The 106,742-nt window shown below is 43.5% G+C and overlaps 4 protein-coding genes and 2 long non-coding RNA genes across 6 annotated transcripts; 4 read left to right on the top strand and 2 right to left on the bottom strand.

Annotated features, from left to right (window-relative positions):
* The first annotated feature begins 5,096 nt into the window (after window positions 1-5,096).
* Window positions 5,097-76,910, top strand: maml3 (mastermind-like transcriptional coactivator 3). Its single transcript, XM_088302109.1, has 6 exons — window positions 5,097-6,242; window positions 35,333-36,064; window positions 37,267-38,217; window positions 73,288-73,554; window positions 74,302-74,377; window positions 75,585-76,910. Exons 1-6 carry the CDS (start codon window positions 5,865-5,867, stop codon window positions 76,679-76,681), a joined length of 3,501 nt encoding a protein of 1,166 aa, XP_088158235.1. The 5' UTR covers window positions 5,097-5,864; the 3' UTR covers window positions 76,682-76,910.
* LOC148332765 (uncharacterized) lies at window positions 49,804-52,519 on the bottom strand. The gene is made up of 3 exons (XR_015844607.1): window positions 52,367-52,519; window positions 50,180-50,252; window positions 49,804-50,097 (listed from the first exon to the last, which is right to left on the bottom strand). It is a non-coding gene; the product is annotated as an uncharacterized LOC148332765 (long non-coding RNA).
* Window positions 70,871-72,454, bottom strand: LOC148332766 (uncharacterized). Its single transcript, XR_015844608.1, has 2 exons — window positions 72,179-72,454; window positions 70,871-71,798 (listed from the first exon to the last, which is right to left on the bottom strand). It is a non-coding gene; the product is annotated as an uncharacterized LOC148332766 (long non-coding RNA).
* A 6,967-nt stretch (window positions 76,911-83,877) lies between the features above and the next one.
* On the top strand, window positions 83,878-95,212 carry naa15b (N-alpha-acetyltransferase 15, NatA auxiliary subunit b). Its single transcript, XM_088302530.1, has 20 exons — window positions 83,878-84,072; window positions 87,692-87,776; window positions 87,878-87,982; window positions 88,802-88,959; window positions 89,097-89,231; window positions 89,477-89,630; window positions 89,861-89,980; window positions 90,079-90,174; window positions 90,304-90,410; window positions 90,599-90,671; window positions 91,403-91,572; window positions 91,663-91,815; window positions 92,111-92,239; window positions 92,327-92,540; window positions 92,786-92,979; window positions 93,059-93,167; window positions 93,299-93,397; window positions 93,617-93,760; window positions 94,370-94,467; window positions 94,866-95,212. Exons 1-20 carry the CDS (start codon window positions 84,019-84,021, stop codon window positions 95,061-95,063), a joined length of 2,595 nt encoding a protein of 864 aa, XP_088158656.1. The 5' UTR covers window positions 83,878-84,018; the 3' UTR covers window positions 95,064-95,212.
* A 2,390-nt stretch (window positions 95,213-97,602) lies between these two features.
* Window positions 97,603-100,138, top strand: LOC148332768 (ras-related protein Rab-33B-like). Its single transcript, XM_088302529.1, has 3 exons — window positions 97,603-97,963; window positions 98,910-99,088; window positions 99,697-100,138. The coding sequence occupies exons 1-3, from the start codon at window positions 97,745-97,747 to the stop codon at window positions 100,010-100,012; spliced, it is 714 nt and encodes a 237-aa protein (XP_088158655.1). The 5' UTR covers window positions 97,603-97,744; the 3' UTR covers window positions 100,013-100,138.
* A 2,046-nt stretch (window positions 100,139-102,184) lies between these two features.
* Window positions 102,185-105,646, top strand: LOC148332769 (THO complex subunit 4-like). Its single transcript, XM_088302821.1, has 6 exons — window positions 102,185-102,525; window positions 104,308-104,466; window positions 104,547-104,694; window positions 104,787-104,853; window positions 104,940-105,138; window positions 105,230-105,646. The coding sequence occupies exons 1-6, from the start codon at window positions 102,340-102,342 to the stop codon at window positions 105,242-105,244; spliced, it is 774 nt and encodes a 257-aa protein (XP_088158947.1). The 5' UTR covers window positions 102,185-102,339; the 3' UTR covers window positions 105,245-105,646.
* The last annotated feature ends 1,096 nt before the right edge of the window (window positions 105,647-106,742 follow it).

Raw genomic sequence — 106,742 nt, forward strand, 5'->3', positions numbered from 1 at the left:
TTCTAGTGCAATCATTCACAAAAACGGAATTGTGGCACGTGAACATCATATGGTGTGCCACATGAAATTATACAATTTCAATTTGTTGCTTTATTCACAACAAATAATGCGTCTTTATGCCAACAACGTATACTGACAGGCACAACAACGCTCTCCCGCTAGATGGCAGACGGTACAAAAAGTCTGTGTATCCACCTGTTGCCATTCATGCAACAGAATAAGAACTGTGTGTTTTATGAATGGGTCACATTTCACACTTAAAAAAAAACAAAAGAGAGGACCAGGAAGGAAAGGTGCAGTAGAATTGATCTTACAGAGACTTTTTTAATTTCCAAACAATTTAGAGTCAAGCATTCTCCCTTGCTACGATTTGCAAGTGGAAAAGTTTCATTTCAAAGTTACCATCAGAACAATTGAAAGCAGTTTTCGCAAGCTTGCCTTCTCCGAAAGGGTTGACAGGCTTTTCGCTTCCGGAAGAACATGATGGCATAGCTTTGGTTTGTAAATTAGCCTCTGAACAAACACAAACACAACATGGCGGTTCGCAGTCAGCATGTCTGCCTGCCTCAGAGTTGAGAGGTTGTGGGGTCGAATCTCCTCGTGTGTGGCGTTTGCATATTCCTCCTCCATCCCCAAATCATGCACATTAGGCCCGCCGCATAAGTGAAAATTACAGTCGACGACCCATGTGCTGCAATGGAAGAACTGCCACCCTCAAGCTCCACAAACAAAATACTGGACTGTACTGAACCATAAAAACATGGCAGGATTGTCAAGACACAAAACGATGGCCACAAAGAGTGGAAACAGGACACAATAAAGGAGAAAGTGTGGATATTTTAAGAAACTAAAAAGCTGATTGTTTTGCCTCACAAACTGACTGCACCCATTCATTTCCAGGGAAGAGACACTCCGCCTTTGCTTTCTAGCCGCAGGTACATACGAAATTATAAATAGAGGAGAGTATTGGCGACACGGTGGATGACTGGTTAACACGTTGGTCTCACAGTGCCGAGGACGTGGTTTCGATTCCGGCTCCGGCCTTCATGTGTGGAGTTTGTATATTCTCCCCTTGTCTGCGTGGGTTTTCTCCGGGTATTCTGTTTTTCTCCCACATTCCAAAAACATGCATGACAGGTTGATTGGACACTCTAAATTGCTCCTAGGTATGAGTGTGAGCGCGGATGGTTGTTCCTCTCTGTGTGCCCCGCGATTGGCTGGCAACCAGTTCAGGGTGTCCCCCGCCTACCGCCTGAAGTCAGCTGGGATAGACCACGATCCATTCTATTTCTCCAGTTTGATGGAATTCCTCTTCAACATCACTGATTGCTTTCTTCTGTGTGCACTTATTTCCTTGGTTGAGATACGCTGAGGTGAAATGTGGTCAATTTCACGTGACGTCATGTAAGGCTTGTTAGACTTGCAAGACTTGTTTGAAGTGAGAGGTGTAATTTCTCCACAAAATTTCAGCAACATTCCTAATAGTTCTACTGTACCGGTACCTGGGCAGTACTTCAAAAACAAATTTGCCAGTCCTTATTTCAGGATTGTATTTTGGCAAATGTTTGTCTGACAGTCTTTCTCAAACTTATGCCCCTGCAATCCCACTGTGGCATTTAAAAAAAAAAGTCTCCTCGGCTATAATTTCTTCCCGGATAGTTGCAGGAATGGTGGTGTAGTACTAGTGGCGGGCCGAGCAGTTCGCACAAAGGCCTTCGGTGAAGTTCAACTTAGACCGACTTGCATAAATGCCCCTCATTATACTGTCATTTATAATATACAGGAACACACTTACGCGGTACTGAGTGTGTGTTGGACAACCTAGCTTCTCTTGAAAATTCCGACTTGAAAATGGCCTCGCAAGTGTATCTGCAATTAAATCCACACTTTGCCCCCCTTGGTTTAAAAAAGCAAGAATATATTTTGGATTTTTGAACGGTCGCCAGTTACGACTTTCGGGTGTGTTGATTCCACAAAGCGCTGCCCCCACACGAGTGAGTATCCAATCACGAGACACGTTCATCACCTTCAACGTAAGGCTCACTGTCATTAAATCGTGATCTGATTGGCTATCGCGACTGTCTATCAAATCTGAAAGCTCATTGACTTTGACTGAACAGCCGCCCGCACGATTGCATCTGAAGGCCTCGGACAAATAGTGCATGCTTCTGGTATCGTGAAATCTACCTGGCAATACAAGCTAACTGAATTTTGATTGGATAAAAATTTGAACCTAAAAATTCAACACAAGGATATAATATGACATCAATGTCGAGAATATGATCATTTTGTTCTGATTATGTTCGGCCAGCAGAGCAGGCCTCGACCGCCCACCACTATGTAGTACGTTCATGGAGGTTCCTATTTGACACCGTTTTTCCTCATTAACGGCATTTTGCATCTCTGCTATGACCCGAGCGGAATCTCAGTGTGGGCAGAAGCGACTTTTACATTCACAAAATAATAATCAATGTTCCCTTCGGCAAGGCTGTCTCTCGCATCACTTTTTTTATTCCTTCATTTTCCATCCATCCTCCTCAAAAATATCACCCTGACACGTCTTTTCAATTCACTCTCGGAGGTAGATCACATCAAATATTTAGTCGGACCTCCTTGCAACGGCAGAATACGCATTGTCTGCTGCCTCTCCATCTCACCAAATCCGAAAGGGTTGGAGAGCCCTTTTCTCCCAATGGGTATCGGAGCATGTGTCCGAGGGTCATCCCAGGGTGAAGAGTCCAGCCTGAATTTCAAAACGATGTGCAAATCAATGAGGTGAACGTGCAAGGATACAGATAGGTCACGTGGAAAGCACGAAGAGAGTAGATGAGAATTAGCTCAAAAGATACGTTACGTTACGTCAAATCTCCAAATAAGAGCTCCACGTTGACGTGATCTTTCGCCTTGTTTATCTTGACATAATTAGTTCCTCCATCAAGCCTTCAGCATGTGTGTGTGCCTCTTGAATAAACTCATTCTCTACCTCCACACCTTGAGTTGGAGTAGACAAACCGGCACGACTGCGAGAAGAGAAAAGAAATGCGTTTCTCTGGATTTCGAAAGCAATCATGTGGTACTCTTCAGTGTGGTGAAAACAAAAGTTGAGAATCTCTTCATCATCATTTAGCTCCTCGAAACAACTGCCTTCTCAAACAATTGTGTCTTTTGATTAAAAACGCAGCGATCAAACAAAATATATATATATTTTTTTTGTTAATGCTTGACAACATTTGCGGCTAATGACAACCCGAATGTCATTGTCTTAAAGGACTGATGGGTAAGTATATATTCTCTGTCTAATCAAATTGTATTGGTGGGGAAGGAAGAGAAATAAAAGCACGTAAGCATTTATGTGTGTGAGCGTGTGTGTGTGTGTGTGGGGGGGGGGGTGCGTGGGGGGGTGGGGGTGCGTGTGTTTGTGTGTAAAATAACATTCCATTCATTCTTTAAGTGCTAAGCTGGTCATACTGCGCAGCCGCACTAGTACGAAACAACAACAAACACTTACACAACCACACACAGACGTGGAAACGCAACTGAGACTCTTTGTGAAAAGTGTCTTAATGACACTCGATCAAGAGTAGAGTAAAATTTTGATTTCATTTTAATACTCTGTTGAAATATTGAACATGAATGCACAACATAAATGTATGCACACATCACTGAAGTTACAAGACTTTGCAATGACTGGAAATAATTTCCCAGCAGTCGTCCCGCTATTGTTGACACGTGGTCCAAATGATTAGACACGTGATCTTTTTGTTCATTTTTCAAAATAGTCAAAATCTGATTTACAGTGGATAAGACAACAATGATTTTCATTTCTATAAGTTTAATTTTAGCAAAGAAATCACCGCAATGACCAACATTGGAAAACAATGCTCAACATTTTTGCCCATGTTTTCTTAAATGTTACGAACCGGACCAGTAAATGAATCACTTTTGATTTGTTTGTGCTGTGTCCAAGTGAAATGACGTCCTGTTTTTGAGTAAAAGGGATGGGATTTTAAACATTTTTTAAAAAATGATTCAAACATAAACCATTCAAAATGATTAATCGACGATTAAAATAAGGATTAATTGCAGACCTAATTCAATGCTCCTTTCAAACTTTTTTCTTGTGAACAGGTGCGTTGTCAGGGTGAAGCAGCCACAATTTGTCCTGCCACAGCTCTCGTCTCCTCTAGCGCATTTAACGAAAAGCAAACGCTCCGGGATCTTTTTGTAAACGCGCTGACTGACCTTCTGTCCCGCACTAGAGGGGAAAACTCGACGTTTGTAATTTGGGTTTGAAAGATATCCTTTCTGTCACCAGCCCTTGAACTTTTCTTACACGCCTCATACAGTCAGTTGCTCTGATCATGGGTAGACCTAAGGTAAGTTTTGTCCTCTATTTCTCATATTTTGTCAATGTTTTCTGTCCTAATGGAGCGTGCATATATATATATATATATATATATATATATATATATATATATATATATATATATATATATATGTATATATGTATATATATACATATATATATATATATATATATATATATATATGTATATATATATATATATATATATATATATATATATATATATATATTAGTGCTGTCAAGCGATTACATTTTTTAACTAATTAATCGCAAAACAATTCCAAAATTAGTTGCGAGTTTTTCGACTACTATTTTTTGTGAAGCTTTAAACAATTATTTACTTGAATAATATCTTGTAATTAATGTAAAATCACAACTGTATTTTAAATCAAAGACTGTTCTAATAACTTTCTTTGATGCTTGAATATGATCTAAATGGAGTATTTCTCAACAGAATGTGCTAAAGATTCACAGATAAATTTGTTTGAAATTTGGCGTTGCAGGATAGGCAAATTCATTTTTGAAGTAAATAAAACTAGTTAACTTTGTTAAAGTATTTAATCGCGTGAATTTTTGTAAAAGAATTAATCATGAGTTAACGCTTTAATTTATATCTATATTTTTCATTATTAACATTTGCTGGCCGAGGCGGGACTATACCGCAGGTTCTCTTGGGCATCCGCCACAATGCCGCGCCGGGTTTTCCGGATTTCCTTCGGCGGGCTTCTCACAGCCTGGAGCTGGTTTTACTCAACTGCTGTCCTGATATCACTCCGCTGGCATGGTGGAGAAGCTGACTTGATTATTGTGTGATGGTGGCAGGCGTCAGCCACTGACTACACACTTCCGCCACCGCTTCCCATATTCACGTTTTGCGCCGTCTGGACTCTTGATGCCTCGCAACAGAACCAAGCGACATCCTCGCCGGGATTGCTTTCTAACCCGTCACCATATGACATGCAAGTTGACTTGGAAACTCCGGAACCCGTTAGGTCCGAGCAGCAAAACTTTTTCTCTCCGGACAACACCGTAAAGCGGCGAGTGGGCTGTTGCTGCTGGTGTCTGTTTGACCGCCGGCTGCCCGCGTTCACGCCGCCGCCGCCGCCGTAAATTGTTTGGCTTTCCAGGCGGGGAGTTGTTGCGAGTAGCGGAGAGTCGCTTCATTGTCAAAGCCTCTCATGTTGGCTCTTATTTGTGTTCTCGGGAGCTGTTTGTTTTGGAACTGCGTGAAGGAGGGAAGAAGACGAGCTCACTCGCCAGCTCCCGGCCCTACAAGCGCGCGGCTCGCTGCCCTTTAAAGCCCCTCGTTGTCGCTCACTCCAGCGGCTGTTGCCGGTCCGACCTCCGCTGCTCGCCTCCTTGGGACCCTTCGCTGCGGACGACGGAGAGGGGGGTGGCGGCAGCCAGTGGAGGTGGAGGCGGAGGAGGGGTGCGTCGGTGAAGACAAGCTGGACGTTGGAGAAAAGTTCCTTCAAAATAGCAGCCACTCGGCCCAGTGATGGGGGACTTCGCCTCCCCCGCTGCCGGACCCAACGGCAGTATCTGCATCAACAACAGCCTGAACCCGGCCGCGGGGAACGTGGTGCCTGCCGGGGCCGTGGGCATACCAAAGCACAGCACCGTCGTGGAGAGGCTGAGGCAGCGGATAGAAGGCTGCCGGAGACACCACGTCACCTGCGAGAACAGGTACCAGCAAGCCCACGCCGAGCAGCTGGAGATCGAGCGCAGGGAGACGGTCAGCCTGTACCAGCGGAGCCTGGAGCAAAGGGCCAAGAAGTCGGCCGGCGGGGGCAGCGGCAGTAAGCAGCCGCAAATCAAACAGCCCGACCCGGACTCGGCCTCGTCCACGGAACAGAGGAATAACACGCTTATAGCGGTAAGGACGCGCTCCCGATGACAGCGTGAGACACCCCTCTCACTCGCACACTTCCGCAGACACTTCACTCAACATCCTCGGACCACAAACGAGCACCCACAGTAGCTGCATGTCTACTTCACTAGTAACTTGTTCACTTGCAGTTGCAAGAGCTGACAACACCGGCAATCACAAGGAATTACTTTGTCGTACAAGCATGTCGACTAAGTGCGTTTTGTTTGCAAGGGTAACAGAAAGCTCCATCATTAAAACTTAACAGCTGATTCTTTACCTCGTGCAAGGCGTTTTAGAAATGTTTATTCACTTTGAGACTTCAACTAACTTTTTTTTCCACAGCCAAACTACTTCTCCTTTCTTGCTTGACGTGTGATACTCTGCAAGGAGGCATCAGTGTTGTAACAAATGCTTCCCTGCTCTCAGCAATGACACTTTAGGCTTCAGATTTGTGACATGCTTTCTAAATCAACAGCCAGTCCCCCTGGTGCCATTGCATGTTTACATGCAACGCAATATTATGTTTCCATGATTGAGTCCTTAAAGGGAACTTTGTGATTCAATCAAGTACTATTTGAATGGCGGTTAGTAAAAAATGTATAATACGGATACATTAGGGGATCAATTACTAGAGAAGTAAACACTCGCACTTCTCAGAGATAAAAGCTAGTTTGAGAGAGATACGTTCTTTCAGGAGCATCAAATGTCCGGGTGAAGTGTGGTTGTGATTCAGTGCTCATATGAAGAACAGGTTCCAGAAAGCACATTTTTTTTTATATTTTACTAAAGTGCAATGAAAAAAAAAAAATACCACCACCGGTTGCAAACAGGCTGTGTTGCAATGTGCAGGCACCTGTTCATTAAGGAGACCAAAGCAGCCGGCCTCACATTGTTGCCAGACTCGTGCCAATATTTTCATGCGTTAAGGCACATAACCTTTTGACAGAACAAATGATTACCAGCAACAGAAAATGAATCTTTCTGGGAGCCGACAGAACGCCCATGCTGATTTCTGATTGGGAACAGCGGCTGAGTATTGCCGTTACTCTTCTAGTAGTGCACTGTGGTTCTCACTGTAGTTTTAACCATTTAAAAAAAAAAAATCAGTCTAAAACGTGATCGCATGTGGCCATAGAAAGCGTTGGAACCGACACAGACAAACTATTAGAATCCCCGTTTGCACTGTATCTCCTGTGGGCAGGCTCAGGTTTCCTGAGAAAAGACCAAAGGACTCATGTCTGGAATGTCAACAGTGTCTTTCCTTTTGTTGCTGCAATGAGCCCTGGTCCTCTCCTTTTGAGATGCAAAATAAGAGTGTCTTTAATTTCCCAGCTAGTTGTTAAGGAGCCAAGCTAGAAGCGTCGGACGTAGTACTTGAGTGCAATGCCGGATCTCCCGGTAGCCCTTGCGGACAGTTCACCGAATGATCTGGCTTGGCTGCAAAAAGCTCTGAGATTGGAGGGCCTTCTCTGTCACTCACGGTGACACTTCCAATGCAAACATTGGAGTGCCAAGACGTAAATCGTTAAGAAGAGGCAGGGATATGAGAGAAGCGTGTGCTATCTTTTTTTTTTTTTTTTTTTCAATTTCATTGCTCAGATGAGCAGAGCTGCAGCTAGATGGCTGTATGTAGTCACTGCAGAAGCGGGCATTCGAGGAAAGCCAAGCTTGCTGTTGCTCTAGCCAAACCCATTGTGTGCACGCATGCAGACACAAATGCCCACGGGGTTACGTTACAGTCTGTTCTTCAAAATACACACGCAGTGTGTGGAAGGTGTGTTATGTTCAAATACAGAATGTTAATTTGTACTGTCGCTGTTAATGCATCATGTTAAACAGTACCAATTGAGCAATAGCATTCCATTTCCAGTTCCTGATGTCATTTTATGGTTTAAAATTTAGGGCTGTCAAAATGAAAGCATTCACGCGAGATTAATATTTTTTTTAATAATTCACGCGATTCAATATTTTAACTCAGTTAACTCAGTTTTATTTACTTCAAACATTAATTTGCAAATCTTGCAAAGCCAAATTCAAACACTGTACCATATTAGCAGTACATCTTTAGCACCTCAGCTCAGAACCAAATACCCCGTTTAAGTTACCACTGGGCCTTGCAAAGCAACACTGCTGGAGTGAGGTGCTTTGAACTAAATATACCGGATACGTTTTGAAAATTGCTTCAATGGATCAAAGAAAGCTATTAGTACAGTCTTTAATTTAAAATACACTTTATATGTGATGATTTTGCATTCATTACAAGATATTCACCTGTTAAAAGCTTCACAAAAAATGCGTAAAAAGTAGTAGAAAAACACGTAATTGGCCAAGAAAGTGTTTTTGTTCCAAATACTGTATCTGTCTAAGGCAGTGACTAATGGCGACGAACGGAACATCTAAATGATTTTTTATTAGATTGCATAAATTATATAATTGAGACGTGTACTCACTTTTGTGACATTTTTATTTGGTGGGTTGGGAATCAGTGGCCGAGAAGGTGTTTGGTTTTTCTAGTCATTGTTAGACTCATCAGAAACACCAGTCGTGATTTCATAATAGTCTTGTGTCTCGGAACATTGTTATCCTTCAATTCTTATTACATTACTGAGGTTATTGGTGCTGGATATTTTATCGAGGGTGCGAATCTTACCCAGTGACATTAAGGAGTGCAAGAAACAAGTGTCAACTTGTTCATTCCATGTGCTGCCAGAAAGAGGTTCAGTGATGGTATTTAACATGGACCTAAAGAAATGTCATTTTTATGATCTCATGAAAGACGTACATTTTATTTGATGCGGCAAAATACGCACGCTCATTGGTTTCTTTGCTCATTAAATATAATTCCCTTCGATAATGTTCAACTATTGGGTGGCGGTGTGCATTGAAGTTTGCGTCAGACTGGTCAACTTCAGGTAAAAGCATCTAATTCTATAAGAAAATATTTTGCATGTGTGTGCAATGTGCATATTGCGTAAGCCTTTAGCACAGTATTGATATTTTGTTCGGTATATTGTGCAGCCCTAAAAAAAAAAAAGATAAATAAAACCGACCCAGGCTCAGGTCGCAAAAATTGCACTGAAGCAAATATTAAACATTTGTGACTAATACCTCAACGGGCAATACCCGAGGTTCCAGTTGGTTAAGAATAAGAGCCAAGTAAAAACATTTGTTTGGCAAAATTAACACGTGTCATCACAACCGGGAGATCAAAGCTACTTTGGGACAATTTAGATTGTTCAATCAACTTACCATACATATTTTTAGAATGTGGAAGGAAACCGGAGCACCCACAGAAAAACCCACGTGGGCACGGGGAGAACATGCAAACTCCACGCAGGAACCTGGAGCCGGAATTGAACCCAGGACCTTTGTACTGTGAGGCAGACGTGCTAACTAGTCGTCCACCGATGAAGCATTTCTGGAAAAATTATGATTATTAAAATAAAAAACAAACAAAATCGGGATAATTATCATATTGTGAGCTTCATAAGGTGATATCATATTCTGACATTCGGCTATCGTGACATCCCAACTGCATAGCTCAGCCATCTGACAGTTCAGTGGTCGTGCCTTCTTCTGGGAAGTTTGCATGTTCTCCCATGTGCTCCCTGTAGCGTTTCTTCAGGTGGTACAGGGTCGGAATGGATGGGAGGAGCTTCATCTGAAGTGAAATCCTAATTTAATCTTGCTTTCGAAAGATCAATTAAACACCCAAAAAGTTTCAACAGTGTTTTAAAACGGTTTGGCTTAGAGGTCAGTTTTCAGTAATTTTAAAACCAGTGATCGACCGATAATATTTGGCCTTTTGCAAATTATGGGCATTGGCCTTTTTTTTTTTAACTTTCAAGGCCGATAAATTAAATGCTGGTTCATTTTGGCTCGATGCAGCACACTTCTCTCTCGCTCTCTCTGCTGTGCTGGTGGCCCTGCCTGCAGAAGCAGATTGTCTGATTGGTTCCTTGTAGCAGCCAATCAGAAGTAAGCTGCCTGTTTGCTTTTTCACCTCGAGTCACACTCACTCAAGGAGAGGACACGTGAGCAGAGGTTGGAAAGGAAACAGAATCTGCCGAAATTTTAATAAATGTCAGTCGACTACAACTCACAACTAATAGAAAACGATTTGCCGTCGAAAAGTTTAGAGAGATGTTTGTTTTCATTGAACTATAAGAAATGTTTGCATCATTTTAACCCTATTTTCAACCAATGAATATCAGCTTCAAATATTGGTTATTGACCTCCATGACCACTAATAATCGGTATCAGTATCAACCCTGGAAAAAGCATCTGGATCTATCAGTATTTAAAACCCGATTGGTTTGTGCTCAGCGTCCTTATTATCTGTCAGGATCTTGATTAAACCGTTCACTTAGGCAAAGATCAAAAGTGACCCAAGCTTTTTTAAAGCTCGTCTTTCCCAACCAACATGCCGAAGTGTTTTTAATCGCGCAATCACTACATGTATTTTTTATTTTTTTTTCAAATACTAACATCCAGTCAGACGTGATTACTTAATCGCCAGCCAGCGTACAGCTGTGAGGCCGATGTGCACTGCGAGGGGCGCGTTTGTCCTAGAAATGCTGCAGCTCAGCCAGGACAACCTGTCTTTGGTTGTGCTTGCTGCTTGGCGTCCACCTCGTAAAGGAATGTCTCTCTATCACGCGCGCACGCACGCACACTCGCTTGCAGCGTCGTCCGGCTCAACTGCTGGCAATCCAGGCCCGAGTGTGGGCGGCTGAGTCTTCATGAATGTTTTGTGAGGGCTTCCTCCTTCCCTGCCCCCCCCCCTTCCCCCCCTAGGTTCGGCGCTTCTCTGGTTTCAGCTTTAGTAAAACACTAATGTAGCGTAGATGATCTTGGTGGCGAGAGCGTAGTTAATGTCAGCGGTGAGTGTTTGCATGCGTGCTATATTTAAACTCGCGAGCTGGCACAGAGCTGACACTACGCGCAAGCACGCACGCACACACGCAGTGTGTGACGTCGATTTACAACCGTGACATCACTGGCATGTGGTTCGGACTTAGTAGACACTGCTCCTTGTTGTTTTTTTGTTTTTATGTGAGTTGCACCGTCCTTCCATTTGTCATTCCTTTTTTTGTGTGTTACTTTTTACTCCCTCTTATGTCTTCATTAGCTTCCTCTCACCTTTGGCCCTCAATTCCTGCTCACTCATACTGGTTGTTTTTAATCTGGGGTGGCTGCAAACCACATTCCCTCCTCCCACGCTTGATCACATGTTCTACAGGAACACAAACACGGCGCAGACCTTTGCGCACTTCTCCCTTCTTTTAGAGTGTTGGATTTTTTTTTTTGCGTTTGGCTGAAAGGAAACCCTAAAGAAAACAAAAGCATCGCGACGATGATATTATCGCGATGCTATTTATGTGTTGGCATTTGATCCTTTTGGTTTGAATGTTTATACGATCAACTTTTTCAGGGTCTTCTTGAATACTTGTTCAAGTGTCAGTCCCTGTAAGCTTGCTCGTTAGTTTTTGTCACGCTCTCATCACGGACACGTTTGCATCCCACTTGAGAGAAAATGGTTACTTGGTCTATCCTTGAATTGGTGTCCATTTATACATCATGAGCGTGTTGATACGATTTCAAGACTAGTGTTGTCATCATAGAAAAACTCCGACTTAAATTCTATACCTGCATAAAGTATCTCAAGACCAATTTTGAAATGATACCACACCACGGCAAAACCTAAAGCATTTGTTCAACATTGGGAACACCAAACTGCCATTAATTTAATTTCAGCCACACCAAAAATAAGGAAAAAAAGTGCTTGTTTTTTAATGGTGGAAAAGCATTCGATAATATTCTACATTATAAAGACATAGTCGTAAGTCAGGTCACTTGTATCTCAAGGCACGATTGTACTAGGTTTGCCAGAGTTCGGAGTTAAGCCTGAGTGAACAACTGTGTGAGCAAATCCAAATCATCGTGTTGCTCCTTCTGATGTGCCCATTTTGGCCACCGGGAGGCAGTAATGTGCATACAGTTTGCAGTCATGCAGATAGAAATGAAGAAGAATAGTATTTGATCTTCCAATTTTATTTTAAGGGACTCGGTAAGATGTTGTAAGATTGGTCATTTTTTTGTAGATGATAAAAAAATAGGCCTGTAAGTCATGTTGTTGCTCTACATGTGTTGCTCCACCGTTTGGGTTCAAATATCCGTTGCTTAAACATTTCTGGCAGGTTCTAAAAAGCATGTCAGTGGCGTTTTTAATTTCACGTTAGAACAACATTTTGGCGAATTGTCCAAATGACAACTCATATTTTGAAGCCGACTCAATCGTATGTCGCTGCACCTCTGTATGATCAATTCGCTCTTTTAAACACAAATGCAATTATTCTCTGTCAGCTGCTGAGATTTGTAGGATTGTTTAAAATAACATATTGCTTTTTTTTTTTTTGCTCTAGATTAGCCACGTCAACCTTTTTGTTGGGGAAAATTTACTTGAGTTTGCGCCCAAAATCTCGGAAGAAATGAAACCAAGGTTGCACAGTTGATTTGATTTCTTCCATTGTTCATGTTACATTTCCGCCGTTATTTACGAGCACGTTTTAGTGAAAAAGATAATGACTTCATGCAGCGCCGTAAATGGGGTTGTGTGCTCTGCTACTCTCCTCATCCACAAACATCGCTGATTAATTGCTCTGTCAAATGCAACCAGTCGAGAACAACTTTGTCACAAAATAATTCACACCTTGACTTCTATTTGAAGCTAAGTTGCTTAACTGTGTCAAATTAGCTAACCGATTGTTCTTTTATGTAATTGATAATGCTGCTCAATGAGGTGTTTGTCCTTATTGGAAGTCATCCCTTCTCTGGTTTGTAACACTTGATAGCAGACTTTGCAGCCGGGCTGGCGGCTCTTTTTCATCTCTCGGCTAGGTAAGGCTAATATTTCCTTGCCTGTTTTTTTTTTTCTTCATGAGCTGCGAACGGTCCGCAGGCCCGTAAGAGCATGTGGCCATTTCTTTCGCTCTCCAAACAATTGCTTTAGGGAGTGAGAAAGGCTCAGGCCACGACAGGAGAGCGCAGTGGCTGCAGATACACAGATGCCGCTTTTCCATCACACGTTGCTCCGAGAAATACACCAGCACGACCTGCTTGAGGGCGGCTGCAGCGCAGCACATTTCAGACATGGTCGATATTTCAGAGGAGCGTGACTCTGCACATCTCGTATGGTGATAATAGAACACAAATCAAAATGGCAGAGTTTCGCTCCGCAAAGACACTCACAGCCATGGCTCAACTTTGGTTGAATCTAATACAAATTTGCAGATATTCTTTAGTCACAAATCATGTTTGTCATGTTGAGGTAACCCAATTTCTGTAGTGATAGAGCGATATGCTTTTTTTTCAGGGCCGATGACGATTATTAGTAGTCATGGAGGCCGATAACCGATATTCATTTGTTGAAAAAAAAAGGGGGTAAAATGATGTCAAAATTTTGAAAAATCAAAACTTGACTCCGTTTAAATGCCTTTAAGCACATGTTTATTAAACACATTTGGTGATTTACAATCAACAATCAAAACCCCACAATTGACAGAACTGTTCATGATGATGCGATCTGTTTGTGTAGTGTGGCTCACCACCTCGCTTCTATTTTTTTCTTCATTAAACCTTTGCATATTCCCCTTTTTTTACCTTCTTGCTTCAGCTTCTGTCTTCTCATCATCTTTTCATTCCATTTGAACTTTGATTTTTTTTCCTCCTCTGTAATCTGCCTGATCATTCCGACCCACCCAAGCTTCTCTCCCAGTCCCCCCCCCCTTTCATCCCTCCCTCCATCTCTTGCTTCTTGTCTTGGTTGATCCCAGGTTCAGTCTCAGCCAGAAGGCTTATTGCTCTAAAGCTTTCTCAGCGCAGGTTCATTGCAAAGAGAAATCCTTCACTAAGAAGGAATTACCTACCGCATAGACTCCAGCAGCATGGACACAGACGCACATGCTGCACATGGGCGACCGGCTCTCGTCGACGAGAAACAAACGTTCACGCGCAACTTTTAAGAGTACATATCGATGCTCCTTTTCCGTGCTGCATTTACCTCGATCGTGTTGTTTGTCTTTGTCCTGCTGAGTGATATGCTAAGAGATATCATCTGCCTCTTTTCCCCTTTGATTAATGACATTTGTTGTACGTTCTAGGGCTGACCGCCCCATTGCGCGCACTCACACACGCACACACCTTCCTATTGAGCCGGCATCATGAATTTTTTATGAATGTTTGCATCTGCAAGTGTGTGTGTGTGTGTGTGTGTGCGCGCCTGTGTATGAGGCCCTCAGCTGCATCAATAGCCATTAGTGCAGTAGCCAGATAATTGTGCCACAGCGGCTGCAGTGCAGGGGGAAAGAAAACACATTATCTGATAATACTGCAGAGTGCAATACAGTGGAGAGCATCGAGTGAGGACACACGGGTGGTTTGTGAGAGGATGTGTGTTCGGACAGCAAGCGGCATTGTTGTTCTACTACTGCAGCCCCCAACGTACGCTTCATTTCAAAATGGGAGTGAAAGAAGACCATCTGTGACTACTGCCCCCTTTTGTCGCAGTGAGAGTTGTGCACAGATTTTTCTGTTTCACTTCGAGCTGTCCGCTTCTTCCAGTTGGTCGCTCTGTGCTGTGCTGGTGGCCCTGCCTGCAGAAGCAGATTGGCCTGCTCACAGCACCATCTGATTGGTTCCTTGTCCCAGGTCGGCACGGTGGATGACTGGTTAAGCACGATGGCCTCACCGTGCTGATGTCGTGGGTTTGATTCCGATTCTGCAATTTGCATGTTCTCCCCGTGCCTGCATGGGTTTCGTCCGGGTACTCCGGTTTTCTCCCACATTCCACAAACATGTATCGATCATCGTGAAGAAAAGCCACTTAAATAATGGATGGATGGATATATTCCCGGATCGGTGTAGTTCACTCGGGCACACTGTTTCTTAGCCGTTTTTAAAGGAGTTCACTTTGTTCACTTTTGGACATGTTTTGGATTCGTTTTCACTTGCCAAAAACAGGAAGTCAACCGGAAGTCTGCCACACACAAACTACGCAGGCCCAAACACACCCCTCAACTATTAGTTCGTTATGTGGAGGCATTATGTCAACAAGGGCCGTCGTCACAAGAGTTGCAGTTGGAATTGCGCCACTCTCTACGCATAATTTGGGGTAGAATAAATTGCTAAATTTGTTAGGAAACTCCCCAAAAAATATTGAGTCATATCTAAGTACAGTTCTTGATGTGTGTCATTTTTGTAAAGATCCTCTCATTTGTTTGTCCACCCAGCGAGCACCCTGGAAGATTCAGTCCCTCTTGTTTTGGTTGAGGCGTGTTTGCTCGCGCATTCTCCATCAGAAGCTTGTCTGTACATCACTTCCTGAGTGTGGCCCAAAATAGCAGCAACAACCATCACAACCAAGGAAACACACCAGCTGCCCCTTTCAAAACAACACTCACTTTCTCCCCTCCTTTCCTATTGTTGGCTTTACCGATACGACATTATACCGTTTCTGGACAACCTTCATTTGCACATTTCAAGTTGTATTATATTGCATATATCATTTGTAATAGTGACCTTGCTCTTTTACATTTACTAGGAAATGCACCAAAAGCTAAGAATGACAGTAAAAAATTAGTGCAGTCAAGCAATTAAAAATTTTTAACTGATTAATTGCAAATATTTACATATCTGATCGCGATTAATCATGTTTTTCACTCATTTCTAATTTGAGACGTGCGCATGTGCACACCCTTCAAAAATCAGACATTGCTTGAACGGCATGAAATTCGTTTCTTAGTATCTCACCAATCTATTCAGTCAGTAATATTGCAAATAAACATGCTACTTTCAAATGCAAGTAACGACTAATATGTAGTATATTACATGATGGAAGTAACTTGCCCGACACTGCATATATACTTGACAGCGCCTCCGTGCTCACAACTCTCGCTAACACGGAAGTGGATTTTTTGTGCGTGTGTGTGATGTCGCGCTGCAGCTGCTTGTTACTCTCTCTCTCTCTCTTTCTCTCTCTCTCTTTCTCTCTCTCTCTCTCTCTCTCTCACTCTCACTCTCTCTCGCTCTCTCTCTTTCACCCTCTCTTCCTCTGGCTGCCCCCTCTTGAGTGGCTTTTTTTGTGGATTGTTCTCCTGCTGTTGTCATAGTGACTGTGATGCAGATGACCTGAACAAGTTGCCTGTCTGGTCTGAGTATGTCAACTGTGCGTGTGTGCGTGTGTGTGGGGGGGGGGGTGTGTGAGAGCTGGCTTTGTATGTGTGCCTGGGCAATAAAATGCCACAGTGGTAAATTATGTAATGTCTTCTTCTTGCCCCCCACCCCAAAAAATAAAAAAATAATAAATAAATATTTGCTAGAGGGCAGAGGGGCCCTTGTTTGAGCAATTATATATTTTTTGACTGACCAGACTGTCTTTTTGGAACACACTTGGGCTTGGTGTAACCTTTTTTCCTGTGGGTAAAGTTTTCACTGAAGGTTTGGGCTCCTGACCAGCAGCCGCCCAATTTCGGTGGGCTGTGGGAGGGCTTTAGTGGGAGGACCTGATGCGAGTGAGGGAAAGTGAGGTTGGCCCAGTGCCAAGTGAGCGGTGCGCGAACCCTTGCGATGCTGCCATTCTCCTTCACGGAGTCCTCTTATTGGACAACATAAGGAGGTCTATTAATAGGCCCGTAATCTGTGAAACAAAGGGCTAAAAATAGAGGTGGAGCAATGCAAAAAGAAGTGTTAAGGGGTAACGCACAGAGTGGGATTAGTTTAATATTGACTTTTCATCGAACTTTTTGAAAGGTTTGGCCAAATGAACTTGTACTCAACGAATCCAATACATCTTGAAGTTACACCTTCGGGTGCTGATTGTCGTTTTCACGCGACAACCCAAATTTGAAACGGACTGCAGACATTCGGCATTTTGTTCCCATAATCGCGTGCAGTGGGAAACATCTGGCGCACAAAACACCAGAGATGGGCCTTCTGTCAGTACCGAATACAAGAACAATTATTCTTTACTGTGACTTTAAATCTCTAATTATGTTTACTGGTTTGAGTGCACTGAGAGGGTGGGAGCGTGTACTCGATGTGTGTCCACGCTGCGTCTGCCCACAGGTTTAAGTCTGTAATTAATGACAAAAAAAAAAATGTCATAAAGCACACAACACAGCTTTCGCAGAAAAGCCACAAAAATGCTGCTGTGAAGGATTTGGTGTTAGACTTTAAAAGAAACGGATGACAAGTTACAGAGGGAGCGGTCGAGTGTACCCAGTCTAAAGTTGAAGTTTTCTGTACAGTATAATGCATGCTTGTGCACGTTTTTGATTGTGTACATATCACATTTTCGTGCCAAGCGCAAGTTTTGAAAGTTTTATTTTCAAATGGCGTTGGCGCCTTTGTCCTCTATCGTGGGATGGAAGTCGTCTTTTCCTGGCCAAACCTAGCAGCATCCATCATTTGCATCCAAATCCGAGCATTATTGGAAAATTCCAAGGTCTATCTGTGGCGGGAAGAATTATTTGAACACAGAAGTTCCACTGTATTATCCTAAATACAATTGATCGTTTTGTGTTTATCTCATCCAATTATGATTTAGAAAAGAAAATTTCCTTTCTCATTATGTCATCCTGTCGTCTGTAAAAAAGGTGTGTTGATTTTAATCAATTTTATTTTGATGATTTGATTTCATGCAAGCACTTAACGAAATAAAATTGCCAAAATTCAACACACTTCTTTTCTTCAGTGGCCTTCCTGTGATTTGAGTGTAACTCGCCCAAGACCAATGGGCCATGGCAAGATGGCCGCTGTTGCCCTGGAAACAGAATGGCTAAACGAGACCAAGGAGATATATATTTTAATCTTTTTGATTGGCTATCCATTTTGTTAGGGAGATGCAGAGAATTTGCGCGGAGGTCAGAGAGAGAGAGAGAGAGAGAGATGATTAGTGTCAAACCCTACGAAATCCAAGTCCTTTTTTGTGTCGTGGATGTCTCCTTTTAAAAGCGGTGGATTGTTTTTCCAAAGATTTCATGTCAATTGATGTCTGTCTTTGGGACTGTGTGCGCGTCCATGTTTGTAAGAGAGGATGGGTTGTGGTCTTTTGCCGTCTGGCTTGATGCAATGTTGGATTAAAGAGGTTACATAATGTGCTCTGAGCTTCAAGCAGCATACGCTAAGAGGATTACCACAAGTCTACTAAAGACACAGCCACATATACAGCGCTTCTTCACAAAACAAAGTATAACACACGTACTATCTGAGTCATTTGTTTGGGTGCACACACACACTTCAAGCAGAAGCAAGTAGTCACACACAGAATCGATGCGACTGGCGTTATGTAACTGTGGACTTTATTGGTTCTGTCGAAAGCATCCAACGACAAAGTGCTGTTTTTTTTTTTTTTTTTTAAATCAGCTGTGAATTGTGTATTTGCTACATTGGCCAAAGTCAGTTTACTGTAAATGAGTCCAGAAAATGCTCGTACAAGAAGATCAATTTCAATTAATTATTTTTTATTTATCAATTATAATATAGTCAATAATGATGACTTTTTTGTTGTCTTTTTATGGCTTGATGAGTTAATTCTTTGTTTTTATTTTAATGTTAGTGCAATGTGCATTGTCGGAATGTCAAATATTTTCGTAATTTATTCTCCAAAGCATTAACATTAATTTGCTCAATAAATGCTTTGATTTTAGTGAGGTTAGTACATAGTCATACAAATATACTAATATTTACATTTAATTTAATTTAATTAACAAAACCAGTTGTAAAAGTCATGTACAGACTCAGTAGGTTCATGCAACGTTTCTATGCGGACTGAATAAAAAATAATAAATAACTTTTACACTTGCTAGCTTGAAAAAATGGCGAGAGCATCACGATGTGTGCAACTTCAGAACTCTTTAAAAATAAATGCAATTTTATGTCTCGTTTGCTAACGGCACACGGTTGACAGCTTGCTCAAAGTTTTGATTGAGTACATAAACCTGTGCCTGCTAAATGCGAACATGCGTGTGGATTCAAGATTTGGGGGAGGGGACTAGAATCACAAATCTGGCAAGAAAGGCCAGAAAGGAGCATTGAGTGTGGAGTCTTGGAGCAGCGCGAGCATTTTATGGATGCGTTCAGTAGGATCTCGAGGCAGGAAGTAATGACAGACCAAACCGGCCTTGTGTTTGCACACACTTCCATATTGTCAATCTCTCTTTGTACTTCATCACCTCTTTTCGAGACTCACATATTTGTCCAATTAATGAATGAACTGTAATTGAGATCTGAAAGCACAATGGCGCTTGTGTGCGGCTGACGAGTGAGTGTGAAAAGGCAAGGCTCTTTATGTATCTGCAAGGACTCAAGCTGGTAGAGACTGCCTGTCATATTGTATTACAAGTGGTATCCATCTCAAGTGGGGTGTGACTGGAAACAGCACTCACGCATTTATACAGCGGGGAAGTCGGGAGGCTATCACGAAACCGAATTAGCTCTTATGAATCTATTCATTTAGATATTATTTAAGAGAGCAAGCATCGACAATTGGACATGCTCTTAAAACGCATCTGGCCCTGATCTCGTTGTACACCGAAGGGCATTCTGATTCGGATTCTTAGGTACATAGTTTGGCGTCTACTGAATTTCTTCACCGCCGAGATTTCCATGGTTTACTACGCTTCAAATAAAATCTGCAAGTCTTACCTTACTCCTTATGTAAATTATGATTGAGTTCATAATTGCCAGCATAAACAATTTGTGCTAATAGGTGCGGATGCATTCACGGCGCACTGAAGTTGCACAACAGTCACCTGACACCATAAACTCACAAATGTGTTAGTACCGGTTGTTCAAGTTTATGAAAGGTTCACCGCTTCAAAGTCACGCATGAAAAGAAAACGTGTTGGTGAGCTGAATGCAGGAGTTCATCGCTCGCTTGTAAGAAGTGATGGGAGGTGAGGTGAGGTGTGTGTGGGGGGTTTGTTAATGGACTGTTGCTGTAATGCCAGATCAACATGCTGAATCAGCGATGCAGCCTCTAGTAAAAATAGCCGGCGAGAGCCGACGGTGCAGTTCGGAAAAGGATAGGCCACCAGTGACACCATGTGTCAACTTGGCATGATTTGACAATTGATTTTTGTACCGAAAGAAAACAAAAGGAAATGTCTACAATCAAGGTGGCATGGTTTGATTCCATTTTTTTTCACCAGTAATGTAGAATTCTATCGGTCCTACATTTGCATCTATGAGGTCACGGGCGTGCCTTTGACCCCAACCGATTGGCACGTGTTCTCCCAGCTTGTCTGCAGCCGAGCCAGGATCTTTGTTGGGATCAAAAGTAAACAACGGCAATTTTTTTCAGTGTTCAGAATAAAGTAGTCCATCGGAGGCGTACATTTTAGAGATTTTTTTTCTCCTCTACCTTTTCTGGAGGGTTGAGAACGATAAACTGACACAAGAGGTGTGACTATATCGGTAACAGACTTCTTAATCGTTTCAAAATCCACCAGGAATCCTTCGATACGTCAATCGTTAAGTTGTGGCGCAGCTATCAAGAGGCTAGCAATCGGTTGCAAGAGTGAGCCCGCTCGCTCGTTGACGTCATGCCCACGACCAAAAACGGCAAAGTTGGGCAAGAATAGGGCTGAACGAATTTAGCAAAAATATGTTTGTTGTTTTTTTTTTTTTTTTTACAAACATGACCGAAAATGCCAATACACCATTAAAAACAATGAAAGCTATTACTGTAATAATTCAATGACACTAAAGAGGTTTGGTGAGGGGATATGTTCTTTCTCAATTTTTTTAAAAACTACTTGCCGTCAAGAATACTTTTGTATTTGTGTAATTGTGGATAAGAAAATGCATTTTTTTTGTTTCGTGCTAATGTACAAGCTTCAGTATTTCATCCCCTGGCACATATTGTATAATGTAACCATAATCGTAAATATGGTTAGGTATTGTTATAAAAGACAATATACTGAATGTGTATCTTTGAACTTCCACTATTCTTCTCCTCAATTTCCTTGTCTTCCGTTTGTCAAGCTCTCCTGGTCTCACAATCAGTATCTCTTTCTTGCGCTCATTATCACTCTTGCTCACTCTGCAACCGGCCAGCCACAGGAATGTATCTCGAGGAACGCCTGGCGAGACCAACTGGATCAAACGAGTTCAGAGCAGCGCCGGAGCCCGGCTGTCTCTTGCTCTCTCCTCACTTTTATCCTTTAGCCCGCTCCCTCCTGGTCTTCCTTTGCACCCCCCCCTCCCATTCGTCTCTCTCTCTCTCTCTCTCTCTCTCTCTCTCGCGCCTGCACGCGCTCTTTCCCGCTATGTTTTCTCCACATTGCCCCCACCCCCCACCCCCTTTGGTCTCTTTGCTTCCTACAAAACATTTCCCTTTTGCTGCCATTTTCCCCCCTCTCCTGCCCTCTTCTCTCTCCTGCTTGTGTTTCTCTTGTCTTTCTCCTCCATCTCTCAAGCATGCCCGAGACAAAGAAATCTTTTGAATGCCTTTGCATGTAGGAGGTGGACCTGAAGAGGGGGGATCGTTTGGATGTCTGCCCTGTAGATGTGTGTGCATGTGTTCCGGGCGTTTGTTTACGTGCGCGTAATCGCCCTCTAGCAAGGAAAGGATTGCAATTTGAGACAGACTCAAATATCAGACAGTGAGCGTGTCAGTCACCCAGGCGGCACTCCTAATTGGCTGCTAATGCCCTTGTTACCATAGTGGGACCCTTTTTGCCCCACCCCCACTTCATTTTGCAAGCATGTTTGTTACTTTAAAAAGAAGCTGTCAAGCATGGGGGTGGCTTAATATCTGTCTGTGTCTGCACATTTGTGTTGGATTCAAGGGGTGGGTGCAGAATCAGGTCTCCCCCGGGGGGCACGGCGATGTATGTACGTACGTACTCCCATCTTTGTTTGGGGGACAATGGGGGACTGTGTGTGAGTGTGTGTATACATTCATATCGAATCTCATCGGCATTGTTTTTTTTATACGATTGACAAATTAGATGTGTGTCACCACGCACATAATTAGCGCCTTGTTGTATGTGAGACTGGTGACGGCGAACAAGATTCCAAGGTCAAAGAGCTTCATGTCTTGACTTGATCCCTGTTGACTATTGTTGGAGGCAAGATGATTAATCATATGATACCAAAGTAAATAAGCAGAGATGCCAGGGGTTCCGGTTCGGCCGTATTTTGTTACAGGCAGTTGCCATTTGGACCGCTGTTGCGAGGAAGTCAAAATTGTTCAGCTGATGATGAGATGACTAGGACGGTAGGCGGGGCAAGTCATTCAAATGTGAGTTGAGTTTTCAAAGAATCAAGGGTTTTATTTTATAGTCTTAGCAGCATACATTTCCAAATGATATGGCACAATATACGATAGCCGGGTTAGCCCGGTAAGTCCCAAGGCTTGTGAAAATAAAATACAACAAGAAAATGAGATAAAATGAAGAGGATAAAGCGATAAGAGAGATGCTTAGTCTTGGTTTGAATTTTTGCAAAGGTGTGATTGCAGCAAAATGAAAATGCAAGAGGCTTGAATTTTATATGATGACTTACAAGGTCATTTTGTACTTGAACAGAGTGTTCACGAATAAATTGTTCAATGTGCAAAAATGGGCGTAAGGCTATAATGGTAGTTTGGAGTACCGTATTTTCGGTAGAATAAGACACACCCGCATATTAGCCGCAGCAACTCTTTCTTAAAAAAAGAAAAAAAACGATATACAAGCCGCACCAGGCCATAAGCTGCAATTTTCTATGTTGAAAATAATGACTTGTTGACTGCATGTACAGAACGAACGATTTTGTACGGTGAATGCACATCAAGGTACATCCACAGATTGTTAAAACAGTGCCTTTTAACACGGCAACAACTTTGCTCATTAAAACAGAACAGACCCAAGAGAAAGGAGAGTGAAAAGAATTTGAAAGGAGAAGAAATGCTAAAGCTAAGCCAAGCTAAACCTGAATGCTAAGCTACCTTAAATGGACTCACGAAATGAGGCCTGGAATAAACGATCGACGCTGGTTTGCAGGTTTCACATGAACATGTTGGGAGGAAGCAAAAATGACGATATGAATACCGGTGGAGAAATTCCGGGTGCGAAGGAGCACCGCGGTGATTTGAAATGTAAATGATGAAGGAGTGAATGTGAAGGTTGTGATTAAGAATGGGCGGCGAAAGAAAAGGATTGAAGTAGGAGAGCGTTGGAAGGGGAGCAGAGAGGAGCATGTCAGCTCAAGAACAATAAATGGCGTTCATGACACCTCTCCAGGCGTATTGACATGACGGCTTCCTCCTAATAGCAAGCGAAAATAATGAATAACTTCCTCTGCCGCTTTCTTTTTTTTTTTTTTTGCGCTTCATCACCGTCTCTTATTTTCTCATATCTAGACGCTATGCATATGCACGAATGTGCCAATTGGTGAAGAAATGCTGAACTGGTATATGTCAGGGATGGGCCGGAACTCATTTTGTGCACACTTTTACAAAAATCAACTCACAGGTATGTTTTTCCTGCATGTGATTCAAAGGCCCCAAATTATTCGGCTGGCTCACTCACATGGTGCCCGTATGGGGCAGTAAAGTTTGTGCGCTTCAAACGAAATGTCAACGGTTCGTGTGCTTGTGTCATCAGTGTCGTAGTGGTGACTTAGTTTGAAATCGTTCATGTCGTGAAGGATCTCTTAGCAAACTTGGCAGATTGTATTTAAATTCAGTCAACATCTAATCTGTGTCCTGCTTTACTTAAACCCACCATCTTGACGATATTTGACTCTGGCTTCTGGTCAGGATCTGCTGATGCAGAACTACAGCCTTGGAGTTTGAGGGGCTCTTGAGTGCCATCTAGTGGTCACAACTGTTATTACAGCGGATAGCTGCTCCGCTGCAGTATGCATTTTTATTTCCCAAAATGAATCAAGGATTACCTCGAGAGCCCGCGGGTCGCCCCCCCCGGTAAAGCTACATAGTAACGCCCATCCCCTGAGCATCCATCTGAGCAAGACCTACGCTGTCGTGAGATGGGAAAGAAGAATCCTGCTCTAATGTTCACTCACATGAATAAGTGATGGTGTTAAGAAGCGACAGTCTGGGTGGGAGGGCGTTCTGGCAGTGGGGGTGTTGAACACACACACACACACTCGCACGCACACCCCGACACCCAATCACACACAGACACACAAATATTTATGTTTTGCATGAATGATTCCTCAGGAGCCCAGAACCAGCGCTGTGGAACAAAGGCTACTGCTGGTGTCCTCCGTCTTGGTGGTGTCTCTGTACATGTGTGTCTGCCGCAGCGCGTGTGAGTGCATGCTCATTGTGTTTCATGGCATGTGGGTGACATGCGGATGTTTATGGCCTGGGGGCACAAGGGGAGAGAGGATAGGAGGACTACAGACAGGGAGGGAGGACCAAAAAGGGGAACACGGGATAAAGAGTGAGATGTTGAAAGCAAGCCGCAGGCTGTCTGTGTGCTCACTCATTTTAACCCCCCCACCCCCGCCAACCACCATTACCACCTCCACACCGCCACTTTATTGGGAGCCTCGAGTACAGATAAAAAGCCATTCTAGTCTTGAGGACAGTAATGGCCATCATAACTTTGAAGTCCACGCTGCCAAGCTTTCTCGTCTTGGTATCACAAGCTTTCTATACTCGCTCAGCACTTATCCGATCGCTGTGTGCTTATGTTTTGAGGTTTCCACGCATTCCCGCCCCTTTTGCACTAATCTTCTGAACTACTCTAAAGGCCTCTACGCACCAATATAACGTCGCGTCAGTCTAGAAATCGGCACGTCCAACCGGAAAATGACTGAAGAACACGCCACAAAAGCCGAATTAGACGCCAACTACTCTGGACCTTCTGTGCAGACGTGAGAAGTCGTACCCCTCCTTGCCATCGGGGGCGATAGTCACTGCGAAGCCTTTCACGGTGACGTCCAATAACGGCGGCCTTTCGTAAATGAGAGGGATTAATTCGCCAATTATTATGCCTATAGAGGAGATGTGAAAAATGAGCGACGTTGATTCAGTTCTTGAGGAACAGCTTCAAATTTTTTCACCGTTTATCCACTTTCGTCGCTTCCTGTTCTGGTCCAGTGCATTGATTCGCCAGCCGATTTTACGAATGGGCCGAACACGTCCCAACAGCAGCGTGTACTGACTTTCCGACAGCCAACATCAAATTGCTGTGTTCGGCCTTAACCCCTGTCTTTTTTTTGCGGAGGTTCCTGTCTTTTATCGTGATCTCATGTTGCGAGCCAAGTTATGCTCAGTAAAGATCATGTGACCTTATCAAACCGTTATCACAGAGCTTGTTGCTGTGCTTTTATCCATCTTAATGCAAAGCTAAGTTTAATTGCGCATAATTAACACATCGGGGAGCTGTCTTGGCTTTCTGGAAAACGTAAAGTGTTTGGACAGGTCAGGTCAGAAATTAGAAAGCAGTTTTATTGATTCGGTCTTGCACACTTGACGCCACACTTACGACCGATCCTCATGCTCGCTTTCACCTCGTAGCATTTGTGTATGTGGGTGTGTGTGTGTGTGTGCGCCCATATTCAAGAAAAGAATATGTATTGGGGTTGAAGTATGAAATTTGCTCATGGTGGTCATCAGAACCGAACGTTAAAATAGCCCTCAACCTTTTGATTATCAAGATTTAGCAATTTATGCGGATAAGACTTGCGCTTTTGTGTTGCGCGGACCCTAAGTCTGCTGCAAAAAATAAACGTATGTTGGATGCAAATTTATTAGTGTGTGGGTGTGTGCATGCGTGTGTGTGTGCGTATGCATGTTGGTGTGTGTGCAAGCTCGTATGGCTATATTAGCAGATGTGTTTGGCTGTAAGTCATTTATATGGTAATGATGTCATTTACCTCTGAAATGCGTCTTCTTCAACAGTGCCAAATACAGCCACACCATCCACACTTGCGAAGCGATGAGAGTGTGAGTTGGTTCTGAAAAAAAGGTGGATGGGATTAGGCACCTGTACATTGCGATAAATATATCAAGATCTGTGCGCAAAGTGCAATTAAGTCATGTTATTGCGAATTGGGAAAATGGTCTGGATTTTGCAGATTGTCGTCATACATACATAACCTACATGAGGTTTTCAGAGATGCCAGGTGTTCCGAATTGAAAGAATAATCTAAAATAAAAGCCGTGACTATCCTGTAATATTTTATGATGTCACACTGGCCGGGTTTAAATGATAGGTTTTTGCAAAATAAATCTAATATTTCTCCAATTTTGATCAAGTACAATTTGTACTTGTTGCTAGGGCATGCTGGCTATCGGGAATTTCGGGTCATTTTTGCTGAACGGCCGGTCTATTTACGGGCCGGTTGAATCGCATGATGGCCGCCCCTGCATCGCCACCTCCATCCCCGATTAACTTTCGTAGTGTGACGCCTTTCTTCATCGCACGCATTTACAATGTTAAGTAGAGGTCACAAGGAATATGCTGCTAACCCGATGTTAGCCAGAGTGGCTAACTCTCACAGCGGGTCGTAAATGTACATGTTAAGGCAGAGTTCTCATAAAACAAACTTTTATACCACGGGAAGTTTTCGATGGAAAAATTTGGGTGTTTTTGAAACTGAGACATTTGAAAACCATTGTGACAGGTATTCGGCCTGTGCCATGTCACATTGTTGAAGCGATCGTCTCAGCTTCGTGAACAAGCACCACAAGTTAAAGTACTCATCCGAATTAGACCACTCTCACGCAGTCAACGCAGTCATCCACCCTCGCCTAGTTGTCCGTGTATCCTTGTGTGTTTTTATTGTCCGTACGCTCGCTTTCTCGCGTCTCAGGCCGGCAGCCTCTTCGGCGGCAGCCTGTGATCCCTGAATAACCATACAAGGCTGTTTCTTTGGTGATAACTATCATTAACATGCTGATTACAGGTCTGAGGATCTTGGAATAACACATACACACCCGAGCGGTGGATCAATACTTGCGTGCTGGGGTAATAATGGGGCTGCCTGCTCGGCACACATGAGAGACACGGCGCCTCGTGCGCCAGCGCTGGGCAGGGTGGATGGATGGAGAGGAGGAAGCTGCCGGATCTGATGGAACGATTACCCCGCTTAGCCCTCGCTGCTGGTCTTTTCTGATCTCAACACGGGGCAGAAGTATGAACTTGTTTGTGTTAGAGTGACGATGTTCATGATGTAATAGTCTTTTTAATGTCGAATTATATTCATGGGTATGATTGTATCCTAACCTCCAGTAAAATTCCGAATGCAATGCACACATGAATATTAACGCAATCAGTTACATAATTATTGAAATAATTAACGCTGACATTCCAACAGTGGCGCCCGGTCAAGGTTGATGTATTTTTAGGTGAGAGTTTTTAGCCAGTCAGAATTCAGGTAGCTTGTGTTGCCAGGCAGATTTCATAGTACCAGTGGCACGGAGTATTTGTCTGAGGCCTTCAGAAGCAACATCTGTGCCGTGTGAGTGAACGGGCTCTTCGAGTTGATAGACAGTTGCGATAGCCAATCAGATCACGAGTTGGTGACAGTAAGGCCTTCTCGAAGGTGACGAATCTGTGATTTGATAAACTCTTGTGACTGGGCAAGGCTAGGCCAGACTTTCTTACCTGGCGACCGTTCGGAAATCTAAAATATTTTCTTTTTTTTTTTTTTTTTTTAACCCACAATGGCTGAAGGAGGGAAAATAAAAGATTTGATTGCAGTTATACTCGCAAGGCCATTTTCAAGATGGACCTTTCAAGAGAAGCTCGCTCTCGTGAGCCGAAGTTGTCCAAAACCCACTCGTGCGTAAGAGTGCGTCTTTGTATTATTTCTCCGGCCGTGCTGTCATAAAAGATGGCGTCATGAGAGGTATTCATTCAAGTCGGAGGAAGTAGGACTTTGGTGAGTCAGGCCTACGTGTGAAATGCACGGCCTACCACTGAATTCCAACAATGCAAAAGCACAAAGAAGATTTTTTATTTATAATTTTTTATATAAAGGCAGCAGTCCCAAAATGAAATGAGTAGCCGATTGTATGCAGAGGTAAAAAAAAAAAAAAATCCAGTGACAAAAGTCAGCCTGCATGATCATTTCTTTCAAAATCATTTTTATTTTATTTTTTTTTAATTTTTTTTTTAGTGAGTTTCCCTCCCACAGGTGCAACAAATGTGGTTTTGTGTAGGCTGCAGACTCGTTGAAGCTTGCCTTTGTCTCCACGACACATGAACTGTATTTCTGAGTGGACTTTGTTCTTTCCTGCTTTGAAGCGTGTGTTTTCGCTGTGTAAACACATCCGCGCACATTCAAAGAAGGCCACAGTGGCCACACACCAACGACTGGATGGCCTCATTTTATATGTGGAGAGAGTTCTTATATTTATATTCTAGTTTTTCAACCAAATCAGCCGTGTCATCAGCTGACTTAACCGTCTGCTTGCGTGAAAGACAGATTTGTTTTGAGATGACCAGAAAACACTTTGTAAGACTGGTGCTGTTGGGAAGCGCGAGGCACAGGAGGAGAAATACCGAGCCGGGCGTCGTGATCGGTGTTAATGCCAACGAGTGATCTCGTGTGGCCATCGATCTGCGTGACTGAAGCCATCTTGAGCGCAAGAACACAAATACTCCGACATTCAAGTCAACTTTGATTTTAGAGCGGCACTCTTCCCCATTCAACTCGTCTTCGGATCAACACACACTCATTCACGCTGGCATGTGTGTGCAGCCTGGGAGAATCTGGTGTTCCTGCCAAGTAGACCCCCCCCCCTCCCTCCATTCCGTTACCATAGCAGCCTCTCTCCCTTGCTCTTTCTCTTGTTCTCCTGCTCACTCTGCTCAGGGGCAACAGTGCAAAGAGGGGAGAACTGGTGGAAAAGGAGGGAGGCTTGAGAGCGTCTAGAAAGCTGCGTGTGTGTGTGTGTGTGTGTGTGTTTGTACTGTTCTGCCATCACAACAGGCCTCGGCTGAAGCAGGCACCAACTGGATTTCATGTAGCCAATCGAATTTCTGCTTTCTGTGTCACTTTGCTGGACTCAGCCAATCAGTGAGTCCGGCATGAACTGCACACACGCTCACAAACGCACACGGACACACGTTACGCACAAGGACACTTGGTTGCAGAAGTCGACCCCAGCATCTGTTCAAATAGTAAAAACATCACTTTTATAGGGTGGAAATCCTCCCACTAATTAGCCATCCTTCATTATTTGATTTTTTTTTCTGGATACATGCACATATCACAAAACACATTTTCATTAATATGCCTCCTGCACAATGGGCAAGGAGAGCGCCACTGCCAACTACTGGAGTGGATGTGCAATTACACATCATTGTAGGACAACGGGGAAAAAAAGCATGTTCCCCAGATTCACACGCGCCCCCCCAGGGTGGCCCACCCCACAATTTAAGAAGCACTGGTTTAGATGAAGTAAGCGTGACCACGCTCATGCGAAAGGGAAGCAGAGGCTTTCGTTCATTTTTATACTTGTGGCAGTCAAAAGGGTCAATAACTGAAACGCATACGACACATTTGCATCGCCTTTGATTTCTTTAACATTAAAGTTGAGTCATGACCTTTTGTTTTAATATTAAGACTGTTGCAATTTGTTGGCGACCAGGCCAGGGTGTGATCTGCTTCTTGCCTTCGATTATCAGGCGTGTCTTCAGGTGACTTAACCGTCTGCCTGCGTGACAGATTTGAGGACGTATTAACATTGGTTAAGATATGTCGATACCTGTCTGGCAGTTAAGATGTGAAAATATCACTTAAAACATTCCCTGAAAGATTTTATGAAAAAAAATGAATGAATGATTTATTTTCTTCATGATTCAAACAAAATGGAGCTCAACCAGCATTCTGCAATGGAGTGTGTTCAGTCTCAGAGGTTCCGCTGAATTTTATTACATCAGGTGCTTACATTTCCTTCAACATAATGTCATTCTTGACAATTGCTGTACAGATTGTCATCTCAAGTGATTATTGTTTCTGACTAATGAGCTGCCCGGTCAGACCTTGTAGATCGTCCACAATCTTGTTAGTTGTTGAAAAATATCCGTCGTCAGACGTCTCGTTTGGCTTCACATGAACAAATGGTGTTTTTAGCACTGCCCCCTTTCCTGTGCGTTTTCTGTAGCAGCTGGTTCGTCCCATGCTGTTGCGTTAAGGAGGCGGGCGGGAGAAGCGATGGGGTGGAGATGAGAGTAAGTGACAGAAAAAAAAAAAAAGAGAGGGTGGATCTGTTGATTTACCAAAGACTCGTCCAGTCTTCCCTCCCACACATGGTCCCTCTCCTCATCTCCCTTCCTTACTGTATTGCGAGCCCCCCCCCTCCCTCCTTCCCCAACACCCCCACCCTCTCTTGACTTGATGGTACAGCTCCAGAAACAGGAAGGAGCCGCAGCTCTATAAATAGAGAACTGCTCAGCCAGGAACCACACACATACACAAACACAATTTCCTCTCTGTCATTCCCTCGTTTTCCTTCTCTCTGTCTTGCCGCCACGGCTTTCCTACTTGCTCTCCTCATCCTTTGACTCGCGCGTTGGAAAGCATTCACATTCGCGTCAATGTCATTCCGCTTGGCTCGATGTTATTTTTTGATTGACGGATTGTGAATGGATGTGTGTAAATGAAAGAGATTTATTTTTTATTTTGTCACCAGGTCTTTATGTCAGGTCAGCAAGTTTACTCCCTCTCGGCACACTCTTAATTTGTTACACAGAAAATAACCGGCTGGAATACAAATACAAAATTAGTCTGTTGGTTTGGTGTGCGTCCACAAACTGCGTATGCATTTTCCTCTACCTGCTTATTTTTCCTCAACAACGTTGTGCTTTGTAAACCGCCTTCTTCATTGCCTCCTAAATTGTTCGGTATACAAGGTTTGTATTAATGCAGAGTACAAATACGCTCTGACAGTTTTTAAAATGACAAGGGCTTCCGTGATGATCGTGTCAAAATCAAAAGTACGTTGATTTAAAATAATAATGTAATACGGAAACTTTAAAAAAATTCAAATAAATAAATTAAAAATTACAAATAAATTGAAAAAAAAAAGATTTGATCCCTTTTTTGGACGGGGCACCACTCTTCGAACTCTCCCCGCACATCAAGTTCTTCTTTGAAAGTGTGGCTAAGAAGCTGCTTGATAGCACTTCTGAGTGCCCACCATGAATTGGATCGCCCCTTTCATGTTCATGTGTTTTGGATGAGATTGTCACTCTGAAAAAGAAGATATTTCACGCAGACAGGTTAGCCAGTTTGAATTCCGCAGGAAATCGTTTCGTCAAGAGATGTTTTATCTGTTGCGGGCTAAAATGTACCATTTTGTGCTTGAACTTAAATTGTTACAGTTTCCATCTAATTTGGAGTCACTTTCAAGGAACTGATAGCGTTCTGCTGCATGCACCACATTCACAGATCTACCACACTATTTGAAGAGTGCGATTCGGCAAACCGGTGATGTCGCTGGTGCCTGCTCGCATGAAAAAACTGTCCTGACTCTGGGCAGTTTTGACGGAAAATACCCGCTCGTATAGCCGAAACGCCCTCGCTTGTTTTCAAAAGGGGAACCTGTACAGGCACGTTCAATCAGCAGTGGCTCATACGAGTAATTTTTTTTTGCATTTTGACCAAAGCACATCAGAGACTTACGACACCAGGGAACTGTTTCGAATTGTGTGGGGGGGGGGGGGGGGGAATTCCAGCTTTACAACGCAAGCCTTAATGTTTTAACTTTTAAAATGTTTTAACCGATTGGCCTCCACAAAATAGCCTAGAACTTCTTCTAACGCTCATGACACAATTTTTTTTTTCTGCCAACGACCAGCTTCATAATGTCAAGGTCTTCCACTCACAGACCAGGCAAGGCAGAGGTTTCAATATCTTGCTCAAGGACACTTCAACAGAATGGATGTTTGCTGATGTGTGCTTGAACCGCTGTCGTTGTGTGGAAGGACAGCTTGTTTGAAATCCTCCCTTTTTCTTTTTCTCTCCTTGATTCACGTACATATCTGCCCAGCTTTCCTCATTGAAAATAGAAATTAAGTAAGCCAATGAAGACTTGTGGGGAATTTTGTGTGAGAGCATAAAGAACAATCTGGCAATGATTAGAGTCTTAGATGGTGGCTTGATTACTGATCTGGCGCACCTGTGTGCCATAATGGCTGACTGGCATTGTGAAGCTGTGCTGAGATGAGTGGAAAGACGCTGGGGTAGCAAAGTGTAAAAAAATGCAGCACAACTGTGACATGACTTCTTTCGTCTTAGGCACTCATTTAGTTACAGGATTTATTTGCTTTTTGGACGGATTCATTGAAACCAATTGTCACCCACCTCACATGGTGATCACGTGCGCGCCCGTGAATCGTGAAAATCCGTGCATAATTCAGGGGGCGCTCAAGTCCAGCCCTCGAGAGCCGCTATCAGCCGGCTTTGTAGAAGATTGATAACAATCCTGATCATTTGGATCAGGTGTTTTGGAGGAGGGAGACACACAAAATAGACATTGTTTTTTTTTTTATTTAAGAATTTTCAATTTTGCCATAAAATATATATTATACATATACATATATATATATATATATATATATATATATATGTATATATATATATATATATATGTGTGTGTATTTATATATATAAATTTTTTTTATTGAAAAATAAAAAAAACAGCAGGTGGCGAACTGTGAGTGTGCAGGGCTCCACTCACTGTACTACAATTTTCAATTATTTAGTACACAGTCTTAATAATGGACAGTGATGCGATGATCATTTCAATGCAATCAATAAACTGTTTAGTAATTATTACAACAGAAGAGTACAGTAATTGCAATGTGGCAAAAAAAAAAATCAAGTCAAAGGACGTAAGGGAGATGGAGCGCTAGAAGGCAGGGCCGGGTGGCAAGAGGAGGAGGAGGAAGTAGGATGTAGCGCACACACAAAGGCAGCAGAGCAGAAGCAGCAGTTGCTATAACAACAGCACCTTACTGGTTCCATCTCGGTCTCTGATCACCCTCTCATCGTCTGCTCCCTGCTGTCATTTGGCTCGCTGTTCCTTTCTACCCCTTTTCTCCCCTGCCCTCTCTCTTCCCTCATCTCTTCGTGTTCTTTTAACCGGTCCACTTGAAGGAAAAAGAGCATCAGCCCGACTAATAAATCCCTTCTTCCTTGTGTACGCAAACGCGTACACTTTTGTCTCAGAGTCTTTGTCACTCGCTCTCTGGCGACAGGTGATTATGGCGTTCTGTTTAATATTGCCTTTGTGGAATATGAGTTCCACCTGTTTTTAGTCATCTCAGGGGGCGGCCATTTTGTCACTTTCTTTCAACTAAAAATGACATCACAGTTGCTCAGGTAGTGACCAATCATGGCTCACCTGTTTTCTCAAGCGGAGTCATGATAGGTTGAGAGATGAGCCCTGAGCAAATGTGATGGCATTTTTTTGGGGGGTGACTTGTTGGAACAGAGACAAACACTTTGGCACTTTTTTTAAGTGCCATTTTTGTATATTTGGTGTCTTAAAGATGTAAAAATAAATTAACATTAATTGTTAAGAATATATATTTTTTATAGAAATAAACAAACCTCATACTTTTGCCCCTTTTCCATTCTTGTCACAAAGGTTTAATAAAAAAAAAAAGTTTGTGCTTTGAATTTGAGTCAATTTGACTTCTTCTCTTCTCAAGTTCTCTTTACGCCGCTGTGTTGAGGTCCTTCGTTCTATCTTTTTGGACTGTCGCAAAAAAGACAAAGAAAGAACACAACACGTTTGCTCGGTTTCTCTCGATATACTGGATGTTGAATGTCTGATAGCATGTCGCAAGTGATGACTACTTCAAAGTCTGCGCGACTTTACACACACATTTTTATCAAAAATGTGCACCATATTCCAAATTAGACAGCCTCACAGGCGTTTAAGGGTTCCACGTTTCACATTTTTCTCACACTGATGCGGTCGCATGTGTGCAGGCGATAGCAAATGGATTGCAAAGTTCCAAGTAGAGCCCAAACTCGGCGCTCGGAATGTTTTTTTGTAGGTGGGTGCATATGCACAAACCCCGTGCGTGCGTGCTTGCTTGCATTTTTCTGTGTGGGTGGGTGCCGTCGCTCACACCAACTGAATAATTATGGGAGTTTTTAATAGGTGGGCTTTGAAAATCAAGTCTGTTATTATCAACGTCAGTCACGGGCATTTCAGGAAATCTTGTAACACACGCGCACACGCATGCAGTCGGTTCACTCACTCAAACATTTGCTCGCAGAAATCACAGCTGTTTGGTGGAGACTTCAATGATTTAAATCCATTGAGTGAAAGATTTTGCATGCGCTTGCGCAATCACGTGCGCACACGTAGTTGGCTGTTCGCTAGCAAATGTATTTACCTGAAGTGTTCGTCTAATTGCGAGATCAAAGTTTTAGTTTGAGCTCTCCATTCCGATGTAGGCCAGGAAAAATAATGAGGCTGACTGTCAGTGGTGAAAGAGCCACACAGCCCTCTTCACCGCCTCTTCAAACACAAGTTCTCTCTTGATGAATGCGAAAGATCCGAACGGGAGTGTTACCTCCGTCAATCAGGCTAAATGCGGGTACTTTCAAATATTAGCTATTGTCAAAGTGAAATCGCAAAATTTGGAGTGGTTTGCACATCTGCCTCACGCTTAGGAGTTTGACTCTCCTCGCTGATTCTCCTCCCTCACCCCTGGAGGATGTTTGGGTTGTATTATTTGCTGGCGTGGGATTTCTCTGGGTCGTCCCGCATAAGTGGACGGAATGCAAAAAAGTACGTTTTAGACTAGTTTTAGTCGACGGAAAGTCAAAAAGGTTTTAGTCGACGGAAACGTAAAAAAAAAAAGTTTTGGACTAATTTTCGTAAATTTATTCGACAAAAACTCAAAAAGAATTTAGTTAAAAATAGGCATACAAGGTTTAGGCCCTTTTCTCGCCAACGAAAATTCATGTACGTCACGTCGTATTTTCGTCATCGTCATGAAAAAAAGGGGCGTTAATGAAATATTTTCGTCATCGTTGACAAAAACAACACCGATAGGTCGTGAACTTGTCACGTTGCTCATAATTTTTTCCATCTTTTTCAGCTCCAGGAGACGGTGAAAAGGAAACTGGACAGCGCAAGATCGCCCCTCAACGGAGAGCAGAATGGCATCTGCGACGGAGGCAGCTACTCACCGACGAGCAAGCGATTACGGAAGGAGGCCTCTGGTGGTTTAGACTCGCTAAGCGCTCTTTCTAACAGTAATAACAACAACCTTCCGCCCATTTCTCCGCTGCATCACCAAATAGACATAAAGCCCCTGCTCGGCGGTCCCAACACTTCCACTGGAAACAGCACAAACGGCAACGGGAATCATGTCGGGCGGCCAGCAGATGAACTGGGCAAGAACGGCGGCAGTCACGTTTCAGAGATGAAGATGAATGGCTCACTGGACTTGGAGGACAGCTTCAGTCTCCTCAAAGACCTGAAACAGGAACCGCTCGACGACGGAGGTGGAATAGAGTCTTCGGATCCGCAGTCTCTGTCCAATCAGAACAAGTTATTCTCTGACATTAACCTCAACGATCAAGAGTGGCAAGAGCTGATCGATGAGTTGGCCAACACGGTTCCGGAGGACGATATGCACGATCTCTTCAATGAGGACTTTGAAGACAAAAAAGAAGGCGATTTCGGTCGGCCTGCAAACAATCCGACTCCCGGCCCGCAGGAAGCGAATTCGACAGCGCCTGTAGGGGGCGCCGTACCGCCGACATCCCTTCCGCCCCCTGCTCAGCCTCTGCAGGGTGGTCCACAGGTGCCCATGGGCTCCCCACAGGTCGGTACCGCAAAGTTTAAGTCTCACTGGGAATATACATGGGTTGTCATGTTTGTGCAATAAAAGTCGGCGTCAACCGACAGCCAAAAGTAAGACTTGCGGTAGGTCGACTTGCACGTGCTACCAACCGGCGCGACCACGTTTGTGTCTGCAAAACGCGCAAAATTGCGGCATAGTTAATTTTGCGTCTTGCGGGAGGTTTATAGTAAAAGAGATGAATTTGGCACACGCCACGTGATTTGTCAAACTCGAGTCAAATTATACGGGCTAATTTTGGGCCTTTAAATATTGTTTATGAAAGGCGGGTGTAAACCAGGCACCAAGCGGCGGCAACAAAATGAGAAGCCGTTTGGGAGAAACTTTTCTGCTCATGTAAACATTTTTGAATTGCCAACAGAAATGATCCCGACATATCGGCACTCAAAGAACTTTTTTTTTTTTTTCATGGAGGAATAATGTCAACAAGCACCACATAAGCTCATTATTTTATTGATTTCAACTGTCTGACATCTACTGCCCACCATGTCATGAATATCACATCTAACAGCCTTTTTTAAGTACTCGAGGCACGGCTCCTCTTGACCGTTGCGGGCGGACTTTTTACTCTGAGTCGCTGCGTGTCAATTGAACAATTCCTCCTCAGACTCGTCCATATTTTGAAGCAGATGCAACGCCTCCTATACTGTGATTTCTTATAGATCATGGTGACCAGCAACGTTTGTAAATGCAGCCGCTGGTTGCCATGGAAACCCGGCGGCGCGTCCTGGTGCAACATGCGTAAGATTAAGTAAACATGCCACAGGGGGAATGATATATATAGTGAATTAGTAAAAGTCAAGAAGCCAGGAGTGTCGTTTATATCTAAATATGCAGAGTAATAATATATCAAAGTTGAAAAACCGTCAAAATGACAGCTCTTGGAGTTGTAGTGTTGTGATGCGCCAGATGTGCACGTTCACAAATCAATGAAGGTACAGAACGGAATTCCTTCCGCCCCCATGACCTACAATAACTTTTAATTCGCTATAATAATTATTACTCGCAGAAATCTAAATTCCCGTGTTTTACCTTACGGTTGTAAAGTGACAATGAATACATTGATTAAATATATTGTGGTAGCGACCATTTTGAATTGAAACCACCATCCACTGTTGATGACATCAATTTGGCATCTGTTATTTTTCTTTGTGGATTTTCCTCAGGTCCGACCATCATCTTCAGGCCCGCAGTTTGCGACCACTGCCAACGGAACACCTCCTCAGCAACCTCTGCAGCAGTCCCCCGCCGTCGCGATGGCATCAGGGTCACCGTTACACAACTGCGTGGCTCGCTCTCCTCAGACCCCGACCCAGGCTCAGACGCAAGCGGGTTCACGGCCTGGCAATGGATACATAATGAACCCGGGCCCAGGTGTCGGTCAGGGAGGCACTGGACAGGCCGGATCCGGGGTCGCTCCGAGTCAGCCAGTCGGACCTGTCACTCCTGAACTTTCCCACGCGGAGCAACTCAAAGCAATGGCTGCTCAGCAACGTGCTAAACTGTTGCAGCAGAAGCAACAGCAGCAACAAGCAGCAAACTGGTCGCCTGCCGGCCCCCCAACCAGTCCTTACAATGCTGGTCCCTTTAACCAAGATAAACCCAACAGCCCCATGATGTATCCACCGCAAGCCTTTAACACACCGCAGGCCCCTCTCGTGGCTGGCATGGCCCCCAACAGCGGACCCAAAGGTCCTCTGAACAACTACCTCCCTCACAATCACATGAGCTTGATGGGCCAGCAACAGCAGAACAGCATCGGCCAGAACCCTCTGACCAAACAACAACAACAACAACAACAGCAGCAGCAGCAGCAACAGCAGCAGCAAACGGCAGCCATTTTGTCCTATAACAACACCAAGCCACTGAGTCACTTCAGCGGCAGCGGGGTCGATCACAGGATGACCCCGCCCATGGGAGGGAGCAGCCAGGTCAAGAACCCCATGATGCCTCCTTACATGGCAGGTGGAGGCCAAGGCGCCGGGCCTGGGCAAACCCAAGGGCCAATTCCCGGCCAAACAGCCCATCTGAGTGAGGAGCAGAAGAGGATGTTGCTGATGAAGCAGAAAGTGTTGAACCAGAACATCCCCTACAGCAACATGCAGCCTCACGGACAGGTGAGTTAATTGCGTAATACACTCCACGATCATTAGCGCCGGAGAGGAGTTGACGTTGAATTAGCGCTTGAGTCTTGTCAGCACTACGGCCACAAACGTTTCCTTCTGTCCTTTGACCTTGGGATGAGAACAAATAAGCCGTTAGTTGCTTGTCGGTCTTAGCGTGTCCATGCGCAGGACGACGGTGGTCAAGCGAAGCTTTATCGAAACAACTGCTTCTTGACCAGTACAGATGATCCTCTGAAGGTAAAGGTCATTTAAACGGGCCGAGTTCTGATTGTTTTAAAGTCGTTCAGCGCTGAAGCCGGTGAAGGTAAAATGGCGGTTGTTACCCCAGCAACAAGCCACGACCGGGGAGTCGGAAAATGGCCTGTCGAGAGCGTATTGATGCCTCTGCAACGCGACCACCACTGATAGCCCCCGTTGCCTCCACCCCCCACTCCCCCAGACGCACATGCACGCATGCACGTATGCACTCGGACGCACACACGCCACAAACAGCTCCTTAGCGCATATCCCCAATCTGTCACAGCTGACTGATGGCTGAGATTGGACCACTAAGCCAAGCTTGCCGATGTCATTACCACAAGCCCACCTCAGGCGCTCGGAATCCGGAGTCTGGTGACCAACATGACCGTATTGAGAATGCTTCAGTGGTTCAGCCACATGTCAGGTGTCTCGGAGACGAAATCCTGAAGAACTGCAGGGATGCCTCCCTTCTTAGTGAACGCCAACACCCGATAAAAGGCCCAACTGGTTCTTTTCATGGCGTGTTTAACGCAAATGACGTCATATCGTGAATCATATGCGAGCATTCACGCTTGTTGAGAAGCGCTTCCCCGCTTTGTATTTCTTTCTTAAACAAACCCTTCTTCTGTTCTGCGTTCATGATATGACTTTAGTCCGTCACCCCTCGGCTGATCTCTGAGTCTCCTCCTCCTCCTCCTCCTCTTCTTTCTTGTCACCCAGCCCACCCCCTTTACCCTCCTGCCAGAGACACTCAGTACCAATAAAGGAGCAGATTTATTAATATGGGGCCTTTGTAGCTGTTGCCTAGAGGGTTGTGTGTTTGCCCGCGTGCGTCGATTCGCATGTGTGTTTGTGTGCGTTTCGTAGATTTCGATGGGTGGCGGGGCGGGGTTTGAGAGATTTATTTGAGTGAGCAGAGGAGAGCCGGAGACTGGAAAAGCACGAGAAAGGGGAAATGTGCAGAGAAGCAAGCACAGGAAGCAAAAGATTTATTGTTTGTGAATATGAAAAAGGAGCAACCGGCTCCAACGGGTAAAATAAGAGAGCAATACAAAGTGGGGCTTCATGAATACCAAATATTTCTCGATTCTGTAACATTCATACCATTCCGGATATGTCTGTAGGTGCCCGTGCAGTCGAAGCGGCTTGGTATCGTCGCCGGTTGACAACACATTTTTTTCTGATGACGATTTAACCATTTAATAGGACACTTCATCAGTGCAACAGGCACATTGCCTGGCAGACGTTCCGGCTTTTGCTGAAACGAGCCACCAGGGGGGGATTGAGATCTGTTGACTATCCATCCTGTTCCGGTCGAAATTGCCAAGAGGAAATAATTGCTGGTGGTATAAAAGTGGTTTGGCAAAAGTCATTTTCATATTACAGTTTATGATCAAACCACATGCAACAAGCAACAAAGTATTTATTGCTCATTCCCTTTTGCCTCCAGCATGACTTGTGTTCACTATCAGGTGAAAAACAACAAACCAATTGGACTCCGTGCTCTGAGTGGGTTTATAAAGTATATGCTACTGGAAAGTGACTGCTTGGTAGGACTGGACAATTATGGAAAAAAATAACAGAGATTGAAATCATGATCATTAAAATGATTATGCAATGATTTCAAAAGGTAGTATTTATTAAATTGCTAAAACTCAATTACTCAGCTACAAAATCAAATGAAATTCACTCCTCTTGCATTTTTATTCTTCTGAATCCACACTTTTGATACCTTGCATTTTTGGATGAATTGAAACCTTGAATATGCATTACTCTTACATCTTGATCATATTTATTTTTATTTATGTTATTTGGTGTCTTGGGATTTACCGGGCTAACCTGGGATTGTAGTTCATGTGGAAATGAATGTTGGTAGACATTTCTTTGAATGTTTGAATACTCAACATTGAAAGGACCAATGAGAAAAAATAGTAAGAAAGCAACTAAAAATACACTAAAATAATAGCAATTGAAAAATCTGCACGTTTGGTTCTCTTTGGGGCGGTTTATTTGGAGTGCACAGGTGAGAACAGAAGAAAGTTTTTTGGTTGAATATAACTCGGTTTTTCACTGATCGTGAATCATTTGTGCCTTCGAGTCGTGCTATCTTTCCTGTGTGTATTCGTTTCCTTTAAGTTTGTGTGTGAATATTCATTATTTTAACCACTCCCAAACTCTATGCTAAATTCCTGTTAGCATTTAAATGGCACGGCGCTAGCAATATTTTCAAAACGAATCATCTTTTGTGTAGTTCTCTTTATTGTGTGTTTAGTTTTACAGTAAACTCCAACTACGGTGTCGTTACAGCTTAAAGCACGCTCCGGACCGGCAGAATCACTTACGCTCCACGCTTGCTGCGTTCGCAACATGATGCATTCAGGTTACTCGAACAGCGTCGGAAACCGCGCCATTCTGCACCTCTAATCGTTTTTCTTCTATTATGACGTTTCAAAAATCGAGAGAAGCCAAATCAAAATATCAGCTGTATGAAATACAATACAACTTTATTTGTATAAGTTTCGATTCGAGATCAATTAGCTTTTTTTTTTGCTTGATTATAAATCGTCTTGCTTCTGTTTTTTTGTTTTTTTTTCAGTTTTCTGGATGCGTGCGTGTGTATGCATGTGCGTACTCGTGTCGACACGTGTCTCACAAGCGAGGCTCAAACATGACTTTTTTGTCCGATTCTGTTAGCAGCTGCTCAGGAAAACATCAGCTGTGCTCCTCAAAATTTTATTAGTCAAGCTTTAATTGTTGCTCCTCACATAATGCCGTGATGCTAATTTATGGCGGTTGCTGAGGATACCATTGCGATTACGACGGTAGATGTCTCAGTGAAGAAGTCACAGGCATGTGTCTGCGGCACGGTTGACCGATGATGTGGTACTTTGCGTGTGTTCATACTCTCCATGCATGTGTGTGTGTATGGTGCAGACAACATTGGAGTGCAATATGATGTACAGTAAATGTTTGGTGTATGTGCAGTATTGAAGTCTTAACACGTTGAGCTCTGGTGTTATCTGAGTCACGATTATCGCACTGGACTGAAAGCTGTTGAGCACTAAAAAGGCCTTGCAGAACCATTTTGATAACCTGAAGCTGGTTTGATGATTTGTCTGTTTTAATCAGCCAAGGCATGTCGGAAATGACGGCGTCACACACTGACTACAGTACATGAAGGAGCTTGCGCCGGTGCTAATAACCCTGTGAGTCACGACACCAGCCCCCACACACTCACGTACACACGCTATCAACAATAAACAGGCTTTGAAAACGCCCACATGCATGCACGCACTGCTGAAGTCCTTCCTGCTGCATACTCTCTCACCCCTCTTGCAAGCTTTCTTGAGGTAATTCCATTCTGATCATGGTCTCTGCCCTCTTTGGCTGCGTTCAGACTGCAAGGAGATCCGATTCCAATCGGATTTCTCCTCAAATCCAATTTTCAGGAGTGATTGTTTTGAACAAGTGTCCAAGTGGAATCCCGCCCGGTTCAAACGGAGTCACATCGGACCGGTTGATGTAGCAACGGCGTCGTCCAGCACGTTTAGTGTTTGACGTCACCGTTCCGCATTTTGACGTCGGTGCCGCTGCCGGCCATACCACCCCCACGCCCCACAGGAGAAGATTATTCCCGTGCCGAATTAGGGTACCAGCATGTCCCTGATTGGTCTTGTGTCATGGACAGTGACGTCACAGACAGTCAAATCCGTCCGATATGTTCGGAGCTGTTCCGACTGAGAGGCATCCTGACCAAATGCGATATGAAGCTGACTCCCAAAAGTGTTTTCAATCCATCTCGCCAAAATTAGACTTCATGTGCTTTGTGACCGTTCAGACTGCAAAAGAGCAATCCAGTTTCCATTCAAAATGTGATGTTGGCTGACAATCTGAACAAGGCCTCTTCCATCTCATTCTCCATCGAGTTGTGCTGAAAAGTGTGATGCGCACAAGCTCTCAAGGATAGCAGCGAGAACACACATAAACAGCCACAGTTTCCCACTGACGGACTCAAATGCCAAGACGTAGCCATGATTTTATCACGGATAAGTTATGAGTAAGAAAGTATGCGGCAAGTCAGAATAAAAATGTTTTAAAGCAATGTCACACGTTTAGCTGTCCATATTTTGTACACGTCATATTTCATTGGGCGAATACAATACAATGCAACTTTATTTGTATGACATATTTCAGTCTAAACTCCTCCATTTGATGACCAATCTCAGGGACTGATGCGATTGTGCCCCTGAACTGAGAATTCCTGACATGTCAGAAATGCGGTAGGTCCTTCTTGACTTGACCGTGATTTTGTACAGTTGAAACCGAGATAAGACTGAAATTCCTCACGTGTGAGACACTTTTCCCTCAGCTGTGCTCATGCAAATTCTTCTTACAAAAGGTGTTGCGTATGAACACTGTCTGGGCCTGCGAAAAGAAGATTTAAAAAAATAAAATAAAATTTTAGCATTAGTTTGAAAATGTCCTTTTTCCTGTTTTCCTGATTACTTTTGACTCTGACTACTGATGACATCTTCAGGACTTCAGTGGAACAGCAACGACCCAAATGGACACTTTTAGCAATCCACTCGTGTTTCGCGCTCGCTCCATCGATCGAGTCGTAGTTTTGGATTGGTTTGCACTCCAACTACTCTCCTGCGCCGCGCAAGCTTACTTCAAGTGAGTCGGGCTCGAAAGACTGAGTTGAGGTCAGAAAACAGGAACCGGCTTGAGAGCGGTGCTAACTTGTGAATTCAGATCAATCCAGATGTGTGTTTGGCAATTCTTTGCCCAGATTTGTCTCATGGAACTCATTTGAATTACTTCCACCTTGGCTCCCTGCACATTTAGTGGACATCCACACATTTAGGTGTTCATTTATTTAGATTTTTTGCTTTTTTCTTGCTGTGATACAACCATTTTGTCGCTGAAGGAAATCTGGCGGAATTTGTGTTTGCATGCCATATTTTTTAAGAAGTCACAGAGAGTTGTATTGGATTGCATTGTCTTCAGAAGTCAATGGTGGAAGGGAGAAGGAAGGAATTGGAAAGGGTGAAAAAGACAAGACAGAGAGAGAGGGAGAGGGAGAGATTGCCTCTCTCGCTTTCTCTCTCTTGGCACAAGCTCACACATGCACACACATACATTGAATACTGCTCACTTTCTAACTCCTCCCCTCTCTCAGCCACACGTGTCAGGGCTTGAGCTGAGCTGCTCTCAGATCCTGTTGAGAGGCTCTGAAGATGGGGGGGGTGCAAGTTGTGGAGGGATGTACTTGTGGAAAAAGGGAGGGGTCGTGGAGGGGTGAGGGGGGGGGTCGCTGTGTTCTACCATGTATTTGCTCTTCCTCGCTCTTCTGAGATGCTTCCTGTGAAGAGAAACGCACCACAAACGGCTTTCTCTGTGCTTTCGCTGTCTGATTCTTTTTTTTTCTCTCTCTCTCATCATTCTCCCTCCTTTCTTCCATCCTCGCCTCCTTAAACACTCTACCTCTCGCGTGCTTAGAGGGAGTTGTTGGTCCTGAGCGACATCACGACGAATCAATAGTGCACATGTGCAAGAGTTGTTGCTTTCCACGCCTTTATATGAAATGTATGAGTTCATTCGTCCCAATGCATATCATATTTTTTGCCTTGTGTCATCTGAGGTGTAAAGCGTAAATAACCGCTGTGTATTTTATTTATTTATTTATTTATTGGGTGCATATAGCTACATAAGCATCCATGATAGGTGCAGTATGCAAAAGTACGTCTGTCTATTTGAGTAAGACGTACCCCTCAACACTCGTCCCCACCACCAAAGCTGTTTTTAACTTCAAAAACTGAAAGCGCTCCGACAGACCTTCTCCACCCATTCGACATGCCCTTGGGGAGTGAATCAGCGAGCTTGGTTGGAGAGGAAAATATCACGTCTCTATTTTTTTTCCCGAGGACTGTCACTAAATTGGTTTAGTATTCAATTCACCGTGTGTCTCGAGCTCCTTTAAATTGAAGATGATGTACAACATGACAGTGAGCTGCAGGACAGACAATCGGTGTCATGAATCAGTCTTGTACGCGTAGGAAAAACAATCGATGAACCGATTTGCCTTTTCACATAGCCCGATATCGATTCATAAAACCATAAATTGAACTCATGTGACTTCACGTGTCACGCGATATCTCCTCCCCACGCGAGAGTAGTGCGGCAAAATGAATTGCGCTGGCCCTATAATAGCCTATCGTTACTAATTTCGCGTTTAATATCAGCCAGTTGAGACAATTAGCATCTTGACATGCATCAACTGCAAGCTTTCCTTTTCTTTTCTTTTTCTTTTTAATCTGTGCAGTCTGCCGTGGCCAAAGTGCGCCCGCGGATCGCAGGTTGAGGACCCCTGAATTAAAGTACAGAATAAGCAGCCGTATTTTTTTTTCGTGTGTGGATGGATGGATAGATAGATTTTTTTTCCTGACACTGTCTGTGAGCCAAAGAGAGGTAGGAAGGGAGATGCAGTCAGAAGGCTGCATACTAAACAGGCTGCTGTCCCCCTGCCAGCACCTCACACACACACTCAAAAAATATTCATGTTTGGTTGCTCGTGTACATACTCACAAATAGCCCGCACACACAAACATCATGCAGACACTTCCCTCACGCCAGCTCAAACTTTGGCCGCCTTCCTCGGCTGCCGGTTGCTGTGGCAACCATTGCCCGAGGCACCTTACAACCCAAATCAATGGCAGCTCCGAGATGAGGGTAGACAGGGGTCGCTTGTGTGTGTGTGTGAGTATACACGCGACAGCTTGTCTCTGTTTAAATGCTCCCGTGTTTGAGCACTTTGGTGCCGAGCGTCGTGACGCTTTCGCTAATACTATCAGTGTTTTACAAATTAGATTTTGGTTGCGTATTAACCAAACCAAGAGATGTTTGAGATGAAACTGATGTCTGGAGAAGTGTGTGCGGTCAGGTCAGATATTTTATTTTTATGCAATCGTGTGCCAGTCGTCACTTTGTTTGTGTTGATGCCTCCAAATGTGGGCGCCACACACACACCAAGACATACATGAGACACCACGCCGATGTGACCCTGCCCTCGTCCCTTAAATTCACCCCGTCCTTCCCATCTGCTCACTCGGATGCTAACGGACACACAAACACACACAACGGGTTAGTTGGCCTCGCACATGAATGTGCGTTCGCATAAGAACAGACTGGAGAAAAAAAATGATACTGTTTACCCACCTGTGTCTCGGTGTCGCAATCTTTGCATTCCCGTGGCGGCCCTCCCTCTCAACCACCAACAATGCAATGCTCGAGGGAATGCAAAGATAAGTCACTTTCCAACCAAGAGTTCCAATTTCACAGCACTGATCATCAGTGGCGTGTGTTTCGTGTCATTTCCCGCCGCAGACTCGACGTCTCTCGCAGGCGCCTGTGAAGACTCATGCAATAGACGCCAGATTGATCATTTCTCGTCTTCCACAATATGAAGTGAGCTAAACAATTTAATGCCCAGCATATTTCTCCTTCCCACTCTTTTTCTCCTTTACCCCCTTTTACCTTGTCACACACGTCCATATTGAACTTTTTGTGCAAGAAGACAAAAAAATCTGCTTACCATACATACCGGAATGTTTGCCACTCTTACACAAAGTTGAAACTGCTTGGGAAAGCACATCCTTACCTGCGCCATCCACAGCAAACCTGTGTGTGTGTGTGCGTGTGTGCGTGTGTGTGGGTGTGTGGGTGCGTGTGCGTAGGCGGAAGGACAAATCACAATCGTCTTTGCATCTGCAAATTTGGGAAGCGTAACATTGTTGATTATATTTCACTTTAATGTCTTGCCACTTGAAAATGTTCCTAACGCATAAAGTGGACTTTAGTGGTGATGATAATACTTCAGCCACAGAAACGGTAGATTTGTGACACGTGTCAAAGATGTGACATTCTCATTCCCCAAAATATTTCTACCTCCTCCCTTCTCGCTCCTCTCTCAAGCTTCTCGATCCTGGATGGAATTTGTGGTGGGAGGCGCTAGCATGTAAACAGAGACGCTAGGAGCGAGAGGGCAATTAGAGGAACGAGATGAGCCCTTAGCCCATCGTTTCAAATAAATTTGGGTCGAATATTCACCCGTTCATTCAACTTTTCCGATTCCTGGGTCGGCTTTAAAAATTTTAAGTTCTATATTCTTTGATGATGTCATGTTTCTCAGATTCATCCATGCTTCCATTTTCGAACAAACGATAAACAAGCGCATGCAGAAATGACTCTTTAAACGGTATTGAACTCAGCAAATCCTCTCAAGTGTGGAGATTTACATTCGTGTTTGCGTTGGGATTCCTGTTTTGCGGCTTATCGACCAAACTCTGAACCTCACGCATAATTTAATTCAATCATTCGTGTGAGTTTTCAGTCAACTGGCGACCGTTTTCTCATTCGGGAATCGTTGATTATAAATAAATATCCTGTCATTTTGTATTGCTATATTTTCTCATCCGTCGTATAAAAATTGTTGCCAACCCATGTTGTGAAGATGTTCCACTTGCGCTCGTGTCATCGGACTTGCGCCGGCTTGTCTCGGGAAAAGCGTCTGCAGGGAGCGTCTGAGTCCCCTGTGATGATGATCGGCTCATCAGCAAGCTTTGATCATTTGAATCCGGTGTGTTGGAGGAGGGAAACATGTAAAACAAGCTGGATAGGGGCGCTCTCGAGGACCAGAGTTGTAGGTGTGCCTGTTTTCAGCCCGTCACACCCTCACCGACAGACGTACAAATGAGCCACCATCCGTCTTGCGTAACCGTTTGACACCGGGACTCTTGGCTGGCCACTGTTTTTCGTCACACACACACACAAGGGCATTTCGGTCCCTCCTGACCTGGTTTGACAAAAATAGGCGCACACACACATAGACAACGACAAGGTCAAAAGGTTGAGGCCCGGAATAGAAACGTACACAGGAACAACTTCTCACCTGGTGGGACATGTTGAACACTTAAGTATAGCGCCAAGGTGATTTCACTTGATTTAGCGTTGCGTCGCTTGAAATGTCCACGCATGCTCCAGAAGTCGTGACGCACAATAAAACCTGAACGATGTTTGTTGCTGCAACACTTGATGGGCCGTTTAACCAACGCTGTAAATCCACACGCGAGAACAAGTGGTTTGCAAGTACAGTAAAAATTCAGTCACGTTTTCCACTGCAAAAATTCACCGAAGTTCTAAATATAAATATTCAATTAAACAGTGCAGTTTCCGCAAGTAAACATGGTACCGCACGAAGGGTCTCATTTTATCATCTCATATCGCCAGCGTTGAGAATTTGGAGATTAAGAGGCACCACTCCTCCATCTCCGTATTTAATGGAGTTGTCTACTAAAGATGAAGTCACGTCACGGCCGCGTGTAAGAAATGAACCGTGTCTGCGGTTGAGTTACTACTATCACCACAAATGTTGACTTCCTGCTTCATGTTTCATGTGGGATTCAATTCAGACAAAAACTGTTCCTCAAAACAATTCTCCATATTCCCCGTCAGTCGTCTCCCGAGCGCTCTCTGCCACCCACACGCCCAAGAAATATTGGCTTTTGATGACACGTTGGTCGGATGTGTGCGGATGAGCGTTCGTACTGCAGATGCATCGCATACATAAGCAATTTACAGCCGTAGACGATAGAGGCCCTGATTGGATTTTAAAAATCGGAATTGTGACGTTCACACAGCATTTAAAAATCAGATAAAAATAACGGTTTTTTTTTTTCTTAAGCTTTGTTTCAAATCGGAGTGCATCTTCGCCCCCTCATCGTTGGTGGGGTGCTGAAATTGAAATAAGCAAGTTAGTCAGGTATTCTGCGGTCACCTCTCAACACAACACTGGTTTACTATTAAAGATTCTGTTTGTTTTTCTTCTCCATTTCTCCTTGACATAGACAGACAGCATGCGTGACTTTTTGACCTTGTGTGTGTGTGTGCGTGCGTGTGTTTGTGAGATCATGTGGCTTTTTTTCGAAGGCGAGCTGGTATATGTTTCGCTCTCATGTGAAAAGCAATCTCCCAGGTTGAGTTCATAAATCAAGGTGGGGGGATGGAAATGAAAACTGCATGTGTGTGCGTGTGAGGTAGAGCGCGCCAGAGAGCGATAACAGCTCATACCTGTCAGAAACAGGGGTGCATCTCGTCAGATGTTGTATTTGCTCGGCTTCACGCGGCGTCCGCAACATGAGCGATTTCTCTTGTTCTCTCGTTTGCGCTTCTCGGCGGGATTAGGCGACAGGGTGCCCCGTCGAAAACCAATCGTGATTTAGGAAACCAATGAGACGTAATGGACAATGTGCCCTTAGAGCAACGCTAATGCAGTCACTCACAAGTGGACTCATCCCGTCTTTAATCGTGAGAGGGAAATGAGTGCAACCTGCTCCGTGTGGGAGAATTACGTCTGCTTTCGCTGATGACAGACTCGGTGAGGCGATGGCCCGCTTTGTCTCCGGACCTTTTTTGTTTTTTTGTTTTTCCTCAAAACTGTGACTGTTAAGGTTGGACAACCAAAGGTTTTCATCTGCTGCACAAGTCAACTCATCAAATGACGACTGCATATTTACAAGAATGCATAAATGAGACCTTTTAGATTCCATAACAAAAATCATGTCAAGATAATTGAAGTTACAATTTCTTGTGTTGTCGTACATTCTTCTGAGAGTCAAAAGGCAAACAGACGCCCATTACTAGGCAAGGCAAGGCGGTTTTATTTCTATAGCACATTTCAACTCAATGTGCTTCACACAAATAAAGATACAACTTGTGCAAACACAACAGAAGCAAAGTAGAGGAAACAAAAGTAAAAATAACTAAAAGAAGAAATGATTTACAATTGTTTTGAGGACCTTAATTAAAGTATGAGGGGGAAAAAAGCAAAGTTTTTAACCTGGATTTGAAAGCATTCACATTCCGGGCAAACTTTGATTTTGCCAGCCCATTCCATTTATCTGCTGCGTAACAATTAAATGCTGCTTCACCATGTTTACTTTGAACTCTGGGCTCCACTATTTGACCGGAGTCGACTGATCCCAAAGTTTATATTCAATCAGCATTTGTTTAATGTTTTCAGGACCCAAACCATTTAGTGATTTGTACACCAGGAGCAGAATTTTAAATATGAAAATCTAAAGCTAATTGAGAGCCGCAGGTGAAGCCTTTTGGACCTGGAGTAATATTTTCTCAGCTCTTTGTTCTGGTCAGAATCCAAGTTGCAGCGATTGATGCTTTCAGAGAGTCCAGTTAGGAGCTCTCTCTCTCTCTCTCTCTCTTTCTCTCTCTCTCTTTCTCTCTCCCTCTCTCTCTCTCCCTCTCTCCCTCTCTCTCTCTCTCTCCCTCTCTCCCTCTCTCCCTCTCTCTCTCTCTCTCTCTCTCGTCACTATATGACACTTTATACATAACATCCGATATTTCAACGTTAGCACAAATATGTGCTGCGTGCATTATGGGCCGGGCTGGAACAACAATCACAAACAATCATCCTTTCATCTGCAAGGTGAACAGTGTTCAAATTGGATTTTGTTTTCATCCCCCTTAAAACAGCATCAAGTGGAAATGTGTGACGTTCGAGCTCTCCCACATAAACAGACTGCTTGCCGCTGACGTCAGTCACGTCATCATGCGCTGCATGAAATGACCACGACATTTAATTTTTACGTGACTTGATTACATACAAGGAATTTCAATGAAAAACGTGGCCACTCACTATTTAGTGACAACGTTTTTCACTGCATGCATATGCTGACTTGTCGCTCTCGACTGGTGGGAGGCGCCTGTGCCTGCAAGTAAACAGAAGAGCGAGTGTTTAGCAACCTTGTGATTGTGACTTTACTTGTTGAGGGACATCCGCTTGAATTAAAAGTAGAAAAAGACTTGTTTAAATAGAAAATATAGATATAGAACACGGTTGTCAAACTCAAGGCCCGGGGGCCAGATCTGGACCGTCACATCATTTTACGTGGCCCGCCAAGGCAAATCATGCACAACTTCATGTTTCTTGCTAAAATACCAAAATTACAAATTCTCATCAATTTTTAAAAACTTTAACATTTTCCTGGATTCTGATTTTAAAAACTAGTTATCCATCAGTTTGTTTTGTGTGTGTGTGTATATATATTAATAATAATGATCTATATGGGTTCACTGTCATAGTGGCCCACTGAGCAAAACCAAAACTAATCAGTTTGACACCCCTGATATAGGATAATACCGGAACTGGGCACTTGACCCTTTTTTGCCGGTCAGTCCCCCCATCATGGCGGATGCGAACACCAACTATATTTTCAAAGTGAGCCGTGAGGTGACCTTCTGAATCATTCGCATTTTCACATTTCGATTGAAGTCCTCACGTGAACCAGCCTTTCGACACGACCTTGTTTTGTGCATCGTCGCTTTGTCAGGTTAGCAACATCGTGCACCTTGAAAAATGTCTGCGTACATTTTGTCCGCTTCAAAACCATGTAAGCCCTCCCGTCTCAGCGTTGTCAAGTAGTCTTAGGAGTGCCTCTTATCCGACTACTACAACACTCAGCTGATTACGCACAAAGTCTCCGCCAAAACGTGCGCTGGCGTACGTGTCTTTGTGCGGGGTTGGCATTAATGCGTATTTGTCTATCGAGCTTTCAATCATGTTATCTTGCTCTTGTGTGTGTGTTTGTGTTTAAGTGTGAAAAGCCTCATTCTTGTAAAACTGCAAGCGGTGCATCTCCGAATGTGAGTGTGTTCTTTTGAGGCTTCTCAAACGCTGCCTTTTTCGCTCTCATGTGGCTTCTCTGGTATGTTTGGTATTTCACAATGCCTCAGATCCTCTTCGCAAAAGCTGGGGGAGGTGTGCGTTTGTGTGTGTGTAAAGTGTCATTTATCTGCCGTGTGTTCTTGTATGGGGGGGGGGGTGGGCCTGGCTTGGAAGGGTGTAAGGGAGTGCACTTTGATTAACACACTCATTGTGGGTCTGCCGCTCCAAGTTCCTTTCCTTGTTAGCGTGCATGGTCGGGATTTTCTGGTTGGCTGGACAGACAACAATTGTGTGTTTACGGTCACGTTTGCGCTGTTAGTGTGTGTGTGTGTGTGTGTTTGTCTAAGGAGACCGGGATGTAATTAGACACAATGGCTGTAGCTAATGGAACAGCTGCCTGGTTGTAAATGTTTCTTGATGCCGCCATGTGGGCACAAACACGCTCACTGTGCGAGCCATCCGGTTGAGCTTCTGCTTTTTTTTGGGGGGGGGGGGGTCTATTATTTTCATAATTTTAAAGTCCCTCTTTACTCGGGGTTGTGTCAAATCTCCATCCTTCCGACATTGATTGTTTATTCCTAAACTGTCACTTTTTGCCTTGCTTTTGTGCTTGTCTGATCGTGTATACAAAGAAGTCTCAGCCATCTTTCTCTTCTCCTCGCTTCTCTCGTCCTCTTTGTGTCTGCTCTGTTCCTTTGTGTGGCACTACGTCTCTATCTCGGCCTCACTTTTCCCTTTTCCCTGCCTCCTTCTCTCCCTCCCCTTTTCTTTGCTATTAGACCATTTTTCCAGCAATGAGACTTGTCACCCCTCCCCATTTGTGCCTCCCCTCCCCTCGTCGCCCGTTCCTCCTCCCCCTCCCGTGGAAATCTGGCCTATCAGAGAAATGATAACACTACGTCACTCTGTAATCTGCCAGTGGGGGTTGCTGCAGCACACACACTGAGCTCGCCGCTCTGCAACGCAACTCGAGCAAAGACCAAATCGGTCTCATTTTCCATCTATCACTCTCTTTTTTTTTTCTTTTTTTTTTTACTCCATCAGTCTGGCCCTCGAGCCCGTCTTTTACACTCTGAACTCCAGACCTTGATGTGTGCGTCACTCGTAGTCCCAACAGTCACCTTGGGCGCCATGTCCCTATAAAATCGCCATACTTACGTGACCTTGCCCGTGACAGCCTCGCACTCCATTCATGTCCCCCGTCTTCCATCTATGCTTGTCTTTGTCGCACTTTTTTCACGTCAAGCCGTGCAGAGGAGGTAAATCTCTCCGTGGCGTCTGTGGAGGCAGGCCATGCCAACACTTTGCCACGAGGAGACACGAAGGGAGAGGAGATAAGAAAGGGTGTGTTGTGCTTTGCTTGGATGTGTGTGCGTACCGTTGCCCGCCCACCTTCCATCGGCTTACACCCGTTTTTTTGCACGTTCTTCTTCCATGACCTGAGACAAATCTTGTACAGTGCTTTTTTTGTTTGTTTTAACATGTTACTCAAAATACAAACGGCTGTTTTTAGCATTGTCATGAAATTAGTAACTTCCGCTTTTCAAACCAAAAGCAATGTAAGCAAAAGTGAGAACTTTGTTTGTTTTGACTTATTGACAATTAAATAAGATAAGGCATTGCAAGGTTAATTCGAGTATGTTGATTTTTTTTTCTCATCTTGATTTGTTCGAGGTCGCGAAGACTTTCTCCAGAGGTGTTTGCGTTGCGACGAGAAAAAAAATGTTTATGACCGTTAGAACTTTTGGCGAGCGCCTTTATGACATCGCCTACGTGCGCACACACTCGCAAAACTGCACCACTCAGTAAGATTTGGGTGCAGTATGTCAGAAAACACATTTGCTTATTGTAGCTACTGTCATTTTAGCATTTCTCCACTTTCTGGTGTTTTTTTCTTTTCTCTGAAGCAACTGTCGGTTTTCCATGTTGATGCTCGCTTGTTTGTGGAGGCTTAAAAGTGGCAAACATATTCATGATTTGAATGTGGGTCTAATAGTTTAAGAAAAAAATATTCTAAAAAATAATAATAATTCATAAAAAATATAATCTGTATCTTTAAATAATAATCATACCAATGTTATTGTTCTTATGCGGTTAATATGTCAAATCCGTTTTTAAAAAAAAAAGGACGGTAATTGATCTCATTGACCCAACTCCTTCTTCAAGCGTCTCTCCGAACGCTCTTTGTGTGAAGCAATTAATTAGTTGAATTGCACGATGGCTTGAACGTGATGTTTTGCCACTGGCACCAGTCAGTCGTTAACGTCCGCCTTGCCATGGAACTTGTCTCAAACTGCACAAGCACATCTCGCTGAAATTGCGCAATCTTATCTTGCGCTGCCCGCGATCTCGCTTTTCCTGTTTACATTTTTTAATCAGTCCTTGGGCAACAAGTTTGTTGACTTCATTCATTATTATTATTTTTATTCATTAATTTATTTTACTTTCGGGAACTGGAATGAGAATATTCCAACTTTGATGGCAATCTCATACATGTGTGTCACGTCATATTTTTTTTTAGCGCCCATAAAAACCTAAAAAAAAAATGGGTTGGGCTCCCTTGCAAAAAACAGCCCAACCCCTCCCCAAAAATATTTGTATTGAAAAAAACACCGGCGAATAGATGAATCTGCGGGTGAGTATGCGGGAGTTCACTTATTGTGTACTTTAACACATCAACATGTTCTGAAAAGTTTCATTTCATGTCAGAAGAAGCCGACACAAATTTTAGTAGCGATAGAACACATAAATGCAGACTTGAAGCACTTTTCTTATTCTTATTCTATTTACATAAATTCTTTGCACGTCGTCGCATTCCTTGAAAACTGGTTGCACTACCAAATAGTACGTGTGGTTTTTGTTTTATTGTTTTCTGTATTTTTGTTTCATGAACGCAAAATAAGAAAAGATGAACGTGTGTATGAAATCACTTTTCCTTGTTGAAACGAAGACAAATGGAATCCGTTCCAGTCCACCCCCCAAAAAACGTCCATTTTCTGTTGCATATTTTTAATACAGAAATAGTAAAGTAAAGTTCACCACTTTAATCTGAAAAAAACAAAACATAATGAAGCATGGTAAATGTACTTAATATTTTTCAGTTGATTGTTTTACATTTATGGTGGCGAGGAAGTGTTTTTCATCAAAATATTTAGTCATCATGTTGAGATTCCAAACGGCTCATTTGCTCAGTGGCATAAGAATAAAGGACACAAGGCACACTCAGTAGCTGCAGTACTTTCCGTCTCTCTCTTTTTTTTTTGCTTAATTTACATGCATGACCTGGATACAGTCTGTTCGTAATAGAGAACATTGCGTTCTGACAAAATCAGATTCCAGCTCGTGTTTTGAAATGGGCCGGTACGCACCAGTCCGGCCTACCAGCACTTCGTTGTCAGTTTTAGCATCTCGCTTACGGGGACTTTTTACGCCGTACCGGGACGTCGCATGAGACCACAGTACGATCCTCTCTTGTTCTATTTCCGTCTTGCACTTTGTGATACTCATCCTCCTCTGGCTTATTGCGTTGCTCGGCGCCACTGCCACTTATTCTTTTCCACTGAAAGCGCTGCTTACATCGCTGCTGTATGGAGGGAAATTTGTTGTAAACGGACGTGGACGCTGATTGCAATTTGTCTCACCAGGAGGAATACTTTTTGCTTTGTGACGTATCATAAAGGTTTAGCATGACACCGTTGTCTGGATGCTTCTCATTCTCAACGTAATTGGCGTAATGTGGAAAAAAAACGTTTTTTTTTTGGGCCGAGATTCAACTCTTCGACGCGTCCAGGCATTTTGTTGTCGTCGGTCTGATGGCGTTTTTAGACGTGCCATTTTGTTTGTGTGCATATTGTGTGTTGCAGTGTATCAATAAAGTCCCTCCCTGGTAGCCATTACCACTGATTCATGCGGCCCTCCTAATGGTCAAATCATTAACGTTATTTAGACCACTGGCTCTTGGCGGATGTGTGTGTGTGTGTGTTGATTTCTTTTCTTCCGTGTTTGTCCACGGGGCAATGTCTGTGTGCACGATCATATTTGGACAGTACTGTTTGTGTGTGTGTGTGTGTGTGCACGTGTTAGGCCGTCCTCGGGCCGCTCTGAGTATTGATCTCCATTTGGTCAATGAGCAAGGCTAACAACGCGAGGATATGCTGCTCTCGCCCACCCCCGATCAATCGGAGCAGCCACATCCGCAAATGGCCCACTCTGCTCCTTGAGAGCACCTGACGCATTAGCCCGCCGCCGCCGCCATTAGCCGTCACTAATGATCACCTCCAGGGTTGAAAGACAACGTCGGAAAACAGTATGCACGCTTTAGCAAATTGCTTCATTGTCACTCTTTGTATGAGAGATTAAAAAAAAAATCTACCTGCAAGTGTTGCGAAACACACAGCTATTTTTTTTTCATTGATTTCTTTGCAGCACAACCTCGAGGCATTACATTAGTCTCGCAGGACAGATATGCACATACGCACACACGTTCATACGCTCGCAGGAAAAAAAAACGAACTTGTCGATATTACGGGTCAATCATTTCGGAAAACTCATTTGTGGGGCGGCGCCACCGTCTCGGGAGAAAAGAAAGAGGAGGAGTGACATCTCTAATATGTCGAGGATGTTTCCTCTACCTTCCACAATATGCTCATTGCGTCCCACATCTGCTGAGGCTCAACGGGGACCCATAAAAGCCCGAACAGAAATCAAGAACGTGCCGCAGCCCCGCTCGCCTTCGCCTCACTGTGGCCCCTCTCGATTTTCTTATCGCTCGCTAACACCAGTATGGCACAGTTAAACACTTACATGCTCACTGAGTCATTTGCTGCTCCACTTCCATTCGCTCTCCTCTCTCTTCCTCTGAGGTCTAAATCCCCTCATACTCAACGACTTAACCCCTCTCTTTCATTTCGCCCTCTTCGCTTGTGCTTGAATCCGCCAGTAACCATTAACCGGCGCATGTGCATGCGATGAAAAAAGTAACGTTTTGTCGACCGCCACGTTCCTGACGCGTGGCGCACCTCATCGTGCCGCTTGTCAGAAGAAATCAGTTATTCCATCGCTTACGTTTGGCTTTCTTTGCGAATGACCCGCAAAATAGGCCAGCTCGATTATGGGAAAAAAAATATCACGATAATTCAAATGATTATTTCTTTTTTTTGGGGGGGGGGGGGCGGTACGATTCTGAGGGGGGCACATGTGACCCTGAGGAACATGCCTTTTCTTTCTGCCGTACTACAATAAAGTGTAATTGCACATCCTCTCCAGTAGTTGCCAATTGTGCACAGTGTTTGTTTTGCAACGAAAAGGCTATTATTCATAATTGTGTTTCTTACAACTACGTGTTTTAGTATTTGAAAGAAAAAAAATCGTCAATAAATGTATTGATTATTCTGATCATCGATGTACTTCAACCTCATGCCGGTACTCGAACAGATTCACTTCTTTACAGACCAGCGCTGACGTGTTTGTTAACTGCGGCAGGAAGAGACTAAATGAGGCTGTTAATTCATGTAAAAAAACGGTTCAATATATGGACAAACACACGTCTCCATCTTGTGCTCTGGAGTCCCGCGCTCGTCTTTCTCTTTGTCTTCGGCCTGATGGAGTGCTTTCAGATAACTTCACATCGCGACTGTCACCTCCTCCCCCCACTCTTCTTCTCTATCACCATCCATTTGTCTCCTTGCGCATCACCCCGCGAGCCTCGCTCACTTCGTCTTTGCCTTCCACGGCTCACACCATTTAGCCCCCCCCGCCACCTCAGGCCCATCCCACCCAGGCCGTCAGGTTGGTGTCACTTCTTCAGTAAATGCCCGCCGCTTTGCCGAGCGTGTCAGCGGAGTCGGAGCTAATTAGCAGAATCGTTCGATAATTAGTTTTTCTTCTTGTCTTTTCAGTCCCGCCACCCCGTTTTTTCTCCCCCTCGTCATCTCGCCTTAAATTCCGTGCTGTCAACAATTGACACGTCGCGATTGCATCGGAATTTCTTCTGCCGTGCTTTGCTTTTCCGTTTTACATCTCTCTCTTCTCACACCTTCTTTTTCTCCCATTCGGTATTCCTTGTGTTGTTGACTTAAACACAGGCTTTAGCTTGTTTTCTCTGTCTCAGTCTTTGCTTTTCCTCCTACTCCGTCCCCGCGCCCCCCTCACCCCCCCAACCCTCCTCCCCCCCAGTATTTGTTTACACATCGATCTCAGTTCCCTCCTTCAAAAACCATTTCACAAATGTATTTCTCTCTCCTTTCCCTGCCCGTTTGCTTCATTTCTTCCGGGCGACTGTTTTCATTCTTTCTCAAAAGCTTTGCTTCCGTCCGCCTCATGTCATTCCGACGCCCTCCCCTCTCGTCTTCCTATCGCTCACTCAATGCCATCGTTGTTTTCAAATAGCATCGCAAAAGGGAGAGTGATCTGTGGTCACAACCAAGGTAATACGCCCGTCAGTGTTTTAGTTTATATAAAGAGCGCTTTGTTGGAGTGTGTTTGACCAGAGTTGCTACCAGATTGGCAGCTTGGCGACCTTCGGAACCAGACCTCCAGATTTGCCCAAATTTCATATCGCAATCTACATGTTTTTAATTAGGGATTGAAAAAAAAATCAGTAGTCTGGAATAATAGTTTGTTCCATTGTTGTTGAAATTACTTTTATAATGTTACAAGGAAATGACTGCGATAACTCTCCGTTATTATTTGGTAGATATGATAATCTGAAATTTTGGTACAGATTTTTAGCAAGAATCGTGGTCGTTGACGTGCTTGATTTGTTTTTGCTGGCCACATAAAAAAAATGCGGTGGGCCAGATCTGGCCCCCGGGCCTCGAGTTTGATACCCGTGTTCTAAGTCTTATTTCTAACTATATAATGAAAGGTAACAATTATGTTCATCTCCTAATTTTGAGACTACCTGGTCAAAGAAATATTTTTTGGGTCGGTTTGTGGAAGTCGCTGACGCTGTCGCGGTTCATTGGCCAAACTTCGTCTGTGTCTATAATGGCACATGCCCGATGGTTGACTCGAACATTAGAATAAGAACAAACATTACTTTGCCAAAATGTATTCGTGAGAACCTTTCAAGTTTTATATAATTAGCTCCACCCTTTTCAAGTATACCAAAATGGCCGCCATCCCAATGAAGAACCTCTTGAGTGGGAAGGTGGGTACAGTTTGTGACCCAAATTATTTTTTCAATGAGAGCACAAGGAAGCGTGTACGGTGCTGAACATGACCTGACAAACTAATGATGAGTGTTTCATTGCTACCTGTGGAGAACAACGTCGAGCATTTCCGTGCGAAGAAGTCCCATTTTTGCTTCACGCTGGAACATTGTCTACTCTTGCACACGTCCGTCCGTCCGTCCGTCTCTTACTTACTCTGTCCATCTGTTCCGCAGAGTCGTGTGGTCGCAAGAGTCCATGCATCACCTCGCCACCTCATGTGGAACAACATGGTGGTGGAGGAGGGACAATGGATGGGGCTTATTTTAGTACTCCGATGCACTCACTCTCACTCACACTCACACACACACACACACACACACACACACTCCTAACAGCACCAGTAGCTGTTAGCAATGACAAATTGGGTTCTAGGCCCATTTGTGGTTCCAATTTGGCATCTCTTTTGCTCACTCATGTCCTTCAAAGTGCATTTTGGGTTAGTTATGGGCTCACACTGATACCGAGTTGAATGGAATATTAGCCTTTTCCATCCTTTTTTCGGAACCCAGTGGAGGGAAGAAAATATGTTCTGGAGTATGATGTGTCGTGCGAGATGATTTTGGGGACAAAAAGTATCGTCAAAAAGCCTCGAGAAGAAGAAAAGCAAAATGAAATATACAGCAGAGAATTTTAAGGACTACGTCATTAATAGCTTGCAAAAAAGATTTAAAAAAGAACTGATTTTATTTTTTTTTTCCACACCCAAAAAAAAAAAAGTAAAAGTGCGTTTCCATGCAAGCGGCAAGTTTGTGGAACAATCTTGATTGTGAAATTAAAACATTTCAGTCGATTTGTGCGCAATTGCTGAAATAATATATTTTATACTGCTACTTAGCAATTTATTGATTATAAATTAGGAGATTAAAATGATTTTTTGTTGGGTTTTTTTCCAATTATTTTGACCGTACATTTGTGTTGTCAAGTGGTACATTTTTTTAAACTTCTTTCTGCCGCCGTTTTTTATTTTTTTATTTATAAGAATGAAATCGGGATGTGCAAAATGTGGGCGGTAGAGAGACGGGCAGCTAGATGAGTCGAACGCAATAATGTGATAACGCTGCTCAGGAGTGGAAATATTTCTACAGTCTCACGCTTTTAGTCCCATTTCTACTTTTTACAGAAGATTTCATCATATTACCGAAGGCCGTTTTGGCTCTTGGTGGATAATAGGCTGCTGTGGAATTATTGACGATGCTGGCTTGGAGTTAATGGTCATTCTCCCGACATATGTCTCACTCTCTCTCGGTCTCACTCTCCATTCGTGCGAGAGAGGGAAGGGTTAGGAGCAGGAAAGATTAATGGCAGACATAGATGGGCAGAGTCAGGGGCGATGGAGATAGCTGAAGGTGCAGCTTGTCGAGGAAAAAAAAAACTGCTCATCGTGCAAGACAAAAGAAACTAAAGAGAGGTTGTGCTCGGTGGATTTTTTTTTTGGGGGGGTGTATTTGGGACCGTTTTTCTTCTAATACAATAAATAGACAAATTGGGATTTAGTCATCTACCGTCACAAATGTTTTCCTAGACGTGTGCTTCACACAAAAAAATACCACTCATTTGACAAATGTATGCTCATTCAACTTTGCATCTCAGACTCAAAATATTGTATATTGCGTGTATCATAATATTCTGTACAAGTAAATCCGATTACAGGAGTGTGACTTGCCGTAAAAAGAAACTCGATGCAAACTGATCATCCATTAATTAGTGTATTAATTAAGACAATCGTCGGCGCAGGACATCCACATTTGAATGCAAACATCACGCCCGCATTTGCATTCTGTTCATTTCCATGCAGCGGCTATCGAGAAGTCTATCTCATTGGATGACGGCAGAATGCAGAGGAAAGGTGGGGGCAGACAAAGGGGTGAAGGAATCAAGATGGAAGGAGGCACAGAGGATAGATGCGGAAGAGCGAACAGTGATGTGAAGACGCGGGAAGGAGGGAGAGAAAAGGAGTGCCTGGAGGAAGACAGGAAGCGAGAGATGGAGAGGCTGAGGAGGAATGCAGCAGGGAGGAGGAGGAGGAGGGGGAGGGGGAGAGCCTATTGCCCCGAGACCACAGCGAGCGAGAGAAAAAGAGAAGGAGAGAGCAAAAGAGTGATGGCCTCACAGCAGCACCTAATGGCTTCTCTGGAGAGAGGGAGAGGAGGGGAGGAGAAGGTGTAATGAGGGCTCCATGACAGAGGCAGAGACACGTTTAGAGAGGAAGAGAGACAAAGAGAGGTGGAGACGAAGGAGGGGAAAGGGGAACTGGTGAAGGCGAGGTTATCAGAATGAGCAAGATCGCTAAGAAGAAAAGCCAGATGATCTTCATGGTAGAAAAACAAAACAAAAAAACGGGAGGATAAATAAAAAGTGAGAGATGTGTACCGCCGTGATGAAGCTGTTGAGAAGAGCCTCGGGGTTAACATAAAAATAAAAAAGCACAAGGAAGGAGGGAGGAAGGGCAAAGAAGCGCACGGACGAGCAGACGGATCTGATGTGAGAGAGGAGGAAATGGAGGCACTTGATTCATTCAAAATGGAGATGAATGACAGAATCGAACGATGGGCAAGAAAGGGAACGATAAGAGGGGGGAGAGGAAAAGGAAACTTTTAGTGAGACAGAGAAGGAGGAAATTGAAAAGAATCGCACTTTCCTGTCCTAACAAGGCAGAAGAAGGGAAGTAAACAGAGATGTGAGGGCGGTCACTTAGGCGTATTTTTTTATTTATTTATTTTTTAACCTCCACTACTAGCCGTGTAATGACACTGATCCCGCAATTCTCTCCGGAAAGAACTCAAATACTTGCTTTGTGCTAAGAGCGCACACGCGCGCACACGCACACACTCAGCGTCTGATATCTTCCTCCTTTCTGTTTATTGCTACCCGGAGGTGTTAGCTCGCTCCAAGTCACTCGGTATATTTCCCGCAATCCACATACGGGCGAGATACGCATGCCTGCACGAGCAATAAAGCAGGCGACGCTATAAAGGCAGCTCTTCGCTTAAGAGTGACACGTAAGGCACAAAGAGGGCAAAACGAGAAGAGGCGGGGGGGAGGGGGGGACGAGCAGTCCACCTGCTGCAGCTCCGAGATGGAGCTCAGATGTCCCTTTCGCAGGCGCCATAATTGCATTACAGACAAACACGTCAGACGTCCTGCGCTAGCGCCACGCGCACTCGAGGAGCCGTGCGCAAATACAGTACGTGCACGCGTCAGGCACACACTCAGACGCTCAGTGTGTCTTTAAGGTTTCCGTGGTAACCGTTTCCAAGGTGATTTACTGTAGCACCTGGTCCCTCTTAGGGTGGTACATTCATTCGCTCGCCACAAGCACTTGCCGGTCACCGATGATCTCATCCCCTCACTGCGTTCTCGTCCCCCCCCCCCCTCCCCAGCCTGCGTTGAGAAGATGATTTGCTTCCGTCCTCTTACAGTCTTACCTTGGATCACGTCTTATTGCAAGTGAATAATCAGCTACATGAATGGCAACGATAGTCAAGTCAAGTCAAGTCAATTTTATTTGTATAGCCCTTAATCACAGACAGTCTCAAAGGGCTTTACATAGCCACAATCGACATCCCCGATCTTAACCCCCAGGAGGGCAAGGAAAAACTCACAAAACCTCATTAGGGGAAAAGTGAGAAACCTTGAGAAGGGACCACAGATGGGGGAATCCCCCTTCCAGGATGACCAGGCTGCAATGGATGCCAACTGGGCAACATTTGGCACATACAATGATGCTATGCAATAATAGATGAGATAATGTAAAAGTCAATAGAATGAAGTGCTGCAGGAAGATGACTTCAGTGGAGTGGGTCCTCATCCAGGGCCGTAATATCCATGGCAGCATATCCGAAGATGAGCCTTCGATCTTGTACCAGTCAGTTGGTGTAAATTCAGAACAGCCACTTCCAGGTGAATCGCCATCACCTAATTCGGGGAATTGGGAACAGAAAAGAAAGAACAGAAATAGCAAACAGGCCAACAAGTAGTTCAATGAAGTGCTGAAATATAAGGAAATCAGAAAAGGCGCTGCATGAAGACGACTTCGGCAGAGCAGGTCCCTTCCCGGTTCGTCAGTGCCGTAATCTTCAAAGCATGTCCCCATCACCTAATTCCCAAGCAGGGGAAGGAGGGGGCAGAAAAGAGAAGAAGCGGCAGTAAACAGGCCAACAAATAATTAAATTAGATGCTAAAGTATATAAATAAATTGATCAAATGTCGCGCTGCAGGAAGACGACATCACTGGAACAGGTGCATGCCCAGTTGGTCAATGCCTTAAACTTCCTAGTGGGTCACCGTCACCTAATCCCCCAGCCGGGGGAAAAGGGGGCAGAAAAGAAAACAAAAGAAAAAAAAAGCGGCAGTAAACAGGCCAACAAATATTTCAGCTAAATGCACAAGAGTATAAATGCGTCTTTAATAGTGTTTTGAACATTTCTACTGAGGTGGCGCCTCTAATATCTGAGGGAAGTGCATTCCAAAGCATTGGTGCCCGAATAGAGAACGCTCTAGAACCTGCAGACTTCTTTTTGGCTCGCGGGATCACTAAAAGACCAGCATTTTGTGAGCGAAGGTTTCGGGACGGAACATATGGTACCACGAGGTCAACGAGATAAGAAGGTGCTAAGCCGTGCAATATTTTAAAAGTAAGTAGCAGAACTTTAAAATCACATCTCAAGTGGACCGGAAGCCAATGCAAATTGGCTAATATCGGGGTAATATGATCAAACTTTCTCGTCTTAGTTAAGAGTCTAGCTGCTGCATTTTGAACTAACTGCAGACTTTTAATACTCGACATGGGGAGACCCGAGAGCAAAGCGTTACAATAGTCGAGGCGAGATGTAACAAACGCATGGATTAAGATTTCCGCGTCACACGTTGATAGAATTGGGCGAATTTTAGCAATGTTACGCAGATGAAAAAACGCAGTTCGAGTAATATTTTTAATGTGCATTTGAAAAGACATAGTTGCGTCAAATATAACACCGAGATTTTTTGTTGAATCCTTTTGGATAATATTACATTTATCGATATTCAGAGTGGTGTCTTTGAAAAGGTACCGATGACGCGCTGGTCCAATGATGAGCATCTCGGTTTTATCTGAGTTAAGACGCAAAAAATTGAAAGACATCCATTGTTTAATTTCGGCAAGGCACGCCTCTAATTTATAGCAGTCGCGGGGATTCGTTATATCCAACGGCATGTATAATTGCGTATCATCAGCGTAACAGTGAAAACTAATGTTATATTTCCGTATAATATCACCAAGCGGTAGCATATAGATGCTAAACAATAGAGGTCCAAGTACCGATCCCTGCGGAACTCCACATATGATCTTACAAAGATCCGAAGTCGTATTGCCATGAATTACACGGTGCGTCCTCTCCGACAGATACGAATTAAACCAAGAAAGCGCTGAACCTGAAATGCCAACACACGTTTCAAGGCGTTTTAATAATATGTTATGATCAACGGTATCAAAAGCGGCACTAAGATCGAGTAAGAGTAATATTGATGAGGTGTCGGCGTCCATAGCTATGAGAAGATCATTAGTAACTTTAGCAAGGGCCGTCTCAGTAGAGTGGTCGGCTCTAAAACCCGATTGGAAAGGTTCAAATTGATTATTAACAGTCATATATTCATTAAGTTGTTGCGCTACGACTTTTTCAAGAATTTTTGCAATAAACGGAAGATTTGAAACCGGCCTATAGTTGATGAGACTCTCTGGGTCAAGGTTTGGTTGCTTAAGTAACGGTCGGATAACGGCGGTCCTAAAAGCTGCTGGTACTACACCCGTGGTAAGCGATAGATTAATTATATTTCAAACAGACGGTCCTAGGGTCGTAAACAGTTCTTTAATTAGTTTGCCAGGAAGCGGATCGAGCACACAAGTTGTCGGTTTTGCCGCACTAACAAATTTTGTTAGGCTCTCAAGAGATATTTTTTTAAATTGACATAAGGTTATCGGACAGTTATCAGCCCTAATGTCCCTATTAACACAATTTATCGCGGAATTCGACGGAATTTTAAGAACAGTGTCTTTAATCTCATCACGAATACATTCTATCTTCTGAGTAAAAAATTGCATAAAATCGTGAGCTGAATAGGAAGAGCTATCCGAGGTTGGTCGCTCTTGCGTTAGCATTGCTACGGTATCAAATAAATATTTAGGATTGTTTTTATGTAAGACAATTAATCTAGAATAATAATTAGTTTTGGCTAGATCAAGCGCTTCTTTGTATATTAGTAAACTATCGCACCATGCCTGACGGAAGACCTCAAGTTTGGTCGCACGCCAGTTGCGCTCAAGCTTCCTACAAGATCGTTTCAGTACGCGCGTTTCCTCTGTAAACCACGGAGTAAGCCTCTTTGGACGAGTTTTAGTTTTTAAAGGCGCGACGGAGTCAAGCGCATTTAACAAAGCGACATTAAAGTTGTTTGTGAGATCATCAATCGTACCAATATAATTAGGAAACAAAGCAGTTGCTAAAGGGAGTAGCTCAGAGAGCGCAACGATGGTTGAGGAGCTAATGTTACGGCTGCTATAATTTTGATTATGGTCAGAACGATGACAGTGAGCCAAGACTTCAAATTTGATAAAGTAATGGTCAGATATAGCACTGGTATATGGTAATACAATTATTTTTGAAGATGCTAAGCCTCGGGTTAATACCAAATCTAGCGTATTGCCATTTATATGCGTTGCTTCATTTATTATTTGCGTGAAACCAAACATATCAATGATTGTCCGAAACGCTACCGTAAGTGGTTCCGACGGGAGATTCATATGAATGTTGAAGTCGCCCATGATAAGTATATTATCCGCATGAGTTACTAAATCAGCTACGAATTCAGAAAATTCATCTAAAAAGCCGGAGTAAGAGCCAGGTGGACGATAAAGAACGGCAAGATAAAACGGCAGCTCGGCTGAGGATCGCATAATGAGAACTTCAAATGTTTTAAAGGAATTGCTAAAACGAGGACTAAGTTTTAGGTTAGATTCGGAAATGAGGGCTACACCCCCGCCTTTCTTTTGAGGGCGCGCAACATGCGAGCTCACGAAGTTTGGAGGCGAAGCCTCATTTAGCGGTAAAAACTGATTTGGTTTTAACCAGGTCTCGCAAAGACCAATCATGTTAAGATTATGGTCTCTAATAAGGTCATTAACTAACAAGGCTTTCGATGAAAGCGATCTAATATTTAAAAAACCGAGTTTCAGTAAAATAGGTCTATCTAAGTTATTCCGCGCAACAGGACTCCTGGTCATAATATTAAGGAGATTGCCTTGCCTAGGTCCCGGATTGTACCTCGAGCGACTATAAACGCGGCGAGAAATTCTGACGGTCGGAATCCGATAGTTATTTACCAGCTTTCGAGTGCTATTATTTTGAGAGAACGGCTCGTCGTCAATAAAACCGACCGAGGAGGAATGCTTAAACCCATCATGTATTGCCACCTCAGTAGAAATTATATCAGTATGAGATCTACCAGCGTATGGTGTGTAGCGCTCAAATCTAGAAGAAAAGCTATGTGTGTTGTCTAAGTCTAGCATAGCGCTAGTTAGCTCTAGCCTTACAGACTCCACACCCTTCCTTACAGGCTCACTATTCGCCTGCAGCCCGACCTGCTCTAATATGAATAGTCATGGAAGGCTCAAACAATAATCTATGTTTCTAGAAAGAGTGATGGCGCCTTCCCAGTTAGGGTGAAGGCCGTCCATCCTCAGCAGGTCGGGTCGGCCCCAGAAAGAAGGCCAGTTATCTATAAACTGCAGTCCGTGCTCACTACAAAAACTAGCCAGCCACTTATTTAGCGAGAATAATCTACTAAACCTCTCATCATTGCCTCTCGCAGGCAAGGGGCCAGAGACAATTACTCGATGCCGACTCATCTTTCTGGCGAGATCACAAGTCCTTGCTATGTTTTTCTTTGTGATCTCTGATTGCTTCATCCTAGTGTCATTGGAGCCAACGTGTATCACTATATCTGAATAGCTAGCGTTGTTTGCACTGCGCTGGTGTATAGGTGTCTTGCGCGCTAGCTCCATAAGATTAGCTTCTATGTCGGGTGCTCTGGCCCCAGGAATACACATTACTGTGGCTGGATTTTCAAGCTTAATGTTGCGGGTAATGGAGTCACCTATCACTAAGGTGCGGGAGCCATGAGACCGAGGTGGAATGGAACTGCTATGTGTCTTAACAGGCTCACCGCGATTAGCAAGCCGTTTACGGCCAATGCTAACCAGACTAGCAGGTTGGCTACAACCCGTGCTAACAGTCGTGTCCGCCACGTTTACGCTTACCACATTACTCTGCTCTAGCTGGCGGACACGTCCCTCTAGCAGGGAGAGTCTTTCCATGAGAAAGGTGCAAGTGTTGCATGTGGTGGTGCACGAAACCATAGTTGCGTTTACTCGCCCGGTGGATAAAAGCGGAGGAAAAGATGTCGCGCCGAAAGTGACGTCCTGTCGCGCCGAAAGTGACGTCCGCGCAATATTAATTATCAGTTGATTATTCTTTCCAATGATAAGTGCGTCGTCAGCTGGCTGTCCGTGTGCATGCTTCGCCGAATGATCGCGAGGCCGTCAACCTCCAATTTGTGGACAATTCAAATATTTGGAGCATAGGAAATTATGCCAATGCATAATTTGGTCTCGGGTAAAACTGCCATCGAAGAAGCTCGATTTGCTGTCGGGCTGTGCAATTAATCGGAAAAATGACATCATTGTAAAAAACGAGAGCGAGAGAGATAATACATTATTAAGTACTATTTTACAATATCCAATATTATAAAGAGCATACTTGAGTTCAAAATTTGCACTTCATCTATTGAAATTGTTTATTAAAATGTTGCAACACTTCAATGGCAATTATTTAAAAAAAAAAAAAGTACATTGCAAGTAAAGTCCCATGCACAATGTAGACCTGAATTTATACTTTTTTTTATTTTAAAATAAATAATTTTATCATTTTTTTTGGTCCAAAGGGAACTTGTTTCAAGAGTTTGATTTGTCTTGATATTTTGTTATGATTAAAAACATTTTTTCTTTTCATAATCGAGCAGCTCTACACATTAATGGGTAACTGTCATACACAATGTGACCCCCCCCCGCGCCTCCAAGCACCGCAATTACGCTTTGAGTTGCACTTTTTACCATTCTTTAAAAAAAAAAAAAGATCACACAAGTGCCGAAAGAAGTTACCCCGTGTTAATCGTGAAGAAGTGAAGGACGTCTGAAAACTATGCTCAGCTGTTTGTGCGACGCGCTCACGTTAGCAAAGAAACATGCTAACTATTTTAGAATTCGAATCTTCATTGTCATTGTCTGTTTTTAAAATCGGACCTCTTCCTTATTGTCAACAGATTTAACCCCATTTGCTGTTCTCTCATCGGCCCCGATTTCCGAAGCATATAAACTGCGTGTGCAGTTCGAAAATAGGCCAATTCGGGTTTAGAGCCCAGAGATGTTCGAGATTAAACAGACCACGGAGGGGAACAAGGCTGCTCTCCAACCGTTTAAATATAACTCTCTTTAGGGACAAAGTGACGATGTGAGTTTGAGGAGGCGGCGTTCGGGACGGTGGGTGGAGATGTTCTTCACGTGAGGAAACGGCGGCGTTGACCGCATACGTCCTCGTGTTCTGGTTATGGCGTGCATGCGCGTGTTGGGTCAACGTGGTGGCAGTGGAGTTTGTATATCGTCAGGTCCGGCGGCGCCATCTGCTCGTTATGTGGAGCGGTCTGCCGCGGGAGCAAATTTGAAGCCTTCGCACGCAAGAACCCAAATGTGTTGCTTTTCCTCAAGTTTGTTCTGGAACAGGACACTTCAGGCTTGACGAAAAACTCCCGTTCCGAGGGCCTTCCTCACTGCGCTGATGTACGACAGCGCAATTCTCATGTGCAAGTTAATCACCGTAAAAGTGTTTGACTCACATTCTCGCGCTCTTGCGCAATCGCACGGTTCTTATCTTATGGACTTTGGAAACAGTCGCGTTGTTTGTCGTTTGACGGCGTTTCATGCGATTGTGCCAGGATGGACTTCCTCCGAACGCATCCCTGTCCGTTTTTTGCGGTAGGCGCCATTTACAACGTTTGGATGGATGAGCCACAAATTATTGATTGAATTGAAATCATTCATGTTTATATACTGTTAGTCTAACGAGACATTTTATGAAATGTTTTATTCCTTCTTCCTTACCAATGTTGGGAAGGTTACTTTAAAAATGTTTTCCAATACAAAATCTTGTTACCTGTTGAAAATAAACAAATAAATAATCCAAGTAAAATAATATTAAAGTAATGTAATTTGAATATTTTTAATTACTTTTGGATAACTTCCATACCAAATATGTTCAACATTTTCAAAGAAACAAAAAATCTACATGAATCTTTTTTTTTTTTTTTTTTTTAATTTATTGATCTGTTCTTTTCTGTCTTATGGCTGTTTAATATGCACGGATTTGGAATGGCGGATAGAACCCGCGCATCTGCAATTCAAATCCGCAGCATGAAAACGGTGAGCGAGACGCGCTCACCGTTTTCATGCTGCGGAGTCGGATGGATAGATTTCAGTTACATAACGGAAGCTGTTTTCAGACTTTTCCCGAAGGCAAATCCTTCGGGACTTAAAGAGATCGATAGAATGTAGATTTTGCTCGCTTCATAAAGTTTTTCAGTCGCTTCCACATGATTAATGTTGGTCATAACTGAAAAGTACAAAAGAGAAGTTTGCTGATATGTGACATCTAGCGCGAAAGAGACATTTTTTTTTTTTTATAACTAATGTAGCAAATGTTTTTTTTTGCTAAACATGACATTTAAATCGTAAAGCTGTAAAGCTGCGGGCGTAGTGCTAGCAGGCTAGCTCTTAGCGCTCTGTCAGGGCAACAAGCAGTCGGGATCATTTTTGACAGCTCACCATACGACCACCGTTCCCTTCGAGTCACTTTTGCCACTGACAACGTTAAAGCTAACATGTAGCTAGTGACTCGTTTCGTTTAAATGTTGCCTCACAAAAAAAAATAAAAAATCTTATGGCCGTCCAATGTTGTGAGCCGTCGTCCACTTAACAGCGGGAAATCTTGTTTGGCCAAGTTTTGTCATTTGTAAGAAATTCCCCCTTTTCTACATGAAGCACTCTGGATTGAATAATTTGCTGGGCATTCATAACTCGGAGTCATAATTCCTGCAGTAAGTTCCCGTCGTGTATATGGTTTCCACTTTTCATCGTGTGAGATGCCACAAAGTCAAGTTGCTTTCTTCCGATGCTCACTCAGCTCAAGTCTCACAAGACGAGCTCAAGTGTCACGTGACGGGCCTCCAAGTTTTCTTCCACAAAATTCTATCGTATGCGCTTTGCTGTGTTCAACGTTGAAGGTGCTTGTGTATTTGAAAGTTGAAATAATGAAACGTAATCAGCGGAATGTTTTCGTTCCCTTTGGGCGGAATCGTTGTCACAATACCTTCGTTACTTTGGTTGTACTTTTTAGCGGCACGATGCTTCTGATGTTTCTACAATTTCGCTCGTCTCACGTCGCCGAACAACCGAACGATGATATAACACCTCGGCATGATGCAAATTCAGGGCTGCACCAAATTGAACCACAATTATTATTATAAACATCTTTACAACGCCACAAAATGACTCGCGTGTTGATGTATTGCGTAAAAACAAGCGAGTCTATTTTGATCCATTTTTGTTGGCTACATTTGAATCATTGATGCAGCCATTCCTTTTTTTGTTTGCATGTTTCCTCGCCGCTCCGACATTATCAGACGGGTCGCAGTTTGAGGTTGAATATTGTGAGGTTCAAAAAGATCGACATTTCCATGAGCGCTATCTGTAGGGAGGAATGTCACAGCACTCGGAAAAATCTTGAAGTATTTCGGCACAAGCAGATGAATTTTGCAATCTTTGCAGGTGATCTTGAACTCACTTTAAAAAAAATAAATAAATAAAAAATAAAGAGAAGAGACTAGGCGGGGGTATTGAAGGTTTCATTATTCACGATGATCACAACTGTAATTTCAAGAAATGTCTGCTTTCCATAGGCGACATTTTGATGAGCACACAAGCACTTTTTTTGCAGTCTGTAAGAGTGTGTGTCTGTGTGTGGGGGCGGGGGTGCGTGTGCGTGTGTGTGTTTGCACACAAAACCTTTCTGCACTTTTCCCACACGTGACCAAAAAACTTTGCTGCTAAGCTCTCAATTTTTTTAAAGGTTAATTCATAAGATTTATGTATTGCATTTTTTCCCATCCATTTGAACGGCTTAAATTTCATAAACTGGGGCCCAAGAACCTTGTAAAGAAAATTCTTACATTTTTTTTTTTTTTACACATGCAAATATTATACATTAGCAAGTATGTTCCGCGTAAGCGTCAGGCTCCAGACCCTTCCCTAAAAGGTGACGTTTTGTCCCTGAAACTTAAGAAATTCCAAATGACATTTTTTGTCTCATTGCACAGTAAATGTTTCTGTTAATTCTTTATTATTTTTTGATGGTCCTAAACACATGCGTTAGCCGAGCCACTTTTCCTCACGAGAGTCGCCGGAGTCTCAATAACATTTCAACAGTCCAAGTACTCCATCTTGTATTATTATTTTTTTTTGTAGTTTCTTTAATTTTCTTTTATTTTTATTGTGCTTCGTGATCACTGACATTACGGCGCTTAGTCATTGGTCAAGAAAAATATCGCATCTGTGATTGGCTGGGCGGGCCGGGCCGTTCATTTATATGATGACATACGATGTTGTAAAAAATAATGTGCACATTTCCAGTTTGTGAAAAGCTAAGTTACATTTTTCCAATATTTTAATAAATGTTTGACTCCCACTCCTTTACTGCGTCATCAAACGACGAAACCCGCAGGGATCGCGCACTGAAAACCCAATAAAATTGATCGCCTCCACCACACGCACACACGCACACACACGTGTTCCACAGTAATGCTTTTGTTTTCACCACAACCTTTCTTCCTTTCCTGCAACTTGACTTGTGTACATGGCAGCCTGACCCACTTCTGTTGAATAGTGCACCCGTGCCACAATAAAGGGTGCATGTGCGTGTGCGTGTGTGTGTGTTGGGGACACACAAGAGGTGACCAGACAGTCGAAATAGGTCGAATTTGACAATATTCCCATTTCTGTGTGAGGACGCACTTGCACATTGAGGGACAAACGTGACAAAAGAATCCCAAGCAGAATCTTTCCATCCAGCAAATGAGGTGTGGGATCGCGAGTGTCTGCCAAGTGTTGTGAAGGGCGACCAGGCACGGCAACCGTCGCTTCTGATCCAACAGCCATCTGGTCCTTACCGCCGCAACTGTTGCTTTCTTCTTCCCGAGGCCACCGTTTACTCCTCCTTGATCTTCTCCCTCACTCGTGCCTGCACAAAAAAAAAGCAGCTCATCCCTTCTCGAATGTCATCTTCCTCCCATCATCTGGCAGACTTTCTGACATGCAATTTCGTTGCATGTTTGCGCTGCATCCTTTTCCTACAGCATGTGTAGCCTCCGTATAGACCACATCAACTCAAAGCAACGCGGACGCCCAGGGGCCCTGTGTTTTCCAAGAGATTGAAGAGGAGCGGTGAGAGACTTTTTAATGGTGGGGCGTTTGGAGAGATGTGGGGGGGGGGGGCGGCAGAATCGTAGATCAGAGCAGTCATGATTGAGCCATCTGCTAAGAGACCAATGACACACTCACGCACGCACACGCACACGCACACGCACACACTCCCAGCTGTTTAAAGGTCACCAGTGCCACCTGTTGGTCATCTCTTGAAACTACTCCTCGTCCCTCCATCTCTGTTGTCTGAATGTGGTAAAGCGAAGGAAGATGCCAGCGGTAGATGACACACGCATCTGAAAGCATCGATCGCTCTGGTGTTGCCGTCGGTACCGACGCCGGGTTTTTGTCACATCCTACGCGAGAATATTGTTTATAATCCTACATCGTCCCTCTTCTTTCACCTGCAGTTTTCGTGTTCTTCGTGGTTGTGTCACGCCAGGGACTGTGCTGATGCATTTTCATGTGGACACATCTCCGTTTGCTCTCAGACCACTCCCACTCAACAATATCCACTTCCAGTTCAGCTGTCAAGCTTTAAGAAATTCATCCAGTAAATGCTCCCACTGTGAGCCAAGCTATTTTCTTCCTGTTGCAAATTAGCATCTGGCTAAGTGGGGAAGGAACTGCTCTTTATATGCAGTAAGGAATATCCATTGCTCCATTGTGACGACTCGAGATGATGTGGCTAAAGATACGTGAACCGTCTTTGTACGTTTTAATGCAACAAAACGGCTCAATTTGTGCTGTGTTGCGACACTTTTAGGAATCTCACTTGGCCGTGTGTGTTTCCGTCTGCAAAAAGTCACAGATCCGTTTGTGCGCCTAAAAATGAATGAAAGCTGTTATGAGCACGATACATCATAAAATTCAAAATATGAACACCTGATTAGCGCCGATGACATCATCAGGATCAGAATCGCTTTCTTGTCAAAGTGCCACGAAATGGAGCACACACACAACCCGTCCAAAAAACAATCACCAACAGGGAGATGCAGAACGGGCGTATGCTAGGTTGCCTTTTCCATCATTTTCATAGATGAAAAGACCCCAAAAAATGAGGGCGGGGGCAAAAAACAGACTTCCATCACGTAAGGGGGGGGCCACAGTATGAATTTGGAAACAAACTTCAGCATCAACTCATCACCACACTGTGCATGCGGAGTAGGCAACAGGGCTCGCAAAACTCAGTCGTCGCCGACCGCCACAACTTGCCTCGGCCGCCACCTGTTTGCTTTCCAACACGATTGCCCGTTTTGCCCTCCGCCCGACTGACGAGTGCCCTTTTTCACTGTGCGCCTCTCCAGGAGCAAGGTGTGGTGGGAATGTCCCGACCACCTGGCGCCATCCCGCCTCCACACCCCGCCGGGGGCGTGGCCTCGGGGGTGGGGCCCAACCAGGGGTCGGGTCCACCTCCCGGCTACGTGGGTAACCAGCAGCAGGCGGCCATGATGAAGCAGATGATGGCGATGGAGCAGGAGAAGAGGGTGCAGTTGCACATGATGGAGCAGCAGAAGCAGCAACTCTTCAGAGAGCAGCGGCAGCAGCAGCACCAGCAGCTACTGGCCGAACAGGTCAGCGTTTTATCGAGGCCCCTTTGGGACCGTGTGTACAATAAGCGCGGATCACGTGCATACAACGTGCATTTTTTTTTTGGGCACGTATACGAGCAGCTCATCCCCTGATGTTCCCTACTGTTGTCTGCTTGTATGTCTAATTACCCTCTTTGCCACTTCCTTTTCATCTTTCCAGCATGTGCGCGCGCTTATGTTCATGTTAGCCGCCACGTGCCACCTGCTGTGATAATGTGCTGTTTTCTTTTTACTTCTCCCTCTGTGAGTGAATCAAGTGTTAAACAGTCTTGGACTCTCAAGTCACCACCCACCATCTTGCTTTGCAATTGGATCTGCAAAAAAAAAAAAAAAACCTACGCAGATGTACTTAAATTGCGGCGTGGAAGGAACACCCCACTGAGGTTTAGCGTCTCCTCTGAATGACGGAAGCTCGCACAAATGGAACGAGAGGAAACTTCTGTTTTCATAGGCATGCGATGATCAATTAGATCATATTTATCGGTACCAAACATTTAAAGATGAATTACGCTGCCGTCCAAGTGCTGGATTCAGGTTTATTTGGCCTCTGCTCAATTTTTGGGACTCTCCGCAAAGCAAGCCATACGCACACACAAAAGACACGCTGTAAATAACACTTTTACAAATTTGACACCACTGCTTTTAAGATGCTCTGCTAATTTGCCTTTTGATTTTGAGTTGCATTATGTTATATTACATGTGGGGGTGTGTGTGTGTGTGTTTGCGTAGCTCCAACAGCAGCATCTCCCAAGACAGATGGGCCAAGGCCAGAGGAATCACTTCCCTCAAGTCAGTCAGTATCAAGGTAAATAACCAACATGAGCAAACACGTCTTTGACCGCACACGTGATGCCTCCCAATGCAAAAAAAAAAAGAACGACAGAAAGAAATGGTCTAATTAATTAATTATATTCCGTTTAGAATCAATGATTGGTGAAAAGCATACAGCTTCACTTTCTGAGTACGACAGTGACTCCAAACTTCATCCCCTTGTATCAGTTTCTGTCAAATCTACCCTTCGGCATTCAGATTGGATTCTTTTGCCTCCCGTTTGTGTGAAAAAAAAAAAAACGAGATTTCTCCTGCTCTGCCTGTTACCAAGGCAACTTGTCTGTCCTGGATCCCCCAGAGTTCCGGTGAAGTCAGAGAGATGGATGATGAGGAGTGAAGTGGGAGAGAGGATGGGGGGGGGGGGCGGGGGTGTCAGCAAGAAGAATAGGTAGATGATCTGGAACGTGGAGAGGCTGGCATGAACGACAGAAAGTGACAGAGAGTGGGTGTGAGGATGATGGCAAGATGAAGAGCGGAAATTCAAGTTGAAAGGCTTTTGGCAGAGAATAGATAACGAAAAGTCCAAAAGATACACGAGGGCCCGTTTCGTTTTCCTGCCGTTCATCAACGGAGTCAAAATAGTTTGTCTCTTATCTCGCCTCAAAATTTCGATCCAACCCACTTTGAGTACGTCGACGTTTATTAGTGGCGTAAGTGCACAAATCCTGAAAGTGCGGCGGTGTGATCCTCTTTGTTCTCGAGCTGTTACTGCAGAACGCCAAACCGTGAGGTGAGGGATTAGCGGAATGATGTCACAAGTGGGTTTATTACGGGATTTAGAGCAATTTCCACGCTAGGAAACTTGACAGTTATGCCACGACTGAGCAAAGTGTTACTTACAAACACGACACTTTTAACGGCGTGCTCGGATTTGAATTTCATTTGGAGTGTTTTTACGAGGAAACGTGTCGATCCGGAACAACAGACTCTTTCGATAATTATAGTCTGTAAACCACCGACTTTACAAGAGCACAGAAGTGATTCGTTTATGTCAAATCTGTTTAGTGAATCTTTTTTTTTAAACTTGTTTAGAAATGCGACCAACGGATTTAAATCTCCGCGAATTCACTCGTCATTTGCCGTACTTTTGTAGTTCTGGTCTTTCACTTCAGGTGGTTTAAGTTGATTGGTCGCCAGTTGCGTTGTGCGCTATTGACTGCTGTGGTTTACTTTATTCGCAGGTCCTCCTCAAGATCTGGCGTCCCGGAGCCAAGCTCTCCAGAGCATTCGGGCCGCACGTCTTCTTCAACAGCAGCAGCAGAACCAGCAGCAGATGGTCCAGATGAGCTCTGTCCCGGGCCAGGGGAGCTCAGTGGGACCGCAAGCTGACATGGGCCTACCCTACAGCACCCAAGGGTCCAACCAGGGTTCCCTCTATGGGCTCAACGCCTCCATGAGCCAAATTATCCACCAGCAACAGCACCAGAGCCAAAGTGTGCAAGCCTCCCTCGCTCTTCCGCAGCAGCACAACCCAGTTGGAGGGCAAAACCGGCAGGCGGGCGCAGGTCCTGGCGTCGGAGGTATGCCCGGGGGACCCGGAGCCGGCGGCGCTGGAGGCTACGGCGGACAAGGGATGTTAATGAACCCCATGGCCCAGCAACCCCTCAAAGGCCCGACGAATGCCAAAGCCCAAGCACAAAGACTGCAAAGTATGCTGGGAGCCGGCGGCGGCGGCGCCGGCGGCGGCGGCGGGCCCATGGCCGGGGGAGGCTGGCCGCAGCAACAAGGACAGAGTCTGCAAGGCATGGGAGCCGGCGTGGTAAGGACTACTGGAGCAGGAGGGGACAGGGTGGGCTTCAGCTCGGCCCAGGGCTATGGGATGCAGCCGGGTCAGCCCCCACGCATGGCCAAGCAACACTTTCAGGGGCCGGGCCCGGGGATGGACCCCAGGGTGGGCAACCCCGCAGCGGGTATGGGTGGCCCTTTGGCCGCTCACATGGGCGGTCAGCCCAGGACCAACCAGTCTCGGCCCATGGTCATGAGCCAGGGATTGAACCAGGGGGTTATGGGTCCGGGGGTGACTGGAATGGGGGGTTTCGGGCCAGGCCCTGGGGGGCCGGGCTTGGGCGCCAGCGGGGGAGCCGGACCTTACGGACCCGGGGGCGTTGGGGTTAGTAGTCAGACGCAGGGCTACCAAAGGACGGCCAATCAAGACATGTCATCCTATGGCTATGGGGGCGGGCCCTCCAGCGGAGGAGCCTTCGGATTGGGCGACGGATCGGGAGCGGAGCTGGACTCAAGCGACGGTTGGATGGAGGAGTTTTTCCCCAGCCAATAGCCTAAAAGAAAACTGGAGATGAGTTTTGACTGGATGAACTAAACATTTCAAGACACAAATGAAGTCCAATGTTAACTGGCGTCCGTGTAAATTCTCAGTCATTCGGGCCACGTGAAGCCGCACGAGTGCAATTGCGGCAACTTTCACTCATCTTGGTTGTCAGACATTTATTTTCCAAAAGGATTCTTCAGTCTTAGGTGCAGAACCTCCCGTGTTTATGTCTCTGGTGGGTGTTCGGGCGGCTGCTCCCCGCTACACAAGGAGCCAATCAGATGGTGCTGTGGGAGGGCTAATCTGCTTCTGCAGGCAGGGCCACCAGCACAGCAGCGAGAGAGTGCCAAAATAAACCAGCTTTTAATTTATCAACCTTGAAATTTATTAAAAAGGCCGATAATTGGTCCCTCACTAATTTCAACGACAGCAACAAATATGGGAATTCTGCACCTAAGATTTCGAACCGAAGAATCCTTTTTGAATTCGAGGTGAAAACATCTACCGACAACCCAGAAGACTCCAGTTGCTTCGATTGAACTTGCGCGGAACGTTAACGGGTGGACGTGGATGTTGGTTAGGCGAGTTTCACAAATTCAGGTGTTCCGCGTGTGTATGAGCACTGAGAAAATCATTTTGTCTTGTGCATATTAATGAAAACCCATATAGAGATTAAGAGCTGGGTTTTTTTTGTTGTTGTTTGAGATCCTAAAAGAATTCTTTCCCATTTTTTTTTTTTAACGCAAAGCCCGTTTACAGAGCGTTTTGAGCCGCAGCTTGAGCACGGCTCGATTGAACACAGCAGACTGAAGAAGGGGAAGAAAACGTTGCCCTCAAGACAGCCGTTTATTTGTGTTTGTGCCACCCAGCTCAGCGCTTCACATCTCTCTACTGGCTGAGGAGCTGAGAGCGAGTCGAAAGCACCCTCAATTCTCTCATTTCCTGTCTTCGAAATATGCGCCCCCCCCCCCAAATTCGCACTCCAACACACACAAATAATTCTCCCTCCATCTCACGCTCATTCTTTCCATTTGATCTATTTCTCTCATCCTTCCCCCTCCCGCTCATCTTTCCTCGCTTTTCTCCAGAGAATCATTCCCGGCTCTCAACACTCCTTTCACTGTTGAAATTGTGAACATCACAACAGAACAAATGATGTTCATCTCTTTCGCCGCACGAGTGAGAGTCTCGGCCCCTTTTTTGCTAGGCAACTAGCGTGTTTTTTTTTTTTTTCATGGGAGGAATGGGGGGGGGAGATCTTGTTTCTGTGTGCGTCCGGGGATGACGAGCGTCCATGTACAGTAGAAGAACACACAGAGAGCAAAGCAGGAAACAGGCAGCTAAAGCAAGCATGCACACGCACAGCCAGTTGTAGAAATTGCGGAAGCGTGAGAGGTCGCCGACACGAAGCGCTCTGCCTGTGTGGCACAAAGCACGTCACATGCGTCAGGCGGGCGGAAGGCAAACCAATCACTGGGCACTGAATGTATCCAAGCACCACAAGTGACTTCTTTTTATTAAAAAAAAAAAAGACTCTCATTAAGCCCCTGTCGTTGTTTTCTTAGTTGCTGTGTTTGACTTCTCCGCATGACGCTGGCTGTGTCTTTGTCGATTGAAAACAACAACAAAGGTTAAATTGGCCTTATTTCATTTTGGTTGTCTTTTGCAAATCTTGTCGGTCCTCCTGTTTGTGCAAAGCCTTCTCTTCCATCGCGTCGCATCCGCTTGCTACCTCGCGGCTTCTCTTTCGTAGCAAGGCAATGAATCAAATGTTCTCGCTCCGACGTCAACGTAAATCGTGTTAGACTGTAAACCTACTGTGAAGAATCTTCGACACTTGTCACCCTCTCTGGCGCTTTACTAGGAAAACAAACCACAGCTAAAATTTGGGGATTCATTCAATAGACTCTGTGAATGCTTTTTCCGCCGTTCGGTTTTGGAGCTTAACTTATTCACTACCAGCTGAGTAAAAAAAATCTCTTTGACGTCTTTATTCGTCAATGGCAGTGAATGAGTTGACTCAGGTGAGAAATGTGCATCTTGGTAAGGTTTTGGAAATCAATTGCCTGACATGCGGGAAAGTGTCACGACGTTTAAGGGTAACACCTCCATTCGCGTCGTCATTGTATCATTTGTGTCGTCAGCTCATCAGGATGAACGTTTGGGAGTTCGACGCCGTAAGTTAACGTACCAAAAAGCCTTCTTCCCAGTAAAGCGACTCCGTGCCATCAATGCATTTGTCTTGGCATCGTATAATCCAACCCTTTAAATACAAACGTAAACACTATCATCCTAGAAATGCTTTTTTTTTTTTTTTTAGCACCTGCAAATGAGGTTCTGTTTTATTTTTGTCACATTTGGGGAGTTGAAGTTCTCCATTTGCCTGGACGGGGTTTGACAATTTTTTTTTTTGTTTTTTTTTTGGGGGGGGGGGGGTTTGGGTAGCAGATTTACGAGGACGTGAAATCAAAGCCTTTATTCGATCCTTTCTTGTGAACGTAGTCAAACTCCAGTGTCGGTGTCCAAAACTTTGCCGAGAACTCCAAGCGGGCTCCAATGACAAATGAACCAAGGTGTAAAAGTAGGTTTGGAGTTTTTCAGGTGGTTGAAACACACAAAAAATAAATAAATAAATAAAAAACCGCTCCTGCATCAGTGTTAGGGTTAGTCGTGTCTTCTTTAAAGTGAAGGTTCATCCTGACATTGTTTAATCTCTTCAAGAAGACAAACTTCCTGCAAATATCATCGTGTTCTGGGACCAAGTCAGTAGACAACATTTTAACAAGACAAAAAAAAAAAAAAAACTATTGTTAATGTTTATTGTTTTATGTAATTTGTTTTTTTTTACTGGTGCTGACATACAGTATGTGATTATGAGAAATCTATATATATATACATATATATATATATATATATATATAAAAAAGATAATGGCTATTTGTAAATATGTTTTTACAGGTTTAAATACACCAGAAAATACAGTCTCTACTCTGTAAGGAATTACTGTTTGTTGGGAAAAATAGAGTATTTTTATTTAGTTTTTTTGGTTTCATGTTTAACCCATCTGAGCTATGCCATTGCACTTCAGACAATGTCTTACTACTAATTTTTATTGTAAACCTTTTCTTTTGTTTATCTAGTTTGAGAGTTGACTGTTCTTAAGCAGTGCTTATTTCTTTTTATTCTGTACAGAACTCTGAAACTGTAACAAAAGAGAATTACAAAAACTTGTTTTGTTTTTCAAACATAAACAATAAAGAGAATGTTCTCGCTGATCCTAATCAGTTTTTTTTTTATTATTATTTTTTAATCTGTGTCTTTGCAGTCCACAGAATTATGTTTAACAAAATATCTGGTTCAATTAGTCATAAACCATTATTGGATTAATCGCAACAATAGACAAGCAAAGTCTATTTAAACTACTTTTACAAAAACAATGTTTCCTTTGGACGCACCATGTAAAAAATGTACGATACATGGGAAATGTATTTTGTTTTCTATTCACAGTCTTTAATGTTCGACTTGAATGTAGAGATCACCGCCCTCAGCAGCGACAACTGAAGTCAACCGTTTTCTATCCTTGGCCGTGAGTCGACCTGAAACTAAACTCAGAATCGTTGGTCTTTTGTCTCAAATGTTTTCACTTTACTCAAGTAAAGGAATTGACCTCATTGCTATGAAATGTTGTGAGAAACGTATACTCTAGATTAGGCGTGGGCAAACTTCAGCCCGGGGGCCACATGCGGCCCGCTAAATGTTTTAATCCGGCCCGCCGAACTTGGAAAGAAATTAAATGAATAAATCTTGTTAATGTTTTATTTTCTAAATACTGTGGTGTGTCAAACACATATTTTGTTGTTATTCTTTTGTTCATTATTATTTCAAATTAAATGTGTTTTTTTTCTCCGATGAGGTGAGGTGACCAAAACACTCCATCCATCTGCTCCTGGTCCGGCCCCTCTGTCAAATTTTAGAACCCATTGTGGCCCGCCAATCAAAAAGTTTGCCCACCCCTGCTCTAGATGCTTTCGTAACATTTGGTCAGATGCAATCGCTGGATATCTGTGCAAGCCGCCTGTCCATCTTTTCCAAATTCCCCTCTCAGCTCTCTCTACGTCAGCCGCCTCGCCTCTTCACCGCGGCAACCTTCACTTCACTGTCATATCGCTCTTCTTTCTTTCTTCTTTGGCCTGCGCACACTCGTGTAGCCGCCACACACTCGCCGTTCTCCCGTCTGACGTTGATAAATGGAGACTTGCAGCGGTGACAAGAGCATTACTCATGCTCAATAGCGACACCATCTTGGACGGAGAAAAACGAGATGAGGAGGGATGCTGAAGGACGGCAAGGAGATGCCAGTTGGGTTGGGGGTCTGCCGGCTGAGGTGTTTATTGCCTTCTCACACCCAAAAGCACGCTTTAAAATCAGATGGCAACGGCGAGGTGTTTATTACTGCTGCGATTTTATTATTTTGTTCAAACTGGTGAAAGATCATCAATTAGACACAAATCCAATGAGGTTAGTCGAAGCTTCGTAAACGAGCAACCACAAAAATGCTTTCTTATATACAGTTGCATTGATATCCCAATCAATCTTTATTTGATCCGCTTCTCCTCACGAGGGCCGTGATGCTGGCGCCTGTCGGAGCTGTCTTCGGGCAGTAGGCGGGGTAAACCCTGGACGGGTTGACAGCCAATCGCAGAGCACACAAAGATGAACAACCATCCGTGCTCACAATCACACTTGGGAATAATTCAGGATGTCCAATCAACCTGTCATGAATGTTTTGGGAATGTGGGAGGAAACTCACGCACGGGGTGAACATGTAAATTCCACATAGGAAGCTCAAAGGTGGAATTGAATAGCGGTACGATCTGAGGGAGTCTGGAGTGGCAAAGGAGTATTTTGGAATCGTATGTCTGACTCGGGGCTGTTGGACGGCGGTGAGCTGTGCTTTGGGTGTGATGTTGTTTGGAGTTTCGGGTGGAGGTGGGACTGCATCAGGGCTAAGCTCTGAGCCCCATCCTGTTTGTTATAGTAATGCATGGGCTGACAGATGAGCTTAGACCGGAATCCCCGCGGACCGTGCTGTTTGCAGATGACATTGTGATCTGCAGTGAAAGCAGGAAGCAGGTGGAGGAACACTTGGAAAGGTGGAGGCATACACTGGGAAGGAAGTCCAGAAAGAACATGAGCACATGCAGACCTGGAGTTGTCTCCCTGCCAACAAATTCAGTCATTCATTGATTTGTGTTACAACAAAATATGTGTTTGACACACCAAAGTATTTAAAAAATAAAACATTAGCAAGGTTTATTCATTTAATTTTTTTCAAGTTCGGCGGGCCAGATTAAAACGTTTAACGGGCCACATGTGGCCCCCGGGCCGTAGTTTGCCCACGCCTGATATAGTACGTAGCGTTTGTCTATTCATACGGAGAGTAAATGACACGCAAGTGAATTTACAAATTAAGTGACTTCTGAAGACAATTGATTGCACGGGATTGTAATCAGGGGTGTCGGAGCATATTTTGAAAAGCTGACGAAATTTTCAACCCACTTCACCAAGATGAGCTACTTTGTGCTGGACTCTCACCTAAAATCTCAACAAAATACACTCAAGTTTGCGATTGTAAGGTCACAAAATGTTGAACAATTCCAAAGGGTGTGAATACTTTTTCAAAGCACTGTACTCTGTATGTCTGACCTGTGATTGGCTAGTGACCACTCCAGGATGTCATCAACCTCTCGTCCAAAATCAACTGGGATAAGCGCCAGCTCACCTGTGGCTTTAATGACGATACGCAGTATAGAAAATGATGAATTGTTTGATCTATAAGAGAAAGATGTCCTTTTGGCAAGGGAATTTCAGTCAAGCGCTGAGGGTAAAGGATCTCATCATGCAGAGAATTGCAGCTGGCAGCTCAGTGGACCGTCAGCAATGCCGACATGGAGGCGGTCGTGAGTCCAAACTAATGGCAGCCACTATCTTCCTGTAGGCAAACGCTTCGAACACAGACCATCAGCTCAGCCCCCACTCCAGAGGCACGGTTACCACTTCTATACACGACAAATGATGTGTCGCAAAGAGGGGGGAGATGAGTTAGGAGATCATTCTCTCTCTCCCTCCCTCTCTCGCAGGCTAATAAGGTGAGGAAATGTACTGTAGGTGGACCAAAGTGGAACGGCGCATGCGGATGCTGGGGGAGGTTGTGTGTGTGTGTGGTGTCAAGGTGATGAATGTGGTAGCAGGAGCCATTGTTGTGGTGTAGGAGTAGGAGGCCACCAGATAACAGCAGAGCAAGGCCCAGGCTGTCTCCGACCATGAATAAAACAACACAAAAGTGTCTCTCTCCATATCCCGCACACATTCTAAATACTCCTCTCTCAGAGACTCACTTATTTAAAGTTGGCTTATTGCAATTGGATGACTTTATCTTTCTGTTTCATTAGTTAATAAACGCGTATCGGAATGTCAGATAAGTGCTTTGTTTGCCTGTTTTAATCCCATCTCTATTTTCCAATGTGATGACATAATTTACATAGATGTAGTTCCCCTCAGACGGTCTAACGGTAGTGCACAGATGACTTGCTTGCTGGCACAAGATCAGCATCAAATGTCACTGTGTGCGGCTAAGTGGTTTCATCTTCTTTGTCGTGATGACGCCCTCTCGAGGTCGCAGGGTGGAACTGAACAGTTTAAGCCTGTACAGTACACTAACAGTTTGAACAAAAACATTCAGTTGGAATCGTCAATCTCTCTTTCTCTGTTACACAGCTCATGAGAGCAAAGTAAGAGATTCTAAAATTATCTGTTGCTATGATATGCCTTTTGTCAGTGTATGTTTGAGTAAAGAAAATATTTTTAACTGACAACATATCACTAATTTCTAAGAAATAAATAATACAATGGAAAATGATCGAAATAACCTGAAACGTGACATTAGAAATTTCCAGCGCTTTAATGTGGTATCGCCACAAATCGACTGTTGAAAAAGTGCCATTATCAACCAAACATGTCCATATTCATTTCGGGTGTACGTTCAGCACCTGGTAAAAATGTTCTTGTTTACAAAAAAAATGTGACTCCGAAAGTGGTCCGTGCCCCTTGTAGAGGTACCGAGCACAAGTAGCAGTCGCCGCCATTTTGAAGGTGTCAGGTTGCCGTCAGTGCGTCAGGCGAAATAGACGAAGGCAGAACGTCGAGCAATCGAACTGGGGCGCCTCGGGCAAGCAAGCCGGGCCCGTCCGTCACTTTGGCTCTACTCGTCTTGCCTGTTCGCGCTAGCATTAGCTAACGTTACATGTGCTGAGGTCGAGGGGGAACTGATCTCATCTGCTGCTACCATGCCGACAGTTACTTTACCACCAAAAGAGAACGCTCTCTTTAAGAGGATTTTGGTGAGTTGCCCTCTTAGAAGTGGCATTATGCTGAGCCGGAGTACTGGCGAGTTTACAGAGCCACCGGTGGCACTCGGGCTGTTAGCACATGAGCTAGCAAAATGGAATCATTGAATGGGTTGGCTAACCCGGCCCTGAACATCGCTGTCACTTGGACGTAACCAAAATGGTTGGCCGTTGCTTTGTTGTGGCGGTGGCCGCCAAATAACATCATTGCGGCACAAGAAAGATCCAAATGCACGAATGAAGTGCAAGCATCGTTTAAGTGTTGTGTGTCAAGCATCACCAGTTAGGAAGGGACGCTTGGTCCAAGAGTGGCTAACGCGCTAACGAAAGCTAATAGTTTGTCTCGTGGTGGAACTGTGTGGAATAGGACACATTCTGGCTTTTCTCTGACTTGTTCGTCGGATGCTCACCAGCGACGTCTAACGTGTTTTCGTGGTTTGTTTTAGTAGCGGCTTGGCTAACTTGTAAACACGTTAACCGCTACAGAAACGTGACGTTCGCGAACGGGCTAATGTTAGCAGACTAGCTAGGTATCTTAATTCAACAATTTGGCTATTTGTCGCCCTTCGTCTGTTTGCAAGGCTTTGCCTTTGCGGCTTAAAGGTCGCCGCGTGGTGTTTAACGTAGTCTCGCTTTCGATTCAAGTGTGGCCCGAGAGTTAAGTTAAGACTGAGTTGAGTTATCTCCGGCATGATAGTGTCAGCAAATCCGTAGCACCTTCGGGCCTGCCTGCTTGCTGTACTTTGGCAGCTAGCAAGCTACCACCCATGCCCTCGCCCCCGGTCCATGTTTCGAGCTGTCTGTGTTGTTCGTTCGTCGTCTGCGGAATGTACGTGACTTTGTTCTGTCAAGTCATAGCAAATGTGTCCATGTCGCATGGTTGACCTGAGCGGGTTGTGTACATTGTCATTCGCTCGCTGACAAGCGTGTCGGGTTCTGGTTAACAACACCCGCTTGAAAGCAAGATTGCATGCCGCTTGGCACGTTCCACTTTGACGTCCATGTCAGAGTTCAGTTCACTGCCATCGAGGAGCACACTCAGCCAACTCAGAGGGTCTATTCAAAGTAACTGTTTACATTTCTTGGTCTATATCAAATTTCTGACTTAAAAGAAAAATAGTGCATTACATTTTGAATATTGTTGATAATTTTCTTTAAACGGGAGTCAATTTTTTTTTCATGTTCACTTGGTGCTTTGTGTTTCCGAATTATTCATATTAGTAGTAATAATACCACTTATTGACAGAAGTGGCAAATGTGCTCCCACACTGCACTTATGTAGAAGTACAGATGCTTAAGTAAAGAAAACATCAACTGTTAAAAGTAGACCTTTTCCGTAGCCCGCCGCCAACTGAGCAACGCTGCCGAAACCTACAGTGCAGTGTGCGGGGTTTACCAAATAGTTTGAGAGGGCCAATGGCTGGGGTTCCTCAGATTCAAAACTTAAAATACTCGGTGAAACCACTTACGCATGTAACAACTGTACCTGAGCCGTACCCATACAGTATGTACTACACATAAATATATAATTACACATGCATGCCTACATGGATACAAACTCACCGTAATTCCATTGAAGCTTGGCCATTGCATAAAATATCAATAAAAACAGACAACAATTTGCACCCACCCATACCATCACAGATGCTTTGCTTTTGAACTTTACGCTGATTACAATCTGTTGGGTTGCTTTCCTCTTTGGCCTACGGGACACAACGTCTATGATTTTCAAAAAACAATTTGACATGGACTCGGGGCCCAGAGAAGCTGGTGGCGGTTTTTGGGTGGTGTTGAGCTGTCATTGGTTGTTATCTGAGCCCTCAATACATGATTCCATTTTCAAATTGCAAAATGCATTTTAAAGCTATTAATTGTTCATGGAAAACAATGACGTTATAAAATTAATTACTGACAAGCCACCTGACAAAGTTTGCAGTTTGGTTGAAAGTGAAACTTTGAACACTGCAAGCATGTTCACAGCATTATCATTATTGTTGTTGTTGTTATTGTTGTACTGCCAGCAGCGTTTAGTGACAGAAAAAAATCAAACGCTCGTCCATTGGATGGCTGATGTTCAACCTGTGTATCCAACTGTTGGCATTCCAACAGAAGTAGACTCATTGCGAATATATCAGTTTCTACATTTCACACCAACTACATTTGTGAAAAAACTGAGACAAGATCCTTATTTAGTTACTCATACTTTGTATGATATTTTTGTCTGGTGGTTAACGTGACGTTTTCGCTGTCACAACCTAGTGTGTCGCCATCTTGACTAGCGTGAGAATCAGAATCATCTTTATTGGCCAAGTATGTAAAACACTCGAGGCATTTGTCTGTGGCAGTATGAGCTGCACTCGTTTTACAGTAACAGACAACGACGACGAACAAAAACATGACATTAAACATAGAAAATCGGATCTGATCGGTCATCAGCTTAAAAGAAGGAGTCTCCAACTTTTTATGTCCCGAGATCTGCTTTTGAAGCAGCCAACGTCTTGCGAGCGACCATTTTGGGGAGATTGCACATGTGCATATGTGTAACCAGTGGCGTCTTATTCTTGCAGCGTCAACCCAACTCAGGGATCGAACCCACAACAACAATATGTTTCCCATTTGAGAGCGCAGAGTGCTGACCAGTGAGCTAAAATTTCAGGCTTTCACCACTGCCCCTAAAGGCCTCAACACACAAATCCGATGTCAGCCGTCGGAAAGTCAGACAGCACCGTGGAAGGCTATGCATTGACTATCGCCGCCTGTGGCATGGAGGGGTACTACGTCTCACGCATGCGCAGAAGGTTTCACGTCTCCGTTGGCTTTTGTGGTGTGTGCTTCGGTCATTTTCTGGTCCGACGTGCCAAATTCTAGGCCGGCGTGACAGTTGGCCACAACGGCCGACATCTGATTGGTGCATAGAGGCCTTTAGGCAGTGGTTCCAAAAATGTTTTTGCAGCGTTCGCGTTTGGATATTAAATTATTTTCCCTCTTGAGAAAATCTCCAAAACAGGGCAGATCATGTCTGACAGAAGAAACCAGATCAGCTGGTCTCTGCAGACTCACCTAGTTTTTCTCAATGCCAATCTTACCGATACAAAAGTTATCTGGATGCTATTTGTTTTTTGCATATGTAAATGTATATTTGTTGTGTTTTGGAGTGATTCCGTGTTGTTTCCCTTGAAATTAGTTGAATCGACACAAGTTACAATTTATTAAAAGTTCAATTAAAAGTAGTTAAGGTTTTATGTACTTTTTTTGTGGCTCGTCATGACGCAAATATATAAATGAGTAATTTTAAAATGAATTTGATTACATTTTTTTTTTACAAAATGACATTACAGCAGAGATTTTTTTTAAATCAATTTGGCTTTGCATCAAGAGAAGAAAATTGTTTACTTCAATAAACTATGTGAATACTCATTCATTCACGATATTATCATATTTTTATTGTTTGATAAAAATCCTTGAATCAGTTCTATAGGATTATACTGCCAAAAAACTGCCATGCAAGGAAAGATACAAATTTCGAGCCTTTTGTAAATATATGTGATGACCTCCCCCGCGCACTTATATGCGTACATGATCTCAATGTTTTTTCCCCTCTCCTCTTTAACAGCGATGTTATGAGCACAAGCAGTACAGAAATGGACTCAAGTTCTGCAAACAAATCCTGGCCAACCCCAAGTTTGCAGAGCATGGAGGTTGGTAGCTAAAGTGCATGTGTGGCTGTGAGATGCATACATCAAGATGATCCTCTTTAATGCTTAGTAGATATTCTTAAACATCCCGTTGTCCTTTCCAGAAACTCTGGCTATGAAAGGCTTGACCCTGAACTGTCTGGGGAAGAAGGAAGATGCTTACGACCTGGTGAGAAGAGGCTTGCGCAATGACCTCAAGAGCCACGTCTGTATCCTGAAATACTTTTCATTTGTTAAATGGTGACTTTATGTTCGCTGACTCAAATTAGTGTGTCACATTCACGCTCGCGTGGCAATGGGCCTCACTGCAACACAGTTTGCCTCAGCAACTGGGTTCAAATTTCAGCGCGGTCCTTTCGGTGTTGAGCCGTGCTCCCTCTTTATGTGAGGGTCCTGTTGGAAAAAAAAATGCCATTGTGTGTGCATATTGTTGGCAGCGCGCAGTCAAGCATGAAGAAGAATCTTTTAAACCAACCAAGGAGAAGCCACTAAATCAAAGATGATGCTGCACGAGTTAAAAAAAAAAGGAATCCTCATAATTACTTTATTCATTTGCAACAATTCTTTTCAAGGTCCATTTTGGTGTAGTTTTCAACGAACGAGCAATTCTTTAACAGAACAATCATGTCTGTTATGCAATATACAATACGAAGACAAAGGCGTATCTGCAATAATTACTGGTATAAACTTGTGAAATATTTTGTCATGCAATCTTGTAAGCGTGAACCTAATAGAACATAATTCTTCCGCTCTTGTCTTAAACGTATGAACTGTTCTGTAAATCGGTAGAACGCCACACAAACCGAAGCGATTACAACAATAATGCAAATAAATCTGTGGCTTTACCACGTCTACATGGCAAACTTCACAGACCGCTAAATAAAATACACGCGTATGAAAAGGGAAGGTAGATTAATATAGATACTTAAATTAAAACCCAAAGTGGCCGCCACAGTCAAGTTTTTTTTTTTTTTTAATATGGATGGGAAAACTCAGTTCTATTTTCCTTAAGTCCTTGTGCCTCCCAGGCTGGCACGTGTACGGTTTATTACAGCGCTCTGATAAGAAATACGATGAGGCCATCAAGTGTTACCGAAACGCGCTGAAGTGGGACAAGGACAACCTCCAGATCCTCAGAGATCTGTCCTTGCTACAGATTCAAATGAGAGATCTGGAAGGCTACCGGGTGAGTAACACGGAGCAAAAGCTTCGCTAGCAATTCGCACATTGTAAAGTTTAATGACTTGAGTCTCTTTGAGTAAAAAAAAAAAAATAAATCACTGTTCTGCTGTGTAGACTGTTAAAGCAATTTTTTTCCTGTAGGAGACTCGGTACCAGCTGCTGCAGCTGCGTCCCGCTCAGCGAGCTTCCTGGATCGGCTATGCCATTGCCTATCATCTCCTGGAAGACTATGAAATGGCCGCAAAGATCATTGAGGAGTTCAGGAAAACACAACAGGTTTGGCGTCCTTTTTCGAAATACGCTCGCAGTGTAGCAAAATCGCGTGATATGGTGACAACGTGCACCAGATTCGTTCCGTACTTCCGATCTCACCAGTGATTGTCAACTTACTTTCCGATAAACGAATTGATCCGTTCGCAACAGCAGGAATATGAACGGACAGAAAATGTGACCGCCATATTTTTTCTGGTCTTTTTTTTTTTTTCTCTCCTCATGCGTCAAATGATGCGTGTTCTATGAAGACATCTCCTGACAAAGTGGACTACGAGTATAGTGAGCTGCTGCTTTACCAGAACCAGGTGCTGAGAGAAGCGGGGCTTTATAAGGAAGCTTTGGAGCATTTGTCAAACTATGAAAAGCAGATTTGTGACAAACTGGCAGTGGAAGAGACGAGGGGTGAGTCAAGTCTCTCAAATTCACACCGATTGTCACACTCGTACTGTCTATCAGAAGTCTCTACATAGAAATGTCCATTTTTATTTAAATGCAATAGTACATGAAGCTAAAGTTCTGTATTGTTTGGTTCCGACTATTTATTTAGTGGCTGTCTTTGTGATTTTAATTCACAAATGGATCATTTGGAATCATTTCATCTGGGCTCACTTGTTAATGTTTTTCCCCCGTAGGGGAGTTGTTATTAAAGTTGGAGCGTCTGGACGAGGCTACAGATGTCTACCATCGCATGCAGGAGAGGAATCCAGAAAATTGGTCCTATTATCACGGCCTGGAGAATGCACTCAAACCAAGTAAGATGTTTTTCCCGGTAGAATCACCAACTTTAAATTCACTATTCTTAAATTGAACCAGTTTAAAGTTTCCATTTTTTTGTTTGCAACTTTTTTAGGTAGCGTGGAGGAGAGATTTAAGGTCTATGAGGATGCCTGGGAGAAGTTTCCAAAAGGCCTCGTTCCTCGCCGGCTCCCCCTCAACTTTCTTACTGGTGCGGCCAAAATCACTCTTGTCTCAAGATTCTAATATTAACGGCAATTCTAACATGATGCGACGTTAAAGAACAGGCTAGCAGATCTCGATTTTTCCTCCTCTAACGCTCTTCATCTTTATCCTGTAGGTGAGAAGTTCAGAGAGTGTCTTGACAGGTACCTGCGGATGAACTTCAGTAAAGGATGTCCACCTGTCTTCACCACCCTGAAATCTCTTTACAACGACAAAGAAAAGGTGCTGTCAATGATTCAGCGATGACCGATAATCAATATTTGAATGGCACATTTCTTCCTCTTGTCAATCATACACGACCAGTAATTTTGTGAAGCGTGTCCTAACTGTTGACTGGTAAAAGTTACATTTTCATCTATTTTACGGAATAACTTATTGCCTTACAAGCCCGTACACCTTTTTGATTGCAGGTGTCAATTATAGAAGAAACAGTGGTCGGCTTTGAGACCTCATTAAAAAGCTCCAGACTGTTCAGCCAAAATGGTAAGAACAAACACATGCGATGTGCTGAGAGGACTTGTCCAGCTTTCAGCTTGATTATCTTCAGTCACTCAGCGACATTAAAGGGGTACTTTGCAGTTTTATAACTGCGAGCAAGATTCGAATGTGGCCTCACTTCACTACTTTCTCTTCACTCTTGAGTCTCTTGAACAAAGCCACGTCGCCCATTAACATGAACATCCATAAGACTTGCACTTTAAAAAAGCCAACTTTAGAACAGTCATGGCTGCTTTGTTGTTAGTGTGACTTCCCTTTTTTAAGTCTGCTGTTGCTAATTGACGGTGGATATTCCATGATAGATTCAGCAAACCACATGAAGCACAAGCGAGTAAGCGCAAGGAAGTAGGGATTTGCCCGCGAATGTCAGGCACTTTGTCAGTCAAATCTTCTGTCTTTAATTGGGTGTTTCTCATCAGATGTGATGATTTCTTAAAATCCAAATTAAATGTACAAGATGAGGCAAGAGAGGGAGCATTTTCTCACATATCACTAAACTGATGTCAATGAGATGATGGATGGATGGATAATCTACTGTCACGTTCATACTGATAGTTTTAACAATTTTTAAAAAATTCTGAAACTTGCCAACTCCCTCATCAAGAGCTACTATTTTTGGAGTCGAATGACTCTTCCGATAATAGAATTGACAATTTTCAGTGGGCATTCCTTGTTGCTGTGTGATGCAAACTCAAACTGTTCTTGCTCTGTCGCAGATGACGGTAAAGAGGAGCCACCAACCACGTTGCTTTGGGTTCAGTACTTCCTGGCTCAGCACTACGACATGGTTGGCCAACAAACACTCGCTCTAGAATACATTAACACAGCCATTGAGAGCACTCCAACCCTCATCGAACTCTTCCTTATCAAAGCCAAGATTTACAAGGTAACCTCTGCTGCAACACATATTTGCTTTCTGCATTTGTGAGTGTGTCACTGAATATAGTCGTTGTGTTGAATGTTTATTCTCCGGCAGCATGCTGGCAACATCCGAGAGGCAGCCCAGTGGATGGACGAGGCGCAGGCTTTGGACACTGCTGACAGATTCATCAACTCAAAGTGTGCCAAGTACATGCTGAAGGCAGGCATGATCAAAGAGGCGGAGGAGATGTGCTCCAAGTTCACTCGGGTGAGAAAGCGAGCTTTTAGATGAATCTATGAAACATTTTCTTTTAAATAAGTAATCATGGACAAAATTGTTGGTAACCCTCTGTAACTGAAAGATTTGTCAGAGAAATAACCTGAATCAATGAAAATCTGACATTGCTTGTGAATTGTGGTTCACGAGAATTATTGGAAAAAATAAATTCAAGAAACAGGCCTGGACAAAATGGTGCGCACTCTCACCCTCACACAATGATAATGCCGTGCATCACGCACACACACTACCTTTCTACCCTCATTCCTTCATTTCCTTTGTCCAGGAGGGGGCGTCAGCCGTGGAGAACCTGAATGAGATGCAGTGTATGTGGTTCCAGACAGAGTGTGCTCTTGCCTACAAGGCTATGAACAAATATGGGGAAGCCCTCAAGAAGTGCCATGAAATTGAAAGGGTAGGTTTGAGCAACCCGGGGCCTTTTTTTCTGCACTTTTTGTGCATTTCCACATGACATTTATTCATTTCTCCTCTGCTCGTGCAGCATTTTGTGGAGATCACGGACGACCAGTTTGATTTCCACACCTACTGCATGAGGAAGATGACACTGCGCTCATACGTGGACCTGCTGAAACTTGAGGACGTGCTTCGGATGCATCCCTTTTACTACAAGGCTGCCGTCACTGCCATTCAGATTTACCTGAGCCTTCATGACAATCCTCTGACTGATGACAGCAAAGAGTTGCAGGCTGACACTGGTAAAAAAAAAAAATATATATATGTTAACATGCAATCATAGACCCACTGAGTCATAAGTATATTTCACATTCAAAAAGAAATGACAACCTTGTGGAGACAGCACGACGTAAGACAAAAGACACAGTGTAGTCACAGGTCAAGTCAGTATAAAGTGTGCTGCATTGCTTAAGACCAAGGGATTTGAAATATGTGCAGAACTTTACGACATTTGTTTCTTACCACGCATCTTGTTCATCTCCTCCAGCCAACCTGTCAGACAAAGAGCTGAAGAAGCTCAGGAACAAGCAGCGGAGAGCCCAAAAGAAGGCCCAGCTGGAGGAGGAGAAGAAAAATGCAGAAAAGGAGAAGCAATTGAAGAATCAGAAAAAGAAGAAGGAGGACGACGACGAAGAGATCGGGGGACCAAAAGAGGAGCTTATTCCTGACAAATTGGTCAAGGTTTGTTTTCGCGTTGCGTTTTCATTTGGCTAAGCAGGCCACAACGATATTGACCATTGTGCGGACGTCTTGTGTGCAGGTAGAAAATCCACTGGAAGAAGCGGTCAAGTTTCTGATACCTCTCAAACACCTTGTCAAAGATAAAATTGACACACACTTAATGGCATTTGAAATCTACTTCAGAAAAGGTTGGTGATGTCACCTCAATGCAATGGCTGTGTGTTTATGTTGTCTTCTGCCATCGCTGGTGTTATTAAAATCTATTCCAACGTTTTTGCAGTATTGTGACGATAATTATCCTTTGGTAATCTCTCTTCAGAAAAGTACTTGTTGATGCTCCAATCAGTGAAGAGGGCGTTAGCCATTGACCCAGACCACCCATGGCTACACCAGTGTCTAGTGCGCTTCTTTAAAGGAGGTAAAATCAATACATAAAAAAAAGACATTCTGATACATTTCTGTCCAACCGTTTCTGTTGATATTAATCTTTTGATCTGAAAAGCAAATCTCTTCAGCATCCTGCTTTGGCGTTGCAATATTTTTCAATGGGACTGCATACTTCTCTGACCTGGTTGTTGGTTTTACTTCCATCGACTCACACGTGTATCCTAAACTCGGCCGTCTTTTCTCTGCTCAGTCTCAGAGAGCAAAGAGCTGCCTGACGTGGTCCGGACTGTCTTGAAGCAAGAAGTCACCCGGCTGTTTGGCGACAGCAATGCTAAGAGCTTCAACCAGGCCTACCTCTCCAAACACTCCAACTCCATACTACACCGATTGGCTGGCAAGTTTTTTTTTTTTTTAATTGTTTTAACAACAAGTGTGTCAATACAAATTGACAGCATTTGCTGGAACAAATGTTTATAACTTCTCCAATAACAAAACCTTGACCAAAACTGAATCTGATTTAGCGTAACCTGCATTTTAGTCCTTGGAAGTGCAATACGCATCATCTGATTGACATGACTGTGTACCTTAATGAATGTGGCTTTTATTGAATCGTGTGTTTTAACGAGGATGGCGACGCTCGTATGTGTTTCGCTTGTTCCGTCATCTCTTAGCTCCGTCTCAGCATAGTCGTCTGATGTACAAACGCATGGAAGCGCTATTTATGTCGACCGACAACAGCTTTTTGATTTTTATTTCGGTCATTATTGCTATTACTCGATATTTATATCTCCTTCCTTCATTTATTGGCTTATTCTGTTTACTTAAACCTGCAATGCAAAATTAGAAAGAAAAGCTAGACTCGAATATGTGGCAGTCACGCACATTGACTCCACATCTCGATGGAGTAAATAATTTCACAAGGGGTCACGTAGCATCACGATTCTCAATCGTTTAAGAAATCAGCACATAATCAGCTGACGAAGCACTCTCGTCCTTCCTGCAGCCGCTAAGATGATGGTGTACATGGACTCGTCGACACTGTCTAAGGCAGTTGAATTGGCCACCGCACTCGATGACTCACTCAACAACAGATCCATCCAGGTATGCAATGCTCGAAATAAGCAGATTCATCTTTTGAAAGTCCAAACTACCTTTGTGGGCCTTAATCAAACACACAAAAACGCAAAGCTGCGACAAGTGTTTTTTGTGGCGAAACTGCCCCAGTGGGTCTCTCATAACCTGGCGGGGAAGCGAGCCCCACTCCTGTGTCAGCTGAATGAAAAAATACATTTTCAAAAAATGTATTACGACGACGTACTTTCAAGTGTCATCGTGTTGTGCAATTGAAATGAGTTCTTGTTTGTTATTAACTGAAATGTATTGGGTAAAAATACAGATTATCCGAATACACATTTATTCAAGAGTTTTTTTGTAGGATACTCATGGCAATGTAAGCTCTCAATGAACAGAGTTTGACAAGTGTTTTGTTTCTAATTCAGATCTGCACAGAGGTCCTGGAGAATCTTCGGTGCGGCTACCTGAACGACTCGAAGGAGTGCGCCGAGTCGTACCGTGCCGAGTGTCACAAGCTTTACCCTTATACATTAGCTTTCATGCCCCCTGGATACGAGGAGAACACCAAGATCGCAAATGGAGACGTTTCCACAGAAACAGAAGAGCTAGCCAACGAGATGTGAGCATGACCCGACAAAAGGGGATGAGAAAAGGAATAGGGCCTTGCACAGAGCCTTGTGGTACGCCTGGCAGTAATTTTATAGAGCCAGCACACGGGAAGCGAAATAGATGTTTCGTTCTTTGGCTCAGCTTCAATTGGGTCTGACCCGGCATGGCTTGGCTCTTTCCCATATGCTGAAAATCAGGACTGTATGCGTGTTGTATGTCATGGGTGTGAATGAGTCTTGAGCATGTGTGCGGTTTTGTTTATTTGTGATAAAGGGGAGGAAGATAACAAAATGGCCATTTTACTTTTTTAATAGCGCAACCGACCACACTGAATATTAATTGAGACAAAAAAAGAAAAAAAACAACAGTTATTGGCAAATGTTGGAGTGAAACTGTCCTGACTGGTTTCTCTGAGATGACAACCACTGGAGTTTGACTCTGCCGCTTCTACAGGCCCATCGGTTGTTTCTTTTACAAGCAAAGCTAATTTAAATCATAAAAATGGGACACAGCTGTCACTTGGGAGCTCTGTGGGTTTGATCCAACGGGTCGCCAGGATTCTGAGCAGAAAGCGTTAATGAGGACTTGAAATAGATGCTAAGGACATCCGTCAAGCACAGGTGAATTTGGATCTGCCATAACAATCATTTGAGCACCAGTGGGCGGTCCTGATACTCACGACTGTGCAGCAGTGTGCGTGACATCCCGGCCTGGAAGAAGGCACTAGCTCCCCTTGTCGTTTTAATATGGTCTGTTACGGCTCGTAGCATAAAATGAAAAGTGCAAGGTTGTGTTTTGTCCACTGCTACCACTCCTCGACATGTTCACACTTAGGAGAAAGTGATGGATCTAAGCAATATCATAGATGCCTCCTGTCCATCATGCAACAAGTTTTGATTTTACATCAGGGTCAAGTGGTCTCAACATTTTTTTTTTTTTTTTTGTGTGTGTGCATCTACACTCTAACTCACACCGGAAGGGTCTTCCATTGAAATCCGAATGACTCATTGGGAGGTCAGAATTTGTCATCAAACCTGTTTTCTGGGGTCAAACATTAAAATGCAAAGATTTCAGCACGCTAAATTTGCTCAGTTTTGTTAACCCATTTTTCTTGTCCTTCTCTCTCTAATTTGGGTTCTAATGTGAAAGATGAAATCTGAGATGGCAATGTAAGATAGCTCTGGATTTTTGTATTAAAACCAAACAAAAGTAAACTCTTGTTTTTTTTTTTCCCTTTTGTTTTTAAATTAATTGCATCTCTTGATGTAGTCCGACTGGTAGTATCCTAGTTGTAGGATCACACTGATCAAGTGCTGATCATTGTTAAAGAACATATTTCCCAAATCTAATGTGCCATGCCTCAGTACAAATGCAAATTTCTTGCATTCAAACTTTTGAGTCGAACAGTCCAGTCTGTCTGTGTCCCGTGTCTGTGTGCATAACGTACATCAACTGTTGTTACACGACAGAATGTGTAATACTCCTTCACAATGGGGCTGAAACATTTTGGGTTTTTGTAGTTTTTTTTTTTGGGAGGGGGGTGGGGGGACGGCCCGAGCGATGCTCTACATGTTAATAAAAGTATAAGTCTTACCAATTGGTCACACAAATGTTCTTTTTATTTTTGGGGGAGATTGTATTGATTGCTTTGGAGTGCTCGTAATGCCGTCAAGAGGCAAAACAGCGATAACTCTTGTATGAAATGTTGTTTCTTCGATTTCTTTTCATATCCAGCTTGAGGTTCATTTAGTAGAGCACCCTTTGGCACTAATGAGCCAATTCAACCCACTAGTAAAAGGTCTCTATTACTAGTTAGAAATAGGACATCCACTTGTTAATAGTGAGGCAAAACTACACTAGTTGGCATCTGTGCCCGACTAGTACTGTTACATGCACTAGTACCCACTTAAAAAGATGAGAGCTGGCCTGTTATTTTTATCATATTTTTTTTAATTGCATTTCTCTTTTTAAAAATGATGTCCTACTAAATATTAAATCTATTCAGGTGCAACTATATCATGTTTATATTCTTGTAGTATCAAATAATTAATAAAAGCTAATGATCCGGGGAATTTGATTCTTGGACAAAGATTATAGTTAGAATTACATGAAATAACAAACACTGTTGGAGAAACGTTTATTTGTCAAGTACTTTTGAGTTTTCAGTGTCCCGTTTTCTGTAGGTGCAGAATTTATCACCTGTAAATTCTACATTCAGCCACTAGGGGGCTCCCATTGACGAATCATTTTGTCCAAGAGTCCCATTTCCCCTGATCATTTTTTTTTCTTCTTTAATTCGTTATTTCAGCATTTTGATTTTACGGTGACAAATATTGTTGTATGAGGAAGAAAAGCGACTCAAAAAATTGACGCATTTTTCACACATTGAACCTTCTGTTGTTTTCAACGAGGCACGTACTATAAAAGTTGAAACGATTTCGTGTGAAGAATTTCTGGCGGTGTTTTCCGTTGTACTTAAACAATTTCTTTTTTTTTTTTCCATTTTAGAATGTTTACCTCTCCTGTAGTGTGGGAGCCACTTTAGCCACCTCCACTAATTTTCAGGTGTGTCGGAGGATGTCTACCGCGTGCACTCAATTTTGTATCCTAGAGGGCGTTGCCGCAGTTTGCGCGCACCCAATGCTAGGAAGGTGTGGGGGACAAGTTCCACTCCAGTCCAGCGAAAGCGAAAGCTATGGAGTCCTCTCTGGAGCTGTCCAACTCTTTGGGCAGTGTCTCGTCGCTGCTGAGCGGCTGCAGGACCTTCAAAGTTCTCGTGATCGGGGACTCCGCGGTGGGCAAGACGTGCCTCACACACCGACTCTGCGCCGGTCAGTTCCCCAGCTGCGTGGAGGCCACGATCGGCGTGGACTTCCGAGAGCGAGTCCTTGACGTCGACGGGGAGATGATCAAGGTAAGACTCCAAACTAATAATTTATAGTTGTATTGTCTTTAAATACCGAACTGGGTATTTGAAATGCTTTCTGGTGATCCAACAATTAAAGTTAACGAGAAACCACCTGAAATGCAACAGTTTGTTGTATGTTTTCTACTTGATTGTCTATAAAATGACAAAGGAGGTTGATTTCATTCGGAGGAAGTTTCCAATTCTCCTTCTGTGTGCGGTTTGAAAACAACGCTAATGCGAATAACACACATGGAGGAGATTGCAACGTGTTTTGTTCTTGTTTCCGAATGGCACGGAAAGTCGTTTTTTAATGTCTTCGTTTCATGTTTGGAACGTTCACAAATGACTTTGACCCTTTTGGAACAATGTTGCCTGGATTGACAAACGGCACAAGACCATTTTGACGCAACCTGAATTTAAGTGCACGCCTGAATGACAAATAATGATTTATGCGAATAACTACGGCAGAGTTTGATTGTACATTCTAACTTTTTCTGCACGATGATCAAATCTCAAGCAAGAGATGGTCAATGTGGTGACCAGAACTGAATTATTAAACCTTCAATTATATTACTTGGTGCATCTTTATACAGCTCATAGCCAGCCCCTGCGAGGAAAATCTTTTGTATTTGAGGATTATCTAATGCAGTTTTGTATTGATCTATGCTGCATTATTTATCAACATCCTCATATCATAGAGAGAGATGATAAAAGTTGACATTTGTGTCGCCTTCTTCAGACGAGACTACAAGTATCACATCTTTTACTTCTTTGTTCCGTTTTAGTGTGACTCATTGAATTTCATTGTTCGTGCGAGTATGTTGGCCGTGGATATTTCAACACGTGTTTTTCTGCACTTTTTCCACCTTCTCATTATTTCCTCTTTCTTTCTCGTGTCTATGAGCAAACAAAATGAACTTTATTTGTGTGTGTGTGTTCCCTGTATCACCAGCTCCAACTGTGGGACACAGCCGGACAAGAGCGCTTCCGTAAGTCAATGGTGCAACATTTCTACCGGAATGTGCACGCAGTTCTCTTCGTGTACGACATCACATGCCGAGCCAGCTTCAACAGCCTTTCTGCCTGGGTAGAAGAGTGCAGACGGAATTCTCCCGGCCGGGAAGTCCCCAGGTAACGGCACCGAGATTAACGAGTGATCAGTACAGGGTGCACTTTGCCTTCGCACTTGGATAGGCTTCGGTTTGCTGTTGACTATTAGCAAGACAAGCACTACAGTGAACCTTGCTATCTGTGAGACTAGCCGTGCCGACAGCAGTGTCTTCAAAGGGGTTTGTAATTGCCTAAAGAAGTCACAAGGTGGCAGCAAAGCACTTAAAACGGAGAGAGAGTCATAAAATGGGACTTCTGATATTTCCAGGAGTTCAAATGTTTCCAGTGGCAAAATGCGCAGAAGTATGCTCAAGTTAAACAACAGACTGCTCTTTCTTTTGGACAGTTTTATTTGTTTCCTGTTGTCTACTACAATGTTTTACTTAGCAAAGCGTTAACACCATACATCTAGCATGTACACAATCATGAACTGTGCTACATAAACAATTTCCTTAAATAATATTTTTAAATTGTTTGGCCTGTGCCCAAAAATATCAAATGGGTGTTTTCTCAAAGACAAAAAAGTGGGTTCCATGGGGAAAAAAAACAACCAACTGTGTTGAAAATGTATTTATACTATTCATAGCTGATATTTAAGAAGACGTGTATTTGTGCTGGTTGCTCAACAGGTTCCTGGTTGGGAACAAGAATGACCTCCGAGGTGTCATAAACGCAGATGGCCTGGTGAGCCAAGACCAGGCGAAGAACTTCGCCAAGACTCACAACATGATGTTTTTTGAGACGTCAGCCAAGTGCACAAGCAGAGCAAGAGGTGTCGGGGAGCTGCCCCACCAGCGAGATAAGGTGGACGACATTGTCAACGCCGTGGCTGCCAGACTCAAGAGGCAAAAGATTCCCAACGCCGCATACAACCCAGCGTACAGCGGCTCTTTTAAAGTTTTCAACAAAAGACCTGAGGAGAAAGAAATTTGGAGCTGCTGCTGAAAGAGAAAAAAAATAATATGACAGAGACTTGAATATTTATACTTTTTAATACAGAGCGTGTTACACTTTCAAATATTGTGTATTTGTAATCTTGTAAATTTACCAAATAAAATACTGTAACGTAAATAGCGAGATCAGTGTGTTTATTTGCAAATTATAGAATTAATTAATTATGGAAATTCAGCATGTAAAATGAAATGCAAGAGCTCAAGCAGGTTCTTTAGTTCATCGAGGATCCTCACGTTTCTCTTAATTTGATTTTTGCTTTTATTTGTTCCAACTTCAGGGCCCAAACTTAGTTACGAAGAACGTGCCTCAAGTCATGATTATGTAGGGCTGAACAATTTTGAAAACTAATTGAATCGTGATCTCCCGTACCCTCAATATTGCAGTTTCAATATGCGATTATTTTTCAAAGTCTTCAATTATGAGAGGGTGTGTAGACTTGTGCAAGCGCATTATTCCAATATATTTTTATTTCTCCTGTCGAACGGATTTAATTTGGTTTTACAAGAGTTCTGCAGTTTATGGGTCATATTAGTGGTGGAAAAAAGTTTGGAAATATTTTATAAGTCTTTTTTTTTTAAATATATTTAAAAAAACCTGACATTTGAACGGGTCTGTGGGGACGTTTTGTAACCGTTGTAGGTGTATTTTTACTTCTGTAAATTAGCAACATATTAGATGGGTCAAACTTGAAGAATCACGTGAAGTATGGGGGCGATGGAAAACGTATCCAATGATGTGTGTCGAATAGATGACTCAGTTTGTCACATGATGAGGCAAACGCCTTTTCAACTCCACATCTGGAACGCATCTGCATGGAAGCAGGCTTGCCAGTATGTGTGTGTGCATGTTTGTACTTGTGCATGGAAGTTCCAGATTCTATCACTGTGGTGCAACAAGTACCAACCAAATGGCAGATGTCTCTACACAGTACAGTGAATTTAACAAAATTGAGGGGGGAAATTATTTACTTTGGTAATGTTATTCTGTCACATACAGTCAAGGCTGGCAGAGTTAGACACCGTACAGCTTTTAGGAGCCAAATGGCTAATTTAATGTTGGTAGATTAATCAAACATCAAAATTGCCAGTGACATACCGTAATATATATTTTCTCAAATCACGTGTTTGCTTTTGCACATTCAATTTCAAACAGTCCTGTAATGTTTTCAAGCAGAGGATATTGATGCTACTGGGATTTGGTTGTTGCAGCTTTGTTAACTTAAAACCAAAAACCTTTAAGATTTACACGCTGAGGCGTGACATGGGACAGACAGGTAGATGCTAATGAAGTTTGTTTTGTTACCTTTGCCAAAGCTTACCACAAACACGACAGCTTTTTCTGCAGTGCCATTAAGATATATGCATCAAAAAAGAAACCTTCCGAAGGAATATCGGCTACATAAATGACTATGGGAGGCAAAACCTGTGAGGACGGCAAGAATTTTATTATTAATGAAACAGACGAGTGATAAAGAATGAAAAGCTATCACTTTGGAAGTGACTCCATCTACACTATAACTACACGGTTGTGTATGTTGTATTTGAAATTTTAAACAGTTGTCAGGTATCACAATAACATGTCTATGGGGTGTCTGTCAAAATACATGAAGGATTTTTGTGATGCCAAAGAACGTATGGCGATAACGTGGAAGTCCGACTCCCCTCCAGTTATCAAAAAAATGAACAGTTGAGTTCCTCTGAAAAAAAAAAAATCATATTGTCTCAGAAAATACTATATGCCAAGTTCTTGTGTGTGGTAACTGTACCAAGTGCATGATGTTTTCTTATATTGTCACTAAATTCTGACTTTTTTAAAAAATATTCTTGTTTTTCTTTAGGGTACTGGCTGTCTTCTTTGGTTCGGACGGTATGTTTCATATCTTCTCTGAATTGTTGTGTTTGGTTTCATTGTTGTTACGTTGAAAATAAACTCTAAAAAAATACACAAAGGATCAATAAATACTAATTTTAAAAAGTCAACGTCGACAGGTGGTTTCTAAAACGACTGACTACCAATATAAAAATGTAACATTCACTTCCTAATAAATGTGGACTATGACGCAATGCTTTTGTTCCTCCGAAGTAAAACGACTAAATGTGCCCGTTTCTAAGTTTCAATAAAGTTTTAGTGACGAAACAGCCAATGGAAGGCACTGCTGGCTGTTACGTATTGTGCGTCATTTCCGTAAACTATTTACGTATATCCGCTAATCTTAACGCGGCGCCACCAGAGGAATACCAGCGCGCTAACGAATTACAGTTGTTCTGTCCCAACTTCTTTGTTCTTCGGTGCTGTCCAAAACGAGATTAAGATCCACCATGGTCGACAAAATGAGCATGTCTCTGGACGACATTATCAAGCTTAACAACAAAGGAAGCCGTGGCGGAGGTTCGGCCCGCATGAGTGAACGTTCAGGTTTCGCCGGTGGGTCCTCGAGGTCGGCGCGGAGTCGACCGAACCATTTCAACCGCGAGAGAGCCAACAGGCCCGCACCATACACCAGAGTAAGAATGATTTTTTAAATACCTTCATTGAGTATCTTGCATGATTTGTCTACGGCCCCCCTAAGGTGATATGGAGGGATAATAAACTTAAGGTGGGGGAAAAAAATAGCGAGATCTTGCAAACTATGCCATTCGCCTCAATGTGCTTACTGGTCAACTTCCGGTTAAACAAACGTAGGCTCTCAGGTGCGCGGATAGGTAGGTCGACGTAATCTCGCAAAGTCACACGAAACGAACAGAGGTCTTTTTATGCATTTTCCGGTCGCACGTTCATCGTCTCAACTCTGGCGCCTGGTCACGTCATCCTTTCAACAGTCCAGTCATGACCAGCCCACTTTTGCTGCTTACAGTAGCAGTGGCGTATCTGGTTGGGGTGGGGGGTACGGGCAGAGGACAACCGAAACAAAACTTTACTCTAGGTAAGACGTAGTACTTGGCTGTTCAAGTGAAAGCACATTTACATGGTGGTATTTCAAATGTTTTGATTGATCGTGGGATCGATTAAGGCTCCTGCCTTCCTGTGTGGAGTTTGCAGGTTCTCCCTGTTCCTGCGTGGGTTTTCTGCGGGTACTCCGGTTTCCTTCCCCATTCCAAAAACATGCGTGGGATGTTGATTGAACACTCTCTAAATTGTCCCTAGGTGTGAGCGTGAGAACGGATGGTTATTCGTCTTTGTGTGCCCTGCGATTGGCTGGCAAAGGCTCCAGCTCGCCCGCAACCCTTGTGAGGAGAAGCAGCTCAAATAATGGATAGATGCAACACAATACTTATTGTGATGTCTTGCACACAAGAAATACACAAAATTAAAAAAAAAAAAAAGCCAGAACAAAGCTTTTTCAAAATTACCATTAAGGATGTCACAGAACTACTGAACAGCAAATCAGCATTGTGTGTTTGTGTGTGTGTGTGTTTTAATCAATTCACACAAAATGTTCTTAAATTATTCATATTACTCACGTTCTATTGAGCAGTATAAGACCAGGTGCAAAAACAATTAAGTGTTGTCTGCCATCTAGTGGCAACCAGTGACATTACAATTTAAAATCTATACAGTACAACTATACCGCCCCCACTTTTTAAATTTTTTTTATGCAAACCCCAAATTTTTTTTTTAACTGATCCAATATGCATTTTCCACGAAGAAATGGTGGTTAGCTACTCCAGCAGAAAATAAACATTTCTTTTCAAAATTATGATTATTATTGAATGGAAATGCAATCAATTTAAATGGACTGTATGTTTGGGAATGGTTGTGGATGATGATTGATTCAGGACAAATGTTTCTGGCAAAAATGTTGAATTGAGGCTGATATCATTTTGATTAAAACACAAAATAAAAGTTTTCTGCTTTCATGGATGAATAAGCAAATAGATTTATATTTGAGAGATTAAAATTTGATGATTTTGACTTTTCCAAAATATTTAAAAATTGGGTTAAAATCTTTTCACTTCCTTCCCATTTTGTGTGATAAGCTTCATGGCAAAAACGATATATTACTTAACTTTGATTTTCAGTGTTGCCATTGGACATTTGTATTTCTTTGTGTTTTACCTCAACCAGAGTTTGATGGTATGCTAAGTTTGGTTATTTTTTTATTTCTATTTTTATTTATTAATTTTTACGTTTTGGTCCCTGCGGAAAGGAGCTGTTTGAATTTTAAAAGATGATAATCTACCAATACAAATTGGCTTCTCCTGAACGATCTGCCCCCCTCCTGTTCATCCACTGACTGCCGTGCGGCTCCATGTGGTGTTTAAACTTCCAATGTTTCTCCTTCGCAGCCCAGAGAGTTGCCAGACAAATGGCAGCACGACTTGTTTGAGCAGCACTCTGGTGGTGAACACAGAGGACAGAGCTCAGGAGCAGAGAGAAGAACAGAAAATAGCGCCAAGCTGCTAATTTCCAATCTGGATTTTGGAGTGTCCGACACAGACATCAAAGTAATTTACACAGCAGCACTTAAACTCTCACAGTGTTGACTTTTCAGTGATAACAACTAACGCTTGGCTTCTCGCAACAGGAGCTGTTTGAAGATTTCGGACCTCTGAGGAAAGTCGCAGTCCACTATGACCGGTCTGGTCGCAGCATAGGAAGTGCAGACATTTGCTTTGAAAATATGGCAGACGCGATCAAAGCCATGAAGCACTATAATGGAGTCCCTCTTGATGGTGAGCAGCCGCCTCTCACACAACAGCTTTGTTGTCATCATCATGCCAGCATATCTGTTAAGTGCGCCCTCGCCGTATTCTCGCTCTTTCAGGTCGCCCGATGAAGATTGTACAAGCGACCTCAGACGGCGAGTCGCAAAGTAGACAATCTACCCAGAGGTGAGTGTTGTCCACTGTCTTTGAATAAATCGGCCGATCTCATTCTGTTGTTCCCGACTCCAAGCTGATTTGTGGTCTGCCCGCAGTTCGAACCGAGGCTTCGACAGGAGCAGGCTCGGTCAGCCCACGTTTGACAGAAGTGACCGAAGCGAAAGGAGGCAAGGTGGCGGCGGTGGAGGCTCGAAAGGTTGGGGACGTGGAAGTGGACGAGGGAGAGGAAGAGGAAACCGACCCCAGCTATCAGCTGAAGAGTTGGATGCTCAGCTGGATGCTTACAATGCCATGGTATGCAACGCTTGCTTTCTTCACGTCCACCGTCTCATACCTACCGAGTGTGAAGACTAATTTGATTTGAATTCTCGTTGCTTTGTTACAGGCAAACAACAATTAGAAGCATTCTGGAAAGAAAGATGAAATCTACTTTTTTTTTTTTTAATCATCATCCTATTTAATTTTTGTCTTGAAGCCATTTTGCCATATGGAACTCTGTGTTCTGTTTTAAGTATTTTTACAGTTTTCTCAATTCCATGTTTGTTGTTTTGTTGTTGGAGACACTGCCGTTTGCCCCCTAAATAGCTTTGGTGTTTTTTAATTGCAAGATGATTTAGTACTTTAATACCCTTTTTATGTTCAAACTTTAAATAATTTCTGTCACTTGGTACTGTATACTTGATATGTGAACATCCCAGAGTTTTGTACATGAATACACAATGAAATTTGTCTTGTCTGTTCATTTCAAAATGCCTCCTACCTTACCAAAGTGGAGAAAGTGATAAACTCAACTCTCACATCATGCAGCCTCAGACTTGTTATATTAATATAGCACTTCCCAAAGGTGGAGCAGGAAACTTTTCAGTGGGGTGAGCAGAGTGACCCCATACCTCGCAGATATCAGTGAGGGCTAAAGCTTCATCCCTGTATAAATCAGATGCATTATTATAATTAAACTAGAGTAGCGTATTAGCCTAAGCGTTCATCAAAAATGGGGCAGAGGTGTTGCTAAAAGTATGCAGTGTTTAATATTAATGTAAACTACTGGGGCATTTTGTACAATGTCAACATTACACAATTTGCTTTCATTCATTCTAATGATAATGTCACCAACAAAAACCGTAATAAACAAAACACAAGTGTACTTATTATTTCATGAGTAATAAATAAACTTTACATTTACTTTGATTTATTTCAAGTGTTTTTCACATAGAAAGTTGTCCCAAAATAAAATGTTGAAAGAAAAAAGTCATGTCTCATTTTGACACATTAGTCTCGCCGTAGTTTATTTCCCGGAAATGCTGCGCGGGCGGGTGGCGCACCGGGCGGCGCCGTTCCGTTATTCGCCATACTTGCACAGCGGCGCACAACGAACGCACTTACCGCACGGCACCTGGAAGCCTCTCTGCTTTAAACAAAAAGGTTTGTCCACTCTCCTTCTCTCCGAGGCGAACCATTCTGTCGTCGGGCTTTTCCATGTTGTCCCCTGAGCCACCAGCAGGCTGGCACTTGCCGGTGGAGTGTGAGCCTGCTTGCTGGCTTTGGTTAGCTTGCTTGAATTGTGGAGTCCATATTAGCTATTAGCTCCTTGTCTCCGTCATCAGCCCCACCCTGTCGGAAATTGACGGCGCAAAGTAAAAAAAAAAGTTCGGATCATCTCTTGAAACCATTTCACCGCGAATATAATACATAGGTGTATATTAAACTTGATAGCTCTTTAACACAGTTGTCATCGTCCTGTTGTGCTATTATTAAATTATGGCTTAGCGCGAGAACATTTTGCTCCACCGCCGCAAGACATGCACAGACACACACCCTTTTTTATATATATATATAAGGTCACTTAAAACTTGTTTTTCGCTATTGTTTGAGTGATATGCATTTCTCAATGTTGGGTT

Source organism: Idiotropiscis lumnitzeri, chromosome 8, assembly GCF_059441095.1.
Source record: "Idiotropiscis lumnitzeri isolate Australia: NSW breed Sydney's pygmy pipehorse chromosome 8, RoL_Ilum_1.0, whole genome shotgun sequence".
NCBI classification, from domain to species: domain Eukaryota; kingdom Metazoa; phylum Chordata; class Actinopteri; order Syngnathiformes; family Syngnathidae; genus Idiotropiscis; species Idiotropiscis lumnitzeri.

Bases quoted from the DNA above. Each gene is read 5' to 3' on its own strand.
- maml3 (XM_088302109.1), top strand. From the start codon at position 5,865: ATGGGGGACTTCGCCTCCCCCGCTGCCGGACCCAACGGCAGTATCTGC. The intron at 6,243-35,332 runs GTAAGGACGCGC...CATCTTTTTCAG, and splicing joins GGAATAACACGCTTATAGCG to CTCCAGGAGACGGTGAAAAG. The intron at 36,065-37,266 runs GTCGGTACCGCA...GATTTTCCTCAG, and splicing joins TGCCCATGGGCTCCCCACAG to GTCCGACCATCATCTTCAGG.
- LOC148332769 (XM_088302821.1), top strand. From the start codon at position 102,340: ATGGTCGACAAAATGAGCATGTCTCTGGACGACATTATCAAGCTTAAC. The intron at 104,695-104,786 runs GTGAGCAGCCGC...TCGCTCTTTCAG, and splicing joins TAATGGAGTCCCTCTTGATG to GTCGCCCGATGAAGATTGTA. The intron at 104,854-104,939 runs GTGAGTGTTGTC...GTCTGCCCGCAG, and splicing joins AGTAGACAATCTACCCAGAG to TTCGAACCGAGGCTTCGACA.
- naa15b (XM_088302530.1), top strand. From the start codon at position 84,019: ATGCCGACAGTTACTTTACCACCAAAAGAGAACGCTCTCTTTAAGAGG. The intron at 84,073-87,691 runs GTGAGTTGCCCT...CCTCTTTAACAG, and splicing joins CTCTCTTTAAGAGGATTTTG to CGATGTTATGAGCACAAGCA. The intron at 94,468-94,865 runs GTATGCAATGCT...TTTCTAATTCAG, and splicing joins TCAACAACAGATCCATCCAG to ATCTGCACAGAGGTCCTGGA.
- LOC148332768 (XM_088302529.1), top strand. From the start codon at position 97,745: ATGGAGTCCTCTCTGGAGCTGTCCAACTCTTTGGGCAGTGTCTCGTCG. The intron at 97,964-98,909 runs GTAAGACTCCAA...CTGTATCACCAG, and splicing joins TCGACGGGGAGATGATCAAG to CTCCAACTGTGGGACACAGC. The intron at 99,089-99,696 runs GTAACGGCACCG...GTTGCTCAACAG, and splicing joins CCCGGCCGGGAAGTCCCCAG to GTTCCTGGTTGGGAACAAGA.